Raw genomic sequence first — 144,179 nt, forward strand, 5'->3', positions numbered from 1 at the left:
ATGGTGTGTGACTACTGTGCGCACTAATGCATGGTGTGTGACTACTGTGCGCACTAATGCATGGTGAGACTACTGTGCGCACTAATGCATGGTGTGTGACTACTGTGCGCACTACTGCATGGTGTGTGACTACTGTGCGCACTAATGCATGGTGTGTGACTACTGTGCGCACTAATGCATGGTGCGTGACTACTGTGCGCACTAATGCATGGTGCGTGACTACTGTGCGCACTAATGCATGGTGCGTGACTACTGTGCGCGCTAATGCATGGTGCGTGACTACTGTGCGCGCTAATGCATGGTGTGACTACTGTGCGCGCTAATGCATGGTGTGTGACTACTGTGCGCGCTACTGCATGGTGTGTGACTACTGTGCGCACTAATGCATGGTGTGTGACTACTGTGCGCACTAATGCATGGTGTGTGACTACTGTGCGCAGTAATGCACGGTGTGTGACTACTGTGCGCAGTAATGCACGGTGTGTGACTATTGTGCGCACTAATGCATGGTGTGTGACTACTGTGCGCACTAATGCATGGTGTGTGTGACTACTGTGCGCACCAATGCATGGTGTGTGACTACTGTGCACACCAATGCATGGTGTGTGACTACTGTGCGCACTATTGCATGGTATGTGACTACTGTGCGCACTAATGCATTGTGCGTGACTACTGTGCGCACTAATGCATGGTGTGTGACTACTGTGCGCAGTAATGCACGGTGACTATTGTGCGCACTAATGCACGGTGTGTGACTACTGTGCGCACTATTGCATGGTGTGTGACTACTGTGCGCACTAATGCATGGTGTGTGACTACTGTGCGCACTAATGCATGGTGCGTGACTACTGTGCGCACTAATGCATGGTGCGTGACTACTGTGCGCACTAATGCATGGTGCGTGACTACTGTGCGCGCTAATGCATGGTGCGTGACTACTGTGCGCGCTAATGCATGGTGTGACTACTGTGCGCGCTAATGCATGGTGTGTGACTACTGTGCGCGCTACTGCATGGTGTGTGACTACTGTGCGCACTAATGCATGGTGTGTGACTACTGTGCGCACTAATGCATGGTGTGTGACTACTGTGCGCACTAATGCATGGTGTGTGACTACTGTGCGCACTAATGCATGGTGTGTGACTACTGTGCGCACTAATGCATGGTGTGTGACTACTGTGCGCACTAATGCATGGTGTGTGACTACTGTGCGCACTAATGCATGGTGTGTGACTACTGTGCGCACTAATGCATGGTGTGTGACTACTGTGCGCACTAATGCATGGTGTGTGACTACTGTGCGCACTAATGCATGGTGTGAGACTACTGTGCGCACTACTGCATGGTGTGTGACTACTGTGCGCACTACTGCATGGTGTGTGACTACTGTGCGCACTAGTGCATGGTGTGTGACTACTGTGCGCACTAATGCATGGTGTGTGACTACTGTGCGCACTAATGCATGGTGAGACTACTGTGCGCACTAATGCATGGTGAGACTACTGTGCGCACTAATGCATGGTGTGTGACTACTGTGCGCACTACTGCATGGTGTGTGACTACTGTGCGCACTAATGCATGGTGTGTGACTACTGTGCGCACTAATGCATGGTGTGTGACTACTGTGCGCACTAATGCATGGTGTGTGACTACTGTGCGCACTAATGCATGGTGTGTGACTACTGTGCGCACTAATGCATGGTGTGTGACTACTGTGCGCACTAATGCATGGTGTGTGACTACTGTGCGCACTAATGCATGGTGTGTGACTACTGTGCGCGCTAATGCATGGTGTGACTACTGTGCGCACCAATGCATGGTGTGTGACTACTGTGCGCACTAATGCATGGTGTGACTACTGTGCGCACCAATGCATGGTGTGTGACTACTGTGCGCACTAATGCACAAGGTGGCTTTTAGAATAAGTAACAAACACACACTTACCTCCCATAATGTTTATTAAAAGTTGACTGTTCAGGTTTGAGAACACAACACTGGGTATGACTGGCTCTTCCTACGGGGGCCGCAATGGGGCAAATGTCAGGAGATAATAAAATTAGAGGTGACATCATCACAGTGAGCAATGAATGATGGAGAAAGTGCAAATCACTTCACAGATTGTTTGGATAAAGTTCGCAGGTTTATTGTGCTTTAAACAGAGGGGCGGGGCTGGATCAAACCATTCCCTTCTCTTCTGTGGGGAGAGCGGCCGGATCCAATCCCAGCTGTTTCATCTGCACTGCGATGTCAAAGAGGTAATCGTAGCACTCACACCTGCAAGAGAAGCAAAGTCACCATCAGAGACGGCCAATCAGATGCCAAGGATTCCGGCTTGCATGCAGTTAATGCAAATTGTATGCAACCTGGAGTTAAAAGGGTACCTGAGAAATGTAAAAGGGCCCCTTCGGGGTACTCACCTGGGGAGGGGGGAAGCCGCTGGATGCTAAAGAGACTCCCCCTGTCCTCCTCTGCAGTCTCGTTCCAGTGGTGGGAGACCACAATAGTCCGCTTGTGTGCAGCTCACACGGGTGCGCTAGCTCCGTTCGGCATTCTTGGGCAATAGCATGGACCTGATCGGGCTCAGCTATTTCCGCCAGAGCCGGATGGAGCTAGCACGCATGCGCAGGAAGGCCACACTTCAGAGGTCCAAACCATAGAACGAGACTGCGCAAGAGGATGAGGGAAGCCTTTATAGTATACATGTCAAACTCCGGCCCGCGGGCCAAATCTGGCCCTCAGAGACATTAAATTTAGCCCCCCAAGTGGTTTCCCCATTTTGCATTATATTTGGCCCACTCTAGACCACCAGGGAAGCTACATTGGGGTAAAGCCATAGAGCACCAGGGAAGACATTTGGGGGAGGTAACACTAGGGAATTGTATAGGGGAGGGGACCACTAGACACCAGGGAGCTGTATAGGGGAGGGTGGGGTTCACTAGACACCAGGGAACAGTATAGGGGAGGTAGGGGAGCCACTAGGCACCAGTGAACTGTATAAGGGAGAAAGGAGGACCACTAGACACCAGGGAGCTGTATAGGGGTTGGAGGGGGGCCATTAGACACCAGGGAAATTTATTGAGGGAGATGGCTACTAGACATTGTGGTTGGCCCGCGACTTGGTACCAGGGTTCAATTTCGGCCCGCTTTGTATTTGCGTTTGACACCCCTGGTCTATAGGATCCGGAGGCTTCCTCTGCCAGAGGTGAGTGCCTAAAACTGTGCAACGCAAACCTCACAGGCTTGATTGAATTAGATTGTAAGCTTGCAAGGGCAAGGCTCTCTCACCCTTTTGCGTCTTGGAATTTGTTACACGTTTATTAAAGGGGCACTATGGCGAAAAATTGTAAAATTTGTGCAAACATACAAATAAGTAGTATGTTTTTTCCAGAGTAAAATGAGCCATAAATTACTTTTCTCCTATGTTGCTGTCACTTACAGTAGGTAGTAGAAATCTGACAGAAGTGACAGGTTTTGGACTAGTCCATCTCTTCATGGGGGGGTCTCAGGGATTTATTTATTTTCAAAAGCACTTAGTGAATGGCTGTGTTAAAAACTGTGTAGGGAGCAGGGAAGCTGGCCAACAACACTGTTTAAATCCTTTTTAGGGAATATCTTTATAAAGAATAAAAGCCTTGCTGAGAATCCCCTATGAAGAGATGGACTAGCCCCAAACCTGTCGGTAATGTCAGATTTCTACTGCCTACTGTAAGTGACAGCATTATAGGAGAAAAGTAATGTATGGCTCATTTTACTCTGGGAAAAACCGTAACGTACTTCTCATTTGTCTATGTTTGCACATATTTTACATTTTACAATTTTTCGCCATAGTGCCCCTTTAACGTTACACAAATAATCATTTTGTCACTGTAATTATCAATTCTGTATTTTGTACCAACTCTGTATTTTGTATATTTGGTACACTGTTGTCTGTATTTTGCATGCCATATTTGTTTATTACTTTGTACAGTGCCACGAACTGTGGCGCTTTTATAAACCAATAATAATAATGATGACTGGCCATTGTTTTCAGCTCCATGTAGTATGAGAGCTAAGATCAGTGGTCCTCAAACTAAGGCCCGCGGGCCGAATGTGTCCCCCTGAGGCTTTTTTACCGGCCCCCCCACACACAAAATGTATCAGATGCGGTCAGCTACATTTTTAAATATTGGTGTCCACATATAGAATGAAGCCAGAAAGCAGTAATTCGCTGGTTTCCAATCCAATTCCACATCAGGTGACACTGTTGTCCAATTGGACTGAAGGTTGTCACTTTAGTATGCATCACTGTCTGGTCCTCAAAGATTTCTATGTATACTCCGGCCCCCCAGCAGTCTGAAGAATGTTGACCCGGCCCTCGACCCAAAACGTTTGGGGACCCCTGGCTTAGATACATAATCTGTTTATAGTATTCAGTCTGTGAGCCCTCATACTACATGGAGGAGGTAACATTGACTAATCATTTGCACATTAATATTGGATTCGTCACCGATCTGCCGCAAAGTCAACAGCGTGTTACTGTGCGACATCAGCAGCTATGGTGAAATGCATTGAAGTCAATGTGTGACGCAGAAATGTTTTATTTGTTGGCGGCGGCAGTGCGGTGTGCAAGCGCGGAACGATGCAAATGCTGGCAATCCCAGTGACATACTTCCTAAAAGGAAATTAATATTGCAGCCTCCATATCCTCCTCACTTCATATTCCCTTTAAAGGGGAACTGAAGTTAGAGGCATATGGAGGCTGCCATGTTTATTTCCTTTTAAGCAATACCAGTTGCCTGGCAGCCCTGCTGATCCTCTGCCTCTAGTACTATTAGCCATAGCCCCTGAACAAGCATGCAGCAGATCATGTGTTTCTGACTTCAAAGTCAGATCTGACAAGACTAGCTGCATGCTTGTTTCTGGTGTTATTCAGATACTACTGCAGAGAAATAGACCAGCAGGGCTGCCAGGCAACTTGTATTGATTAAAAGGAAATGAATATGGCAGCCTCCGTATACCTCTAACTTCAGTTCCCCTTTAATGCAGGGCTGTGGAGTCAGAGTCGAGAAATTGGAGCAATTTTGGGTACCTGGAGTCGGTGGTTTCATAAACTGAGGAGTCGGAGTTTGGAGTCAAAGTTGGATGATGACTAAGGAGTCGGAGTCATTTTGGGTACCTGGAGTCGGTGGTTTCATAAACTGCGGAGTCGGAGTTGGGTGATTTTTGTATTGACTCCACAACCCTGCTTTAATGTTCCCTTTGACCAAAGCTTAGTCAGTCCAGGTCATTCCATGGGTCTTCCTACACATACATACATGGTCTTAGCTTTCTCCCAGGTATCCCCCCAGACGTAGACCCCGTGGCGGCGGACCAGCACAGCGCAGGAGTCCGGGTACTCGGTCATGGCCCTCGCCATGCGATCTTTCAGGTCTTTCTCTTCGGGTGTGTTCTCTACGATGGGGACCACCAGGAGGTCATCGTATCTACAAAACAGGTGAAATAACGACACTATAAAGGGTGACTGTAAAATAAATACATAGATCTTACACAGTGTGGATTGTTAAAGGGACAGGGGTGAGGGGCCACAGAGGGCGTCATTCATAAGTACACTTAAAAAGTGGACCCGAACTTTTGCACAGCACACATTGAAAAGTTTTCATTCCACAAATAAGAACCCCTTTTCTACTAGAAAACACAATCGCATGCACAATCTTGCAGCGATGTAATCGCCTTACCTTTCTCCACTGCTGTGATTTTGTCAGGTGTATGGTGCAATAGCGGTGCATTTGCGCTTGAGGTTTCCAACAGGAGAAAAAAGTTTAAATTGCTGAATCATGGGGAAAATCGTATAGCGGCACGATTGCTATGTGATTTTCTTGTGCTACTATACTTTAAACTTTGTATAGGTGCGCAAACGCAGCTAAATTGCAGCAGGCCAGTGATTGCGATTTGGCAAAAAAAACAGAATTGCACCAGTATAAACACAACAACGCGATTATTGTTGCGATCCACAAACGGCTAGTGATCCGATTTTCTGATTGGATCTCAGCTAGTGGAAAAGGGCACTAGGTGCTGTAGATATGCATGTTTGTTTAGCTACATCAGAGTGTGAGTAGCTTATCAGTAGCTGTGATTCACAGCTGTGCAAAGCTTAGCCTCTGCAGGAAAGACTGAGGGCCTATTTCCTCTAGCTGCAAATGGCGTCCATTTTCCGCACACAATATTGGAAGCAGGAACTGCAGCCAAATGAAATCAATTGGCACCGAAAAAGTGCCAGCTGCAGTCTTTCGCACACCGCATCCGATATCCCTATAGCTGTGGATGGCATGGATATATCGATTCTACTACAGCTTTGCAACAGCACGGGATTGCATCCGATTTGGAAACAGATGCGGCACCCAGTGAAAATAGGCCCTAATGCTTTTTTTTAAGATTTCCATACATTGATATCAGTATTTTTCCCCCATTACCATGCTGTGGCTAATCTTTTCTTTTATGAGTTTAGATCCACCCTGAAGGGAATATCACTCGCAGTACACACCACACCACGTGCGAGTGATTGACAGCGGCCCTCGTGCAGGCGCAGTAGAGGATGACTCTGCACCGTTGGGGACCGGGAGCCTAATAAGTCACCTGCTCGCGCCGCCGCTCCGCACGTGTGTGCGCCGCTCCCGCTGCTATTTACCGTCTGGTCACCACGATCTGGGATTGGGGAAGAGGGCCGAGCGGTCCTCTACCCATTTGCAATGCGTGGAATGAATCCATTCATAAAACAGGAAAAAGTTACAGTGTAGTTAAAAGTAAAAAAAAAAAAAAAAAAAGTGATTACTTCCTATTACGGGGGAGTGTTCGCCAGCGCCATCTTGTGGCCAAAAAGTAAATTTACACACACGTTACAAATTACAGGCACATACATACACACACATATCACAATATTAACATTTTTTTATAACTTACACCCCCCCAGCGCCCCCCCCCCCCCGCCAAATAAAAAAACACTTGTTAAAAAAAACAGTTTAAAAAAATACATAAATAGTTGCCTTAGGGACTCAGCTTTTTTAATCTATATTTTTTGAGGGAAAATTACTTTAACTTCATTGCATAGGGGCTTGTAATTATAGACCGGACCAGTGGCGTAGCTAAAAAGCTGTGGGCCCCGATGCAAGTTTTACAATGGGGTCCCCCCAAGCACTCTATACATAACAATGGATACGGCGCACCAAAACCTGCCAATGGCAACTACAGTGTCAGAGGTGCAAGAAGGGGATGGGGAACAGCTTGTTACTGATTACCCCCAAGCACTCTATACATAGCAATCCCTGCCAATGGCAACTACAGTGTCAGAGGTGCAAGAAGGGGATGGGGAGCAGCTTGTTACCGATTACCCCCAAGCAATCTATACATAGCAATCCCTGCCAATGGCAACTACAGTGTCAGAGGTGCAAGAAGGGGATGGGGAGCAGCGTGTTACTGATTACCCCCAAGCACTCTATACATAGCAATCCCTGCCAATGGCAACTACAGTGTCAGAGGTGCAAGAAGGGGATGGGGAGCAGCGTGTTACTGATTACCCCTAAGCACTCTATACATAGCAATCCCTGCCAATGGCAACTACAGTGTCAGAGGTGCAAGAAGGGAATGGGGAACAGCTTGTTACTGATTACCCCCAAGCACTCTATACATAGCAATCCCTGCCAATGGCAACTACAGTGTCAGAGGTACAAGAAGGGGATGGGGAACAGCTTGTTAATGATTACCCCCAAGCACTCTATACATAGCAATCCCTGCCAATGGCAACTACAGTGTCAGAGGTGCAAGAAGGGGATGGGGAGCAGCTTGTTACTGATTACCCCCAAGCGCTCTATACATAGCAATCCCTGCCAATGGCAACTACAGTGTGAGAGGAGCAAGAAGGGGAGGGGGAGCAGCTTGTTACTGATTACCCCTAAGCACTCTATACATAGCAATCCCTGCCAATGGCAACTACAGTGTCAGAGGAGCAAGAAGGGGATGGGGAACAGTTTGTTACTGATTACCCCCAAGCACACTATACATAGCAATCCCTGCCAATGGCAACTACAGTGTCAGAGGTGCAAGAAGGGGATGGGGAACAGCTTGTTACTGATTACCCCCAAGCCCTCTATACATAGTAATCCCTGCCAATGGCAACTACAGTGCCAGAGGTGCAAGAAGGGGATGGGGAGCAGCTTGTTACTGATTACCCCCAAGCACTCTATACACAGCAATCCCTGCCAATGGCAACTACAGTGTCAGAGGAGCAAGAAGGGTATGGGGAGCAGCTTGTTACTGATTACCCCCAAGCAATCTATACATAGCAATCCCTGCCAATGGCAACCACAGTGTCAGAGGTGCAAGGAGGGGATGGGGAACAGCTTGTTACTGATTACCCCCAAGCACTCTATACATAGCAATCCCTGCCAATGGCAACTACAGTGTCAGAGGTGCAAGAAGGGGATGGGGAGCAGCTTGTTACTGATTACCCCCAATCACTCTATACATAGCAATCCCTGCCAATGGCAACTACAGTGTCAGAGGTGCAAGAAGGGGATGGGGAGCAGCTTGTTACTGATTACCCCCAAGCACTCTATACATAGCAATCCCTGCCAATGGCAACTACAGTGTCAGAGGTGCAGGAAGGGGATGGGGAGCAGCTTGTTACTGATTACCCCCAAGCACTCTATACATAGCAATCCCTGCCAATGGCAACTACAGTGTCAGAGGTGCAAGAGGGGATGGGGAACAGTTTGTTACTGATTACCCCCAAGCACTCTATACATAGCAATCCCTGCCAATGGCAACTACAGTGTCAGAGGTGCAAGAAGGGGATGGGGAACAGCTTGTTACTGATTACCCCCAAGCACTCTATACATAGCAATCCCTGCCAATGGCAACTACAGTGTCAGAGGTGCAAGAAGGGGATGGGGAGCAGCTTGTTACTGATTACCCCCAAGCACTCTATACATAGCAATCCCTGCCAATGGCAACTACAGTGTCAGAGGTGTAAGAAGGGAATGGGGAGCAGCTTGTTACTGATTACCCCCAAGCACTCTATACATAGCAATCCCTGCCAATGGCAACTACAGTGTCAGAGGTGCAAGAAGGGGATGGGGAGCAGCTTGTTACTGATTACCCCCCAAGCACTCTATACATAGCAATCCCTGCCAATGGCAACTACAGTGTCAGAGGAGCAAGAAGGGGATGGGGAGCAGCTTGTTACTGATTACCCCCAAGCACTCTATACATAGCAATCCCTGCCAATGGCAACTACAGTGTCAGAGGTGCAAGAAGGGGATGGGGAGCAGCTTGTTACTGATTACCCCCCAAGCACTCTATACATAGCAATCCCTGCCAATGGCAACTACAGTGTCAGAGGAGCAAGAAGGGGATGGGGAGCAGCTTGTTACTGATTACCCCCAAGCACTCTATACATAGCAATCCCTGCCAATGGCAACTACAGTGTCAGAGGTGCAAGAAGGGGATGGGGAGCAGCTTGTTACTGATTACCCCCAAGCACTCTATACATAGCAATCCCTGCCAATGGCAACTACAGTGTCAGAGGTGTAAGAAGGGGATGGGGAGCAGCTTGTTACTGATTACCCCCAAGCACTCTATACATAGCAATCCCTGCCAATGGCAACTACAGTGTCAGAGGCACAAGAAGGGGATGGGGAGCAGCTTGTTACTGATTACCCCCAAGCACTCTATACATAGCAATCCCTGCCAATGGCAACTACAGTGTCAGAGGTGCAAGAAGGGGATGGGGAACAGCTTGTTACTGATTACCCCCCAAGCACTCTATACATAGCAATCCCTGCCAATGGCAACTACAGTGTCAGAGGTGCAAGAAGGGGAGGGGAGGAGCTTGTTACTGATTACCCCCCAAGCACTCTATACATAGCAATCCCTGCCAATGGCAACTACAGTGTCAGAGGTGCAAGAAGGGGATGGGGAACAGCTTGTTACTGATTACCCCCCAAGCACTCTATACATAGCAATCCCTGCCAATGGCAACTACAGTGTCAGAGGTGCAAGAAGGGGATGGGGAGCAGCTTGTTACTGATTACCCCCAAGCACTCTATACATAGCAATCCCTGCCAATGGCAGCTACAGTGTCAGAGGTACAAGAAGGGGATGGGGAACAGCTTGTTACTGATTACCCCCAAGCACTCTATACATAGCAATCCCTGCCAATGGCAACTACAGTGTCAGAGGCACAAGAAGGGGATGGGGAGCAGCTTGTTACTGATTACCCCCAAGCGCTCTATACATAGCAATCCCTGCCAATGGCAACTACAGTGTGAGAGGAGCAAGAAGGGGAGGGGGAGCAGCTTGTTACTGATTACCCCTAAGCACTCTATACATAGCAATCCCTGCCAATGGCAACTACAGTGTCAGAGGTGCAAGAAGGGGATGGGGAACAGCTTGTTACTGATTACCCCCCAAGCACTCTATACATAGCAATCCCTGCCAATGGCAACTACAGTGTCAGAGGTGCAAGAAGGGGGTGGGGAGCAGCTTGTTACTGATTACCCCCAAGCACTCTATACATAGCAATCCCTGCCAATGGCAACTACAGTGTCAGAGGAGCAAGAAGGGGATGGGGAACAGTTTGTTACTGATTACCCCCAAGCACACTATACATAGCAATCCCTGCCAATGGCAACTACAGTGTCAGAGGTGCAAGAAGGGGATGGGGAGCAGCTTGTTACTGATTACCCCCAATCACTCTATACATAGCAATCCCTGCCAATGGCAACTACAGTGTCAGAGGTGCAAGAAGGGGATGGGGAGCAGCTTGTTACTGATTACCCCCAAGCACTCTATACATAGCAATCCCTGCCAATGGCAACTACAGTGTCAGAGGTGCAGGAAGGGGATGGGGAGCAGCTTGTTACTGATTACCCCCAAGCACTCTATACATAGCAATCCCTGCCAATGGCAACTACAGTGTCAGAGGTGCAAGAAGGGGATGGGGAACAGCTTGTTACTGATTACCCCCAAGCACTCTATACATAGCAATCCCTGCCAATGGCAACTACAGTGTCAGAGGTGCAAGAGGGGATGGGGAGCAGCTTGTTACTGATTACCCCCCAAGCACTCTATACATAGCAATCCCTGCCAATGGCAACTACAGTGTCAGAGGTGCAAGAAGGGGATGGGAAACAGCTTGTTACTGATTACCCCCAAGCACTCTATACATAGCAATCCCTGCCAATGGCAACTACAGTGTCAGAGGTGCAAGAAGGGGATGGGGAGCAGCTTGTTACTGATTACACCCAAGCACTCTATACATAGCAATCCCTGCCAATGGCAGCTACAGTGTCAGAGGTGCAAGAAGGGTATGGGGAACAGCTTGTTACTGATTACCCCAAGCACTCTATACATAGCAATCCCTGCCAATGGCAACTACAGTGTCAGAGGTGCAAGAGGGGATGGGGAACAGTTTGTTACTGATTACCCCCAAGCACTCTATACATAGCAATCCCTGCCAATGGCAACTACAGTGTCAGAGGTGCAAGAAGGGGATGGGGAACAGCTTGTTACTGATTACCCCAAGCACTCTATACATAGCAATCCCTGCCAATGGCAACTACAGTGTCAGAGGTGCAAGAGGGGATGGGGAACAGTTTGTTACTGATTACCCCCAAGCACTCTATACATAGCAATCCCTGCCAATGGCAACTACAGTGTCAGAGGTGCAAGAGGGGATGGGGAACAGTTTGTTACTGATTACCCCCAAGCACTCTATACATAGCAATCCCTGCCAATGGCAACTACAGTGTCAGAGGTGCAAGAAGGGGATGGGGAACAGCTTGTTACTGATTACCCCCAAGCAATCTATACATAGCAATCCCTGCCAATGGCAACTACAGTGTCAGAGGTGCAAGAAGGGGATGGGGAGCAGCGTGTTACTGATTACCCCCAAGCACTCTATACATAGCAATCCCTGCCAATGGCAACTACAGTGTCAGAGGTGCAAGAAGGGGATGGGGAGCAGCGTGTTACTGATTACCCCTAAGCACTCTATACATAGCAATCCCTGCCAATGGCAACTACAGTGTCAGAGGTGCAAGAAGGGAATGGGGAACAGCTTGTTACTGATTACCCCCAAGCACTCTATACATAGCAATCCCTGCCAATGGCAACTACAGTGTCAGAGGTACAAGAAGGGGATGGGGAACAGCTTGTTAATGATTACCCCCAAGCACTCTATACATAGCAATCCCTGCCAATGGCAACTACAGTGTCAGAGGTGCAAGAAGGGGATGGGGAACAGTTTGTTACTGATTACCCCCAAGCACACTATACATAGCAATCCCTGCCAATGGCAACTACAGTGTCAGAGGTGCAAGAAGGGGATGGGGAACAGCTTGTTACTGATTACCCCCAAGCCCTCTATACATAGTAATCCCTGCCAATGGCAACTACAGTGTCAGAGGTGCAAGAAGGGGATGGGGAGCAGCTTGTTACTGATTACCCCCAAGCACTCTATACACAGCAATCCCTGCCAATGGCAACTACAGTGTCAGAGGAGCAAGAAGGGTATGGGGAGCAGCTTGTTACTGATTACCCCCAAGCAATCTATACATAGCAATCCCTGCCAATGGCAACCACAGTGTCAGAGGTGCAAGGAGGGGATGGGGAACAGCTTGTTACTGATTACCCCCAAGCACTCTATACATAGCAATCCCTGCCAATGGCAACTACAGTGTCAGAGGTGCAAGAAGGGGATGGGGAGCAGCTTGTTACTGATTACCCCCAATCACTCTATACATAGCAATCCCTGCCAATGGCAACTACAGTGTCAGAGGTGCAAGAAGGGGATGGGGAGCAGCTTGTTACTGATTACCCCCAAGCACTCTATACATAGCAATCCCTGCCAATGGCAACTACAGTGTCAGAGGTGCAGGAAGGGGATGGGGAGCAGCTTGTTACTGATTACCCCCAAGCACTCTATACATAGCAATCCCTGCAAATGGCAACTACAGTGTCAGAGGTGCAAGAGGGGATGGGGAACAGTTTGTTACTGATTACCCCCAAGCACTCTATACATAGCAATCCCTGCCAATGGCAACTACAGTGTCAGAGGTGCAAGAAGGGGATGGGGAACAGCTTGTTACTGATTACCCCCAAGCACTCTATACATAGCAATCCCTGCCAATGGCAACTACAGTGTCAGAGGTGCAAGAAGGGGATGGGGAGCAGCTTGTTACTGATTACCCCCAAGCACTCTATACATAGCAATCCCTGCCAATGGCAACTACAGTGTCAGAGGTGTAAGAAGGGAATGGGGAGCAGCTTGTTACTGATTACCCCCAAGCACTCTATACATAGCAATCCCTGCCAATGGCAACTACAGTGTCAGAGGTGCAAGAAGGGGATGGGGAGCAGCTTGTTACTGATTACCCCCCAAGCACTCTATACATAGCAATCCCTGCCAATGGCAACTACAGTGTCAGAGGAGCAAGAAGGGGATGGGGAGCAGCTTGTTACTGATTACCCCCAAGCACTCTATACATAGCAATCCCTGCCAATGGCAACTACAGTGTCAGAGGTGCAAGAAGGGGATGGGGAGCAGCTTGTTACTGATTACCCCCCAAGCACTCTATACATAGCAATCCCTGCCAATGGCAACTACAGTGTCAGAGGAGCAAGAAGGGGATGGGGAGCAGCTTGTTACTGATTACCCCCAAGCACTCTATACATAGCAATCCCTGCCAATGGCAACTACAGTGTCAGAGGTGCAAGAAGGGGATGGGGAGCAGCTTGTTACTGATTACCCCCAAGCACTCTATACATAGCAATCCCTGCCAATGGCAACTACAGTGTCAGAGGTGTAAGAAGGGGATGGGGAGCAGCTTGTTACTGATTACCCCCAAGCACTCTATACATAGCAATCCCTGCCAATGGCAACTACAGTGTCAGAGGCACAAGAAGGGGATGGGGAGCAGCTTGTTACTGATTACCCCCAAGCACTCTATACATAGCAATCCCTGCCAATGGCAACTACAGTGTCAGAGGAGCAAGAAGGGGATGGGGAGCAGCTTGTTACTGATTACCCCCAAGCACTCTATACATAGCAATCCCTGCCAATGGCAACTACAGTGTCAGAGGTGCAAGAAGGGGATGGGGAGCAGCTTGTTACTGATTACCCCCCAAGCACTCTATACATAGCAATCCCTGCCAATGGCAACTACAGTGTCAGAGGAGCAAGAAGGGGATGGGGAGCAGCTTGTTACTGATTACCCCCAAGCACTCTATACACAGCAATCCCTGCCAATGGCAACTACAGTGTCAGAGGAGCAAGAAGGGTATGGGGAGCAGCTTGTTACTGATTACCCCCAAGCAATCTATACATAGCAATCCCTGCCAATGGCAACCACAGTGTCAGAGGTGCAAGGAGGGGATGGGGAACAGCTTGTTACTGATTACCCCCAAGCACTCTATACATAGCAATCCCTGCCAATGGCAACTACAGTGTCAGAGGTGCAAGAAGGGGATGGGGAGCAGCTTGTTACTGATTACCCCCAATCACTCTATACATAGCAATCCCTGCCAATGGCAACTACAGTGTCAGAGGTGCAAGAAGGGGATGGGGAGCAGCTTGTTACTGATTACCCCCAAGCACTCTATACATAGCAATCCCTGCCAATGGCAACTACAGTGTCAGAGGTGCAGGAAGGGGATGGGGAGCAGCTTGTTACTGATTACCCCCAAGCACTCTATACATAGCAATCCCTGCAAATGGCAACTACAGTGTCAGAGGTGCAAGAGGGGATGGGGAACAGTTTGTTACTGATTACCCCCAAGCACTCTATACATAGCAATCCCTGCCAATGGCAACTACAGTGTCAGAGGTGCAAGAAGGGGATGGGGAACAGCTTGTTACTGATTACCCCCAAGCACTCTATACATAGCAATCCCTGCCAATGGCAACTACAGTGTCAGAGGTGCAAGAAGGGGATGGGGAGCAGCTTGTTACTGATTACCCCCAAGCACTCTATACATAGCAATCCCTGCCAATGGCAACTACAGTGTCAGAGGTGTAAGAAGGGAATGGGGAGCAGCTTGTTACTGATTACCCCCAAGCACTCTATACATAGCAATCCCTGCCAATGGCAACTACAGTGTCAGAGGTGCAAGAAGGGGATGGGGAGCAGCTTGTTACTGATTACCCCCCAAGCACTCTATACATAGCAATCCCTGCCAATGGCAACTACAGTGTCAGAGGAGCAAGAAGGGGATGGGGAGCAGCTTGTTACTGATTACCCCCAAGCACTCTATACATAGCAATCCCTGCCAATGGCAACTACAGTGTCAGAGGTGCAAGAAGGGGATGGGGAGCAGCTTGTTACTGATTACCCCCCAAGCACTCTATACATAGCAATCCCTGCCAATGGCAACTACAGTGTCAGAGGAGCAAGAAGGGGATGGGGAGCAGCTTGTTACTGATTACCCCCAAGCACTCTATACATAGCAATCCCTGCCAATGGCAACTACAGTGTCAGAGGTGCAAGAAGGGGATGGGGAGCAGCTTGTTACTGATTACCCCCAAGCACTCTATACATAGCAATCCCTGCCAATGGCAACTACAGTGTCAGAGGTGTAAGAAGGGGATGGGGAGCAGCTTGTTACTGATTACCCCCAAGCACTCTATACATAGCAATCCCTGCCAATGGCAACTACAGTGTCAGAGGCACAAGAAGGGGATGGGGAGCAGCTTGTTACTGATTACCCCCAAGCACTCTATACATAGCAATCCCTGCCAATGGCAACTACAGTGTCAGAGGTGCAAGAAGGGGATGGGGAACAGCTTGTTACTGATTACCCCCCAAGCACTCTATACATAGCAATCCCTGCCAATGGCAACTACAGTGTCAGAGGTGCAAGAAGGGGAGGGGAGGAGCTTGTTACTGATTACCCCCCAAGCACTCTATACATAGCAATCCCTGCCAATGGCAACTACAGTGTCAGAGGTGCAAGAAGGGGATGGGGAACAGCTTGTTACTGATTACCCCCCAAGCACTCTATACATAGCAATCCCTGCCAATGGCAACTACAGTGTCAGAGGTGCAAGAAGGGGATGGGGAGCAGCTTGTTACTGATTACCCCCAAGCACTCTATACATAGCAATCCCTGCCAATGGCAGCTACAGTGTCAGAGGTACAAGAAGGGGATGGGGAACAGCTTGTTACTGATTACCCCCAAGCGCTCTATACATAGCAATCCCTGCCAATGGCAACTACAGTGTGAGAGGAGCAAGAAGGGGAGGGGGAGCAGCTTGTTACTGATTACCCCTAAGCACTCTATACATAGCAATCCCTGCCAATGGCAACTACAGTGTCAGAGGTGCAAGAAGGGGATGGGGAACAGCTTGTTACTGATTACCCCCCAAGCACTCTATACATAGCAATCCCTGCCAATGGCAACTACAGTATCAGAGGTGCAAGAAGGGGGTGGGGAGCAGCTTGTTACTGATTACCCCCAAGCACTCTATACATAGCAATCCCTGCCAATGGCAACTACAGTGTCAGAGGAGCAAGAAGGGGATGGGGAACAGTTTGTTACTGATTACCCCCAAGCACACTATACATAGCAATCCCTGCCAATGGCAACTACAGTGTCAGAGGTGCAAGAAGGGGATGGGGAACAGCTTGTTACTGATTACCCCCAATCACTCTATACATAGCAATCCCTGCCAATGGCAACTACAGTGTCAGAGGTGCAAGAAGGGGATGGGGAGCAGCTTGTTACTGATTACCCCCAAGCACTCTATACATAGCAATCCCTGCCAATGGCAACTACAGTGTCAGAGGTGCAGGAAGGGGATGGGGAGCAGCTTGTTACTGATTACCCCCAAGCACTCTATACATAGCAATCCCTGCCAATGGCAACTACAGTGTCAGAGGTGCAAGAAGGGGATGGGGAACAGCTTGTTACTGATTACCCCCAAGCACTCTATACATAGCAATCCCTGCCAATGGCAACTACAGTGTCAGAGGTGCAAGAGGGGATGGGGAGCAGCTTGTTACTGATTACCCCCCAAGCACTCTATACATAGCAATCCCTGCCAATGGCAACTACAGTGTCAGAGGTGCAAGAAGGGGATGGGAAACAGCTTGTTACTGATTACCCCCAAGCACTCTATACATAGCAATCCCTGCCAATGGCAACTACAGTGTCAGAGGTGCAAGAAGGGGATGGGGAGCAGCTTGTTACTGATTACACCCAAGCACTCTATACATAGCAATCCCTGCCAATGGCAGCTACAGTGTCAGAGGTGCAAGAAGGGGATGGGGAACAGCTTGTTACTGATTACCCCAAGCACTCTATACATAGCAATCCCTGCCAATGGCAACTACAGTGTCAGAGGTGCAAGAGGGGATGGGGAACAGTTTGTTACTGATTACCCCCAAGCACTCTATACATAGCAATCCCTGCCAATGGCAACTACAGTGTCAGAGGTGCAAGAAGGGGATGGGGAACAGCTTGTTACTGATTACCCCAAGCACTCTATACATAGCAATCCCTGCCAATGGCAACTACAGTGTCAGAGGTGCAAGAGGGGATGGGGAACAGTTTGTTACTGATTACCCCCAAGCACTCTATACATAGCAATCCCTGCCAATGGCAACTACAGTGTCAGAGGTGCAAGAGGGGATGGGGAACAGTTTGTTACTGATTACCCCCAAGCACTCTATACATAGCAATCCCTGCCAATGGCAACTACAGTGTCAGAGGTGCAAGAAGGGGATGGGGAACAGCTTGTTACTGATTACCCCAAGCACTCTATACATAGCAATCCCTGCCAATGGCAACTACAGTGTCAGAGGTGCAAGAAGGGGATGGGGAACAGCTTGTTACTGATTACCCCCAAGCACTCTATACATAGCAATCCCTACCAATGGCAGCTACAGTGTCAGAGGCACAAGAAGGGGATGGGGAGCAGCTTGTTACTGATTACCCCCAAGCACTCTATACATAGCAATCCCTGCCAATGGCAACTACAGTGTCAGAGGTACAAGAAGGGGATGGGGAACAGCTTGTTACTGATTACCCCCAAGCACTCTATACATAGCAATCCCTGCCAATGGCAACTACAGTGTCAGAGGTGCAAGAAGGGGATGGGGAACAGCTTGTTACTGATTACCCCCAAGCACTCTATACATAGCAATCCCTGCCAATGGCAACTACAGTGTCAGAGGCACAAGAAGGGGATGGGGAGCAGCTTGTTACTGATTACCCCCAAGCACTCTATACATAGCAATCCCTGCCAATGGCAACTACAGTGTCAGAGGTACAAGAAGGGGATGGGGAACAGCTTGTTACTGATTACCCCCAAGCACTCTATACATAGCAATCCCTGCCAATGGCAACTACAGTGTCAGAGGCACAAGAAGGGGATGGGGAGCAGCTTGTTACTGATTACCCCCAAGCACTCTATACATAGCAATCCCTGCCAATGGCAACTACAGTGTCAGAGGTGCAAGAAGGGGATGGGGAACAGCTTGTTACTGATTACCCCAAGCACTCTATACATAGCAATCCCTGCCAATGGCAACTACAGTGTCAGAGGTACAAGAAGGTGCTGGGGAACAGCTTGTTACTGATTACCCCCAAGCACTCTATACATAGCAATCCCTGCCAATGGCAACTACAGTGTCAGAGGTGCAAAAAGGGGATGGGGAGCAGCTTGTTACTGATTACTCCCAAGCACTCTATACATAGCAATCCCTGCCAATGGCAGCTACAGTGTCAGAGGTGCAAGAAGGGGATGGGGAGCAGCTTGTTACTGATTACCCCCAAGCACTCTATACATAGCAATCCCTGCCAATGGCAACTACAGTGTCAGAGGAGCAAGAAGGGGATGGGGAGCAGCTTGTTACTGATTACCCCCAAGCACTCTATACATAGCAATCCCTGCCAATGGTAACTACAGTGTCAGAGGTGCAAGAAGGGGAGGGGGAGCAGCTTGTTACTGATTACCCCTAAGCACTCTATACATAGCAATCCCTGCCAATGGCAACTACAGTGTCAGAGGTACAAGAAGGTGCTGGGGAACAGCTTGTTACTGATTACCCCCAAGCACTCTATACATAGCAATCCCTGCCAATGGCAACTACAGTGTCAGAGGTGCAAAAAGGGGATGGGGAGCAGCTTGTTACTGATTACTCCCAAGCACTCTATACATAGCAATCCCTGCCAATGGCAGCTACAGTGTCAGAGGTGCAAGAAGGGGATGGGGAGCAGCTTGTTACTGATTACCCCCAAGCACTCTATACATAGCAATCCCTGCCAATGGCAACTACAGTGTCAGAGGAGCAAGAAGGGGGTGGGGAGCAGCTTGTTACTGATTACCCCCCCAAGCACTCTATACATAGCAATCCCTGCCAATGGCAACTACAGTGTCAGAGGTGCAAGAAGGGGATGGGGAGCAGCTTGTTACTGATTACCCCCAAGCACTCTATACATAGCAATCCCTGCCAATGGCAACTACAGTGTCAGAGGTGCAAGAAGGGGATGGGGAACAGCTTGTTACTGATTACCCCCAAGCACTCTATACATAGCAATCCCTGCCAATGGCAACTACAGTGTCAGAGGTGCAAGAGGGGGATGGGGAACAGCTTGTTACTGATTACCCCCAAGCACTCTATACATAGCAATCCCTGCCAATGGCAACTACAGTGTCAGAGGTGCAAGAAGGGGATGGGGAACAGCTTGTTACTGATTACCCCCAAGCACTCTATACATAGCAATCCCTGCCAATGGCAACTACAGTGTGAGAGGAGCAAGAAGGGGATGGGGAGCAGCTTGTTACTGATTACCGCCAAGCACTCTATACATAGCAATCCCTGCCAATGGCAACTACAGTGTCAGAGGAGCAAGAAGGGGATGGGGAGCAGCTTGTTACTGATTACCCCCCAAGCACTCTATACATAGCAATCCCTGCCAATGGCAACTACAGTGTCAGAGGTGCAAGAAGGGGATGGGGAACAGCTTGTTACTGATTACCCGCCAAGCACTCTATACATAGCAATCCCTGCCAATGGCAACTACAGTGTCAGAGGTGCAAGAAGGGGATGGGGAACAGCTTGTTACTGATTACCCCCCAAGCACTCTATACATAGCAATCCCTGCCAATGGCAACTACAGTGTCAGAGGTGCAAGAAGGGGATGGGGAGCAGCTTGTTACTGATTACCCCCAAGCACTCTATACATAGCAATCCCTGCCAATGGCAACTACAGTGTCAGAGGTGCAAGAAGGGGATGGGGAGCAGCTTGTTACTGATTACCCCCAAGCACCCTATACATAGCAATCCCTGCCAATGGCAACTACAGTGTCAGAGGAGCAAGAAGGGGATGGGGAACAGCTTGTTAATGATTACCCCCAAGCACTCTATACATAGCAATCCCTGCCAATGGCAACTACAGTGTCAGAGGTGCAAGAAGGGGATGGGGAGCAGCTTGTTACTGATTACCCCCAAGCACTCTATACATAGCAATCCCTGCCAATGGCAACTACAGTGTCAGAGGAGCAAGAAGGGGAGGGGAGCAGCTTGTTACTGATTACCCCCAAGCACTCTATACATAGCAATCCCTGCCAATGGCAACTACAGTGTCAGAGGTGCAAGAAGGGGGTGGGGAGCAGCTTGTTACTGATTACCCCCAAGCACTCTATACATAGCAATCCCTGCCAATGGCAACTACAGTGTCAGAGGAGCAAGAAGGGGATGGGGAACAGTTTGTTACTGATTACCCCCAAGCACACTATACATAGCAATCCCTGCCAATGGCAACTACAGTGTCAGAGGTGCAAGAAGGGGATGGGGAACAGCTTGTTACTGATTACCCCCAATCACTCTATACATAGCAATCCCTGCCAATGGCAACTACAGTGTCAGAGGTGCAAGAAGGGGATGGGGAGCAGCTTGTTACTGATTACCCCCAAGCACTCTATACATAGCAATCCCTGCCAATGGCAACTACAGTGTCAGAGGTGCAGGAAGGGGATGGGGAGCAGCTTGTTACTGATTACCCCCAAGCACTCTATACATAGCAATCCCTGCCAATGGCAACTACAGTGTCAGAGGTGCAAGAAGGGGATGGGGAACAGCTTGTTACTGATTACCCCCAAGCACTCTATACATAGCAATCCCTGCCAATGGCAACTACAGTGTCAGAGGTGCAAGAGGGGATGGGGAGCAGCTTGTTACTGATTACCCCCCAAGCACTCTATACATAGCAATCCCTGCCAATGGCAACTACAGTGTCAGAGGTGCAAGAAGGGGATGGGAAACAGCTTGTTACTGATTACCCCCAAGCACTCTATACATAGCAATGCCTGCCAATGGCAACTACAGTGTCAGAGGTGCAAGAAGGGGATGGGGAGCAGCTTGTTACTGATTACACCCAAGCACTCTATACATAGCAATCCCTGCCAATGGCAGCTACAGTGTCAGAGGTGCAAGAAGGGGATGGGGAACAGCTTGTTACTGATTACCCCAAGCACTCTATACATAGCAATCCCTGCCAATGGCAACTACAGTGTCAGAGGTGCAAGAGGGGATGGGGAACAGTTTGTTACTGATTACCCCCAAGCACTCTATACATAGCAATCCCTGCCAATGGCAACTACAGTGTCAGAGGTGCAAGAAGGGGATGGGGAACAGCTTGTTACTGATTACCCCAAGCACTCTATACATAGCAATCCCTGCCAATGGCAACTACAGTGTCAGAGGTGCAAGAGGGGATGGGGAACAGTTTGTTACTGATTACCCCCAAGCACTCTATACATAGCAATCCCTGCCAATGGCAACTACAGTGTCAGAGGTGCAAGAGGGGATGGGGAACAGTTTGTTACTGATTACCCCCAAGCACTCTATACATAGCAATCCCTGCCAATGGCAACTACAGTGTCAGAGGTGCAAGAAGGGGATGGGGAACAGCTTGTTACTGATTACCCCAAGCACTCTATACATAGCAATCCCTGCCAATGGCAACTACAGTGTCAGAGGCACAAGAAGGGGATGGGGAGCAGCTTGTTACTGATTACCCCCAAGCACTCTATACATAGCAATCCCTGCCAATGGTAACTACAGTGTCAGAGGTGCAAGAAGGGGAGGGGGAGCAGCTTGTTACTGATTACCCCCAATCACTCTATACATAGCAATCCCTGCCAATGGCAACTACAGTGTCAGAGGTGCAAGAAGGGGATGGGGAGCAGCTTGTTACTGATTACTCCCAAGCACTCTATACATAGCAATCCCTGCCAATGGCAACTACAGTGTCAGAGGTGCAAGAAGGGGATGGGGAGCAGCTTGTTACTGATTACCCCCAAGCACTCTATACATAGCAATCCCTGCCAATGGCAACTACAGTGTCAGAGGTGCAAGAAGGGGATGGGGAGCAGCTTGTTACTGATTACCCCCAAGCACTCTATACATAGCAATCCCTGCCAATGGCAACTACAGTGTCAGAGGAGCAAGAAGGGGGTGGGGAGCAGCTTGTTACTGATTACCCCCCCAAGCACTCTATACATAGCAATCCCTGCCAATGGCAACTACAGTGTCAGAGGTGCAAGAAGGGGATGGGGAGCAGCTTGTTACTGATTACCCCCAAGCACTCTATACATAGCAATCCCTGCCAATGGCAACTACAGTGTCAGAGGTGCAAGAAGGGGATGGGGAACAGCTTGTTACTGATTACCCCCAAGCACTCTATACATAGCAATCCCTGCCAATGGCAACTACAGTGTCAGAGGTGCAAGAAGGGGATGGGGAACAGCTTGTTACTGATTACCCCCAAGCACTCTATACATAGCAATCCCTGCCAATGGCAACTACAGTGTGAGAGGAGCAAGAAGGGGATGGGGAGCAGCTTGTTACTGATTACCGCCAAGCACTCTATACATAGCAATCCCTGCCAATGGCAACTACAGTGTCAGAGGAGCAAGAAGGGGATGGGGAGCAGCTTGTTACTGATTACCCCCCAAGCACTCTATACATAGCAATCCCTGCCAATGGCAACTACAGTGTCAGAGGTGCAAGAAGGGGATGGGGAACAGCTTGTTACTGATTACCCGCCAAGCACTCTATACATAGCAATCCCTGCCAATGGCAACTACAGTGTCAGAGGTGCAAGAAGGGGATGGGGAGCAGCTTGTTACTGATTACCCCCAAGCACTCTATACATAGCAATCCCTGCCAATGGCAACTACAGTGTCAGAGGTGCAAGAAGGGGATGGGGAGCAGCTTGTTACTGATTACCCCCAAGCACTCTATACATAGCAATCCCTGCCAATGGCAACTACAGTGTCAGAGGAGCAAGAAGGGGATGGGGAACAGCTTGTTACTGATTACCCCCAAGCACTCTATACATAGCAATCCCTGCCAATGGCAACTACAGTGTCAGAGGTGCAAGAAGGGGATGGGGAACAGCTTGTTACTGATTACCCCCCAAGCACTCTATACATAGCAATCCCTGCCAATGGCAACTACAGTGTCAGAGGTGCAAGAAGGGGATGGGGAGCAGCTTGTTACTGATTACCCCCAAGCACTCTATACATAGCAATCCCTGCCAATGGCAACTACAGTGTCAGAGGTGCAAGAAGGGGATGGGGAGCAGCTTGTTACTGATTACCCCCAAGCACCCTATACATAGCAATCCCTGCCAATGGCAACTACAGTGTCAGAGGAGCAAGAAGGGGATGGGGAACAGCTTGTTAATGATTACCCCCAAGCACTCTATACATAGCAATCCCTGCCAATGGCAACTACAGTGTCAGAGGTGCAAGAAGGGGATGGGGAGCAGCTTGTTACTGATTACCCCCAAGCACTCTATACATAGCAATCCCTGCCAATGGCAACTACAGTGTCAGAGGAGCAAGAAGGGGAGGGGAGCAGCTTGTTACTGATTACCCCCAAGCACTCTATACATAGCAATCCCTGCCAATGGCAACTACAGTGTCAGAGGTGCAAGAAGGGGATGGGGAGCAGCTTGTTACTGATTACCCCCAAGCACTCTATACATAGCAATCCCTGCCAATGGCAACTACAGTGTCAGAGGAGCAAGAAGGGGAGGGGAGCAGCTTGTTACTGATTACCCCCAAGCACTCTATACATAGCAATCCCTGCCAATGGCAACTACAGTGTCAGAGGTGCAAGAAGGGGATGGGGAGCAGCTTGTTACTGATTACCCCCAAGCACTCTATACATAGCAATCCCTGCCAATGGCAACTACAGTGTCAGAGGAGCAAGAAGGGGATGGGGAACAGCTTGTTACTGATTACCCCCAAGCACTCTATACATAGCAATCCCTGCCAATGGCAACTACAGTGTCAGAGGTGCAAGAAGGGGATGGGGAACAGCTTGTTACTGATTACCCCCCAAGCACTCTATACATAGCAATCCCTGCCAATGGCAACTACAGTGTCAGAGGTGCAAGAAGGGGATGGGGAGCAGCTTGTTACTGATTACCCCCAAGCACTCTATACATAGCAATCCCTGCCAATGGCAACTACAGTGTCAGAGGTGCAAGAAGGGGATGGGGAGCAGCTTGTTACTGATTACCCCCAAGCACCCTATACATAGCAATCCCTGCCAATGGCAACTACAGTGTCAGAGGAGCAAGAAGGGGATGGGGAACAGCTTGTTAATGATTACCCCCAAGCACTCTATACATAGCAATCCCTGCCAATGGCAACTACAGTGTCAGAGGAGCAAGAAGGGGATGGGGAGCAGCTTGTTACTGATTACCCCCAAGCACTCTATACATAGCAATCCCTGCCAATGGCAACTACAGTGTCAGAGGTGCAAGAAGGGGATGGGGAGCAGCTTGTTACTGATTACCCCCAAGCACTCTATACATAGCAATCCCTGCCAATGGCAACTACAGTGTCAGAGGAGCAAGAAGGGGATGGGGAGCAGCTTGTTACTGATTACCCCCAAGCACTCTATACATAGCAATCCCTGCCAATGGCAACTACAGTGTCAGAGGAGCAAGAAGGGGATGGGGAGCAGCTTGTTACTGATTACCCCCAAGCACTCTATACATAGCAATCCCTGCCAATGGCAGCTACAGTGTCAGAGGAGCAAGAAGGGGATGGGGAGCAGCTCGTTACTGATTACCCCCAAGCACTCTATACATAGCAATCCCTGCCAATGGCAACTACAGTGTCAGAGGAGCAAGAAGGGGAGGGGAGCAGCTTGTTACTGATTACCCCCAAGCACTCTATACATAGCAATCCCTGCCAATGGCAACTACAGTGTCAGAGGTGCAAGGAGGTGCAAGAAGGGGATGGGGAGCAGCGTGTTACTGATTACCACTATTCAAAGTATCTATAGAAGTGATTATTATGAGCACAGGACCAATAGAGAGCTAATACTGTAGTTGAGGGAGGGCCCTTTCGGGCCCCTCTGGCCCAAGGGCCCCGATGCGGTCGCTACCGCTGCAACCCCTATTGCTACGCCCCTGGACCGGACAAAAAAACCCAAAACAAAACAGAAAAATAACACCTATATTTCCAAATAATATATTGTCGCCATACATACATACATGTGATAAGGAAAATAATTTAAACGGTTTAATAATCGGGACAACTGGGCAAATAAAATGTGTTGGTTTTATCCACAGGAGAACGTTTAATTTTAAAACTATAATGGCCGAAAACTGAGAAATTATTTTTTTTCCATTATTTTCTTATTTTTCCCGTTAAAACACATTTAGAAAAATATCTTAGCAAAATGTACTAACCACAGAAAACCTGATTGGTGGCGAAAAAAACGAAATATAGATCATTTTGTTGTGATAAGTAGTAAGAAAGTTATTAGGGAATAAAAGGGAGGAGCGCTGACAGGTGAAAATTGCTCTGGTCCGTTAGGATAAAAACCACTTGGGGGTGAACTAGTGAAATAAACAATTGTATCTATCGATATTCCACAGTTTTATATTTAAATCTACTTTTTAAGCTTTTACTGTTTTATTGTTTTTGCTCAATGACACATTCATTGAAGTATGCCAGAGCTAAAATCTATGAACTATTGACCCTTTTTATCTCTTTCCTGTTCCTAGGAGCCATTTTCTCCTAGGAAAGTGTTTTATAGTTGTATTTCCTTATCAGTGAGGGTTATGCTGTTGTCTGACCCAGTCCTGACTCAGACAGAAACTGCCACTTACATACCTGATATTTAACTCTTTCAGGCAGAGAAAGAAAAAAAGGAACACAGCCTAGTTATTTGTGTGCTAGGCACTGTACATCCCCATGTCTATCTCATTATGTCACATAGGTTGTCCTTTAACAGATTTCAGAAAACTTCCATGAGAAAGCGTACTATTTCTGCTCTCCCCTCAATAGTCTACCATTATTATTATTATCATTATTATGTAGTGCCATGAAGAGGGCGTCACCTGTGGTAGTCCCCGGAGCTGCCTCTCTTTATCCCTTTTATCATTTCCTGGTGCGTGATCCGGAACTCCTTCCCCGGAAACAGTAGAGTGGCCAGGACGGCGGACTTCGAGTGAGTGTGGATAACGGCCCCGGCGCCTGGGAATACAAAGGTGGTCAATCATTATCATTCATTGTATTTATAAAGCGGCAACATATTACGCAGCGCTCAGGGGCGTAACAATAGACCCTGTAAGGGATGCAGCCACAGGGGGGCCCAGAAGCCACAGGGGGCCCCGTGGGGGGAGAAGTTTATATGCCCTGTCCTGAGACACTGACAACTAAGGACACAGAGAGAGAAAAACTTTCTGCTTTCTGCAAAATTGTTCTAATGACTGCATCTGCTCAGCCACCGTTAAGGAATCATACAAAGTTTTGCAGACAAACATTTATAGACAGTCCCTATTCAGTGTGCAGAAAGCATGGGGGAGGGGGGCCCCATCCAAAGTTTCGCAAGGGGGCCCAGTGATTTCTAGTTACACCCCTGGCAGCGCTGTACAATAGATAAATGGGGTAACATACAAGGTGGGACATACAAGGACCCCAAAACAACACAAGATCATGCAAATGTCTTTCATAATGGTAGTTCAGTGTCTTTGTTCTAGTGCACAAGAGGGTGACGGACAGTGAGGTCTTGTTCACATTAGGGGCGTTTTCGCTATTTTTTTCAGCGCCTCTTAACCACTTCAGGATCTTCCCCGGTGTTTACATATATACGGCGCTGCTGCGCAGCAGCGCCGTAGAGGAGATCGGCGATCCCCGGCCTCTGATTGGCCGGGGATCGCCGGCATCTGATAGGCTAAAGCCTATCCTATCCGGCGCAGGACGGCTTTCCACTCACAGGGGGAGGGAGAGGGAGGGAAGGGGAAGGAGGCCAGGAAGCGCTGCGGAGAGGGGCTTTGAAGAGCCCCCCCCGCAAAGCGCAAGCAGCCGGCGGCGATCAGACCCCCCCCAGCAGGACATCCCCCTAGTGGGGAAAAAAGGGGGAAAGTCTGATCGGCCTGGCTGCTATCTGATCTGTGCTGCGGGCTGGAGAGCCTACGCAGCACTAATCGGCAAAAAACCACGTGGTACAGAAGTGGTTAAAATCGCTTGTGCAAGGTTTCCTTGTGGGTCTGTTCATATCAGCGCGTTTCATCTGCTTTCCGCTCAGCAAAGCGCTGCCTGCACCATTTTCGGAGCAATTTCGCTACAATGGAAGGTATAGGAAAAGCGCAAAACGCTCACAAAATTGCTTTGTGCAGCGATTGCGTTCATGCTTTCATGAATAAATACTTTGCGTTTATTCATTTCCGGGTGAAAGTTCACTTTATGACTGACGTCAGGAAGTGAAAAAAGACAGAATCACTCTGTAAAAGCGCTTAGTAGCATGCAGGTCAGTGCCGGGAGAGGGAAAAAAAAATCACTCACAAAATCGAAAATCGATGGCGTCAGCGATATCGATTTTACATGTGAACAAAGCTTTAAGCCCCATCTACACAATACGATTCTTTGTGCGATTCAATTACGATTCTATTTACGATCCGATTAAATCCGACATGTCCAATCAGGATTCGATTCGATTTGCCATTGTTTTGCAATGTCAATTCGAATTGAATCGAATCCTGATCGGATATGTCGGATTTAAAGGGAACCAGAGACGAAGCACCCTCATGTATTTTACCATATATATCAGTGGGAACATTAGAGAAAACACCTACCATGCTCTCTGCTTCATCCTTCACTGCTCGGCCTGCTTGTTATCAGCCCTGATAAAATCCCTAACTGAGCATTCAGTCTGGCACTGCTATAATGACTCAGCTATAATGATTCCTGAGCAGAGCCAGCAGGGGGCAGGCTTTCGACTTGAAAAGACACCAGAGAAGACAGACTCAGCTATAATGATTCCTGAGCAAAGCCAGGCTGAATGCTCAGTCTGGGATTTTATCATGGCTGATTAGAAGCAGACTGAGCAGTGAAGGATGAAACAGAGAGCAGGGTAGGTGTTTTCTCTAATGTTCCCACTGATATATATGGTAAAATACATGAGGGTGCTTTGTCTCTGGTTCCCTTTAATCGGATCGTAAATAGAACGTAATCGAATCGCACAAAGAATCGTATCATGTAGATGGGGCTTAAGATTGCATAATCGAGCTGAAAACACTAGGAAGGAGGGCTTACAATCTAATGCTGGGAATACACGATGAGTTTTTTTTTTTGGCAGATTTACTTTCCGATGGATTTTTCCATCCTTCTTCGATTCCCATGAGAGAATCGATCAGAAAAAAAAAATATAGAAATCAGATCGGACCTGTCGGGAATGATCGAATGAGCCATCTATCTGCCAAAAAGACTCACGGTGTATCCCCAGCATAAAGGGTGGGAGCGGAGACAGTAGGTGCGTCTGTTGAGAGGGTGCCCAGCAGAACGTATTATGGTCCTGATGCAGGAGGGTAGGCGAGCATGAAAAGGTGAGTCTTGAGGGCCCCTTTGGAAGTATTAAAGTGACACTGAAGAGAAAAAAAAAATATGATATAATGAATTGTATGTGTAGTACGTATAAGGAATAGAACATTAGCAGCAAAGAAAAAAGAGTCTCCAATTTTTATTTTCAGTTATATAGCTTTAAAAAAAAAAATTATATTATATTATATATATATATATATATATATATATATATATATATATATACACACACACACACACACACACACACACACACACCATTCCTTCATTCTCTAATATTTGCAGTTTATGAACTACACTCTGCATTTTAAACTATGAAACAGAGCAGAGGTAATGACCCTTTGAACTTCCCTGCAGTAATATCTTATCTGAAGTTGTCTTTCATTGTATCTTTGATGTATAATGCTGGGAATACACGATGCGTTTTTGTGGTCGATTTGCTGTTCGTTTTTCCCCTCAATTTCCCACTTATCTTTTCTTATCAATTTCCATTCACTTCTATCAGAAATTGAGGGGTAAAACGAAAGTGAGATCGGACATGTCGGAAATTATCTGTCGGACCATCTATCTGCCTCAAAAACGCATTGTGTATTCCCAGCATAAGTGCTTCAGAAAATAGCACCGCCCTCTGACTTAATTAGTCAGAGAGTTCAGAGAAGCTCTTTAGCATAGATAACAAGTGAAGTTTCTTAACTCTTCCTGTGCTGGAAACAATATGAGACTCATATCTTTGCTACTTCTGTTCTATTTCTTAGCTGTACTACACATACAATTCATGATATCATACGTTTATTTTCACTTCAGATTCCCTTTAACCACTTGAGGACCCACCCTTTACCCCCCCTTAAGGACCAGCGCTGTGTTTAGTGATCTGTGCTGGGTGGGCTCTGCAGCCCCCAGCACAGATCAGGTAGCAGGCAGAGAGATCAGATTGCCCCCCTTTTTTCCCCACTAGGGGGATGATGTGCTGGGGGGGGGTCCGATCTCTCCTGCCTGCGTGTGGCTGGCGGGGGGGGGCACCTCAAAGCCCCCCTCCGCGGCGAAATTCCCTCCTCCCTCTCCTACCTGCTCCCCCCTCGGAGATCGGGGCTGCACAGGACGCTATCCGTCCTGTGCAGCCAGTGACAGGACGTCCCCTGTCACATGGCGGCGATCCCCGGCTGCTGATTGGCCGGGGATCGCCGATCTGACTTACGGCGCTGCTGCGCAGCAGCGCCGTACAATGTAAACAAAGCGGATTATTTCTGCTTGTATTTACATTTAGCCTGCGAGCCGCCATCGGCGGCCCGCAGGCTATTCACGGAGCCCCCCGCCGTGAATTAACAGGAAGCAGCCGCTCGCGCGAGCGGCTGCTTCCTGATTAATCAGCCTGCAGCTGGTGACGCAGTACTGCGTCGCTGGTCCTGCAGCTGCCACTTTGCCGACGCGCGTTATGAGTGCGCGGTCGGCAAGTGGTTAAAGGTGGGGGGCGAGTCTGATGGCTGGTGGGAGTGAGTTCCAGAAAGAGGAAACAGCCCTAGGAAAGTCCTGCAATCATGCATGGGAGTGAAATATGGTCGTTGGAGGCTCAGAGGGGGTCAAGTTGATCCTGAAGCGGATGGGGAGACGGTGGAGGGCTTTACAGAGGGGAGTTGTAGAGGCACAGCGATGAGAAAAGAAGATTAGTCTGGATGCTGCATTCATTATTGACTAAAGGGGGGGGGGGTGTTTGAGGAGAGGCCTAATAAAAGTATATTGCAATAGTCCAGGTGGGAGATGATGAGGGCATGGATGAGGGGTTTGGGGGAGTCAGGGGACCGGTAGGAGCGGATCCTGGAGATGTTGTGGAGGTGGAAGTTGCAGGATCAGGTCAAGGTACAGAATCCCTGCTTGTATGCACATTTAGGCCTGGAACCCACTGAAATCAGCAAACGCAAAACGCAACCGCTAGCGTTTTGTCTGAGCGGTTTGCAAGTGGATTCATGCACGTTTTTGGTCGTGTTTTGCAACATTGTATTTTTTTGCCCAGCGGATGCGTAGCGTTTTGCGTTTTTATCTTGATTGGTCCTGTGAATTATTTTTAATTTTGTTACTTTAACTGAATTTTGTTACAGTGTGCTGAACCGCAAAACGCTAGCAAAACCGCTCAGTTTAGGTTTTGCTGAGCGTTTCCGCTAGCGTTTTAATACTTTACATTGAAGCGCTAACGCTCCCAAAATGCTGCATGTCCTGCGTTTGCGTTTCTGAGAAACGCAAACGCTCCTGTGGAAGTTGCCCCATCCATTAACATTAGCCCAGCGTTTTGGCAAACTGCTAGCGTATCGCAGTGCTGCCAAAACGCTGCCAAAAGCGCTCCTGTGGGTTCCAGCCCTTAGGGCTTGTTCACAACTAGGGCATCTTGCGGTATTTTTTAGCGCCACCGACTTTGGAAAACGCCCTAAAATACCTTGTGCAATAAATCCTTATGACATAGCTCATTGTAAGCGACTCGCTTCCAGAACGAAAAAACAAAACAAAACAAATCTCACTGTGGCCATCTTGTGACCAAATTCCCAGCATTAAGCTTGGCACACACATCCAATTGTGATTGGCCAATGTTACCAACCCCCATGTAGTATGATTTTTGAATACTATGAACATATTGTGTAGGTAATACTCATATACTACATGGATAAAACATCAAAACGCACTAAGACACACACAGAGATCCCCCCCCCCCCCCCCAGTTGTCTTTGGATCTCTCCAACTAGCCATACACTAATACAGTATATGGAAGGGGTAAAATCGGCCAATCAAAACTGTGTGAGTCAGGCTTTAGTTATCAATCTGATTAAAGCGCACCTGAACTCAGAATTTCCTATGTGCTCTAAAAGATAAGCAACATCATAATACCCTTTACAGAAAAACATTTCTTTGTTACAGCTGATACAAATCCTGCAATAAATCTGCAGTGTGTCTACTTCCTGCTTTAATGAAAGCAGATATACCAGCTACTCTGCTGAGGCAGCCAGCTGACACAGCTAAAGAGATCAAATTACAGTTGGGATTAGTCGCAGACGAGGAGGAATTAGGCTAAGGCCCGGTTCACATTAGCGTTCGCTGTCCGGAGTCGCCTGATCGGATCCGGACCGTATACTGTACAAACGGAACGTACGTTCCGCATAGCAATGTAAAGTCTATGCGGACGTTCACACGTGTCCGTTCCGTACAGAACGGCGCCGGATCGGATCCGGACTCCGGACACTTTTCCAACATGCGCTATTTTTCGGGTCCGGTCATCCGGCCCACGCACCCGGGCCGTATCCTGACCCGAACATGCGGCCATGCTGTGCAATGAGAAACGGATGTTTCTCATCACACTGGCAATAGGACCGGATGCTTCCAGCACCGGTCCTATGCCACTTGGGGGGCCCGGACTACACGCCGGTATCCCCCATGCTTGCGGTGCCTTTCTGGCACTGCGATGTATCTAGTTCCGGCTACTTTATTGTAGCCGGGAACTGATACATTCCGGATCGGCAACTTGTGGCCACCGCAGAGACCCGTACAGTCTCTTTGCAGCCCCCGGTCCCCCGGACACTTGCGGACTCGAACCGCAAGTGTGAACGGGGCCTTAATTATATACACACAGGGTGCATTTCTCTATGGTTTTCCTTCAGTCCAGTGCAAGAGTTCAGCTCCACTTTAGACTAACGTTGCTTTGCTTGGAAATGGGCCAGTCAGATGGAGTTTCTGATTTTGATTGTCCCGATTCCAAGCTGCATACAATTGGTGTTCAATCTTCATGCAAGCCCGCTCATAACTGTAATGCTGGGAACACACCTTACGGTTATTTCACTCGATTTCCCATGCAATCGATAATACGAATCAAATCACAGCCAAAATCGGAAGCATTTTTCAGCACACTTGAGCGATTTTATGGGCAGAATCGAGTGTGTTCTCGATCGAAATAGTATAGGACATGTTGAAAATAAACGGTCAAAATGACTACTATCTTATCGCGAGTTGGCACGATCGATGAAGCGGCGTGATTATGTGTACGAAATAGAGGTGTCCAGGGGGCCGCATCAGAGAGCGGTGGCATCAATAGTGGGCGTAATTAGTGGCGAACATAGTAAAAACGGAACAGAAAACGTTCACGTGTGTAGCAGGCGGACGATAAAATTACTGTAGATTTTTGGTTGAGATTCGTACTATCGATCGTACTGGAAATCGGGTGAAAAAAAACGTAACGTGTGTTCCAAGCATAAGTCAGATGTACTGAACACAGCTGCTGTATGTGAAAATCGAATAATCCTGCTCATAGTTCAAGCAAAGCAGGAGGAAACAAATCTAAGGAACAACAGCACCACCTACAGGCTTACAATTAGAATACAATGACAGGCTTACAATTACAGTAGAATTGCTAAAGCAAGACTTGGGATCCACTGGGAGTGATTTTGCATTGCTCGCCATTGGCCAACGATCTGCAAAGTGCTAAATGTGTATTGTTTAATACTGGAACTGTACTGAAATTACATAATGAATAAAATTGTTAATTGTTTATAATAGTTATTTATAGATTATTTAATCAGTGTTTGCCCAATGTAAAATCTTCCCTCTCTCCCCCCGATTTACATTCTTGGTGGTGTTCCTTACTGAGAGTTCTGTGCACAGAGGGAGATACTGCTTGCTTGGCAGTTGGAAACAGCCGTTATTTCCCACAATGCAACGAGGCTCACAGACAGCAAACTGTCAGGACCATGGTCATGACATCACACTGTGGGAGGAGTTTCACCACAATATCAGCCATACAGAGCCCCCTGATGATCCATTGGTGAGAAGGTAAAGATTTCTCGTGGGAAACGGATTATCAGCTACTGATTGGGATGAAGCTCAGTCCCAGGTTCAGGTTTCTTTAAAGATAATACAGGCTGATTCAGGGCTTTCAGTTTACAGTAGGTGTGAATATTTAAATACCTGCATCTGTAATATTAATAATAATAATAGTTTGGATTGCCACATTTAAGTGTAGCCCCTCCCATAGCGGCTGCCTCTGCGTTTCGCCCTGGCCGTACCTCGCATGGTGTAAGCGTTCATGAACAGCGGCGTGCACTGACTCTTCTTCAGGTTCTTGTAAGCCGGGGGGCAGCTGATGTCTCTCTCATCGATGTCGCACACAAACAGGTCGTCCGGCTGCACAAACACAACAACACCCGTTATCAGTACAGCACATAGCTCCCGAATGAGGGACAGTCCCTCTCTCAGAACCCTGTCCCTCTTTCTCCCTCATGTGTCCTTCTGTCCCTCTTTCTCGCTCATTTGTCCCTCTTTCTCCCTCATGTGTCCCTCTTTCTGTCTCATGTGTCCCTCTTTCTCTCTCATGTGTCCCTCTTTCTCCCTCATGTGTCCCTCTGTCCCTCATGTGTCCCTCTGTCAGAATTCTAGAGATTTATTTATGCAGGAAAAGCGGTCATATGTGTATGTTTTAAGTTTCAATGTTCTATGCAAAATTTCATTGTAAACTGCAAAGTTAGAGTACTTTTTTAAAATATTGTTCTGTGACATCTCAGCATATTCCAAGCCGTGAAACTCAATATTATATTATTTTAGTTACAGAGGCTAAAACATTTTTGTTTATGTTACTAAGCATCTTACAAATGTCAAGGTTGTAGATAAGTGTACTGTGTGAAGACTGAAAAGAAGAAGTTTAAAAATCACATTACTGCAGCAAATATAAATATATATATATATATATATATATATATATATATATATATATATATATATATATATATATATATACACAGATTTGCTCAGTTATTACATATACATATTAATAATCAATACAGTCCTTCTAAAGAAGGAGATAATTGTTGTTAAACCTATAATTACACATTAGCTGTGTTCCACAAAGTTGTTTTGATAATGATTGTCCTTTGGAATGTCAATACAAAAAATAATTCTCAGATGTATCTTATTATAAACTTAATGAAGACAAAACGGTAATTTCACCATGTAATCTCGGTGCTAAAACTATCCAATCCCTTAAAGAGAACCAGAGATGATTAAAGAAAAGCTTTTATACATACCTGGGGCTTCCTCCAGCCCCATACGCACGGATCGCTCCCACGCCGCCATCCTCTGCTGCCTCTATCGCCGGTACCGGTCCCGTCATTACCGCCAGTCGGCCGGCGGACGCGGCCGATTCTCCACATCACACAGCGCTCCCTCTATACAAGTGCGCATGAGGCAGCCTACTGCGCAGCCTCATGCGTACGGGTATGGAGGGAGCCCCTGTGATGCGGACAATTAGCCGCGTCCACCGGAAGTGACGGGACCGGTACCGGCGGTTCCAGGAAGCGGAGGAAGGAGGTGTGGGAGCGATCCAGGCTTATGGGGCTGGAAGAAGCCCCAGGTATGTATAAAAGCCTTTTTCTATTTTTAACTAGCGTTCCTCTCTGGTTCCCTTTAAGACTTCCTGTCCATACTCATGGTCTACCAAATCAATAATATATCTAGGTATAAATTTAACTCCAACTATCCCACAAATTTATAGAGAAAACTATGAACCTTGGCTGGCTAAGTTAAAGACACAACTAGAATCTCTTTCTAAGTTAGAATTCTCCTGGCTGGGTAGAACTGCAGCATTTAAGATGATGCTATTACCCCAACTATTATATTTATTTCGCAATTTACCTATACAAGTTCCTAAAATATTCTTCATAACACTCCAAAGGACAATAAACAAGTTTATATTGATGAACAGGTCCTCCAGGTTCTCTGATAAAATCCTAACATTGCAATCTTCAGAATTAGATTTTGGTGTACCGGATATAGAAAAATACTACAAGGCAGTAATCTTAGAAAAGCTTGAAAAATGGGGGAGAAACCGAGAGCCCAATATGGTGCAGTATGTTAATATGGAGAGGTCTGTTGTGAATAAATGAGATGATTATACTCACAAGGGTGGGTGGCCACAAAGGCAACCACTGGACAGGCCGGCGGGGAGAATTGTAACCTGACCCCGCTCAGGTTTAAAAAGTCGCTCTCTGTAGATAGGAGAAAATGGGGATACACCCCTTCACCAAGGGTGGACTAGATAATATTGAAATACGATAACAGAGGCGCCAAGCAGAATAAAATTAGTTAAAATTATTAAAAAGGGGGAAGTGGGTGGACTCACCTCCCTTCTGGAAAAAATGGCCGGACAATGGACAGGTTACTTACAGTCTAAAGTAACATTTATTAGTAACTCCAAAAGTGCAACGCGTTTCACGGGTAACAGTCCCGCTTCTTCAGGCAAACGATTTTTGGAGGATGCAAATTTTGCACCCTCCAAAAATTGTTTGCCTGAAGAAGCGGGACTGTTACTCGTGAAACGCGTTGCACTTTTGGAGCTCATAATAAATGATACTTTAGACTGTAAGTAACCTGTCCATTGTCCGGCCATTTTTTTCAGAAGGGAGGTGAGTCCACCCACTTCCCCCCTTTTAACAATTTTAACTAATTTTATTCTGCTTGGCTCCTCTGTTATCGTATTTCAATATTAGAACAGTCTAGAGCAATCTGGATTAATGATACTACCAGACAATGGCTAGTTTTGGGATAAGACCAAATCTCTACCATATCGTACAAATCGTTCTTAGAATCAAGAATAGTCTGGAAAACTTCCAAACAGCCATCAAACCCCATTATTAAAAATACAATAAAGGTCTGGAAAGAGCTGATAGAGCAAATTAAAGATGAACCAATCTCATCCATACTCCCTACACCGTTACAAAACCTATCATTCACCATCAATAATTCAGACCTGGAAAACTGGATTGAATTGGGTATTGATACCGTGGATAAGATGTTCATCATTTGTGAATTAAGATCCTTTGAAGAAATCTCTAAGATTGATTATATTCCAGATTCTGATAAACATAAATTTCTTAGTGTTCAAAAATTTCTCAAAAAACAAAATCCAAATCCTATATCCCTCACTCCTCAAATTAGGCGGAGAAAACTCACTTACAAGGAACCTCAATATTCTATAAAACTTTATTAGCTGTTAAAAATGACATACCCAGATGGCAAATGAAGAGATGGCAAGAAGACATAACTCAGGAAGATTGGGAGTTAGCATTAAGATCCCTAAAAAAAGACATCACATTGCATATCCCATCATGAAAATCTGATGAAAATAGTATGGCAGTGGTACATGACACCGGAATAAATTGCAAGGTTCAAAAGCAAAACATCACATCTATGGTGGAGAAATTGTAACCAAAAAGGTTCCCTGGAGCATATATTGTGGTTTTGTCCTAGAATACAACCTCTTTGGGAAGAGAGAGGGATATTTTTGAAGAAATTACCTCTGTTCCTCACTCATATACCCCCAAGCCTGGCACTTTTACAAATAAAATCCATAGACTTGCCTCCTAGAGAGAGAGACTGGTTATTAAAGGGAACCTTAACTGAGGGTAAAGAGTTTCCCTTACCTGGGGCTATTACCAGCCCCCTGCAGCAGTCCTGTGCCCTTGGAGCTGCTCTGGAATCCTCCGGCAGCCATGCGTATTATTGGACGCATTCCCTACTGCAATTAGCGCTGTTGCGGACCGCAACGCGTACAAAAATAGATATGCGGCAACGCGTATTTTTGTACGCGTTGCGGTCCGCAACAACGCTAATTGCAGTAGGGAATGAGTCCAATAATACGCATGGCGGCCGGCCGACTGGTGAGTCGTCAAAAACAAAACTAAGTGACAGCGGGGGACCGGAGGCTTCCAGAGCAGCTCCGAGGGCACAGGACTGCTGCAGGGGGCTGGTTATAGCCCCAGGTAAGTGAAACTCTTTACCCCCCATTCAGTTAAGGTTCCCTTTAAAGAGACACTGAAGCGAGAATAATTCTCGCTTCAGAGCTCATAGTTAGCAGGGGCATGTGTGCCCCTGCTAAAACGCAGCTATCCTGCGGCTAAACGGGGGTCCCTTCACCCCCAAACCCCTCCCCCCCGCAAAATCAACGACCAAATTTGTCGTAGATTTTGCTGCTCTTCAGGCAGGGCTAACGGCTGCAGCCCTGCCTCTCAGCACCGTCTTTTAGCAGCGCATCGCCGCCTCTCCCCCGCCCCTCTCAGTGAAGGAAGACTGAGAGGGGCGAGGGAGAGGCGGAGATACGCGCTGACAGACACGCGTGGGGCAGGGCTGCGGCCGTTAGCCCTGCCTGAATGCGTAAGTGATCCCCGGTTGCACGGAGGGGATTTCGGGGGGTCAGGGACCCCCGTTTAGCCGCGGGATAGCGGCGGTTTAGCAGGGGCACGCATGCCCCTGCTAACTATGAGCTCTGAAGCGAGATTTATTCTCGCTTCAGACTCTCTTTAAGTAATCATGTCTTGACAGCAACAAGAATAGCAATTATTGATAATTGGAAATCCCCTTATAGTCCTACCTTGGAAGAAATACTGAAAAAAGTTGATCTAAATCTTAAAGAGACTCTGTAACATTAAAAAGATCCCCTGGGCGGTACTCACCTCGGGTGGGGGAAGCCTCCGGATCCTAATGAGGCTTCCCACGCCGTCCTCTGTCCCACGGGGGTCTCGCCGCAGCCCTCCGAACAGCCGGCGACTGTGCCGACTGTCAGTTCAATATTTACCTTTGCTGGCTCCAGCGGGGGCGCTGTGGCGACTTTCTGCACGGAAATAGACGGAAATACCCGATCTCCGTCGGGTCCGCTCTACTGCGCAGGCGCCGGAAACTTGCGCCTGCGCAGTAGAGCAGACCCGACGATGATCGGGTATTTCCGCCTACTTCGGCGCCGAGAGGCATCAGAGCGCCTGCGCAGGAGCCAGGAAGGTAAATATTGCGTCACGGCTGTACGGAGGGCTACAGCGAGACCCCCGAGGGACGCAGGACGGCGTGGGAAGCCTCATTAGGATCCTGAGGCTTCCCCCACCCGAGGTGAGTACCCCCCAGGGGCCGTTTTGTCGTTACAGTTCCTCTTTAAGGCAGAAAAGTCTTGGGTGTTAGATGTGGCAGTTTACAGGCCTTTCTCAGTAAGGCAAGTCTCTGGCCAACTATACACCCCCTATCCAAACTTTCGGAAGTATGAGAACTAATTTAACCTCTCACCTACACTAACCCCTTACTCTGCTTGAATTACATTGTACGGCATACACACTGTTGTAACCATGCATTCAGAGCAAGTCCTGTTGGACATTCTTTAGTTATGTTTATACTGTTTTGTTTATACTGTTTGTTTCTGTTCTACTGCAAAGGAAGGGATACCTAAGTATCACCCACACCTATGACATATCTTCTTAGTAGACATTTAGGTTGATCTACAAATCTTCAAGGTTGCAGTAAATCTCTAGTAAGATGGATGTGACTCTTGCTATCTCAGTAGGGTGGATTAAATTCCCCCATTTACCAAGAGCTTCTGCTCCATTTGGATAGCATGTCTACAACTATGCTAATATATGATAAACTATTTGGTTGTACAGAATTCAACATATAATCAAGCTCTGTATTGTTGTTTGGTTCACTATACATGCGACTTTAATGTAAAAAGATGTCATATTTCCATGACTTTGTTATTCTTTTTTGAAAAATTCAATAAAAATTATTGGAACAGGAATGTCAATACAAGTTTGTAAGGTTTTTCTATAGTCCCGTATTTAGGACAATTATGCCACCTGGCGGCTTCATAGTCTTATAATTAATATTATTAATACAGCTTGATATTTACATGATAAAATAGAGACATCTGCCGGAGGAAAGGCAAATATATAGAACATGATTTTATATTATTACATTTTAATGTGCAATTATATCTTATATTATTGTTTTAAGAAGAATTATATAATAAGCTTTATATTTAAATAAGAATATTAGAAGCCCTGTATGTTTCAATAAGCCTTAAATTGCTAAAGACTCTTTACAGTGTTACAGTGTCAACCTGACCAATCTTATGTCTGAAAAAGGCCAGAAACATTCCAAACTAATTAGCAGAAGGACACGTTATCAGAAATGCATCATGAATGACATTGCTTAATGTTTAAAAGTCCAATGTCTGGGGCAAATAAGTCAACCAGCAGGCAAGATGGCTGGTGACGTCCATTTTTAATTAACGGCGTCAGAAATGACCTAATCAGAACGTGTAAACATTTCAAACCTACGTAGGTTCTCACAGTTAAGATAATTAAGGTATTCAAAACAAAAAAAAGTGTTATGGGTATTTTAAATGTCAAAGATAGCAAGCTACGCACAGAAGTTTCAGCCAATCAGAACCTGGGATTTAGGGAAATTCCAGATTAGGCAGCCATATTGCATCCAATCACTATAAAAGTAGGAGCTGAAAGCTCATAATTTGCACAAGCCTACCAATCTCCTGAGAAGACACACGAGGCAGAAGCTACCCTCCCACACGTGGTTCTGCATGCTGAAGAGATGACAGAGAAGGTGTAATATGCTTAATATTCTGGTGATTTACTTTATTCATTTTCAACATTAAGTTCTGTTAAGATGTTAGATAGAAGTTTTTTTAGAAGCTATTTTTTATGATATTTCTTTAAGAAGATTACTACAAGTCTTACACAGCTATTAGATACAAAGCTATTGATACAGATGAGACTACTTTTGATCTTATTCTACATAACACAACTGTTATATTCTTTCTTGATTGTACTTGGCTATAAAAGCCTTGATGAGATGAAATACTGTTATAAGGAAACACTACTTGCAACTGTTCATATTTGTATATATGCTGTATGATAAGCAAATACAATTTTTTATATAAATCATATACTGAGTGCTCTGATTCATTTCAAGGTACACCATCAAGCTATAATTACTGTTATAGAGGGTTCAGACCCCACTATGCCGGGTTTAAGTGATAGCAACGCTTTAAGGGCTGGTGCTTTACTGAGTTAGCAATCATGAAAAAGGCAAAAACCACTCTGGTTTTTGACACCTCTTTCTCCCTCATTTGTCCCTCTTTCTCTCTCATGTGTCCCTCTTTCTCCCTCATGTGTCCCTCTTTCTCCCTCATGTGTTCCTCTTTCTCTCTCATGTGTCCCTCTTTCTCCCTCATGTGTCCCTCTTTCTCCCTCATGTGTCCCTCTTTCTCCCTCATGTGTCCCTCTTTCTCCCTCATGTGTCCCTCTTTCTCCCTCATGTGTCCCTCTTTCTCCCTCATGTGTCCCTCTTTCTCTCTCATGTGTCCCTCTTTCTCTCTCATGTGTCCCTCTTTCTCCCTCATGTGTCCCTCTTTCTCCCTCATGTGTCCCTCTTTCTCCCTCATGTGTCCCTCTTTCTCCCTCATGTGTCCCTCTTTCTCCCTCATGTGTCCCTCTTTCTCTCTCATGTGTCCCTCTTTCTCCCTCATGTGTCCCTCTTTCTCTCTCATGTGTCCCTCTTTCTCCCTCATGTGTCCCTCTTTCTCCCTCATGTGTCCCTCTTTCTCCCTCATGTGTCCCTCTTTCTCCCTCATGTGTCCCTCTTTCTCTCTCATGTGTCCCTCTTTCTCCCTCATGTGTCCCTCTTTCTCTCTCATGTGTCCCTCTTTCTCTCTCATGTGTCCCTCTTTCTCCCTCATGTGTCCCTCTTTCTCTCTCATGTGTCCCTCTTTCTCCCTCATGTGTCCCTCTTTCTCTCTCATGTGTCCCTCTTTCTCCCTCATGTGTCCCTCTTTCTCCCTCATGTGTCCCTCTTTCTCCCTCATGTGTCCCTCTTTCTCCCTTATGTGTCCCTCTTTCTCTCTCATGTGTCCCTCTTTCTCCCTCATGTGTCCCTCTTTCTCTCTCATGTGTCCCTCTTTCTCTCTCATGTGTCCCTCTTTCTCCCTCATGTGTCCCTCTTTCTCCCTCATGTGTCCCTCTTTCTCCCTTATGTGTCCCTCTTTCTCTCTCATGTGTCCCTCTTTCTCCCTCATGTGTCCCTCTTTCTCTCTCATGTGTCCCTCTTTCTCCCTCATGTGTCCCTCTTTCTCTCTCATGTGTCCCTCTTTCTCTCTCATGTGTCCCTCTTTCTCTCTCATGTGTCCCTCTTTCTCTCTCATGTGTCCCTCTTTCTCCCTCATGTGTCCCTCTTTCTCTCATGTGTCCCTCTTTCTCCCTCATGTGTCCCTCTTTCTCTCTCATGTGTCCCTCTGTCTCCCTCATGTGTCCCTCTTTCTCTCTCATGTGTCCCTCTTTCTCCCTCATGTGTCCCTCTTTCTCCCTCATGTGTCCCTCTTTCTCTCTCATGTGTCCCTCTTTCTCTCTCATGTGTCCCTCTTTCTCCCTCATGTGTCCCTCTTTCTCCCTCATGTGTCCCTCTTTCTCTCTCATGTGTCCCTCTTTCTCTCTCATGTGTCCCTCTTTCTCCCTCATGTGTCCCTCTTTCTCCCTCATGTGTCCCTCTTTCTCTCTCATGTGTCCCTCTTTCTCCCTCATGTGTCCCTCTTTCTCTCTCATGTGTCCCTCTTTCTCTCTCATGTGTCCCTCTTTCTCCCTCATGTGTCCCTCTTTCTCCCTCATGTGTCCCTCTTTCTCCCTCATGTGTCCCTCTTTCTCCCTCATGTGTCCCTCTTTCTCTCTCATGTGTCCCTCTTTCTCCCTCATGTGTCCCTCTTTCTCTCTTATGTGTCCCTCTTTCTCTCTCATGTGTCCCTCTTTCTCCCTCATGTGTCCCTCTTTCTCCCTCATGTGTCCCTCTTTCTCCCTTATGTGTCCCTCTTTCTCTCTCATGTGTCCCTCTTTCTCCCTCATGTGTCCCTCTTTCTCTCTCATGTGTCCCTCTTTCTCTCTCATGTGTCCCTCTTTCTCCCTCATGTGTCCCTCTTTCTCCCTCATGTGTCCCTCTTTCTCCCTCATGTGTCCCTCTCTCTCTCTCATGTGTCCCTCTTTCTCCCTCATGTGTCCCTCTTTCTCCCTCATGTGTCCCTCTTTCTCCCTCATGTGTCCCTCTTTCTCCCTCATGTGTCCCTCTTTCTCTCTCATGTGTCCCTCTTTCTCTCTCATGTGTCCCTCTTTCTCCCTCATGTGTCCCTCTTTCTCCCTCATTTGTCCCTCTTTCTCCCTCATGTGTCCCTCTTTCTCCCTCATGTGTCCCTCTTTCTCCCTCATGTGTCCCTCTTTCTCCCTCATGTGTCCCTCTTTCTCCCTCATGTGTCCCTCTTTCTCCCTCATGTGTCCCTCTTTCTCCCTCATGTGTCCCTCTTTCTCTCTCATGTGTCCCTCTTTCTCCCTCATGTGTCCCTCTTTCTCCCTCATGTGTCCCTCTTTCTCCCTCATGTGTCCCTCTTTCTCTCTCATGTGTCCCTCTTTCTCCCTCATGTGTCCCTCTTTCTCCCTCATGTGTCCCTCTTTCTCCCTCATGTGTCCCTCTTTCTCTCTCATGTGTCCCTCTTTCTCCCTCATGTGTCCCTCTTTCTCCCTCATGTGTCCCTCTTTCTCTCTCATGTGTCCCTCTTTCTCCCTCATGTGTTCCTCTTTCTCCCTCATGTGTCCCTCTTTCTCTCTCATGTGTCCCTCTTTCTCCCTCATGTGTCCCTCTTTCTCCCTCATGTGTCCCTCTTTCTCCCTCATGTGTCCCTCTTTCTCCCTCATGTGTCCCTCTTTCTCCCTCATGTGTCCCTCTTTCTACCTCATGTGTCCCTCTTTCTCCCTCATGTGTCCCTCTTTCTCTCTCATGTGTCCCTCTTTCTACCTCATGTGTCCCTCTTTCTACCTCATGTGTCCCTCTTTCTCCCTCATGTGTCCCTTTCTCCCTCATGTGTCCCTCTTTCTCTCTCATGTGTCCCTCTTTCTCCCTCATGTGTCCCTCTTTCTCTCTCATGTGTCCCTCTTTCTCCCTCATGTGTCCCTCTTTCTCCCTCATGTGTCCCTCTTTCTCCCTCATGTGTCCCTCTTTCTCTCTCATGTGTCCCTCTTTCTCCCTCATGTGTCCCTCTTTCTCCCTCATGTGTCCCTCTTTCTCCCTCATGTGTCCCTCTTTCTCTCTCATGTGTCCCTCTTTCTCCCTCATGTGTCCCTCTTTCTCTCTCATGTGTCCCTCTTTCTCCCTCATGTGTCCCTCTTTCTCTCTCATGTGTCCCTCTTTCTCCCTCATGTGTCCCTCTTTCTCTCTCATGTGTCCCTCTTTCTCTCTCATGTGTCCCTCTTTCTCCCTCATGTGTCCCTCTTTCTCCCTCATGTGTCCCTCTTTCTCCCTCATGTGTCCCTCTTTCTCTCTCATGTGTCCCTCTTTCTCCCTCATGTGTCCCTCTTTCTCTCTCATGTGTCCCTCTTTCTCCCTCATGTGTCCCTCTTTCTCTCTCATGTGTCCCTCTTTCTCTCTCATGTGTCCCTCTTTCTCCCTCATGTGTCCCTCTTTCTCCCTCATGTGTCCCTCTTTCTCCCTCATGTGTCCCTCTTTCTCTCTCATGTGTCCCTCTTTCTCCCTCATGTGTCCCTCTTTCTCCCTCATGTGTCCCTCTTTCTCCCTCATGTGTCCCTCTTTCTCCCTCATGTGTCCCTCTTTCTCCCTCATGTGTCCCTCTTTCTCCCTCATGTGTCCCTCTTTCTCTCTCATGTGTCCCTCTTTCTCCCTCATGTGTCCCTCTTTCTCCCTCATGTGTCCCTCTTTCTCCCTCATGTGTCCCTCTTTCTCTCTCATGTGTCCCTCTTTCTCCCTCATGTGTCCCTCTTTCTCCCTCATGTGTCCCTCTTTCTCTCTCATGTGTCCCTCTTTCTCTCTCATGTGTCCCTCTTTCTCCCTCATGTGTCCCTCTTTCTCCCTCATGTGTCCCTCTTTCTCTCTCATGTGTCCCTCTTTCTACCTCATTTGTCTCTCTTTCTCCCTCATGTGTCCCTCATTCTCCCTCATGTGTCCCTCATTCCCTCTTTCTCCCTCATGTGTCCCTCTTTCTCTCTCATGTGTCCCTCTTTCTCTCTCATGTGTCCCTCTTTCTACCTCATTTGTCTCTCTTTCTCCCTCATGTGTCCCTCATTCCCTCTTTCTCCCTCATGTGTCCCTCTTTCTCTCTCATGTGTCCCTCTTTCTACCTCATTTGTCTCTCTTTCTCCCTCATGTGTCCCTCATTCCCTCTTTCTCCCTCATGTGTCTGTAATGATCTGTAACAGCTCTAACAGCACAGTAGTCAGTATTTTATTCAGAGTGTGATCACACGTGTTTTTAGTGCACAGTAACACAGGAGTACTCCTATGTGATAGCCCTTAGCTGTAGGGACTATCACTAGGTAGAGTGGTCGTACAGGCAATATCGGTAACAGATCGGTCAGGAGGCAGTACAGAATCGTCAGGCAAAGGCGTAGTGATAAAACAGGCAAAAGGTCGGTAACAGGTCAGATGAGCGAAGGTACAAAATCAGGAGGCAATATCAGAGTCGGGGTCGGCAACAAACAGATAGGCAGAGTACAGAATCAAGAGGCAGAGGGCGGAGTCAAGAGTAACAGGCAAAGAGTCATACACAGATAATCAATACAATAATGAATATTACTTTTACAACTATCAATAATATTCCTAGCTATGTGTGAATCCCCGGGGTCCTGCCGGATCAAACACACTGGGAACTGACTAAGGTCTGAGAGCTTAACCGCAAAGTATCAGCAACAGCAGACAATGAGCTACTGACAGCTCGGGTCTTAAATACAGACAGGTAACCCCGCAGTTCCGCCCAGCGCACTTCAGCCAATCAGGAGCGGTGATCGGTCCTGTCATGTCAGCTGATCGGCCGGTCAGCTGACCCGCCTCCTCAAAGCATAAAGTTCCTGTCTCCTGGCGCGCGTGTGCTGCTCTACTGAGCTGTACCCTGGAGAGACCTGTCCTGCCTGACGGAAATGACTGAGAAGACGCGGCGAGATCCGCGGTCGCGTCAGACGCGGAAGCAGCGGCCTCACCGCTCGCTTCCGCGGAGGTAACTACCAAACTCCTAACAGTGTCCCTCTTTCTCTCTTTCTCCCTCTGTCCCTCATTTGTCCCTTTTTCTCCCTAATTTGTCCCTCTTTCAGGGCTTATGTACAGATTTGTGTAGTTTTCTGCTGAAAATGTGACTCTAAACTTTATTCCAATCAATTAGCACAAAAACTACTGATGATAGAAAGGACATATATATATATATATATATATATATATATATATATATATATATATATATATATATATATATATATATATATATATCTCAATTAATTCTGATAAGTAGCAATAAAGTTATTGGCGAATGAATGGGAGGTGAACGTTGCTCAGATGCATGTGGTTTTCGACACTGTGGGGCTGAACCGGTTAATACAATTTTAGTTGTTCCCTTCATACAAGACACAACATTTAAATTGCGCTTTTCTCCTGTTAGACTCAAAGCGCCAGATTTGCAGCCACTAGGGGGTGCTCTATAGGCAGTAGCAGTGTTAGGCCAGAGCTGCAGCCACTAGGGGGCGCTCTATGGGCAGTAGCAGTGTTAAAGCAGAGCTGCAGCCACTAGGGGGCGCTCTATAGGCAGTAGCACTGTTAGGCCAGAGCTGCAGCCACTAGGGGCGCTCTATAGGCAGTAGCAGTGTTAGGCCAGAGCTGCAGCCACTAGGGCGCGCTCTATAGGCAGTAGCAGTGTTAGGCCAGAGCTGCAGCCACTAGGGGGCGCTCTATAGGCAGTAGCAGTGTTAGGCCAGAGCTGCAGCCACTAGGGGGAGCTCTATAGGCAGTAGCAGTGTTAGGCCAGAGCTGCAGCCACTAGGGGCGCTCTATAGGCAGTAGCAGTGTTAGGCCAGAGCTGCAGCCACTAGGGCGCGCTCTATAGGCAGTAGCAGTGTTAGGCCAGAGCTGCAGCCACTAGGGGGCGCTCTATAGGCAGTAGCAGTGTTAGGCCAGAGCTGCAGTCACTAGGGGGGCTCTATAGGCAGTAGCAGTGTTAGGCCAGAGCTGCAGCCACTAGGGGGCGCTCTATAGGCAGTAGCAGTGTTAGGCCAGAGCTGCAGCCACTAGGGGGCGCTCTATAGGCAGTAGCAGTGTTAGGCCAGAGCTGCAGCCACTAGGGGGCGCTCTATAGGCAGTAGCAGTGTTAGGCCAGAGCTGCAGCCACTAGGGGGGGCTCTATAGACAGTAGCAGTGTTAGGCCAGAGCTGCAGTCACTAGGGTGCGCTCTATACGCAGTAGCAGTGTTAGGCCAGAGCTGCAGCCACTAGGGGGAGCTCTATAGGCAGTGGCAGTGTTAGGCTAGAGCTGAAGCCACTAGGGGGCGCTCTATAGGCAGTAGCAGTGTTAGGCCAGAGCTAAAGCCCCTAGTGGGCACTCTATAGGTAGTAGCAGTGTTAGGCCAGAGCTGCAGCCACTAGGGTGAGCTCTATAGGCAGTTGCAGTGTTAGGCCAGAGCTGCAGCCACTAGGAGGCTCTCTATAGGCAGTAGCAGTGTTAGGCCAGAGCTGCAGCCACTAGGGGGCACTCTATAGGCAGTAGCAGTGTTAGGCTAGAGCTGCAGCCACTAGGGGGCGCTCTATAGGCAGTGGCAGTGTTAGGCCAGAGCTGCAGCCACTAGGGGGTGCTCTATAGGCAGTAGCAGTATTACGCCAGAGCTACAGTCACTAGGGGGCGCTCTATAGGCAGTAGCAGTGTTAGGCCAGAGCTGCAGCCACTAGGGGGTGCTCTAAAGGCAGTAGCAGTGTAAGGCCAGAGCTGCAGCCACTAGGGGAGCTCTATAGGCAGTAGCAGTGTTAGGCCAGAGCTGCAGCCACTAGGGGGCGCTCTATAGGCAGTAGCAGTATTAGGCAAGAGCTGCAGCCACTAGGGGGCGCTCTATAGGCAGTAGCAGTGTTAGGCCAGAGCTGCAGCCACTAGGGGTAGCTCTACAGGCAGTAGCAGTGTTAGGCCAGAGCTGCAGCCACTAGGTGAGCTCTATAGGCAGTAGCAGTGAGAAGCCACAGCTGCAGCCACTAGGGGGCGCTCTATAGGCAGTAGCAGTGTTAGGCCAGAGCTGCAGCCACTAGGGGGGGGCGCTCTATAGGCAGTAGCAGTGAGAGGCCACATCTGCAGCCACTAGCGGGCGCTCTATAGACAGTAGCAGTGTTAGGCCAGAGCTGCAGTCACTAGGGGGAGCTCTATAGGCAGTGGCAGTGTTAGGCTAGAGCTGAAGCCACTAGGGGGCATTCTATAGGCAGTAGCAGTGTTAGGCCAGAGCTGCAGCCCCTAGTGGGCACTCTATAGGTAGTAGCAGTGTTAGGCCAGAGCTGCAGCCACTAGGGGGCGCTCTATAGGCAGTAGCAGTGTTAGGCCAGAGCTGCAGCCACTAGGAGGCTCTCTATAGGCAGTAGCAGTGTTAGGCCAGAGCTGCAGCCACTAGGGGAGCTCTATAGGCAGTAGCAGTGTTAGGCCAGAGCTGCAGCCACTAGGGGGCGCTCTATAGGCAGTAGCAGTATTAGGCAAGAGCTGCAGCCACTAGGGGGCGCTCTATAGGCAGTAGCAGTGTTAGGCCAGAGCTGCAGCCACTAGGGGCGCTCTATAGGCAGTAGCAGTGTTAGGCCAGAGCTGCAGCCACAGAGGTAGCTCTACAGGCAGTAGCAGTGTCAGGCCAGAGCTGCAGCCACTAGGGGAGCTCTATAGGCAGTAGCAGTGAGAAGCCACAGCTGCAGCCACTAGGGAGCGCTCTATAGGCAGTAGCAGTGTTAGGCCAGAGCTGAAGCCACTAGGGGCGCTCTATAGGCAGTAGCAGTGTTAGGCCAGAGCTGCAGCCACTAGGGGGGGGGCGCTCTATAGGCAGTAGCAGTGAGCGGCCACAGCTGCAGCCACTAGGGGGCGCTCTATAGGCAGTAGCAGTTTTAGGCCAGAGCTGCAGCCACTAGTGGTGCTCTATAGGCAGTAGCAGTGTTAGGCCAGAGCTGCAGCCACTAGGGGGCGCTCTATAGGCAGTAGCAGTGTTAGGCCACAGCTGCAGCCACTAGGGGGCTCTATATAGGCAGTAGCAGTGTTAGGCCAGAGCTGCAGCCCCTAGTGGGCACTCTATAGGTAGTAGCAGTGTTAGGCCAGAGCTGCAGCCACTAGGGTGAGCTCTATAGGCAGTGGCAGTGTTAGGCCAGAGCTGCAGCCACTAGGGGGGGCTCTATAGACAGTAGCAGTGTTAGGCCAGAGCTGCAGTCACTAGGGTGCGCTCTATACGCAGTAGCAGTGTTAGGCCAGAGCTGCAGCCACTAGGGGGAGCTCTATAGGCAGTGGCAGTGTTAGGCTAGAGCTGAAGCCACTAGGGGGCGCTCTATAGGCAGTAGCAGTGTTAGGCCAGAGCTGCAGCCCCTAGTGGGCACTCTATAGGTAGTAGCAGTGTTAGGCCAGAGCTGCAGCCACTAGGGTGAGCTCTATAGGCAGTGGCAGTGTTAGGCCAGAGCTGCAGCCACTAGGAGGCTCTCTATAGGCAGTAGCAGTGTTAGGCCAGAGCTGCAGCCACTAGGGGGCACTCTATAGGCAGTAGCAGTGTTAGGCTAGAGCTGCAGCCACTAGGGGGCGCTCTATAGGCAGTGGCAGTGTTAGGCCAGAGCTGCAGCCACTAGGGGGTGCTCTATAGGCAGTAGCAGTATTACGCCAGAGCTACAGTCACTAGGGGGCGCTCTATAGGCAGTAGCAGTGTTAGGCCAGAGCTGCAGCCACTAGGGGGTGCTCTAAAGGCAGTAGCAGTGTAAGGCCAGAGCTGCAGCCACTAGGGGAGCTCTATAGGCAGTAGCAGTGTTAGGCCAGAGCTGCAGCCACTAGGGGGCGCTCTATAGGCAGTAGCAGTATTAGGCAAGAGCTGCAGCCACTAGGGGGCGCTCTATAGGCAGTAGCAGTGTTAGGCCAGAGCTGGAGCCAGTAGGGGCGCTCTATAGGCAGTAGCAGTGTTAGGCCAGAGCTGCAGCCACTAGGGGTAGCTCTACAGGCAGTAGCAGTGTTAGGCCAGAGCTGCAGCCACTAGGTGAGCTCTATAGGCAGTAGCAGTGAGAAGCCACAGCTGCAGCCACTAGGGGGCGCTCTATAGGCAGTAGCAGTGTTAGGCCAGAGCTGCAGCCACTAGGGGCGCTCTATAGGCAGTAGCAGTGTTAGGCCAGAGCTGCAGCCACTAGGGGGGGGGGGCGCTCTATAGGCAGTAGCAGTGAGAGGCCACATCTGCAGCCACTAGGGGGCGCTCTATAGACAGTAGCAGTGTTAGGCCAGAGCTGCAGCCACTAGGGGGAGCTCTATAGGCAGTGGCAGTGTTAGGCTAGAGCTGAAGCCACTAGGGGGCATTCTATAGGTAGTAGCAGTGTTAGGCCAGAGCTGCAGCCACTAGGGTGAGCTCTACAGGCAGTGGCAGTGTTAGGCCAGAGCTGCAGCCACTAGGAGGCTCTCTATAGGCAGTAGCAGTGTTAGGCCAGAGCTGCAGCCACTAGGGGAGCTCTATAGGCAGTAGCAGTGTTAGGCCAGAGCTGCAGCCACTAGGGGGCGCTCTATAGGCAGTAGCAGTATTAGGCAAGAGCTGCAGCCACTAGGGGGCGCTCTATAGGCAGTAGCAGTGTCAGGCCAGAGCTGCAGCCACTAGGGGAGCTCTATAGGCAGTAGCAGTGAGAAGCCACAGCTGCAGCCACTAGGGAGCGCTCTATAGGCCGTAGCAGTGTTAGGCCAGAGCTGCAGCCACTAGGGGCGCTCTATAGGCAGTAGCAGTGTTAGGCCAGAGCTGCAGCCACTAGGGGGGGGCGCTCTATAGGCAGTAGCAGTGAGCGGCCACAGCTGCAGCCACTAGGGGGCGCTCTATAGGCAGTAGCAGTGTTAGGCCAGAGCTGCAGCCACTAGTGGTGCTCTATAGGCAGTAGCAGTGTTAGGCCAGAGCTGCAGCCACTAGGGGGCGCTCTATAGGCAGTAGCAGTGTTAGGCCACAGCTGCAGCCACTAGGGGGCTCTCTATAGGCAGTAGCAGTGTTAGGCCAGAGCTGCAGCCCCTAGTGGGCACTCTATAGGTAGTAGCAGTGTTAGGCCAGAGCTGCAGCCACTAGGGTGAGCTCTATAGGCAGTGGCAGTGTTAGGCCAGAGCTGCAGCCACTAGGAGGCTCTCTATAGGCAGTAGCAGTGTTAGGCCAGAGCTGCAGCCACTAGGGGGCACTCTATAGGCAGTAGCAGTGTTAGGCTAGAGCTGCAGCCACTAGGGGGTGCTCTAAAGGCAGTAGCAGTGTAAGGCCAGAGCTGCAGCCACTAGGGGAGCTCTATAGGCAGTAGCAGTGTTAGGCCAGAGCTGCAGCCACTAGGGGGCGCTCTATAGGCAGTAGCAGTATTAGGCAAGAGCTGCAGCCACTAGGGGGCGCTCTATAGGCAGTAGCAGTTTTAGGCCAGAGCTGGAGCCAGTAGGGGCGCTCTATAGGCAGTAGCAGTGTTAGGCCAGAGCTGCAGCCACTAGGGGTAGCTCTACAGGCAGTAGCAGTGTTAGGCCAGAGCTGCAGCCACTAGGGGAGCTCTATAGGCAGTAGCAGTGAGAAGCCACAGCTGCAGCCACTAGGGGGCGCTCTATAGGCAGTAGCAGTGTTAGGCCAGAGCTGCAGCCACTAGGGGCGCTCTATAGGCAGTAGCAGTGTTAGGCCAGAGCTGCAGCCACTAGGGGGGGCGCTCTATAGGCAGTAGCAGTGAGAGGCCACATCTGCAGCCACTAGGGGGCGCTCTATAGGCAGTAGCAGTGTTAGGCCAGAGCTGCAGCCACTAGGGGGAGCTCTATAGGCAGTGGCAGTGTTAGGCTAGAGCTGAAGCCACTAGGGGGCATTCTATAGGCAGTAGCAGTGTTAGGCCAGAGCTGCAGCCCCTAGTGGGCACTCTATAGGTAGTAGCAGTGTTAGGCCAGAGCTGCAGCCACTAGGGGGAGCTCTATAGGCAGTGGCAGTGTTAGGCCAGAGCTGCAGCCACTAGGAGGCTCTCTATAGGCAGTAGCAGTGTTAGGCCAGAGGTGCAGCCACTAGGGGGCACTCTATAGGCAGTAGCAGTGTTAGGCTAGAGCTGCAGCCACTAGGGGGTGCTCTAAAGGCAGTAGCAATGTAAGGCCAGAGCTGCAGCCACTAGGGGAGCTCTATAGGCAGTAGCAGTGTTAGGCCAGAGCTGCAGCCACTAGGGGGCGCTCTATAGGCAGTAGCAGTATTAGGCAAGAGCTGCAGCCACTAGGGGGCGCTCTATAGGCAGTAGCAGTGTTAGGCCAGAGCTGCAGCCACTAGGGGCGCTCTATAGGCAGTAGCAGTGTTAGGCCAGAGCTGCAGCCACAGGGGTAGCTCTACAGGCAGTAGCAGTGTCAGGCCAGAGCTGCAGCCACTAGGGGAGCTCTATAGGCAGTAGCAGTGAGAAGCCACAGCTGCAGCCACTAGGGGGCGCTCTATAGGCAGTAGCAGTGTTAGGCCAGAGCTGCAGCCACTAGGGGCGCTCTATAGGCAGTAGCAGTGTTAGGCCAGAGCTGCAGCCACTAGGGGGGGGCGCTCTATAGGCAGTAGCAGTGAGCGGCCACAGCTGCAGCCACTAGGGGGCGCTTTATAGGCAGTAGCAGTGTTAGGCCAGAGCTGCAGCCACTAGTGGTGCTCTATAGGCAGTAGCAGTGTTAGGCCAGAGCTGCAGCCACTAGGGGGCGCTCTATAGGCAGTAGCAGTGTTAGGCCACAGCTGCAGCCACTAGGGGGCTCTCTATAGGCAGTAGCAGTGTTAGGCCAGAGCTGCAGCCACTAGGGGGCGCAGTCTATAGGCAGTAGCAGTGTTAGGCCAGAGCAGCAGCCACTAGGGGGTGCTCTATAGGCAGTAGCAGTGTTAGCCCAGAGCTGCAGCCACTAGGGGACGCTCTATAGGCAGTAGCAGTGTTAGGCCAGAGCTGCAGCCACTAGGGGGCGCTCTATAGGCAGTAGCAGTGTTAGGCCAGAGCTGCAGCCACTAGGGGGCGCTCTATAGGCAGTAGCAGTGTTAGGCCAGAGCCGCAGCCACTAGGGGGCTCTCTATAGGCAGGAGCAGTGTTAGGCCAGAGCTGCAGCCACTAGGGGGCGCTCTATAGGCAGTAGCAGTGTTAGGCCAGAGCTGCAGCCACTAGGGGGCGCTCTATAGGCAGTAGCAGTGAGAGGCCACAGCTGCAGCCACTAGGGGGAGCTCTATAGGCAGTAGCAGTGTTAGGCCAGAGCTGCAGCCACTAGGGGGCGCTCTATAGGCAGTAGCAGTGTTAGGCCAGAGCTGCAGCCACTAGGGGGCGCTCTATAGGGAGTAGCAGTGTTAGGCCAGAGCTGCAGCCACTAGGGGGCGCTCTATAGGCAGTAGCAGTGTTAGGCCAGAGCTGCAGCCACTAGGGGGCGCTCTATAGGCAGTAGCAAAGTTAGGCCAGAGCTGCAGCCACTAGGGGGCGATCTATAGGCAGTAGCAGTGTTAGGCCAGAGCTGCAGCCACTAGGGGACGCTCTATAGGCAGTAGCAGTGTTAGGCCAGAGCTGCAGCCACTAGGGGGCGCTCTATAGGCAGTAGCAGTGTTAGGCCAGTGCCGCAGCCACTAGGGGGCTCTCTATAGGCAGTAGCAGTGTTAGGCCAGAGCTGCAGCCACTAGGTGGGGCACTCTATAGGCAGTAGCAGTGAGAGGCCACAGCTGCAGCCACTAGGGGGCGCTCTATAGGCAGTAGCAGTGTTAGGCCAGAGCTGCAGCCACTAGGGGGCGCTCTATAGGCAGTAGCAGTGTTAGGCCAGAGCTGTAGCCACTAGGGGGCGTTCTATAGGCAGTAGCAGTGTTAGGCCGGAGCTGCAGCCACTAGGAGGCGCTCTATAGGCAGTAGCAGTGTTAGGCCACAGCTGCAGCCACTAGGGGGCGCTCTATAGGCAGTAGCAGTGTTAGGCCAGAGCTGCAGCCACTAGGGGGGGCGCTCTATAGGCAGTAGCAGTGAGAGGCCACAGCTGCAGCCACTAGGGGGCGCTCTATAGGCAGTAGCAGTGCTAGGCCAGAGCTGCAGGCACTAGGGTGAGCTCTATAGGCAGTAGCAGTGTTAGGTCAGAGCTGCAGCCACTAGGGGGAACTCTATAGGCAGTAGCAGTGAGAGGCCACAGCTGCAGCCACTAGGGGGCGCTCTATAGGCAGTAGCAGTGCTAGGCCAGAGCTGCAGCCACTAGGGTGAGCTCTATAGGCAGTAGCAGTGTTAGGTCAGAGCTGCAGCCACTAGGGGGAACTCTATAGGCAGTAGCAGTGTTAGGCCAGAGCTGCAGCCACTAGGGGGAGCTCTATAGGCAGTAGCAGTGTTAGGCCAGAGCTGCAGCCACTAGGGGGAGCTCTATAGGCAGTAGCAGTGAGAGGCCACAGCTGCAGCCACTAGGGGGCGCTCTATAGGCAGTAGCAGTGTTAGGCCAGAGCTGCAGCCACTAGGGGGCGCTCTATAGGCAGTAGCAGTGTTAGGCCAGAGCTGCAGCCACTAGGGGGCGCTCTATAGGCAGTGGCAGTGTTAGGCCAGAGCTGCAGCCACTAGGAGGCTCTCTATAGGCAGTAGCAGTGTTAGGCCAGAGCTGCAGCCACTAGGGGGTGCTCTATAGGCAGTAGCAGTGTTAGGCCAGAGCTGCAGCAACTAGGGGAGCTCTATAGGCAGTAGCAGTGTAAGGCCAGAGCTGCAGCCACTAGGGGGCGCTCTATAGGCAGTAGCAGTGTTAGGCCAGAGCTGCAGCCACTAGGGGGCGCTCTATAGGGAGTAGCAGTGTTAGGCCAGAGCTGCAGCCACTAGGGGGCGCTCTATAGGCAGTAGTAGTGTTAGCGAGTCTTGCCCAAGGTCTCTGCACTGAATAGGTGCTGGCTTATTGAAGAATAAAAGGTTAGATGTCTTCGATGTCACATGAATAGATAACGTCACAGTGATATGGGGTCCCTTGCGTCTCCTCTGTCACACGCACACCAGACAAGCCGTTGAGTTATAAAACCTGTAAGCGGCGTTGATCGTCTCCGCGTTCCCGGGGAAGGGAGGCGGCCTCGCGCCATTTGCTTGCGAGGGGGGTTATTTGTGAGCCTGTTTCCCGCTCTGAACTCAGATGACTTTCAGCCCATATTGTGACTTTGTGACATTGACATTAGTAGGAGCGGATGTTCTCAGGAGACGTGATGGCTGAAGGGCGAGCTATTAAACGCGACCCGTCACTGTCAATTAACGTTTTTCATGAGTAACGGCCGCCACTACGCAATCTCATCCTGGCTTATGTACCCCTGGGTGGTGTGCCAATGACATCATATGCTAATCAGGGATTCTATTTCTGGCACATGCGCCTCCTTAACCCTTCCCTATCCGGTGTTGGAATATGTCTGACATTGGCCTTTTCCTCTATAGGTCCAACCTCTCGTTTCCCCCCCATTCCTTTAGATTGTAAGATCTTAAAGGACACCAAGGTGAAAATAAACTAATGAAATTAACAATTGTATCTATCTTCCTTCTCCTAAAAATGACTTTAAGATATTCCAGTTTCATTTTATGTTTAAACCTACTTTTTACATTTTAACTGTTTTATTGTTTTTGCTCCTCAATGACACATTTATTAAAGTATGCCAGAGCTAAAATCTATGAACGGTTGACCCTTTTTATCTCTTTCCTGCTCTCAGAAGCCATTTTTCTGCTAGTAAAGTGTTTCATAGTTGGAATTTCTTATCAAAGAGGGTCACACTGTAGTCTGACCCAGTCCTGACCTGATTTGTAGCTCTTTCACGCTGAGAAAGAAAGAAAAAAAGCATCACAGCCTAGTTATGTGTGCTAGGCACTGTACATACCCATGTCTATCCCATCATGTCACATGTCACCTCGGGTGTCCTTTAAAGTGGACCCAATTTAAAATGTATAATATTTCAGAAATAAAATCTATTTTCTAAATTATAATAATAAATAGCAGCCTTTTTTCAGCTGCATGATGACAAATATAAAATATTTTACATTTATTGGAGGAACCCCTCCCTTCCTTTCATATTGCCGGGACAGAATCCGGCAGTTTGGTGGGGTAGATGGTGTCCAGCAATGGAGGAATTGCTAATGGCTGCCACCTGTATAACCCTAGTTATGAAAAGAGAAGGGTGAAAAGCATGCACTGAAATGCTCATAGGCTTGTAGGAGTGTTTATTTATCTTTGTATGTGTCAGAGTGGTGCAACTAAATATTTTGAATTAAAAAAAATGTTGGGTTTGGGCCCGCTTTAAGGGCAAAGCTCTCTCACACTTTTGTGTATTGGAATTTACTATTTTCTTGTTTTGTTTTGCTGCTTGAAAGAGTTAATTTTTGTGACAGCTTCTGTCTTGTCAGTAGCTTGTCAGGAATATAGTAAACACCACTGATAAGAAAATTACAGCCATAAAAGTTTTTCTGGCAAAATACAATTTGTGAGGGCAGGGGAGAGATAGAAAAGGGTCAATAGTTCATGAATTTTCACTCTGGGACACTTAATAGGCTGCCATTGAACAGAGACAATAAAAACATTCAATCTACTTTCTAAATATTTAACTATAAAATAAAACTATGGGATATCTAAAAAAACATTTTTAGGAGTAGGAGGATAAATACTATTGTTTATCTCATCAGCTTAGTTTTACCTCGGGTTCACTTTAGGATTGGCTTATTGACATTCTAATCCTTGCACAATCGGGGCCCTGGATACCTGGAGGATTTGTTGCAACTACATCACACCCCCCACAACCTCAGATCAACAGGATCTAATAACTTGACCACCCCCAACTAAAAACATTTGAAAGCAGAGCTTTTTGTTATACTGCCCCTACACTTTGGAACTCCCTGCCCCACCCAATCAAGACATTTCCATCCCTGAGTGCATTTAAAGTGGACCTGAACCCAGAACTTCCTCTCTGCTTTAAACAATAACCAAACCATAATAACTTTTTAAAGAAAAACACTTCTTTGTTACATCTGACACAAATCCTGCAATAAATACAGTGTGTCTATTTCCTGCTTTCATGGAAGCAGACATAGAGTTAACATCCTGTGTTTACAAATCAGCCGCTCTGTCGAGAACTGCCAAGATTCCTGAGCTGTCACAGCTGAGAGATAAAATTACACTTGACATTAGTCACAGATGAGGGGGAAATAGACAAGCTAAACTCTAAATTCATACAAGGTGCATTTATCTTTGTTTTTCTTCTGTCCTGCGCAAGAGATCAGGTCCACCTTAAGATTGGCTTATTGACATTCAAATCCTTGCACAATCTGGGCCCCGGACACCTAAAGAAATTGCTGCATCTGAATCCCACCCCCCACAATCTTAGATCAAAAGGATCTAATACCTTGGTCACCCCCAGAGTCCATTTCAAAAACTTTGGAAAACAAAAGTTTGCTTTCTTAAAACAGAAAGAATTTGCAATAATTCAGGTTGGAGTGAGCTCTGAGATGTCTCCCAGGCACCACTGCTGAATATATGCAAATTGTCATGCTGCCTCTACACTTTGGAACTCCCTGCCACACCCATTCAGAACAGCTCCATCCCTGGAAGCATTTAAAGAGACTCTGAAGTGAGTATAAATCCACATTTTTAACTTTTATCAATGTTAAGCACTATAGCTAGTGCTAAACTGCTGCATCCCTGCAGCAAAACGAGGGGTTTATACCCCCCAAATCCCCTGTGCAAAATCCACTACTTTCTTGGTCGTGGATTTTGCTGCCCGGGGAGGCGGAGCTTTCAGCTGTAGCTCTGCCTCCATTCGCGTCAATCTTCCCGCGGATCTCCGCCTCTCCCCCGCCCCTCTCAGTGACGGCAGATTGAGAGGGGCGGGGAGAGGCGGCGATCAGCGGGGATTGACTCACGAAGAGGCAGAGCTACAGCCCTAAGCTCTGCCTCCATCAGGAAGCGCTCCCCGCAATTAGACAAGAGGATTTGGGGGGTATAAACCCCTCGTTGTGCTGCGGGGATGCGGCGGTTTAGCACTAGCTATAGTGCTTTACGGTAATAAAAGTTAAAAACGTGGATTTAGACGCGCTTCAGAGTCTCTTTAATGCCAAACTGAAAAGCTACCTCTTCAGTTTGGCATTTATGGACACCTGACTATCTCCTCTGTAACACAGTCCAGCCTGCAACCTTGTATTAATTTGAAACATAACTATGGGGTTTGAGTCCTATGGGAGAAAAGCCCTTTACAAATGTTATTGTACTGTATTATTGTATCCTCTTCAGATCTGTGTCGGAATATGCAGGTCACTCTGAATGCCACCGGCCCCATCCCCCGCCGCTGTTATGTAAATATTACGTGGATTCATTTGATCCGATCGTAGGCGAACCGCTGCCACATCTGGTCCAACACGGCGTCCCTCTATGTGGATCGAACTATCACTTTGATCAGCTCCAACGGCATGCAGTGCTGCTCACTAATGCAATGATACGGGTGCGCATACAAGCATGCGGAGCTGCACCGTGTGAGCTGGTGCTGGCCCCGCCCCTCACCAATGATGTCAGGTCACTTCCTCGCTCCAGTGCGCAGAGGTACAGACTCGATTTCGCCCCAGATCGTTTTCCGCGCTCGATTTCGCGCCCGATTCTCTTATCTTCCATTTGTTTTCTTTATCTTTTTCCTATGCGAAATCGAGCTCGGAATCGATCCGGCGGGAGATCGGACATGTTGGAAATGATCAATCGAGCCGTCTTAATTGCTCAGAAACATACTGTGTATTCCCAGCATTAGTCTATGGGAGCAACGCCTGGTATAATAACACTTGTTATAGTAAACATTTTTTTGGCCCCTATGGTATTCTATATACAGCTATAGTGGAAAGTGGGCGGGCCCATGTGTCATATGTGAGTCAGAGAGCCATGAGCCGTGGTCAGTGGGTGGGCTGTCAGCCACTTGTAGCCTGATCGCTACCTGCACACTATTCTGGGGCTGCATGGATCACCTCAAAAGCAGCAGCTGGTGAGACCTATGCTTCCTGATTAAGATTTGTGACTTGCTTGTGCATGGCTGCACCACTACAGTATCATCCAGGCTGCACAGAAAAGCAGTGTGCTGGTCTCAGTACTGGTGAGACCTATGCTTCCTGTGTAAGCTACTGCCTTATTACTGAGGGAATTGCCTGGAATTTGTGACTTGCTTGTGCATGGCTGCAACACTACAGTATCATCCAGACGGCACAGAAATGTGGACAGAAGAGCACACCATCAGTACTGTACCTGCAAGGAAAGACCCAGAAGGACAGTACAGAGTGGATGGAGAAAGAGCTCATCAAACAACTCTACATTCCTAACATGTTTCGTCTAGAAAGTGCTTCGTCAGGGAATCACCAAGTATGTGCAGAGTGCAAAAGCTAATAAAAAAAGCTTAGCAACCCCACACCAGAAAGTGACTCCATGACTGTCTGCTATTCCAGTACCTGGCTTGTGGCGTAAGCCACAAAATATTCCCATACCTGTATTCGCTCCTTTTGAACTCCCGATGGTGCAATATAAATTTCATCCCTGGATAAAAGAAAAAGAAGTATTACAGCAACAGATAAGTATTAGTAATGAATATAAGGAACAGATCAGCAAAAATATAATACTAATGAATCATTAAACTAAACTTGCAGAGGAGGATGATATGGAGGCTGACATATGTATTTCCTTTAAGGCTTCTTGCACACAGGGACGTTAGAGGCGCACGTTAGTGCAGCCTGTAACGCTCCCCCAACGCACAGCAATGTAACTGCAATGGGCTGTTCACACTGCTCACGGTGCGTTACATTGTAACGCAGCAAAGTGCTGCATGCTGTGCGTTCCAGACTGTTTGCTCATGCTCAGTCATGTTAGGGAGGAGGGGAGAGCGGCCGGGCACATGGCTAATTAATATTCACTGCACTCAGTGACGTGCAGTGTTTACTTCCTGGAGCGGCCGCTCTGTGCGGCGATTGGCCGGGCGGGACCACGTGATGCCGCATGCGTCCAAGAGTACGCATCACGGACGCCAAAGTGAGCTGCACAACGCGGCTCACTCCGACGTCCACATCAGAGAGCACCAGGCGTTGCGTTAGGGGCACGTTATGTGCCCTATAACGTCCCCTAAACGCAACGTCCTGGTGTGTAACTAGCCTTAAACAATGCAGATTGCCTGGTTGTCCTGCTGATTCTCTGCCTGTTATACATTTAGCCATAGACCCTGAACAAGCATGCAGCAGATGAGGTGCTCTGACTGAAGTGTGAATGTTTCAGGTGTGCGAGTCAGAAACTACTGCAGCCAAATAGATCAGCAGGACAGCCAGACACCTGGTATTGTTTAACAGGGAATAAATATGGCAGTCTCCATATCTCTCTCACATTAGGTGTCCTTTAATTAGATGCCTTCTTGGAACTTGTCGTAAAATTTTGAAGCGATTTGGATAATTCTGCCTAGCTAGCTAGTTGTCAGCAGTTTGTCTTGCGTATACAAGGTCATTTGTTCCAGCTGACAGTGGCAGTTGGGTCGTCCTAACCGTTTATAAAAAATGTTTAATTTAGCTATCTGGCATGATTGAATCATTAACTACTACTAGCTTAAAGAGAAACTCCAACCAAGAATTGAACTTTTTCCCAATCAGTAGCTGATACCCCATTTTACATGAGAAAGACAATGATTTTCACAAACAGACCATCAGGGGGCGCTGTGTGACTGATTTTGTGCTGAAACCCCTCCCACAAGAGGCTCTGAACACCGCGGTACTCTGGGCAAACTGCCACAATGTAACAATGTTCAGAGACAGGAAATAGCTGTTATTAGCTGTCTGTAACAGACAGAGCAGCTAGAAACAGCTAAATAACCTGCCCACAGTAACAATGTCACCATGTAATAAATGTCAGAATGTTAATCTGGGAGAGGAAATATTTTACAATGAGCAAACACTGACTAAATCATTTATACATAATTATGGTAAAAAATGAAGCACTTTTTTTACTACATTATTTTCACTGGAGTTCCTCTTTAAAGGGGCACTACAGCGAAAAACTGTAAAATTTAAAATATCTGCAAACATATACAAATAAGAAGTATGTTTTTTCCAGAGTAAAATGAGCCATAAATTAATTTTCTACTATGTTGCTGTCATGCACAGTAGGTAGTAGAAATCTGACAGAAGTGACAGGTTTTGGACTAGTCCATCTCGTCATAGTGGATTCTCAGCAAGCCTTTTATTCTTTATAAAGATATTCCCTAAAAAGGATTTAAACAATGATGCTGGCCAGCTTCCCTGCTCGCTGCACACTATTTTGGCAGTTGGACAGAGCAACTGCCATTCACTAAGTGCTTTTGAAAATTATTATATATCCCTGAGAATCCCCTATAAAAAGAGATGGACTAGTCCAAAACCTGTCACTTCGGTCAGATTTCTACTACCGACTGTAAGTGACAGCAACATAGGAGTTGGGGTCACCCTGAGCTGCTTGGTTACTCTGTTGTACTCGTCCAAGCCCTATTTCATACAGCCTTATCAATCCCTGCCATGTACTGATGAGGACCAAAAGTCCGAAACAGGCTGTCTACATGTGGGTTTGATATGGCTGTGTAATATTTAATACTATAGGCTTGCTATACACCAGTGGTTCTGGATGCTTGCTTGGCTTCACAAGGGCGAAAAGGGATAATTTGCATATTCAGTAGGGCATTGTGGGTAACCACAAATGTTCACTTATAACTGAATTATTGCAAATTTCCTTCTGTTTTAAGAAGGCAATTACACCAAGCAACATAGGAGAAAAGTCATTTATGGCTCATTTTACTCTGGAAAAAAATGTACCGGTACTTCTTATTTGTATGTTTGCACATATTTTACATTTTACAGTTTTTCGCTGTCGTGCCCCTTTAATCTCTGATCATCACCCACCAGCCAGTGCTCAGATTTAACTGGCAAGAAATGATGTTGCTGTATTGCTCCCGATTTAGATGATTTTGTTTCATTTGAAAATTGTGTTGGATGAAGATTTTAGGTAACTTGCAAAAAGTGAATCTCTCTCAGCTGTAGATTTCAGTTAGGCTGTTGGCCTAACCGTAAACGGACCTGAACTCAGAACTTCCCCCCTGCTCTAAAATATACGCAACAGCATAATAACCTTTACAGAAAAACATTTCTTTGTTACAGCGGATACAAATCCTGCAATACATCTGCAGTGTGTCTACTTCCTTCTTTCATGGAAGCAGACAAAGCGTTAGCATCCTGTGTTTACTAATTAGCTTCTCTGCCGAGGCTGCCAGCTGACACACCTGAGAGATCAAATTACAACTTGTGATTAGTCACAGATGAGGGGGGATTAGACTGGCTAAACTCTGTAAATACATACAGGGTGGATTTCTCTCTGTTTTCCTTCTGTCCTGTGCAAGAGTTCAGTTCCACTTCTAGGGAAGCAGGTGTGACCTTAGGAGGCTCTGAGACAGATAGATACCATGTAAGATGGAAAAACGACATGAGGAGCACTAACAGCAAGCATTGCATTACATATGTATACAATAGCAGCGCTACAATCTAAACTGATAGCTTCCACTTCTGAGAAGATATAGTTTAGAAAGTTGAGGTACTACTGTTTAAAGCGGGATTGTCACCATAAAAATCAAATTTCAACAGCAACAGGTCTGAGTGTATTAAATGATAAAGATACTAATCCTGCATTCAAAACTTTTTCTGCTGTTATGATTTGGAGTTATCACATTCTTTAGGAGCACTGGCCCTTTAATTGCTATTGCCAAACAGTTGCATGCTGGGGGTTCTTTTTATCTATAACATAGTCCTCCTATTCCCTTTATTTCCCCCTCTTTCTAATGACATAAGACAGAGCACTTCCTCGTAAAGACCTCAGTGGGAGTGTCTGAAGACTCTGGGAGGAGGGCGGGTAATGAATACACAATGAGCAAGAGGAAAAAAAAGAGTGAGGAAGGAAATGATGTCAGGATTAGATTCATTAAAAGGTAACCAAGATGGAAACTGTCTAGATGAGGATTCTCAGCTTTTCCTTTATAACATTCACAGGAATCAGAACGTGGACAGTGCAATACATTTGTTATGGAAGTAGTACTGTAGTATTTATCTATTTATATACTGTATGTGTTTTTTTTATGTCTTTCCAGCTTAGCATGGGTGTCACAAGCATGCAGCTAATCCAGTCATATACATCTGCTCTGCATGCTTGTTCAGGGGCTGTGGCTAAAAATATTAGAGGTAGAGAATCAGCAGGATAGCCAGGCAATGCGCATTGTTTAACCTCCTGGCTCGGGGTGATCGCTGGGAGGATCCAGACTCTCACTGCCTGATTCTTCTGGATCTCCGTTCCCTCGGGTGAGATCGCCATTTGTCACATGACGACAGACAGCGATCTCACTATAGAGGTACAGTGCCACCCGGAGGACAGGAGGAAGAATTGCAGCCCTGGATCCAGGGGAGGTGAGTAACGTCCAGGATTGCAGGAAATCTCTCTGTGGTATGTTTATTTCCTGCTTTTACAGTCTAAAAACACATGAAAAAATGCTACCATTTTTCGACCCTAAAATCAGCAAAGAATCCGGCCAGGGGGGATTAAAGGACACCTAAAGTGAGAGGAATATGGAGGCTGCTTTTTAACCACTAAAAGACCGCTCCACGCCAATGGAGGCGGCGGCAGCCCCGGGACCGCCTAACTCTGCTCGGCGTGCAGTCCTGGGGGCGTGTTTTGCAGGAGATCGCACGCGCCAATGCACGCGCATCTCTGCTTGGGTGACGGAGCTCTGCTCCATCATCAGTCTCCCAGCGGCGATTGCCGTCTAACAACACTATTACAGCGCTGCGATCTAAGGCAGCGCTGTACTGGGGACAGCCGTATGACACAGCTGTGCCCCTGGGAGGCACTAAAGCGATCTTTTGTGATAGGCTGAAGCCTATCAAAGCCAATCGCTGTAATTGGCTGATGGGGGGGGGGGGGGAGAATAAAATATAAAAAAAATACACATACTTATTTAAAAAAAAAGAAATATTGATAGAAAAATTAACAAACATCCCAGCAGAAAAGGAAGGGGGGAATCACTTGTGTGCTGAGTTGTATGGCCCTGCAGCGGGTCTTTAAAGCAGCAGTGGCCTGATTAGCAAAAGATGGCCTGGTCTTTGGGGGGGGGGGGGGGGGGGGTTAAGCCCGTGTTCCTTAAAGTGTATCTGAGATGAACTTTTACTCATTGCATAATTGTGTTCCTTTCCTATTGTTTTTAGGGCATTCCTCAAGCCAAATACTTTTTTGTTTTTGTTTTAATACTCTAATTCCCTATAAACTAAACAAGCCACGCCCACAGGTTTTCAGAGAGCCTTGGCAGTAGCAAGGGCTCATGGGAGCTCAGTCTGGGCAGGAGGAGGGGGAGGTATTATTAGCCTGAGATTTCAGAGGCAGAGGGAAGGAGGGAGGAGGAGGGGGGATTAGGTTTTTTTTCACAGAAGATGCAGATAAGCCTGCCTCTGTGTAATGTTTACAAACAACATGGCTGCTGTCATTGTATCACAGGAAGAAATAATCATATTCTGTTGAAGCTGTTTGCAGCTAGATTTGCTGTGTAAACTAAACTTTAGATAAAATATATAGACAAGTTACTTTTTAATCTCGGATCCGCTTTAAGTGGTTAAACAATGCAGATTGCCTGGCTGTCATGCTGATCCTCTGTCTCTGATACTTTTAAGGTGCCCACACCATCCGATCCTATTTATCGATATGTGGAAAAATTGTGATTGGGTTTCATTGCAGATAAGATGGTTTTTCTAAAATTATTATTATTTAGCATTTATATAGTGCGGACATCTTACGCAGCGATGTACAGAGTATATTGTCCCCTAACTGTCCCTCTGAGGGGCTCACAGTCTAACCCCTACCATAGTACTATGCCTATGTATGTATCATGTAGTGTATGGATCGCTGTCTAGGGCCAATTTTAGGGGGGGAAGTTAATTAACTTATCTCTATGTTTTTGGGATGTGGGAGGAAATCGGAGTGCCCAGAGGAAACCCACGCAGACACACGGAGAACATACAAACTCCTTGCAGATAGTGCTCTGGCTGGGATTTGAACCAGGGACCCAGAACTGCAAGGCGAGAGCGCTAACTACTACACTACCATGCTGCCCTATAATTTAATCTGGAAATATGAGCTGCAGGCCTGTTTCAGGTGTGTGATTCTGACATTACTGCAGCCAAATACAGGACAGCCAGGCAGCAACTGGTATGTTTAAAAAGAAATAAATATGGCCACCTCCATATCTTCTCTCAATTCAGGTGTCCTTTAAAGTGGACCTGAACTCTTGCACAGAACAGAAGGAAAACAAAGAGAAATGCACACTGTATGTATCTAGAGTTCAGCCTGTCTAATTTCCCCTCATCTGTGACTAATCACAACTGTAATTTGCTCTCTCAGCTGTCTGCCTCGGCAGAGCAGCTAATTTATAAACACAGGGTGCTGTTGCTTATCTTTTAGAGCATAGAGGAAGATCTGAGCTCAGGTCCACTTTAACCAGCCTGGCGTTCTATTAAGATCGCCAGGCTGGCGACCGGACGTTTTTTTTTTAATAAAAAAAAACTACTGCATGAAAGCCCACTAGAGGGCGCTCCTAATGCGTACTTCTGATCACCTCCGGCGATCAGAAGTAACAAGAAAGACGGCGATGAGCGGCCCTTCTTGTTATGCTTTCCTCGTCGCCATGGCGACGAGCCGAGTGACGTCATGGACGTCACTCGATGTCAGCCGCCTCCGATCCAACCCTTAGCGCTGGCAGGAACTGTTTGGTCCGACTGCGCTGGGCTCGGGCGGCTGGGGGGGACCCTCTTTCGCCGCTGCACGTGGCGGTTCGCCGCTGCACGTGGCGGATCGCCGCGCTGCGGCGGCGATCAGGTAGCACACACGGCTGGCAAAGTGCCGGCTGTGTGAGCTCCTTTTTATTTGATTAAAATCGGCCCAGCAGGGAATGAGCGGCAGCCTCCGGCGGTAATGGACGAGCTGAGCTTGTCCATACCGCCCGGCTGGTTAAGGATTATAAAAATTGGACACTCACCCGTATTTCATGCTGATGCCGCCTCCGGTCCCAGTGACCCATCCCAGATTATAGAACTGTCTGCAGAGCTCCGGAATCAGGTGCCTGGGGTGTCCTTTCTCCTTAAAATAGATGACAGCGGAGATATATTCACATATATGTATTGATCAAACACAAAAGGAGCAGAAAACAGAATTCATGGATACCATGCAGCGTTATACCGCAGCAGTTATTACTGACAAGGTTACCTTAGCGCTGTCAGTCTGGTTGCAGTTATCTCCGTTGCAGTAGTACATCGCTCACCGGTCTGTGCTTTTGTGCTTCCAGCAGTTGTTGCTTCTCTCTCTCTAGCAGGATTCTTATTTATATGATTAATTCTGATGATCTGAGGCTTGTTTGGGTTGTGCAATAGCCTGCAGTGGGGATATTGTGCTTTATAAGGCTGTTGGTTGCTGGCTCTATGTTGTGCTGTTTTCAGAGGTTGTGTGTTTTGTTATTGTGCAGATGAGCAATCAGCTGCTGCCAGAAATCCTGCAGACAAGGAGGAGCTAACACACCAGCCTCATGGAAGGACTGGGCAGCACAGAGATGACGTCAGAGCTCCACATCTGGGCTGTGTCCTGATCAAACACTAGAGAGCCAGCATAGAGTCACAGATTGTCTCCAACCCGGCGGCCATGTTTGTGGTGATCACTGCCTTCAAGATAGTGGCAAAAAGGTCTCCAAGAAAATGGCAGAAACAGCCTCTCTGCTGAAGACAACTTTGCTTTTGCCTCAATTTGTTTTGGAACTACAAATCCCATCAGGTTATATGAGACTGTTCTTGCAAGAATTTAAAGGGGAACAGAAGTAAGAGGTATACGGAGGCTGCCATATTTATTTACTTTTACTCAATACCAGTTGCCCTGCTGGTCTCTTTCTCTGCAGTTAGGGTTGCCAGGTCGGCTGATGGAGAAAACCGGACAGGGGGTGGAGTTAGGGGCGGAGTCAGAAGCGCACTTTTATGTAGAGTGGGGCTAAGCAATGAGCTTTTTAAAAAATGTTTTTTACAGTATTTATATCGCACTGACATCTTCTGCAGCACATTACAGAGTACATAGCCATGTCACTAACTGTCCTCACCAGTACATGCACATAAGAGACCACTTTTCACCAGTAAATGCACATAATAAGAGACCGCTTTTCACCAGTAAATGCACATAATAAGAGACAGAGCAGAAAACTATTACAAAACTGGAAAACTATGCAAATAATGCAATGCATTTATGGCGTTTTTGCACAGTGAAGTGGTCGATTTCTTGCGGGAAGTTTTAAAATTTATTTTTTTTTTCCCACCAAAATTTTTTATTGAGAACAATAAAGTGGACATACATAGGCATAAAGTTAAAATATAAATCTGCGCATACATGTATGTACACATTTTGAGCAAATATAACAGTATAACAGTATAAATTGCGTTGTACAATAGTATGAATTCAAGTGTAAAGTATAGTAAGCAGCGGGCTCAGGCGAGATTGAATGAGATTGAAAGTCACGCCTGGACTATACGGAGGGGAGATAGAGCGGAGCCAATGCACACAAAGAGCGGAAATACAACCAGAGAATTATGGGTCACTCACTCACCATATCTCCAGACTCCTGACCTTACCTTGCTTCCTTCGCAGATGCAGAATCACATTGCAAATGACGTGAGTGACGCACGTCATGCGTGCGTTGGCAACGCAGCGTTGGTGTTGCCGTAGCAACGTCGGGAAGCGCGGGCTCGGGGGCGGTACTTAAGCTGGCGTAACTTACGCCGCATAAGCTGGCTGGCTGTGCCTTTGACTGACAGCCAGGCAGCGAATCAGCGGTCGCGCAGCGCTGGCGGACGGGTGGCGGCAAGTGGCAAAAGGCATAAAACCGGACATCTTAATTGTCCGGTTTAACATGCCTTTTTGGACAGGACACAGCGGCCAAAAACCGGACTGTCCGGTCTAAAACCGGACACCTGGCAACCCTATCTGCAGTAGTATCTGAATAACTCCAGAAACAAGCATGCAGCTAGTCTTGTCAGATCTGACTTTAAAGTCTGAAACCCCTGATCTGCTGCATGCTGGTTCAGGGGCTATGGCTAATAGTATTAGAGGCAGAGGATCAGCAGGGCTGCCAGGTAACTGGTATTGCTCAAAAGGAAATAAACATGGCAGCCTCAATATACCTCTCTCTTCAGTTCCCCTTTAAGCAATGGCAGTTGCCTGGCAGCCCTGCTGATCCTCTGCCTCTAATACTATTAGCCATAGCCCCTGAACAAGCATGCAGCAGATCAGGTGTTTCAGACTTTAAAGTCAGATCTGACAAGACTAGCTGCATGCTTGTTTCTGGTGTTATCCAGATACTACTGCAGAGAAATAGAACAGCAGGGCTGCCAGGCAACTGGTATGGATTAAAAGGAAATAAACATGGCAGCCTCCATATACCTCTCTCTTCAATTCCCCTTTAAAATGATTTGATAGAGAAGTTCAGTGAGATGCTCATAAGGGTGGTTTGCAAGCAAATGGCAAGCAGTCTGGAAATGGACCAAATTCAGCAGAAAACGAAATCTCCAGTCATGCACACAATTTGCAATAAATCAGCTGTGTTTTTCTGGACACTATTCACGTTTGTATGGCTTATTTTTATTGTAGCTAATAAAAATCAATGAGACATACATATGATGTGCAAATTTATGCTGCAAGATATACATTTTTTTCACGCAGGTGAAAACGCAAACTCGATTTTGATTTTTTTTTTTTTTAAATAAGAGCGCCATTCTTTCTACACATTTGCCGGCAGTTTTTTATGTAGTGTGAATCCTGCTTTACGCACATTTAAAAGGTAGTATGGAAAAACAAAAACAAGTGAAAAACTTAAACGCAACCTCACACAAATATGCAAATCTAAACAACGCAGAGACAAACACTAAAATGCACATGGAAAAAACTCCTCTTCCCGCAGAGCTGCACCTGCCAGGACTAAAGATGTCCCCGCCAGTGGTACATTTCAGAATGTGAATCAGGAGAGGAAAGATTTTACAGTGGCCAAAGACTGAATATTGTAAAAAAAAACAAGCAATTGTATTCATTATGTTATTTTCACTACAGGTCCTCTTAAAGGGCAAATGAAGATAGAGGTGTATGGAGGCTGCCATGCGTATTTCCTTTTAAGCAATACCAGTTTCCAGGCAGCCCTGCTGACCCTCTGCCTTTAATACTTTCAGCCCTAGCCCCTGAACAAGCATGCAGCAGTGTTTCTGACATTATTGCCAGATCTGACAGATTAGCTGCATGCTTGTTTCTGGTGTTATTCAGACACTTCTGAAGCCAAACAGACCAGCAGGGCTCCCAGGCAACTGGTATTGTTTAAAAGGAAATAAACATGGCAGCCTCCATAGACTTCTCACTTCTGTTGCCCTTTAATGCCTCGTTCACACTCTATGAAGTGCCGTGTGCATTTCGGCAATGTGTATAGTGTGCGACACACATGAACAACAGAGTCTCATGCTCGGACTACATGATGGGCTATTGCACCGCTGCGCAAATCGAGCGCTGACCCATTCGCTGTAGTGTATGTGATCAGCAGCGTAACACACGGAAGCACAGATGGCGTGTGATTGTGCATGTTGCGTTCTGATGCACGGCCATCTACATTTGAGAGTGAACAAAGCCTAATACTAGGAAGGATTCATACGCAAAAAAAGTAGTTTCTAATTCAAAGTCTTCTGTCAACCGAATCCCCCCCCCTTTTTTTTTGCAGTTAAAAAACATATTTACATCATGAAAGAGGAACAAATGAGAAAAAAAGAGAGGCAGAGGGATTTGGTTGGGACTGGGAGATATTGAAGGAAAACTATCAAAGTTAGCTAAAATTCTAAATGATGCCACATATATTTCCAGTAATTACTAACAAATAGCAATACATCTTTTCATTTGTGTGAAGAAAAAATGACAGAGAAGAGTCACTGTGGGCATTACTATGGAGGACAGTGCTTAGAACATCCAGCATACAGAGACAGTCCTCACTAGCAGTAAAACTGTAACTGTGCAGAATGATAGAAAGGAGAAATATAGCTTCAAATGTGTGTAAATAATCATCAGCTGCAGCCTTGTGTGCCTGTCTGTGTCTCTCGCTCTCTCTGCCTCGCAGTCTAAAGTAAACAGTTTACAGCCAGGGAGAAGTGTAACCTAGCTATATATTACAGCTCTGCCTCAACCCTCCCAATCCCCCCCCCCTTCCGATACTGACACACAAAATCGTTACATACAGCTAGTAAATAAAGCTATTTTTTCACACAGGCTGTGCTGAGAGACCTCTGAAGAGCATTACCTGTATAGTGTTGCTGGCTAAAAGCTCTATAGTACAGTGACCAGATTTTTCTGAGTCCAACCTGGGACGAGGGGAGGGGGTGTTCGTGCCGCGCCGAATAATGGGCGTGGGGGGATCGGGGGCGTTCACGGGCCGCTACGCGCGCCACGACGAAAAATGGGCTTGGCCATGACATTGTATGGGCGGAGCGTAACCGTAACCCCAAAGCAGCAAATATAGCCAACTATGACCATTAAATAATAAATGCAGCAACAGTCACCCCAGACACCAGCAAATAAATGCATTTTGGGCAACATGTCAGCAGAAAATAAACGCAATTTGGGCAACATTTCAGCAAAAATCAAACGCAATTTGGGCAACATTTCAGCATAAAATAAACACAATTTGGGCAACATTTCAGCAGAAAGCAAACGCAATTTGGGCAACATTTCAGCAGAAAACAAACGCAATTTGGGCAACATTTCAGCAGAAATCAAACGCAATTTGGGCAACATTTCAGCAGAAAATAAACACAATTTGGGCAACATTTTAGCAGAAAATAAACGCAATTTGGGCAACATTTCAGCAGAAAGCAGACGCAATTTGGGCAACATTTCACCAGAAAACAAACGCAATTTGGGCAACATTTCAGCAGAAATCAAACGCAATTTGGGCAACATTTTAGCAGAAAATAAACACAATTTGGGCAACATTTCAGCATAAAATAAACACAATTTGGGCAACATTTCAGCAGACAACAAACGCAATTTGGGCAACATTTCAGCAGAAAACAAACACAATTTGGGCAACATTTCAGCAGAAAGCAAACGCAATTTGGGCAACATTTCACCAGAAAACAAACGCAATTTGGGCAACATTTCAGCAGAAATCAAACGCAATTTGGGCAACATTTCAGCAGAAAATAAACACAATTTGGGCAACATTTCAGCAGAAAATAAACGCAATTTGGCCAACATGCCTAGAATCGCTCTGACATCAGCTCCAAAAAACGCTAGCGTTTTGACGATCTGCTAGCGGTTTTGGTGTGCACTGGGCCTGAAGGGAGATCTTGTCAGTGGAATGCCCAAACAAGGGTAACCTCTCATTTACATTCCGCTCAGGGCTCTGCAAAGGAAAGAAGGGAGGGGAGTGACCCGCCTTTCTATCATCAGGCGCCTAGGCATGTGCCTATACAGTGCCTTATGGTAAATCCGGCCATGAGCACAGCGCATAGTAGCGCAGATGGCGTGGGGTCGTACGCGTTGCGTTCCAATTGTACAGCTATCTGCGCTAAATGATGTGAACGAGGCCTAAACCTAAAAATATATTACAATGTAAACAGTTCATCAGGAAGGTAAATGGATTTATTTATACTGATCAATGCATCAGGCGTAAAGCAATGACAAGACAGAAACAAGGTGAACTAAGCTGGGCTACAAGAAAATGGCGGACTGTGCCCATAAAGTGCAGACAGATTTGTTTCTGAGACCACAAATCATTGAGTGCCCTGCATTTCTCTCCACATATACTGGCTGCTATGTGGGGTGTTACCCCTCTGTCACCAGCAGGGGTCGGGCTGGCGGCTCATGTAGGGCAGCTGAGGGGGAATCAGGCAGTGGGCGGGGCAGCTTGGGTCGGGGTCCTGCGGCTGCTGCGGGAACATGGCGGCCTCCTTGAGGCTGGGCTGTCAGGGAGCTGTCAGGTCATTGCTGGCCGGGGTCCGGTGCCGGAGAGGCGGCCTCAGGCTTCTGCACACGGCTCGCTGGAGATGGGGTGAGAGACAGACACTATTATCCATCACATAAGAGGGGTTACCCGGGCAACCGGCGCTCTGCTGGGGAACTACGGGTCCCAGCGTGGCCAAAACACCTCCACACCCGCCCTGCGCGCCTCCTGAATGCCTGACCTTCATGTGTTACTGCTGAGCAGAGCATGGTGTGTCCCAAGTGTGTACAGTGCTGTCACTATGCTGCTTCCCCTGACTCTGCAGCCCTTCCCCCTGTATCCATGTCTCCCACTGTCCCCAAAGCACCTGACACTCTAATCATACCACACTGACTGTCCCCAGAGGAGCTGACACTCTAATCCCACCACACTGACTGTCCTCAGAGGAGCTGACACTCTAATCCTATCACACTGACTGTCCCCAGAAGAGCTGACACTCTAATCCCACCGCACTGGCTGTCCCCAGAGGAGCTGACACTCTAATCCTAGCACACTGACGGTCCTCAGAGGAGCTGACACTCTAATCCTACCACACTGTCCTCAGAGGAGCTGACACTCTAATCCTACCACACTGACTGTCCCCAGAGGAGCTGACACTCTAATCCCACCGCACTGGCTGTTCCCAGAGGAGCTGACACTCTAATCCCACCGCACTGGCTGTCCCCAGAGGAGCTGACACTCTAATTCCACCGCACTGGCTGTCCCCAGAGGAGCTGACACTCTAATCCTACCACACTGACTGTCCCCAGAGGAGCTGACACTAATTCCACCACACTGACTGTCCCCAGAGGAGCTGACACTCTAATCCTACCACACTGACTGCCCCCAGAGGAGCTGACACTCTAATCCTACCACACTGACTGTCCCCAGAGGAGCTGACACTCTAATCCTACCACACTGACTGCCCCCAGAGGAGCTGACACTCTAATCCTACCACACTGACGGTCCTCAGAGGAGCTGACACTCTAATCCTACCACACTGTCCTCAGAGGAGCTGACACTCTAATCCCACCACACTGACTGTCCCCAGAGGAGCTGACACTCTAATCCCACCACACTGACTGTCCCCAGAGGAGCTGACACTCTAATCCCACCACACTGACTGCCCCCAGAGGAGCTGACACTCTAATCCTATCACACTGACTGTCCCCAGAGGAGCTGACACTCTAATCCCACCGCACTGGCTGTCCCCAGAGGAGCTGACACTCTAATCCTACCACACTGACTGTCCCCAGAGGAGCTGACACTAATTCCACCACACTGACTGTCCCCAGAGGAGCTGACACTCTAATCCTACCACACTGACTGCCCCCAGAGGAGCTGACACTCTAATCCTACCACACTGACTGTCCCCAGAGGAGCTGACACTCTAATCCTACCACACTGACTGCCCCCAGAGGAGCTGACACTCTAATCCTACCACACTGACTGCCCCCAGAGGAGCTGACACTCTAATCCTACCACACTGACTGTCCCCAGAGGAGCTGACACTCTAATCCTACCACACTGACTGTCCCCAGAGGAGCAGACACTCTAATCCTACCACACTCACTGGTCACAGAGGAGCTGACACTCTAATCCTACCACACCGACTGTCCCCAGAGGAGCTGACACTCTAAATCCTAGTATTATTATTATTATTATTATTATGTATTTATATAGCACTAACGTCTTCTGCAGCGCTGTACAGAGTTCATAGTCATGTCTCTGACTGTCCTCAGAGGAGCTCACAATCTAATCTGTACTGTAGTGAGAAGTATATGGAGGCTGCTATATTTATATCCAGTTAAACAATTCCAGTTGCCTGTCAGTCCTGCTGGTTTATTAGGATGCAGTAGTGTCTGAATCACACCAGAAACAAGCATGCAGCTAATCCAGTCGGATCTGACAATAATGTCAGAAACACCTGATCTGCTGCATGCTTGTTCAGGGGCTATGGCTAATAGTATTAGAGGCAAAAGAAAGATCAGCAGGGCTGCCAGGCAACTGGTATTGCTTAAGAGGAAATAAATATGGCAGCCTCCATATACCTCTTGCTTCAGTTGTCCTTTAACTATTCCCCTTCCAGGTCACAGTGGACTCAGGGGTAAGATGTAATTCGTCTAGCAGCTATTGCTGGCAGACAATCTACACTGTTGTTATTTTATAATTACTGTCTGATCGCAGCTATAGCTGTAACTTACACTGCAGCCTCTGGCAGTGCATGGTGTGCCTAAATTTCCTGCGCTGTTTGTTTCACACTCTAAACCCCCTACTACTTCCGTAAACTGGATGTGACATCAGTGACGCTTGTGACAGGGTTACCCCCATTGTGTGAGCATGGGCTGCACTGTAATACTGAATAACTGTACTGTCCAGTGGCTGCATTTGCCTTAAATGCCATCAGTGAGGACATTTAGGGCCCATTCAGATCAGAAAAGCCCTCACTGTCCTTACATTGTCATGCCTCATATTACTGCACTGTGATCTCCTAGGCTGCTGGCTCACTACCCTTTGCAAAACAAATCATTGTTTATAGCCTGGGCTGTGATCACATGATTATGCCTACAGGAAGCTGAGGACGCAGATGCATGCTGGGAAAAAACTTTATCTGTGAAAGCAACCTGAAGTGAGAGCAATATGGAGGCTGCCATCTCCATTCTGTAATAGCCAATGCCAGTTGCCTGAGATCTGTGCTGATGGTCCGCCTCTAATACTTTAAGTCACTGCCCCGGAACGAGCATGCAGATCAAGATGCTGTGACTCCACTGGCTGCATGCTTGTTGCAGGGCTGGGACTCCGCTGGCTGCATGCTTGCTGCAGGGCTGGGACTCCGCTGGCTGCATGCTTGCTGCAGGGCTGGGACTCCGCTGGCTGCATGCTTGCTGCAGGGCTGGGATTCCGCTGGCTGCATGCTTGCTGCAGGGCTGGGACTCCGCTGGCTGCATGCTTGCTGCAGGGCTGGGATTCCGCTGGCTGCATGCTTGCTGCAGGGCTGGGATTCCGCTGGCTGCGTGCTTGCTGCAGGGCTGGGACTCCGCTGGCTGCATGCTTGCTGCAGGGCTGGGATTCCGCTGGCTGCATGCTTGCTGCAGGGCTGGGACTCCGCTGTCTGCATGCTTGCTGCAGGGCTGGGACTCCGCTGGCTGCATGCTTGCTGCAGGGCTGGGATCCTGCTGGCTGCATGCTTGCTGCAGGGCTGGGACTCCGCTGGCTGCATGCTTGCTGCAGGGCTGGGACTCCGCTGGCTGCATGCTTGCTGCAGGGCTGGGACCCCACTGGCTGCATGCTTGCTGCAGGCCTGGGACCCCACTGGCTGCATGCTTGCTGCAGGCCTGGGACCCCACTGGCTGCATGCTTGCTGCAGGCCTGGGACCCCACTGGCTGCATGCTTGCTGCAGGCCTGGGACCCCACTGGCTGCATGCTTGCTGCAGGGCTGGGACCCCACTGGCTGCATGCTTGCTGCAAGGCTGGGACCCCACTGGCTGCATGCTTGCTGCAGGGCTGGGACCCCGCTGGCTGCGTGCTTGCTGCAGGCCTGGGACCCCACTGGCTGCGTGCTTGCTGCAAGGCTGGGACCCCACTGGCTGCATGCTTGCTGCAGGCCTGGGACCCCGCTGGCTGCATGCTTGCTGCAGGCCTGGGACCCCGCTGGCTGCATGCTTGCTGCAGGCCTGGGACCCCGCTGGCTGCGTGCTTGCTGCAGGCCTGGGACCCCACTGGCTGCGTGCTTGCTGCAGGGCTGGGACTCGGCTGGCTGCGTGCTTGCTGCAGGCCTGGGACCCCACTGGCTGCATGCTTGCTGCAGGGCTGGGACTCCGCTGGCTGCGTGCTTGCTGCAGGGCTGGGACTCCGCTGGCTGCGTGCTTGCTGCAGGGCTGGGACTCCGCTGGCTGCGTGCTTGCTGCAGGGCTGGGACTCCGCTGGCTGCGTGCTTGCTGCAGGCCTGGGACCCCGCTGGCTGCGTGCTTGCTGCAGGCCTGGGACCCCACTGGCTGCGTGCTTGCTGCAGGCCTGGGACTCGGCTGGCTGCGTGCTTGCTGCAGGCCTGGGACCCCACTGGCTGCATGCTTGCCTGTAGGGCTGGGACCCCACTGGCTGCATGCTTGCTGCAGGGCTGGGACTCCGCTGGCTGCGTGCTTGCTGCAGGGCTGGGACTCCGCTGGCTGCGTGCTTGCTGCAGGGCTGGGACTCCGCTGGCTGCGTGCTTGCTGCAGGCCTGGGACCCCGCTGGCTGCGTGCTTGCTGCAGGCCTGGGACCCCACTGGCTGCGTGCTTGCTGCAGGGCTGGGACTCGGCTGGCTGCGTGCTTGCTGCAGGCCTGGGACCCCACTGGCTGCATGCTTGCTGTAGGGCTGGGACCCCACTGGCTGCATGCTTGCTGCAGGGCTGGGACTCCGCTGGCTGCGTGCTTGCTGCAGGGCTGGGACTCCGCTGGCTGCGTGCTTGCTGCAGGGCTGGGACTCCGCTGGCTGCGTGCTTGCTGCAGGGCTGGGACTCCGCTGGCTGCGTGCTTGCTGCAGGGCTGGGACTTGGCTGTCTGCGTGCTTGCTGCAGGGCTGGGACCCCGCTGGCTGTGTGCTTGCTGCAGGGCTGGGACTCGGCTGGCTGCGTGCTTGCTGCAGGGCTGGGACTCGGCTGGCTGCGTGCTTGCTGCAGGGCTGGGACTCGGCTGGCTGCGTGCTTGCTGCAGGGCTGGGACTCGGCTGGCTGCGTGCTTGCTGCAGGGCTGGGACTCGGCTGGCTGCGTGCTTGCTGCAGGGCTGGGACTCGGCTGGCTGCGTGCTTGCTGCAGGGCTGGGACTCGGCTGGCTGCGTGCTTGCTGCAGGGCTGGGACTCGGCTGTCTGCGTGCTTGCTGCAGGGCTGGGACCCCGCTGGCTGCATGCTTGCTGCAGGGCTGGGACTCCGCTGGCTGCGTGCTTGCTGCAGGGCTGGGACCCCGCTTGCTGCGTGCTTGCTGCAGGCCTGGGACCCCGCTGGCTGCGTGCTTGCTGCAGGGCTGGGACTCCGCCGGCTGCGTGCTTGCTGCAGGGCTGGGACTCGGCTGGCTGCGTGCTTGCTGCAGGCCTGGGACCCCGCTGGCTGCGTGCTTGCTGCAGGGCTAGGACCCCGCTGGCTGCGTGCTTGCTGCAGGGCTGGGACTCCGCTGGCTGCGTGCTTGCTGCAGGGCTGGGACTCCGCTGGCTGCGTGCTTGCTGCAGGGCTGGGACTCCGCTGGCTGCGTGCTTGCTGCAGGGCTGGGACTCGGCTGGCTGCGTGCTTGCTGCAGGGCTGGGACTCGGCTGGCTGCGTGCTTGCTGCAGGGCTGGGACTTGGCTGTCTGCGTGCTTGCTGCAGGGCTGGGACCCCGCTGGCTGCATGCTTGCTGCAGGGCTGGGACTCCGCTGGCTGCATGCTTGCTGCAGGGCTGGGACCCCGCTGGCTGCGTGCTTGCTGCAGGCCTGGGACCCCGCTGGCTGCGTGCTTGCTGCAGGCCTGGGACTCGGCTGGCTGCGTGCTTGCTGCAGGCCTGGGACTCGGCTGGCTGCGTGCTTGCTGCAGGCCTGGGACCCCGCTGGCTGCGTGCTTGCTGCAGGCCTGGGACCCCGCTGGCTGCGTGCTTGCTGCAGGCCTGGGACCCCGCTGGCTGCGTGCTTGCTGCAGGGCTGGGACTCCGCTGGCTGCGTGCTTGCTGCAGGGCTGGGACTCCGCTGGCTGCGTGCTTGCTGCAGGGCTGGGACTCCGCTGGCTGCGTGCTTGTTGCAGGGCTTGGACTCCGCTGGCTGCGTGCTTGCTGCAGGGCTTTGACCCCGCTGGCTGCGTGCTTGCTGCAGGCCTGGGACTCAATCACAACTAAAGCCAAAAACTCATCCTGACAGCCAGGGAACCGGCATTGTTTATAAGAAAACGGCAGCCTCCGTATTGCACTTACTGTAGCCTCCCTCTAAGACTTGTCTCCCAGCATGCACCTGTGTCGGCTGCTGCTTTGCGGCTCTAGGCCCAGTACAGATGTGAAATATTGCTGGCTTGGAATGATTATCCTTGCCCTATCTCCAGTGACCTGGCCGTTGGCATTAGGGGTCTCCTGTATGCAGAGGTGCCTGATACGGTAACACCCGTGTTTCAGAGGATCAGGGCTCCAAGTGGGAACTATTGCCTTCTGTTCAAAACTTTTCGAAAACGCTGTTGAGCAGGAAGGGATCTGTACAGCTGTGTTTAGTATACAAGACTTGTTATGCTATACGTGCTCCTGATGGTTTATTATGTTCTATGTTTTAAAGAGGAACGAAAAAGGGAACAATGTAAATCAATACATTGCAAAGTGAGACGGTAAAAAAATAAATAGAAGAGAGATGAAGAAATGACTGATATTCGCCATGTCATTTGTTCATATTGTTTGATCCACAATCATCCTGCAGGTTATCATCTTTACTGCTGGCAGACATGGGAAAAAACCAGACAGCACCAACTGCTATTATCTATAACGATACTCGGTAACAATGCGATAGGCTGAAAGGTTGTTTTTCCTTTATAGATATATGTATGCACAGAGAGAGATACTGCTTACTTGGCAGTTGGAAACAGTTATTTCCCACAATGCAACCATGATCAATGACAGGAAACTGTCAGGAAATAATAGTTTAAAGAGAAACCGTGACCAAGAATTGAACTTCATCCCAATCAGTAGCTGATACCCCCTTTCCCATGAGAAATCTTTTCCTTTTCTCAGACAGATCATCAGGGGGCGCTGTATGGCTGATATTGTGGTGAAACCCCTCCCACAGTGTGAGGTCAGGACCATGGTCCTGACAGTTTCCTGTTTATGAGCCTCATTGCATTGTGGGAAATAACAGCTGTTTACAACTGGGTCCAACTGCCAAAAAAAGCAAGCAGCATCTCCATCCTCTGACATCACCTGCCAGCAGTAAAAAATAAATGTCACCATGTGATAAATGTCAGAATGTATATCAGGGAGAGGAAAGATTTTACAATGGGCAAACACTGACTAAACCCTTTATACATAATTATTGTAAAAATTAATCACTTTTTAAGTACAATATTTTCACTGGAGTTCCTCTTTAAAGGGGTTCTTTCGCGAAAAAAGTAGGCAGTTAAAAAATGTGACAGATGACTTTTTGAGATGGTTTTGGGCCAGTCCATCTTTTTAAGGGGGATTCTCAGGGCTTTCTTTGTTTTCAACAGCATTTCCTGAACAGCAGTTTAACTGGCAAAATAGCAAGATACCCGCCGGCCCCCTAATCACTTGCACACTATTATGTCAGTTAGATTTTGCAACTGTTGTTCAGGAAATGCTGTTGAAAACAAAGAAAGCCCCGAGAATCCTCCTTAAAAAGATGGACTAGCCTAAAACCTGTCATCTGTCACATTTTTTAACTGCCTACTTTTTTCGCGAAAGAACCCCTTTAACACAAAGCTTGAATGCAGCGAGTTAGAAAAAACATGATCAGGTACAGCGCAGTACGTGAACAGCCCCATAGAACTGTATGGGCAGTGAGCTGACACGCAGAATTCGCACAATGAACCTAGCCCTTAAAGAGACACTGAAGCGAAACAAAAAAAATCATGATAGGATTGGTATGTGTAGTACAGCTAAGAAATAAAACATTAGGAGCAGAGACGTAAGTCTAAAGCCCCATCTACACGATAAGATTCTTTGTACGATTCGATTACGATTCTATTTTCGATTCGATTAAATCCAACATGTACGATCGGGATTTGATTCAACTCGATTTGCTATTGAGAAACACTAGCAAATCGAATCCCGATCGGTCATGTCGGATTTAATCGAATCGCACAAAGAATCGTATTGTGTAGATGGGGCTTTATATTGTTTCCAGTACAGGAAGAGTTAAGAAACTCCAGTTGTTATCTATGCAAAAAAGCCATTGAGCTCCAGGACTTTTAAAAATGCAGAGAGCTCTGTCTTCTGAAGCTTGTTTTCTCAACTGCCAGTCACTGTATCTTCTTTTTCCTGCAGAGGACAGGTCAATTGTTCCCTGGCCTGCTCTGTAAAATCATTTAGAATGCTGAGTAGTGTGTAAACAGCAAATATTAGAGAATGAGCCAATGTTATAAAAAAACAAAACTATATAACCGAAAATAAAAATATGAGAATACTTTCTTTGCTGCTCATGTTCTAGTAATTATCCGTACTACACAACCAATTAATTATATCATATTTTTTTATTTTGCGTCGGTGTCACAGTTTTACACATATTTTTTTGTGTTGCGGTGGGGATGTAATGCTTCTGCTGCATCACACCCTAATGCAAAAGTGATAAACCTATGACCCTGTAGCAGGGTGCGGGGACAAGGTCATATGCATAGCTCCGCCCCCGTTCAGTGATGTACTTCCTGCTGGGTGGGAAGCACATCACTGGGATTCACTTCAGTGTAACGCGCCGCACTTTGCCATTTACGCTACGTGCGCGCCTGTTAGACTTTCATCACCTCAGGCAGCCTGTGTTTGCGTTGCACTTGGGGTGACGCGCTGCTGTCCTTGCGTCAGTCAATGCTTCCGGCGCACTACAACAGACTGCAATAAGTGTGAAAGTCTCCATAGACTTTCTTTACTTTTGCGGCCCCCCCTATTGGCAAAATAAGGTAACACAGCGCAGGAATTACCTGCTATTGTAAAAGGGCCATAAAGTGGACCTGAAGCGGGTCAGGAAAGATAAGTTAAATACTAAGGGTGCATACATACATCCAATTTTGATTGACCAATGACTGGCTAATTTTACCACCTCTGGGTAGCATGAGGTAAAACGGATTTGCAATGTTAGGAACAGCTTGTCTAGATAAGCTCTCATACTGCATGGAAGGGGTAAGATTGGCCAATCAAAAATTGGATGTGTATACACATTTAAAGAGAACCCGAGGTGCGCAGATGAGACACAGGCATGTTCTCTGCCTCGTGACACGTCTGTGTCCCCCAACCACCGCTCTCTGCCCCCCCACCCCTGCGCTATGGCCCCCCGAGATTAGCGACAATATTTGTTGCTCTCTCGGAGGTAAACACAGGGAGAGGGATTCCCTGTTCAAAACGCCCACCAAGGGTTTTCCTGCAGCGTTTCTAAAGCTGCCATTGGGCAGCTATCTCCCCTGGCCACGCCTCCTGCTGCTCCCCCGCCTCCCTGCACGCTATGAGAGACACACAGTCTCTTAGTGCAGCGTTGTAACCCAGAGGTCACGCAAGTGAAAGTGGGCTGTTGCGGCCCGTGGCGGTTTTTGCAGCTACCTGATGTGCTCAGCCCCCCCTTCCCCGGATTAGGTAGCCTACCTTTTTTTTTTTTTTTTTTTAGCTCACCTCGGGCTCTCTTAAATTAAACTAGGTAGAGGGAAGGCTTTGGAATCTGTAGAGCTCCTTGTTCCAGCTTCACTTCAGTCATATAGCAGCGCAGGTAGTGCAGTGTTCTCCCCTGGCTCTTTTTTAGCTGGGTGTTCCACCCGGCTAGTTTTGGTGACCACCCGGCTGTCATCAGCTCATCTCCTCCTCTGCTGTAACCAGAGTTTATTACAGAAGGCCCAGTCCTGCATTCTCTCATCTCACCCCACCCGGCTACTATTTCATGCTACCCGGCTGGAAAACATTTCTGGGGAGAACACTGTAGTGCATAGCACTCTAGTCTGGAAGCACTGCGGTCCCAGGTTCTAATATTGGCCAAGGCTGTATGTGCACAGCATTTGTATGTTCTTCCAATGTTTTCATAGGTTTTCTCCCACATCATACTGATGAGTTATTCAGTCCCTACAAAAGGACAGTCAGTGACATGGCTATGTACTCTGTACAGTGCAGCAGAAGATGTCAGTGCTATATAAATACATAATAATAATATGGTAGGACATTAGACTATGACTATGGTAGGATTAGATTGTGAGCTCCTCTGAGGACAATCAGTGACATGACTATGTACTCTGTACAGTGCAGCAGAAGATGTCAGTGCTATATAAATACATAATAATAATATGGTAGGACATAAGTCTATGGCTATGGTAGGATTAGAGTGTGAGCTCCTCTAAGGACAGTCACTGACATGACTATGTACTCTGTAATGTGCTGCAGAAGATGTCAGTGCTATATAAATACATAATAATAATATGGTAGGACATTACACTATGACTATGGTAGGATTAGATTGTGAGCTCCTCTGAGGACAGTCAGTGACATGACTATGTACTCTGTAATGTGTTGCAGGAGATGTCACTGCTATATAAATACATAATAATAATATGGCAGGACATTAGACTATGACTATGGTAGGATTAGATTGTGAGCTCCTCTGAGGTCAGTCAGTGACATGGCTATGTACTCTGTAATGTGCTGCAGGAGATGTCAGTGCTGTATAAATACATAATAATATGGTAGGACATTAGACTAGGACTATGGTAGGATTAGAGTGTGAGCTCCTCTGAGGACATTCAGTGACATGACTATGTACTCTGTAATGTACTGCAGAAGATGTCAGTGCTATATAAATACATAACAATAATATGGTAGGACATTAGACTATGGCTATGGCAGGATTAGAGTGTAAGCTCCTCTGGGGACAGTCAGTGACATGACCATGTGCTCTGTAATGTGCTGCAGGAGATGTCAGTGCTGTATAAATACATAATAATATGGTAGGACATTAGACTAGGACTATGGTAGGATTAGAGTGTGAGCTCCTCTGAGGTCAGTCAGTGACATGACTATGTACTCTGTAATGTGCTGCAGGAGATGTCAGTGCTATATAAATACATAATAATAATATGGTAGGATATTAGACTATGACTATGGTAGGATTAGAGTGTGAGCTCCTCTGAGGACAGTCAGTGACATAACTATGTACTCTGTAATGTGCTGCAGAGGATGTCAGTGCTATATAAATACATAATAATAATATGGTAGGACATTAGACTATGGCTATGGTAGGATTAGATTGTGATCTCCTCGGAGGACAGCCAGTGACATGACTATGTACTCTGTAATGTGCTGCAGAGGATGTCAGTGCTATATAAATACATAATAATAATATGGTAGGACATTACACTATGACTATGGTAGGATTAGATTGTGAGCTCCTCTGAGGACAGTCAGTGACATGACTATGTACTCTGTAATGTGCTGCAGAAGATGTCAGTGCTATATAAATACATAATAATAATATGGTAGGACATTAGACTATGACTATGGTAGGATTAGAGTGTGAGCTCCTCTGAGGACAGTCAGTGACATGACTATGTACTCTGTAATGTGCTGCAGAAGATGTCAGTGCTATATAAATACATAATAATAATATGGTAGGACATTACACTATGACTATGGTAGGATTAGAGTGTGAGCTCCTCTGAGGACAGTCACTGACATGACTATGTACTCTGTAAAGTGCTGCGGAGGATGTGAGTGCTATATAAATACATAATAATAATATGGTAGGACATTAGACTATGACTATGGTAGGATTAGATTGTGAGCTCCTCTGAGGACAGTCAGTGACATGACTATGTACTCTGTAATGTGCTGCAGGAGATGTCACTGCTATATAAATACATAATAATAATATGGTAGGACATTACACTATGACTATGGTAGGATTAGAGTGTGAGCTCCTCTGAGGACAGTCAGTGACATGACTATATACTCTGTAATGTGCTGCAGGAGATGTCAGTGCTATATAAATACATAATAATAATAATAATAATATGGTAGGACATTAGACTATGACTATGGTAGGATTAGATTGTGAGCTCCTCTGAGGACATTCAGTGACATGACTATGTACTCTGTAATGTACTGCAGAAGATGTCAGTGCTATATAAATACATAACAATAATATGGTAGGACATTAGACTATGGCTATGGCAGGATTAGAGTGTAAGCTCCTCTGGGGACAGTCAGTGACATGACCATGTGCTCTGTAATGTGCTGCAGGAGATGTCAGTGCTGTATAAATACATAATAATATGGTAGGACATTAGACTAGGACTATGGTAGGATTAGAGTGTGAGCTCCTCTGAGGTCAGTCAGTGACATGACTATGTACTCTGTAATGTGCTGCAGGAAATGTCAGTGCTATATAAATACATAATAATAATATGGTAGGATATTAGACTATGACTATGGTAGGATTAGAGTGTGAGCTCCTCTGAGGACAGTCAGTGACATAACTATGTACTCTGTAATGTGCTGCAGAGGATGTCAGTGCTATATAAATACATAATAATAATATGGTAGGAAATTAGACTATGGCTATGGTAGGATTAGATTGTGATCTCCTCGGAGGACAGCCAGTGACATGACTATGTACTCTGTAATGTGCTGCAGAAGATGTCAGTGCTATATAAATACATAATAATACGGTAGGACATTAGACTATGACTATGGTAGGATTAGAGTGTGAGCTCCTCTGAGGACAGTCAGTGACATGGCTATGTACTCTGTAATGTGCTGCAGAAGATGTCAGTGCTATATAAATACATAATATTAATATGGTAGGACATTACACTATGACTATGGTAGGATTAGAGTGTGAGCTCCTCTGAGGACAGTCAGTGACATGACTATGTACTCTGTACAGTGCTGCAGAAGATGTCAGTGCTATATAAATACATAATATTAATATGGTAGGACATTACACTATGACTATGGTAGGATTAGAGTGTGAGCTCCTCTGAGGACAGTCAGTGACATGACTATGTACTCTGTACAGTGCTGCAGAAGATGTCAGTGCTATATAAATACATAATAATAATATGGTAGGACATTAGACTGACTATGGTGGGATTAGATTGTGAGCTCCTCCGAGGACAGTCAGTGACATGACTATGTACTCTGTAATGTACTGCAGAAGATGTCAGTGCTATATAAATACATAATAATAATATGGTAGGACATTAGACTATGGCTATGGCAGGATTAGAGTGTGAGCTCCTCTGGGGACAGTCAGTGACATGACCATGTACTCTGTAATGTGCTGCAGGAGATGTCAGTGCTGTATAAATACATAATAATATGGTAGGACATTAGACTATGGCTATGGTAGGATTAGATTGTGAGCTCCTCTGAGGACAGCCAGTGACATGACTATGTACTCTGTAATGTGCTGCAGGAGATGTCAGTGCTATATAAATACATAATAATAATAATATGGTAGGATATTAGACTATGACTATGGTAGGATTAGAGTGTGAGCTCCTCTGAGGACAGTCAGTGACATAACTACCGTATGTACTCTGTAATGTGCTGCAGAGGATGTCAGTGCTATATAAATACATAATAATAATATGGTAGGACATTAGACTATGGCTATGGTAGGATTAGATTGTGAGCTCCTCTGAGGACAGTCAGTGACATTACTATGTACTCTGTAATGTGCTGCAGAGGATGTCAGTGCTATATAAATACATAATAATAATATGGTAGGACATTAGACTATGGCTATGGTAGGATTAGAGTGTGAGCTTCTCTGAGGACAGTCAGTGACATGGCTATGTACTCTGTAATGTGCTGCAGAAGATGTCAGTGCTATATAAATACATAATAATACGGTAGGACATTAGACTATGACTATGGTAGGATTAGAGTGTGAGCTCCTCTGAGGACAGTCAGTGACATGGCTATGTACTCTGTAATGTGCTGCAGGAGATGTCAGTGCTATATAAATACATAATAATAATATGGTAGGACATTAGACTAGGACTATGGTAGGATTAGAGTGTGAGCTCCTCTGAGGTCAGTCAGTGACATGGCTATGTACTCTGTAATGTGCTGCAGAGGATGTCAGTGCTATATAAATACATAATAATAATATGGTAGGACATTAGACTATGGCTATGGTAGGATTAGAGTGTGAGCTTCTCTGAGGACAGTCAGTGACATGGCTATGTACTCTGTAATGTGCTGCAGAAGATGTCAGTGCTATATAAATACATATTAATATGGTAGGACATTAGACTATGACTATGGTAGGATTAGAGTGTGAGCTCCTCTGAGGACAGTCAGTGACATGACTATGTACTCTGTAATGTGCTGCAGAAGATGTCAGTGCTATATAAATACATAATAATAATATGGTAGGACATTATACTATGACTATGGTAGGATTAGAGTGTGAGCTCCTCTGAGGACAGTCAGTGACATGACTATGTACTCTGTACAGTGCTATATAAATACATAATAATAATATGGTAGGACATTAGACTATGACTATGGTGGGATTAGATTGTGAGCTCCTCCGAGGACAGTCAGTGACATGACTATGTACTCTGTAATGTGCTGCAGAAGATGTCAGTGCTATATAAATACATAATAATAATATGGTAGGACATTAGACTATGACTATGGTAGGATTAGAGTGTGAGCTCCTCTGAGGATAGTCAGTGACATGACTATGTACTCTGTAATGTGCTGCAGGAGATGTCAGTGCTATATAAATACATAATAATAATAATATGGTAGGACATTAGAATATGACTATGGTAGGGATTAGAGTGTGAGGTCCTCTGAGGACAATCAGTGACATGACTATGTACTCTGTAAAGTGCTGCGGAGGATGTGAGTGCTATATAAATACATAATAATAATATGGTAGGACATTAGACTATGACTATGGTAGGATTAGAGTGTGAGCTCCTCTGAGGACAGTCAGTGACATGACTATGTACTCTGTAATGTGCTGCAGAAGGTGTCAGTGCTATATAAATACATAATAATAATAATAATATGGTAGGACATTAGACTATGGCTATGGTAGGATTAGAGTGTGAGCTTCTCTGAGGACAGCCAGTGACATGACTATGTACTCTGTAATGTGCTGCAGGAGATATCAGTGCTATATAAATACATAATAATAATATGGTAGGACATTAGACTATGGCTATGGTAGGATTAGAGTGTGAGCTTCTCTGAGGACAGCCAGTGACATGACTATGTACTCTGTAATGTGCTGCAGGAGATGTCAGTGCTATATAAATACATAATAATAACATGGTAGGACTTTAGACTATGACTATGGCAGGATTAGATTGTGAGCTCCTGGCAGGATTAGATTGTGAGCTCCTCTGAGGACAGTCAGTGACATGACTATGTACTCTGTAAAGTGCTGCAGGAGATGTCAGTGCTATATAAATACATAATAATAATATGGTAGGACATTAGACTATGACTATGGTAGGATTAGAGTGTGAGCTCCTCTGAGGACAGTCAGTGACATGACTATGTACTCTGTACAGTGCTATATAAATACATAATAATAATATGGTAGGACATTAGACTATGACTATGGTGGGATTAGATTGTGAGCTCCTCCGAGGACAGTCAGTGACATGACTATGTACTCTGTAATGTGCTGCAGAAGATGTCAGAGCTATATAAATACATAATAATAATAATATGGTAGGACATTAGAATATGACTATGGTAGGGATTAGAGTGTGAGGTCCTCTGAGGACAGTCAGTGACATGACTATGTACTCTGTAAAGTGCTGCGGAGGATGTGAGTGCTATATAAATACATAATAATAATATGGTAGGACATTAGACTATGACTATGGTAGGATTAGAGTGTGAGCTCCTCTGACGACAGTCAGTGACATGACTATGTACTCTGTAATGTGCTGCAGAAGATGTCAGAGCTATATAAATACATAATAATAATATGGTAGGACATTAGACTATGACTATGGTCGGATTAGAGTGTGAGCTCCTCTGAGGACAGTCAGTGACATGACTATGTACTCTGTAATGTGCTGCAGAAGGTGTCAGTGCTATATAAATACATAATAATAATAATAATATGGTAGGACATTAGACTATGGCTATGGTAGGATTAGAGTGTGAGCTTCTCTGAGGACAGCCAGTGACATGACTATGTACTCTGTAATGTGCTGCAGGAGATATCAGTGCTATATAAATACATAATAATAATATGGTAGGACATTAGACTATGGCTATGGTAGGATTAAAGTGTGAGCTCCTCTGAGGACAGTCAGTGACATGACTATGTACTCTGTAAAGTGCTGCAGGAGATGTCAGTGCTATATAAATACATAATAATAATATGGTAGGACATTAGACTATGACTATGGTAGGATTAGAGTGCGAGCTCCTCTGAGGACAGTTAGTGACATGACTGTGTACTCTGTAATGTGCTGCAGAGTATGTCAGTGCTATATAAATCCTACTAATATAATAAATGGGAAAGTTTGGATGTTTGGACGTTTGGATGTTTGTTACTCGATCATGCAAAAATGGCTGAACAGATTTGAAAGAAATTTGGCACACACATAGTACATAACTGGAATAAAGTATAGGATACTTTTTATTCCCATAACCAAAAAGGGGGCGGAGACAAACACACATTTCACTGGAAAATGTAAACAGCAGCCATTCTTACACTGTTAATGGTAGGGTTCTCAAACTTTGCACAGTTGGTTACTGGGTGACTGGGATTAATATTCACAAAAGTGGGTGGAGTCTATAAAAGCCAATCAAAATTAACCTATTGATTTTCAAGGGGAATATTTACATTGCTGCCGTTCTTGCACTGTTAATGACACAAGCCTCAAACCTGGTACAGTTGATCATTTTGTGACTAGGGTTAAATTTCAGAAAGGGGGTGGAGCCACAAACAGCCAATTAGATTTGTTTCATTTCAATGCAAATTATTGATGCCAAACACCGCAAAGCTCACAAACTTGGTAATTGAGTAATTGATTAATTGTGCGTTAGGGTTAGAAAAGTGGGCACAGCCAACACCAGCCAAATATATAAGCAGGCAACGCCGGGTCATAAGTGGGCGGAGACAAATACACATTTTACTGGGAAAATGTAAACTGCAGCCATTCTTACACTGTTAATGGCAGGGTTCTCAAACTTTGCACATTTGGTGACTGGGGTTAATATTCAGAAAAGTGGATGGAGCCTATAAAAGCCAATTAAAATCCACCTATTGATTTTTAAGGGGAATATTTAATTGCTGCCATTCTTGCACTGTTAATGGCACAAGCCTCTTGCACTGTTAATCACCTGTCCCTGGTACAGTTGGCCATTGGGTGATTGGGGTTCAAATTCAGAAAAGGGGTGGAGCCACAGCCAATCAGGTTTATTTTATTTCATTGCAAATTATCGATGCCAAAGACCAGAAAGCTCACATACGTGGTCATTAAGTAATTGTGTGTTAGGAAAAGTGGGCAGAGCCAACACTAGCCAAATACATACCCGGGCAACGCCGGGCGTCCAGCTAGTACATAATAATAATAATAATATGGTAGGACATCAGCATTTTGTCCAATCCATATATTTGACATTTTAGTCTGTGTGTAGTTGTTTGCCGACCAGTAGATGGCAGCATAAGACCAGTGATGGGGACTTGTATTCCCGGTCTGTTACCTTCTGTCGGCTGGAGACGTGATTTAATGAGGTCAGCCCTCAGTTGGTTGCCAGACTCTGTAGTGATGGCAGGAGAATGAAGTGGTGATAACAGTGCATTGTCGGCTTGTCAGACCTTTCGTATGTGTCTACAGCACCCTTGCTATTCCCTTTCCTGTGTGTGTACAGCAAGCGTGCTCTTCCCTTTCCTGTGTGTGTACGGCGAGCTTGCTATTCCGTGTGTGTACAGCGAGCTTGCTATTGCTTTTCCTGTGTGTGTACAGCGAGCTTGCTATTCCCCTTCCTGTGTGTGTACAGCAAGCTTGCTATTCCCTTTCCTGTGTGTGTACAGCAAGCTCGCTATTCCGTGTGTGTACAGCGAGCTTGCTATTGCTTTTCCTGTGTGTGTACAGCGAGCTTGCCATTCCGTGTGTGTGTGTGTGTACAGCAAGCCTGCTATTCCCTTTCGTGTGTATGTACAGCAAGCTTGCTATTCCGTGTGTGTGTGTGTGTACAGCGAGCTTGCTATTCCCTTTCGTGTGTGTGTACAGCAAGCCTGCTATTCCCTTTCGTGTGTATGTACAGCAAGCTTGCTATTCCGTGTGTGTGTGTGTACAGCGAGCTTGCTAATGCCTTTCCTGTGTGTATACAGCGAGCTTGCTATTCCCCTTCCTGTGTGTGTACAGCAAGCGTGCTCTTCCCTTTCCTGTGTGTGTACAGCAAGCTTGCTATTCCCTTTCCTATGTGTGTACAGCAAGCTTGCTATTCCCTTTCCTATGTGTGTACAGCGAGCTTGCTATACCCTTTCCTATGTGTGTACAGCGAGCTTGCTATTCCCTTTCCTGTGTGTGTACAGCAAGCTTGCTATTCCCTTTCCTATGTGTGTACAGCAAGCTTGCTATTCCCTTTCCTATGTGTGTACAGCGAGCTCGCTATTCCCTTTCTTGTGTGTGTACAGCAAGCTTGCTATTCCCTTTCCTGTGTGTACAGCGAGCTCGCTATTCCCTTTCCTGTGTGTGTACAGTGAGCTTGCTATTCCCTTTCCTGTGTGTGTACAGCGAGCTTGCTATTCCCTTTCCTGTGTGTGTGTGTACAGCAAGCTTGCTATTCCCTTTCCTGTGTGTGTACAGCAAGCTCGCTATTCCCTTTCCTGTGTGTGTGTACAGCAAGCTTGCTATTCCCTTTCCTGTGTGTGTACAGCAAGCTCGCTATTCCCTTTCCTGTGTGTGTACAACAAGCTCGCTATTCCCTTTCCTGTGTGTGTGTACAGCAAGCTTGCTATTCCCTTTCCTGTGTGTGTGTACAGCAAGCTCGCTATTCCCTTTCCTGTGTGTGTACAGCAAGCTCGCTATTCCCTTTCCTGTGTGTGTACAGCAAGTTTGCTATTCCCTTTCCTGTGTGTGTACAGCAAGCTCGCTATTCCCTTTCCTGTGTGTGTGTACAGCAAGCTTGCTATTCCCTTTCCTGTGTGTGTGTACAGCAAGCTTGCTATTCCCTTTCCTGTGTGTGTACAACAAGCTCGCTATTCCCTTTCCTGTGTGTGTGTACAGCAAGCTTGCTATTCCCTTTCCTGTGTGTGTACAGCGAGCTCGCTATTCCCTTTCCTGTGTGTGTACAGCAAGTTTGCTATTCCCCTTCCTGTGTGTGTACAGCGAGCTTGCTATTCCCTTTCCTGTGTGTATATAGCGAGCTTGCTATTCCCTTTCCTGTGTGTGTACAGCGAGCTTGCTATTCCCTTTGTGTGTGTTTACGGCGAGCTCGCTATTCCCTTTCCTGTGTGTGTACAGCGAGCTCGCTATTCCCTTTCCTGTGTGTGTGTGTGTACAGCAAGCTTGCTATTCCCTTTCCTGTGTGTGTATGGCGAGCTTTCTATTCCCTTTTGTGTGTGTGTGTGTGTGTGTGTGTGTGTGTGTGTGTGTGTGTACTGCGAGCTTGCTATTCCCTTTCCTGTGTGTGTACGGCGAGCTTGCTATTCCCTTTCCTGTGTGTGTATGGCGAGCTTGCTATTCCCTTTCCTGTGTGTGTACGGCAAGCTCGCTATTCCCTTTCCTGTGTGTGTACAGCAAGCGTGCTCTTCCCTTTCCTGTGTGTGTACGGCGAGCTCGCTATTCCCTTTCCTGTGTGTGTACGGCGAGCTTGCTATTCCGTGTGTGTACAGCGAGCTTGCTATTGCTTTTCCTGTGTGTGTACAGCGAGCTTGCTATTCCCCTTCCTGTGTGTGTACAGCAAGCTTGCTATTCCCTTTCCTGTGTATGTACAGCAAGCTCGCTATTCCGTGTGTGTACAGCGAGCTTGCTATTGCTTTTCCTGTGTGTGTACAGCGAGCTTGCCATTCCGTGTGTGTGTGTGTGTGTACAGCAAGCCTGCTATTCCCTTTCGTGTGTATGTACAGCAAGCTTGCTATTCCGTGTGTGTGTGTGTACAGCGAGCTTGCTATTCCCTTTCGTGTGTGTGTACAGCAAGCCTGCTATTCCCTTTCGTGTGTATGTACAGCAAGCTTGCTATTCCGTGTGTGTGTGTGTGTACAGCGAGCTTGCTAATGCCTTTCCTGTGTGTATACAGCGAGCTTGCTATTCCCCTTCCTGTGTGTGTACAGCAAGCGTGCTCTTCCCTTTCCTGTGTGTGTACAGCAAGCTTGCTATTCCCTTTCCTATGTGTGTACAGCAAGCTTGCTATTCCCTTTCCTATGTGTGTACAGCGAGCTTGCTATACCCTTTCCTATGTGTGTACAGCGAGCTTGCTATTCCCTTTCCTGTGTGTGTACAGCAAGCTTGCTATTCCCTTTCCTATGTGTGTACAGCAAGCTTGCTATTCCCTTTCCTATGTGTGTACAGCGAGCTCGCTATTCCCTTTCCTGTGTGTGTACAGCAAGCTTGCTATTCCCTTTCCTGTGTGTGTACAGCGAGCTCGCTATTCCCTTTCCTGTGTGTGTACAGTGAGCTTGCTATTCCCTTTCCTGTGTGTGTACAGCGAGCTTGCTATTCCCTTTCCTGTGTGTGTGTACAGCAAGCTTGCTATTCCCTTTCCTGTGTGTGTACAGCAAGCTCGCTATTCCCTTTCCTGTGTGTGTGTACAGCAAGCTTGCTATTCCCTTTCCTGTGTGTGTACAGCAAGCTCGCTATTCCCTTTCCTGTGTGTGTACAACAAGCTCGCTATTCCCTTTCCTGTGTGTGTGTACAGCAAGCTTGCTATTCCCTTTCCTGTGTGTGTGTACAGCAAGCTCGCTATTCCCTTTCCTGTGTGTGTACAGCAAGCTCGCTATTCCCTTTCCTGTGTGTGTACAGCAAGCTCGCTATTCCCTTTCCTGTGTGTGTACAGCAAGTTTGCTATTCCCTTTCCTGTGTGTGTTCAGCAAGCTCGCTATTCCCTTTCCTGTGTGTGTGTACAGCAAGCTTGCTATTCCCTTTCCTGTGTGTGTGTACAGCAAGCTTGCTATTCCCTTTCCTGTGTGTGTACAACAAGCTCGCTATTCCCTTTCCTGTGTGTGTGTACAACAAGCTTGCTATTCCCTTTCCTGTGTGTGTACAGCGAGCTCGCTATTCCCTTTCCTGTGTGTGTACAGCAAGTTTGCTATTCCCCTTCCTGTGTGTGTACAGCGAGCTTGCTATTCCCTTTCCTGTGTGTATATAGCGAGCTTGCTATTCCCTTTCCTGTGTGTGTACAGCGAGCTTGCTATTCCCTTTGTGTGTGTTTACGGCGAGCTCGCTATTCCCTTTCCTGTGTGTGTACAGCGAGCTCGCTATTCCCTTTCCTGTGTGTGTGTACAGCAAGCTTGCTATTCCCTTTCCTGTGTGTGTATGGCGAGCTTTCTATTCCCTTTCCTGTGTGTGTGTACAGCGAGCTTGCTATTCCCTTTCCTGTGTGTGTACGGCGAGCTTGCTATTCCCTTTCCTGTGTGTGTATGGCGAGCTTGCTATTCCCTTTCCTGTGTGTGTACGGCAAGCTCGCTATTCCCTTTCCTGTGTGTGTACGACAAGCTCGCTATTCCCTTTCCTGTGTGTGTGTACAGCAAGCTTGCTATTCCCTTTCCTGTGTGTGTATGGCGAGCTTGCTATTCCCTTTTGTGTGTGTGTGTGTGTGTGTGTGTGTACAGCGAGCTTGCTATTCCCTTTCCTGTGTGTGTACGGCGAGCTTGCTATTCCCTTTTGTGTGTGTGTGTGTGTGTACAGCGAGCTTGCTATTCCCTTTCCTGTGTGTACAGCGAGCTTGCGATTTCTTTTCCTGTGTGTGTACGGCGAGCTTGCTATTCCCTTTTGTGTGTGTGTGTGTGTGTGTGTGTGTACAGCGAGCTTGCTATTCCCTTTCCTGTGTGTGTATAGCGAGCTTGCTATTTCCTTTCCTGTGTGTGTACGGCAAGCTTGCTATTCCCTTTTGTGTGTGTGTACAGCGAGCTTGCTATCTCCTTTCCTGTGTGTGTACAGCAAGCTTGCTATTCCCTTTCCTGTGTGTGTACAGCGAGCTTGCTATTCCCTTTCCTGTGTGTGTACAGCGAGCTTGCTATTCCCTTTCCTGTGTGTGTACAGCGAGCTCGCTATTCCCTTTCCTGTGTGTGTACAGCGAGCTCGCTATTCCCTTTCCTGTGTGTGTACAGCGAGCTTGCTATTCCCTTTCCTGTGTGTGTACAGCGAGCTTGCTATTCCCTTTCCTGTGTGTGTACAGCGAGCTCGCTATTCCCTTTCCTGTGTGTGTACAGCGAGCTTGCTATTTCCTTTCCTGTGTGTGTACGGCAAGCTTGCTATTCCCTTTTGTGTGTGTGTGTACAGCGAGCTTGCTATTCCCTTTCCTGTGTGTGTACAGCGAGCTCGCTATTCCCTTTCCTGTGTGTGTACAGCGAGCTCGCTATTCCCTTTCCTGTGTGTGTACAGCGAGCTCGCTATTCCCTTTCCTGTGTGTGTACAGCGAGCTTGCTATTCCCTTTCCTGTGTGTGTACAGCGAGCTCGCTATTCCCTTTGTGTGTGTGTGTACGGCAAGCTTGCTATTCCCTTTCCTGTGTGTGTACAGCAAGCTTGCTATTCCCCTTCCTGTGTGTGTGTACAGCAAGCTTGCTATTCCCTTTCCTGTGTGTGTACAGCAAGCTTGCTATTCCCTTTCCTGTGTGTGTACAGCAAGCGTGCTCTTCCCTTTCCTGTGTGTGTGTACAGCAAGCTTGCTATTCCCCTTCCTGTGTGTGTACAGCCCTTTTGTGTGTGTGTACAGCAAGCTTTCTATTCCCAGACGCTATCCAGAGCTGGCTGAACAGCTAAATGATGTATTTTATGATGGATATCTTAATAATCCGCTGATTGGCACTGACCCATAGCAACCGATCGGGGACTGTCAGCGTTTATTAGCTTGACCGTTGCCTGATGGTGCGGTCTTATAAGACAGTGACATCCATTATTAATCCGCCGGTTACCTCCTGGGTAGAGGAATTCAGCTACCCTGGCACAATTTATTCCAGAGATAATTTATGGAGGAAAAGAAACAGCAGATATTAGATAAGGGCAGAAAGTAACCGTGGAAAGGTTCTGTGTTCATCTGTTGCTGTAAGGGCCTGACTGAGCGCAGTGCGGCCTGTATATGGAAAAACAGCGACGGGCTAATTTGGCATTAACTAGATCCAACGTAGTGGCGATTGCTAGAATACCGGTAATATTACCGATAGTCAACTATTCGCTTCCTCTTTACACATACCTAACGGTCGCTACTAATGATCCCATCTTTATTTGTCCAATCTTACCAAATCTATGTAGTAGAGGGGTAAACTGATTGGAAATATGTAATGGATCTAATGCTGGGCATACACGGTGCGTTTATGTGGCGGCATCGAGCCGCTGGCTCGATGCTGCTTTTTCCCCGCTCGCCCGCGTGGATCGATACCCGCTTGTCCCCGCGGGCGCTTCTTATCTGCTGCTCGTTTTTTCTATTGTCCGCCCACGGGGATCAAGCGCAGAATCGATCTGCCGCGGCGATCGGACACGTCGGATATTATCAATCGAGCCATCAGCGGGAGCCACCAGCGGCTCGATTGATGAGAAGAAACGAACCATGTATGCCCAGCATTAGATTACATAGAAATGGAAGATTGGGCCCAGATCATTAGTGACCACCTTAACACTATCCTCCCACGATCTACACCTAACACTAACCCTACCCCATACCTACTCCTAACACCCAGCACTAGTCCTCCCCCCTCCCCACCTACTCCTAACACTAACCATCCCCCTACCTACACCGAACACTAACCTTCCCCCCTACCTAACACTAACCTTCCCCCCCACCTACTCCTAACACTAACCATCCCCGCTACCAAGACTGAACACTAACCATCCCCCCTACCTAACACTAACCTTCCCCCCTCACCCCCCACTTACGCCTAGCACTAACCCTACCCCATACCTACTCCTAACACCCAACACTAGTCCTCCTCCCCCCCCCCTACTCCTTACACTAACCATCCCCCTACCTACACCGAACACTAACCTTTCTCCCACCTAACACTAACCTTCCCCCCCCCTCACCTAACACTAACCTTCCCACCCACATACTCCTAACACTAACCATCCCCCACCTAACACTACCCCCCCACCTACTCCTAACCTTCCCCCCTACCTACCGCTAACCTTCCCCCCCCACCTACTCCTAACACTAACCTTCCCTCTACCTACTCTTAACACTAACCTCCCCCCCCCCACCTACTCCTAACACTAACTCTCCCCCCTACCTCACACTAGCCTCCCCCCTACCTACTCCTAACACTAACCTCCCCCCCCACCTACTCCTAACACTAACTCTCCCCCCTACCTAACACTATGCCCCCCCCACTTACCCCTAACACTAACCTCCCCCCTACCTACTCCTAACACTAACCTCCCCCTACCTGCCACTAACCTTTCCCCCACCTACTCTTAACACTAACCTCCCCCCCACCTACTCTTAACACTAACCTTCCCCCCACCTACTCCTAACACTAACCTTCCCCCCACCTACTCCTAACACTAACCTTCCCCCCACCTACTCCTAACACTAACCTTCCCCCCACCTACTCCTAACACTAACCTTCCCCCCACCTACTCCTAACACTAACCTTCCCCCCACCTACTCCTAACACTAACCTTCCCCCCACCTACTCCTAACACTAACCTTCCCCCCACCTACTCCTAACACTAACCTTCCCCCCACCTACTCCTAACACTAACCTTCCCCCCACCTACTCCTAACACTAACCTTCCCCCCACCTACTCCTAACACTAACCTTCCCCCCACCTACTCCTAACACTAACCTTCCCCCCACCTACTCCTAACACTAACCTTCCCCCCACCTACTCCTAACACTAACCTTCCCCCCACCTACTCCTAACACTAACCTTCCCCCCACCTACTCCTAACACTAACCTTCCCCCCACCTACTCCTAACACTAACCTTCCCCCCACCTACTCCTAACACTAACCTTCCCCCCACCTACTCCTAACACTAACCTTCCCCCCACCTACTCCTAACACTAACCTTCCCCCCACCTACTCCTAACACTAACCTTCCCCCCACCTACTCCTAACACTAACCTTCCCCCCACCTACTCCTAACACTAACCTTCCCCCCACCTACTCCTAACACTAACCTTCCCCCCACCTACTCCTAACACTAACCTTCCCCCCACCTACTCCTAACACTAACCTTCCCCCCCACCTACTCCTAACACTAACCTTCCCCCCACCTACTCCTAACACTAACCTTCCCCCCCACCTACTCCTAACACTAACCTTCCCCCCACCTACTCCTAACACTAACCTCCCCCCCCCCACCTACTCCTAACACTAACCTCCCACCTACCTACTCCTAACACTAACCTTCCCCCCCACCTACTCCTAACACTAACCTTCCCCCCCACCTACTCCTAACACTAACCTCCCCCCCACCTACTCCTAACACTAACCTTCCCCCCCTACCTGCCCCCTTTTTGTTTGGGGACACTTTTATACTCCTAATAGATCTTGAAATTTCTATGCTGTGTGGCCAGGCAATTGATCTCTCTGATCAGATTTGATTAAAGAAGGTTCTATCTAATGGTCGATCTGCCCATACACCGAGAAGTATATGTCCAGCTTAACCTTCGCGGCTTGCATGCAGATTCAGTGCAAATTATATGCAGCTTCGCCTTAGGCGCAGAAATGCCCTTCCTGCTGGTTTGTTTTGATTGGCTCATTTCCAAACTGCATACACTTTGCATTCGCTTTGCATGCACCCCATCCACCCTCTCTAGTGCGGATGGTAAGTTTGGCCTGTGTTTGCTGGAAGTCCAGCGTGTGGCGATATCGGTCGTGGCTTACCCCGCAGCCTGCGTCTCTGATCGCAGGAATCCCTGTCTCTTTATCTCGCTGCCTCACTTTCAGGCTATCGTCAGCGATTCACAAAAAGCCAGATCTAGCGCCTCTCATTGATAAGCTGCCTGCGTCCGCCCGGCTCCCCCTTCATTCACAGACCGCCGATCCACCTTGACAGAGCGTAGCGCGCCATCACGGGCCGCCCGTACCTCCGGCTGACGTGTTCATCCATTCATTTACTCCGAGCTGCCAGCCCGTGTCAGGTCCTGGCAGCTTCTCGTTATAGCAACGCCGCTCGCCTGCGCCTAAAATAGCCGAACAAAGAGAGAGGTTATGTAATCGGCAACAAACGCACAGGTTTTAAAGAGACACTGAAGCGGAAAAAAAACTTATGAGATGATGCATTGTATGTGTAGTACAGCTAAGAAATAAAACGTTAGTAACAAAGAAAACTCTCATATTTTAGTTTTCAGTTATATAGCTTTTGTTTTATAACATTGCATCGTTCTGTCATATTTGCAATTACAAACCACAATCTGTACTTTAAAGAGAACCAGAGATGAAGAACCCTCTTGTATTTTACCTTATAAATCAGTGGGAACATGACAGTAAACACCTAATCTGCCCTTTGTTTCATTGTTCTCTGTGTAATCTGACCGTTATCACCTCTGATAAGAATCCCCGACTGAGAAGTCAGGCTGCTCCGTCTAGCTTTGCTACAGAAAGATTATAGCTAAGTCTGTCTTCTGTGGTGTTATTTCAAGCCCAAGCCTGCCCCCTTGTGGCTTTGCTATAATGACTCAGCTATAATTTATTCCCTGCAAAGCCAGATTTAATTGCTCAGTCTGGGATTCTTGTGACTGCTGAAAACAGACACTTTTAGCAGTGAGGGTGAAACAGAGAGCATGGTAGGTGTTTTCTCTAATGTTCTTACTGATATACATGGTAAAATACACAAGGGTGCTTCCTCTCTGGTTCCCTTTAACCGCTTCCCTACCCTGGTCATTCTCACACAGTTCAACTCGGCTGTGATTACTTTGGCAATAACTTTATCAATACATATCACAATTAAATGATCTGTATATTGCTTTTTTTCAGGACAAATTAGGCTTTTTGTGGCTGATATTGTTTTTTTTAGTGATTACCTTATTTTCTAAGAATTTTAAAATAAAAATAAAGAAAACACAATTTATCCACTTTCATACATCATAGCTTCAATGTAAATAGTTCTATTGTACATTAACCACTTCACAACTGAGGGGTTTTTCCCCTTGAGCACCAGAGCGATTTTTACACTTTTCAGCGCTCCTTCCATTCATTTGTCTATAACTTTATCATTACTTATCACAATGAAATGAACTATATCTTGTTTTTTTTCGCCACCAATTAGGCTTTCTTTAGGTGGGACCTTATGCCAAGAAAAATTCATTATTTTTCAGTTTTCGGCCATAATAGTTTTTAAATAATGCATGCTACTGTAATTAAAACACATGAAATTTATTTGCCCGTTTGTCCCGATTATAAAACTGTTTAAATTATGTCCCTATCGCAATGTTTGGCGCCAATATTTTATTTGGAAATAAAGGTGCATTTTTTTCAGTTTCGCGTCCATCCCTAATTACAAGCCCGTAGTTTATAAAGTAACAGTGTTATACCCTCTTGACATAAATATTTAAAAAGTTCAGTCCTTAAAGAGAACCAGAGATGAAGCCACCTCATGTATTTTACCTTATAAATCAGTGGGAACATGACAGTAAACACCTAATCTGCTCTTTGTTACATTGTTCTCTGTTTAATTTGCCTGTTATCACCTCTAAGATAAGAATCCCGACTAAGCAGTCGGTCTGGCTTTGCTACAGAATAATTATAGCTGAGACTGTGTTCTTTGCTGTCTTCAAGTCCAAGCCTGCCCCCTGCTGGCTTTGCTCAGGAATCATTATAGCTGAGTCATTATAGCAAAGCCAGAATCAATGCTCAGTCCGGGATTCTTATCTCAGCTAGATAACAGACACTTTTAGCAGTGAGGATGGAACAGAGAGCATGGTAAATGTTTTCTCTAATGTTCCCACTGATTTCTATGGTAAAATACACAAGGGTGCTTCGTCTCTGGTTCACTTTAAGGTAACTATTTATATATATTTTTTTTTTTTATTGTAATTTTTTTTTTAATTACAAGAAAAAAATTTGGGGGAGTGTGGGAGGTAATGAGTTAATTTTTAGTGCAAAACTAATGTATTTGTATATGAAAAATGCTTTAGGTTGTAGTTTTACTATTTGGCCACAAGATGGCCACAGTAACTTTTTGTTTATGCGACCTGCAAGCGTAGGAAGTACGCTTGCAGAAAGTGGTATGAGACTGGGAAACTTTTTTTTTTTTTTCTCACAATGATCAGCGCTTCTCATAGAAGTAGCCGATCATTGCGGGGGGCTTAGATCAAGAACGGGAACGTTTTTTCCCATTCATTGATCTCCGGGAGAGCGGGCGGCGGCGTGCACGAGCGTGGGGGCGCGCGCATGAGCGAGCGGGAGCGCGGACAGTGGCGGGAGGTGCGGATATCTCCGTCCCTGGTGTTGACAGGGCGGAAAAAGGGACGGAGATATCAGCACCGCTGGTGGTAAAGTGGTTAAACCCCCACATTTTATTTGTCTATGTCTCCTATTTAAACAGTTCATTTGTTTTCATAATGTATGAGATGTTACAATTAAGTAGGGTATACAATGTGTTAATGTCTTCTCCTGAAATGTTTATTTTACACTTGCTTACTGATTAGCCCTGCTGTTGAATTACTTGGGGGGGAGGGGTTTGCCGTTATTCATTTTCAATTATCTCTCTCTGAGCTGATAAAAACGCTGATAAACAGTGTTATCTAGGGTTTTGTAGGGAGGAGAGTGCAGAGACTTATTTTTACGTCATGGGGCAGCAACTGGTGAAACTATGAAACAGAGCAGAGCTAATGACCCTTTGAACATACCTGTAGTAAAACCTTATCAGAAGATATTTTTCATTGTTTCTTTGATGTATGAGTGCTTCAGAAAACAGGATTGTCTTCCACTCAGTTTTTCAGAGAGCTCAGAGAAGCTCTTTTGCACAGATAACTTTCTGAACTCTTCCTGTACTGGAAACAATATGAGAATCTTTTCTTTGCTACTAATGTTCTTTTTCTTAGCTGTACTACACATACAACTCATTATCTCATAAGTTTATTTTCACTTCAGATTCCCTTTAAAGAGAAACTCCAATCAAGAATTGAACTTTATCCCAATCAGTAGCTGATACCCCCTTTTACATTAGAAATATATTGCATTTCACAAACAGACCATCAGGGGGCGCTGTATGACTGATATTGTGGTGAAACCCCTCCCACAATTTACATGAGAAATATATTGCATTTCACAAACAGACCATCAGGGGGCGCTGTATGACTGATATTGTGGTGAAACCCCTCCCACAAGAAGCTCTGAGTACCGCGGTACTTTTGGCAGTTTGTTACAATGTAACTAGGTTCACAGACAGGAAATGGCTGTTTACAGCTGTCTGTAAAGCTGGCCACTAACGGTCCAATTTCTAGCGAAAAATCGTTCGAGCGATCAGAAATTCTGATCGGATTGGTTGTAAATAATCTCCATTGGTGGACACAATCGATTATGAACGAGTGAAAAAAATGTCGCCCGAATGAATTTTCGTCGAACGAAAATTTGGATTTTCTTGGTGGTCGTGATAGATAGGAAGCAATGATTGGTTAGTTGATGGTGTAGTGAACGATTTTTCGTCCGATCAGAATTTCTGATCGCTCGAACGATTTTTCACTAGAAATTGGACCGTTAGTGCCCAGCTTTACAGCTAGAAACAGCTACATAACCTGCCCACAGTAATAATGTCACCATGTAATAAATGTCAGAATGTAAATCGGGGAGAGGAAATATTTTACAATGAGCAAACACTGACTAAATCATTTCTACATAATTATTGTAAAAATGAAGCAAAGTTCCTCTTTAAAGAGCCACTCCGGACAGGCGTAGAGAACACTCTGCTTCCTCCGTGTGACTCTGCTTCTGCGACTCTTATTGTCACCTCTTCTTTAGTGGCCGTTGTCCCGTGTCCTCTTGAGTGACAGTCACTCACCCCCAGGGGGTGTTACAACAGCCCATAAGGCCCCCCCCCTGCAAAATGTTCATGGGGGCCCCTGGAACTTCTCCCCACCATACCCAACCTCCTCCTGCATACACAGCATGCCCCGATACGCATGCAGAATAGCGCAGGGACCAGAGTAATATGTACCTGCCTCAGGACTGCTGGTCTTCTCCATCACAGCTGCACACACTCGGCTTCCATTCGCCAACTCCTGATCATGTGACTTGCATTGGTCATGTGATCGGGAGCCAGTGAATAGCAGCAGAGAGTGTGCAGCTGGGATGTACAAAGGAGACCAGCAGTGCTGGAGCAGGTTACTCCACTACCTGTGCTACTCTGCATGTGCGTAAGGAGAGCTGGAAGGTAGGGCTGATGCCAGGGGTCACACCGCCTGTGCCACAAACACAAGGAATCCAGCGCAGGAGGTTTGGACGTAGCCGGGGCCACCATAGACCGTAATAGGAATTACGACTATAGCGGTACACAGAGTGTGCTTCTAAAACACAATAATTCGGCCGCCAGCAATAGCTGGAAGCCGAATTACATCATTCCCCCACTATCCACGTGGACCTGGAGGGGACTGGTGCAGCAGCAGGATCAGCCATATACTGGCTGTATCCTGCGCCCAAGTCTCCCGGCAAGCGATTTCTCTCGTACGCCTGCGCCGTTCCTGGAAATAGCAGGTTTGGCACCTCTAGGACTGCAGGTCACCCATACCGGCCTCTCTCCCGCTGGCATGTGCTGCTCACAGGGGGAGATCCTGGAAGGAGCAGGTTTGGCACCTCTAGGACTGCAGGTCACCCATACAGGCCTCTCTCCCGCTGGCATGTGCTGCTCACAGGGGGAGATCCTGGAAGGAGCAGGTTTGGCACCTCTAGGACTGCAGGTCACCCATACAGGCCTCTCTCCCCCGCTGGTATGTGCTGCTCACAGGGGGAGATCCTGGAAATAGCAGGTTTGGCACCTCTAGGACTGCAGGTCACCCATACAGGCCTCTCTCCCGCTGGCATGTGCTGCTCACAGGGAGTCTTTGGTCTTTGACCTGCTAAGACCAGTTACATATAATCTCTCTGATCCAATTACATGGTTTCTCCTAAGCAGGTGTAACACTTGGCACGCTGCTCTCTTAGCAAGGGATAAAGGGGGGGGGGGGGCAGCTATGCAAGGGACCGTCGCACAACTGTGCCTCCGCTCCTCAGAAGAAGTGTCCAGTGTGTGCTGTGCATTTTTATTTTTGTTTTTCTCAAAACCTTTTCTAAATTTTCTAAAATTTTTAAGGTATATACTGACATCTACCACTGTATTGCGTTTCCCCCCCCCCCCAATCTTAAAGTGAACCAGATACAAAAGCACCCTCATGTATTTCACCATATATATATCAGTGGGAACATTAGAGAAAACACCTACCCTGCTCTCTGTTTCATTCTGCAATGTACAGCTTGTTTCTTACCAGACCTGATAAAATCCCCGACTGAGCATTCAGGCTGGCTTTGCTATAATGACTCGGCTATAATGATTCCTGAGCAGAGCCAGCAGGGGGCAGGCTTGGGCTTGAAGAGACATGAGAGAATACAGACTGAGCTGTAAATATTCCTGAGCAAAGCCAGACTGAATGCTCAGTCGGGGATTTTATCATGGCTGATTAGAAGCAAGCTGTGCAGTGCAGAATGAAACAGAAAGCAAGGTAGGTGTTTTCTCTAATGTCCCCACTGATACATATGGTAAAATACATGTGTGCTTCATCTCTGGTTCCCTTTAAAGGATACCCCAACTGAAACGTGACATAATGAGATAGACATGTGTATGTACAGTGCCTAGCACACATATAACTATGCTGTGTTCCTTTTTTTCTTTTTCTGCCTGAGTTAAATATCAGGTATGTAAGTGGCTGACTCAGTCCTGACTCAGACAGGAAGTGACTACAGTGTGACCCTCACTGATAAGAAATTCCCCTTTTTTACCCCTTTCTTGCTCTCAGAAGCCATTTTCTGCTAGGAAAGTGTTTTATAGTTGGAATTTCTTATCAGTGAGGGTCACATTGTAGTCACTTCCTGTCTGAGTCAGGACTGAGTCAGCCACTTGCATACCTTATATTTAACTCTTTCAGGCAGAAAAATAAAAAAAGGAACACAGCATAGTTATCTGTGTGCTAGGCACTGTACATACACATGTCTATCTCATTCTGTCACGTTTCAGTTGGGGTATCCTTTAAGCAATCTGTTCATAGTTTTAAAAGATTCTTCTGGCCCGCATATATACATGTAAAATTGGCCAATCAGTGGCCAGTCAAAATCTGATGTGTGTACGCACTCCAAAGCCTGGTCCGCACGTTGGCCAATTTACCACTTCCATGTAGTATGAGAGCTTAACAGCTGTTTGCTTTTATCTGCCATGCAATGTATTCTTTCTATGTATTGCAATGTGCATCTGTCAAGTTAACCTCTTCTCTCCCTGCACCGCTTGTCACATGACTGCAGAACTCTGGTAACAGTTTGTTCAGCAGCATTAATATGAAGCTCCCCATCCCAACATCAATCCCTCCAGCCCCTAGATGTGAGGCATGACGCTATCACAACAACGGGATTAAAAACCTTGTAAAAGATATATAATAAAGGAGATAATGTGGATGAGTATTTAGAATATATAAAGTGTGTCTAAAATAATCAAATTGTTTCCTTAATTGATTTATTGAAAACAGCCGCTACTTTCTGGGCAACCGATATATATTTGCATATAGATATAGACTTGTATTGCAGTGTAGTGCTGACGAGTCATAACTTCTGTTGCAGATTTTACCTCAGACTGTCATGGCTGCTGTTTAGAATTCAGTCTTAAAGAGAACCAGAGATGAAGCAACCTCTTGTATTTTACCTTATAAATCAGTGGGAACATGACAGTAAACACCTAATCTGCTCAGTCTAGCTTTGCTATGGAAAGATTATAGCTGAGTCTGTCTTCTCTGGTTTCTTTTCAAGCCCAAGCCTGCCCCCTTGTGGCTCTGCTATAATGACTCAGCTATAATTATTCCCTGCAAAGCCAGACTGAATGCTCAGTCCGGGACTCTTATCACAGCTGATAACAGACACTTTTAGCAGTGAGGATGAAACAGAGAGCAGGATATGTGTTTTCTCTAATGTTCTTACTGATATATATGGTAAAATACACAAGGGTGCTTCCTCTCTGGTTCCCTTTAAGCTAGGCGCACACCATACAATTTTCTGTTAGATTTACCTGCCAGATAGATTTTTTTTTTTCCAACATGAATAAGAAAAGATTTGATACTTACCCGGGGATCTTCCAGCGCCATAGTCCATCGCGGTCCTCCCTCGGGATTCAGGAGGACAGCGAGGGATGCAGCGGTGCTTATGGCGCTGGAGGAAGCTCCGTGTAAGTATCAAATCTTTCTTTCTTCGCGTCTCAGGTACACTTTAAACTGGTTTATTTTATTTACTTTAGATTCCCTTTAAAAATGGAGCCCATAAACTGAAAATGAAAACGCGGGACTCAGTTCTGTCACTGTTGCTCTATTTACATTGTTTCCTCACACACTGAGTTATCTCATTGGTTTTATTCTCAGTGCGAGTTTGCTTTAAGCGCAGGAAGCCCGGGTCTGAGACGCCGCGTTGCCTCGGCAGCCGGGCGAGCGCTTCCCTCCGGCGCTCCCGATAAGTGAGACACAGAATTTCTATTTATTGCCGCATCTCGCTGAAGTTTCTCTCTCACATGGCGGTTCTGTCAGATGATGTTTCAGCGTTTAATTCGCCTTCAGGCAGACGACCCAAATGGTGAATGTGTGTGACACTGTGCGTTTCTCTTGCAGGGGCGCCATCTGTTCAGGTCTTCATGCCAGCTCTGTCTCCCACCATGGAGGAAGGAAACATCGTGAAGTGGCTGAAGAAGGAGGGTGAGTAGTGCAGTGCATTGGCGCAGCGCGCAGAACTGCGGCCATCATGGTCCATAAACTGTCCTGTTGTGTAGAAGGACTTTCTCCTGACTTATGACAAAGCATATCTACACTCACGTCATGTAAGAAAAACAATCTTTTTCAGTTCATCTCTAAATACTTCAAGTGTTTTAACACCTAAAAATTAAAAATTGCCAAAAATATATGTAACGCCCCCCCCCCCCTTTTTTTTTTTCTTAAAGAAAACCTGTTATAAAGAAACCCTCCCCTGGGTTTTTTTTACCTCGGGTGGGGGAAGCCTCCGGATCCTATTGAGGCTTCCCCCGTCCTCCTCGGTCCCGCGGTGGTGGAGAAAATCCTCCCGGAAACGGCGGCGATGTAAATATTTACCTCCATAGCTCCAGCGCAGGCACAGTATTGGCTCTTCGCACGGAGGTAGGTGAAAATAACCGATCGCTGTTGGGCCGCTCTACTGCGCAGGTGCAAGCCTCCTGCACCTGCGCAGTAGAGCAGACCTGACAGAGATCGGCTATTTCCGCCTATCTCTGTGCTGAGAGCCACAACAGCGCCCCCGCTGGAGCCGGGAAGGTAAATAAATCAGAGCTTGTCAAGGGAGGATTCCGGGACTCTTCGGGGGCCAGCGCTGGACTGCCTGCAGCTACAGGGGTGGGGGAAGCATCATTGGGACACTGAGGAGAGTACCCCCGCAGTGGAGCTTTTTTTTTTCTTCCAGATTCTTTTTAGTCACTTTATGTCCCCCATTTTTTTCTTCTTACCTGGTCTGGTTGCATTTGCCTAACTGCAGGAATTGTGCAGTGCCAGCAGGATTGTAGGAAGTTTTTTTTTATTTTTTTTTATTTACAGTACCAAGCATGCAAATAATAGAAAGCTTCATATTTCAGATAAGATGAGGACACTATTACCAGAAAGTAATTAAATCACTTCTCTCTTTGACAAACCATGCACATTGCCTGGCTGCCCTGCTGATGCTCTTCCTCGAATACATTTAGCCATAACCCCTGAACAAGCATGCAGCACATCAGGTGCTCTGACTGAAGGGTGACTGGATTAGCTGCATGCTTGTTTCAAGTGTGTGGTTCAGACACTACTGCAGCCAAAGAGATCAGCAGGGATGCCAGGCAACTGGTATTGTTTAACAGGAAATAAACATGGCAGCCTCCATACCACTCACTTCAGGTGTCCTTTAAACTGAAAGTAAATAAGTGAGACTGCAGGAATGCAATCTTTACCATTGCAGCTACACATACAATTTTCTCATAATCCCGGGGGGTACACGAGACCACAGCCAGGGGTACACAGCGCCAGGACTGTTATTACAACCGAAGGTCATCACAGGGGGCGCTGGTACTAACGCGAGGGAAGCCAGGGGGAGGAAGTAGAAAGAGGTTGCGGGGATCCCGGAAGATGAGTTGTTAAACTATGCCCAACTCCCCCGCCGCTGTGCCTATCCCCTGCCTACCTATACTGGAGGCACCTGCCTTGCTAGCCTATACTGGGTGGTAACTATTCTGGCTACCTATACTGGAGGCACCTACCTTACTAGCCTATACTGGGTGGCAACTATTCTGGCTACCTATACTGGAGGCACCTACCTAGCTAAGCTATACTGGGGGCAACTATACTGGCTACCTATACTGGAGGCACCTACCTTGCTAGCCTATACTGGGTGGCAAATATTCTGGCTACCTATACTGGAGGCACCTGCCTTGCTAACCTATACTAGGTGGCAATTATACTGGCTCCCTATACTGGGGGCACCTACCTAGTTAACCTATACTGGGGGCACTTACCTAGCTAACCTATGCTGGGTGGCAACTATACTGGCTACCTATACTGGAGGCACCTACCTAGCTAAGCTAACCTATACTGGGGGCAACTATACTGGCTACCTATACTGGAGGCACCTACCTAGCTAACCTATACTGGGTGGCAACTATACTGGCTACCTATACTGGAGGCACCTACCTAGCTAAGCTAACCTATACTGGGTGGCAACTATACTGACTACCTATACTGGAGGCACCTACCTGGTTAGCCTGTACTGGGGGGTAACTATACTGGCTACCTATACTGGAGGCACCTACCTGGTTAGCCTGTACTGGGGGGTAACTATACTGGCTACCTATACTGGAGGCACCTACCTAGCTAACCTATACTGGGTGGCAACTATACTGGCTACCAATACTGGAGGCACCTACCTAGCTAACCTATACTGGGGCCAACTATACTGGCTACCTATACTGGAGGCACCTACCTAGCTAACCTATACTGGGGGCCACTATACTGACTACCTATACTGGAGGCACTTACCTAGCTAAGCTACCCTATACTGGGTGACAACTATAATGGCTACCTATACTGGAGGCACCTACCTAGTTAACCTATACTGGGTGGCAACTATACTGGCTAACTATACTGGCGGTACCTACCTAGCTAACCTATACTGGGTGACAACTAATGGCTACTATACTGGAGGCACCTACCTAGCTAAGCTAACCTATACTGGATGACAACTATACTGGCTACCTATACTGGAGGCACCTACCTGACTAGCCTATACTGGGGGGTAACTATACTGGCTACCTATACTGGAGGCACCTACCTAGTTAACCTATACTGGATGATAACAATACTGGCTACCTATACTGGAGGCACCTGCCTAGTTAACCTATACTGGATGATAACAATACTGGCTACCTATACTGGAGGCACCTGCCTAGTTAACCTATACTGGATGGCAACTATACTGGAGGTACCTAATTAGCTAACCTATACTGGCAACCTATACTGGAGGCACCTACCTAGCTAAACTAACCTATACTGGACTGGGTGGCAACTATACTGGCTACCTATACTGGTGGCATCTACCTAGCTAAGCTAACCTATACTGGGTTGCAACTATACTGGCTACCTATACTGGAGGCACCTACCTAGCTAGCTAAGCTAACCTATACTGGGGGCAACTATACTGGCTACCTATACTGGGTGGCAACTATACTGGCTACCTACACTGGAGGCACCTACCTAGCTAAGCTAACCTATACTGGGTGGCAACTATACTAGCTACCTATACTGGAGGCACCTACCTGGTTAGCCTGTACTGGGGGGTAACTATTCTGGCTACCTATACTGGAGGCACCTGCCTTGCTAACCTATACCGGGTGGCAATTATACTGGCTCCCTATACTGGGGGCACCTACCTAGTTAACCTATACTGGGGGCACTTGCCTAGCTAACCTATGCTGGGTGGCAACTATACTGGCTACCTATACTGGAGGCACCTATCTAGCTAAGCTAACCTATAGTTGACTGGGTGGCAACTATACTGGCTACCTATACTGGAGGCACCTACCTAGCTAAGCTAACCTATACTGGGGGCAACTATACTGGCTACCTATACTGGTGGCATCTACCTAGCTAAGCTAACCTATACTGGGGGCAACTATACTGGCTACCTATACTGGCGGCACCTACCTGGCTAACTTATACTGGGTGGCAACTATACTGGCTACCTATACTGGAGGCACCTACCTAGCTAAGCTAACCTATACTGGGTGGCAACTATACTAGCTACCTATACTGGAGGCACCTACCTAGCTAAGCTAACCTATACTGGGTGGCAACTATACTAGCTACCTATACTGGAGGCACCTACCTAGCTAAGCTAACCTATACTGGGTGGCAACTATACTAGCTACCTATACTGGAGGCACCTACCTAGCTAAGCTAACCTATACTGGGTGGCAACTATACTGGGTGGGAACTACCTGGTTAGCCTGTACTGGGGGGTAACTATACTGGCTACCTATACTGGAGGCACCTACCTAGCTAATCTATACTGGGTGGCAACTATACTGGCTAGCTATACTGGAGGTACCTACCTAGCTAACCTATACTGGGTGGCAACTATACTGGCTACCTATACTGGAGGCACCTACCTAGTTAACCTATACTGGATGATAACAATACTGGCTACCTATACTGGAGGCACCTGCCTAGTTAACCTATACTGGATGGCAACTATACTGGAGGTACCTAATTAGCTAACCTATACTGGCAACCTATACTGGAGGCACCTACCTAGCTAAGCTAACCTATACTGGACTGGGTGGCAACTATACTGGCTACCTATACTGGTGGCATCTACCTAGCTAAGCTAACCTATACTGGCTACCTATACTGGAGGCACCTACCTAGCTAGCTAAGCTAACCTATACTGGGGGCAACTATACTGGCTACCTATACTGGAGGCACCTACCTACCTAGCTAAGCTAACCTATACTGGGGGCAACTATACTGGCTACCTATACTGGAGGCACCTTCCTGGCTAACCTATACTGGGTGGCAACTATACTGGCTACCTACACTGGAGGCACCTACCTAGCTAAGCTAACCTATACTGGGTGGCAACTATACTAGCTACCTATACTGGAGGCACCTACCTGGTTAGCCTGTACTGGGGGGTAACTATTCTGGCTACCTATACTGGAGGCACCTGCCTTGCTAACCTATACCGGGTGGCAATTATACTGGCTCCCTATACTGGGGGCACCTACCTAGTTAACCTATACTGGGGGCACTTGCCTAGCTAACCTATGCTGGGTGGCAACTATACTGGCTACCTATACTGGAGGCACCTATCTAGCTAAGCTAACCTATAGTTGACTGGGTGGCAACTATACTGGCTACCTATACTGGAGGCACCTACCTAGCTAAGCTAACCTATACTGGGGGCAACTATACTGGCTACCTATACTGGAGGCACCTACCTAGCTAAGCTAACCTATACTGGACTGGGTGGCAACTATACTGGCTACCTATACTGGTGGCATCTACCTAGCTAAGCTAACCTATACTGGGTTGCAACTATACTGGCTACCTATACTGGAGGCACCTACCTAGCTAGCTAAGCTAACCTATACTGGGGGCAACTATACTGGCTACCTATACTGGAGGCACCTACCTACCTAGCTAAGCTAACCTATACTGGGGGCAACTATACTGGCTACCTATACTGGAGGCACCTTCCTGGCTAACCTATACTGGGTGGCAACTATACTGGCTACCTACACTGGAGGCACCTACCTAGCTAAGCTAACCTATACTGGGTGGCAACTATACTAGCTACCTATACTGGAGGCACCTACCTGGTTAGCCTGTACTGGGGGGTAACTATTCTGGCTACCTATACTGGAGGCACCTGCCTTGCTAACCTATACCGGGTGGCAATTATACTGGCTCCCTATACTGGGGGCACCTACCTAGTTAACCTATACTGGGGGCACTTGCCTAGCTAACCTATGCTGGGTGGCAACTATACTGGCTACCTATACTGGAGGCACCTATCTAGCTAAGCTAACCTATAGTTGACTGGGTGGCAACTATACTGGCTACCTATACTGGAGGCACCTACCTAGCTAAGCTAACCTATACTGGGGGCAACTATACTGGCTACCTATACTGGAGGCACCTACCTGGCTAACCTATACTGGGTGGCAACTATACTGGCTACCTACACTGGAGGCACCTACCTAGCTAAGCTAACCTATACTGGGTGGCAACTATACTAGCTACCTATACTGGAGGCACCTACCTAGCTAAGCTAACCTATGCTGGGTGGCAACTATACTGGCTACCTATACTGGAGGCACCTATCTAGCTAAGCTAACCTATAGTTGACTGGGTGGCAACTATACTGGCTACCTATACTGGAGGCACCTACCTAGCTAAGCTAACCTATACTGGGGGGTAACTATACTGGCTACCTATACTGGAGGCACTTACCTAGCTAAGCTACCCTATACTGGGTGACAACTATAATGGCTACCTATACTGGAGGCACCTACCTAGTTAACCTATACTGGGTGACAACTAATGGCTACCTATACTGGAGGCACCTACCTAGCTAAGCTAACCTGTACTGGGTGACAACTGTACTGGCTACCTATACTGGAGGCACCTACCTGACTAGCCTATACTGAGGGGTAACTATACTGGCTACCTATACTGGAGGCAACTGCCTAGTTAACCTATACTGGATGGCAACTATACTGGAGGTACCTAATTAGCTAACCTATACTGGCAACCTATACTGGAGGCACCTACCTAGCTAAGCTAACCTATACTGGACTGGGTGGCAACTATACTGGCTACCTATACTGGAGGTACCTCCCTAGCTAACCTATACTGGGGGGTAACTATACTGGCTACCTATACTGGAGGCACCTACCTAGCTAACCTATACTGGGGCAACTATACTGGCTACCTATACTGGAGGCACCTACCTAGCTAACCTATACTGGGGGCAACTATACTGGCTACCTATACTGGAGGCACCACCTAGCTAACCTATGCTGGGTGCAACTATGCTGGCTAACTATACTGGAGGCACCTGCCTAGTTAACCTATACTGGATGGCAACTATATTGGCTTTCCTATACTGGAGGCACCTGCCTAGTTAACCTATACTGGATGGCAACTATACTGGAGGTACCTAATTAGCTAACCTATACTGGCAACCTATACTGGAGGCACCTACCTAGCTAAGCTAACCTATACTGGGTGGCAACTATACTGGCTACCTATACTGGGGGCACCTGCCTAGTTAACCTATACTGGGGGCAACTATACTGGATACCTATACTGGGGGCAACTATACTGGCTAACTATACTGGAGGCACCTGCCTAGTTAACCTATACTGGATGGCAACTATATTGGCTTTCCTATACTGGAGGCACCTGCCTAGTTAACCTATACTGGATGGCAACTATACTGGAGGTACCTAATTAGCTAACCTATACTGGCTACCTATACTGGGGGCACCTGCCTAGTTAACCTATACTGGGGGCAACTATACTGGAGGTACGTAACTAGCTAACCTATACTGGGCCAAATATGTCGACCAGTGAGAGAGAGGAGGATTCGGCACTAGTTGCTGCTGGCACACTCTGTAGGGGTCAGTGTTGGACAGTTTGATGTGCCTCCAGACGGTTTGAAGCATTCACACCAATGTAGTAGAAAAGTACAATCCGGGCACCAATAAACTGCAAATTCCACGCTTTATATCATCCCCACATACAGACAGATACAGATGCACAGGGCTGGTCTAACAGCCGTTTTACAAGCAAACACGCTTGCTTCCTCAGGAAAAATATACTGGCTACCTATACTAGAGGCACCTACCTAGTTAACCTATACTGGGGGCAACTATATTGGCTACCTATAGCCAGTACCCTCTGTCATAAGTCATCTCCCTTTGTGCTAATATGGATCTTTCCTCAACCAAGGTGTGATGCCTGAAGTCCTGAGAGCTGCCAGCAGGGGGCGCTGTGACACAAGACTGAATGTAGTTCATCACAACGCTCTTTTATTGATAGTTTTTTTTTTTTTAACCACTGATTTTTTCGCATGGCTTCACAAGAGCATGTTTAAAGGCTCGCATCGCTCCATCTGTCTGTCAGAGGAGCTCACAATCTAATGTGCTTTTTACCAGGAGAAATCCAGTTACCCTGGCTGGATATTTTTGGGGTCCCCTCTCAACAAACCTCGGGAAAACATTCACAGTTCAGCGAGCAGCTGGTATCCTGGCCAGTAATGAAGAGTGCAATATCTCCCTGTTCAATGCAGCAATCTTACCAGCGTGAATGTCAAGACAAGCAGGGCCGGTTTAAGCAACAATGGGGTCCCAGGGCAAAATAAACCGGGGGGGGCCCCTCCAACATATACCCCGGAACAAAAATCGGCATTAAGGGACCTTTTTGCAGCTGGTATAGTCAGGGTGTGAAGCCCCAATCGGTCGGAGCTCCACATTCTGGCTACCCCAGCCTGCATGGGGGACAAGGGGTTAAAAAGTTTCAGGAGGGGCGACCCCACATAATTTTTTTTTTTTTTTAATTCCTACACTCTAAACATAAAAAAAAAATTGGGAAAATAGGAAAAAATGTCAGGGATCTTCATACAGCCATATTGCGGCTGTATAGCGATCCCTGGCCAAAGCGCTGCGGTTGCGTATGGACCCCCAGGAAACCCCGTCTGGAAATTTATTGCGCTTTCGTTTGATGCATGTAAAATTACACTACCGGTAGGTTTGCTACTAAAAGTTACATTTACCGCATGTAAAAGTATACTTTTTTCCTTCAAAACTTTAAAATCGATTTTCTCAAAAACTATAAGGTCTTTTTGAAAAATTGTTTTTTCCTCTTATTCCTAATAATCTCCTTAACATATCCTGCAAATTTAGGGTTTCTAGCATTTAAGGTGGATTTGCCATTAACCATTAAAGTCGGCAGGTTTTTAAATGTGTATTTTTTTTCCTTTGAAACTTTAAAATTGATTTTCTCAAAAACTATAAGGCTGATTTGAACATTTTTTTTCCTCTTGTAGCCACTGGGGGCCCCTACAAGCTCTGGGGCCCTGGGGCAGCTGCCTCCTTTGCCTCTATGGTAGCGCCGGCCCTGAAGGCAAGCCTATTCCCCGCTGCCAGGCGCAGGCTGTATCAGTGATATATCTGTGAGCTACGCAGGATACGGAGGGAGGAGTCAGTGAGATCCCCCTCCGTGCTACGCCGAGGCCTATTCCCCGCTGCACGGTGCAGGCTGTATCAGTGATATATCTGTGAGCTACGCAGGATACGGAGGGAGGAGTCTATGAGATCCGCCGCCCCCTCCGTGCTACGCCGAGGCCTATTCCCTGCTGCACGGTGCAGGCTGTATCAGTGATATATCTGTGAGCTACGAGGGATACGGAGGGAGGAGTCTATGAGATCCGCCGCCCCCTCCGTGCTACGCCGAGGCCTATTCCCCGCTGCACGTCGCAGGGTGTATCAGTGATATATCTGTGAGCTATGCGAGATACAGAGGGAGGAGTCTATGAGATCCCCTGCCCCCTCCATGCTACGCCGAGGCCTATTCCCCGCTGCACGGCGCAGGCTGTATCAGTGATATATCTGTGAGCTACGCAGGATACAGAGGGAGGAGTCTGAGATCCCCTGCCCCCTCCATGCTACGCCGAGGCCTATTCCCCGCTGCACGGCGCAGGCTGTATCAGTGATATATCTGTGAGCTATGCGAGATACAGAGGGAGGAGTCTATGAGATCCCCTGCCCCCTCCATGCTACGCCGAGGCCTATTCCCCGCTGCACGGCGCAGGCTGTATCAGTGATATATCTGTGAGCTACGCAGGATACAGAGGGAGGAGTCTATGAGATCCGCTGCCCCCTCCGTGCTACGCCGAGACCTATTCCCCGCTGCACGGCGCAGGCTGTATCAGTGATATATCTGTGAGCTACGCAGGATACAGAGGGAGGAGTCTATGAGATCCCCTGCCCCCTCCGTGCTACGCCGAGGCCTATTCCCCGCTGCCAGGCGCAGGCTGTATCAGTGATATATCTGTGAGCTACGCAGGATACGGAGGGAGGAGTCAGTGAGATCCCCCTCCGTGCTACGCCGAGGCCTTTTCCCCGCTGCACGGCACAGGCTGTATCAGTGATATATCTGTGAGCTACGCAGGATACAGAGGGAGGAGTCTATGAGATCCCCTGCCCCCTCCATGCTACGCCGAGGCCTATTCCCCGCTGCACGGCGCAGGCTGTATCAGTGATATGTCTGTGAGCTATGCGATATACGGAGGGAGGAGTCTATGAGATCCGCCGCCCCCTCCGTGCTACGCCGAGGCCTATTCCCTGCTGCACGGCGCAGGCTGTATCAGTGCTATATCTGTGAGCTACGCGAGATACGGAGGGAGGAGTCTGAGATCCGCCGCCCCCTCCGTGCTACGCTGAGGCCTATTCCCCGCTGCACGGCGCAGGCTGTATCAGTGCTATATCTGTGAGCTACGCGAGATACGGAGGGAGGAGTCTATGAGATCCGCCGCCCCCTCCGTGCTACGCCGAGGCCTATTCCCCGCTGCACGGCGCAGGCTGTATCAGTGATATGTCTGTGAGCTATGCGAGATACAGAGGGAGGAGTCTATGAGATCCGCTGCCCCCTCCATGCTACGCCGAGGCCTATTCCCCGCTGCACGGCGCAGGCTGTATCAGTGATATATCTGTGAGCTACAAGGGATACGGAGGGAGGAGTCAGTGAGATCCGCCACCCCCTCCGTGCTACGCCGAGGCCTATTCCCCGCTGCACGGCGCAGGCTGTATCAGTGATATATCTGAGCTACAAGGGATACGGAGGGAGGAGTCAGTGAGATCCGCCGCCCCCTCCATGCTATGCCGAGGCCTATTCCCCACTGCACGGCGCAGGCTGTATCAGTGATATATCTGTGAGCTACGAGGGATACGGAGGGAGGAGTCAGTGAGATCCGCCACCCCCTCCATGCTACGCCGAGGCCTATTCCCCGCTGCACGGCGCAGGCTGTATCAGTGATATATCTGTGAGCTACAAGGGATACGGAGGGAGGAGTCAGTGAGATCCGCCACCCCCTCCGTGCTACGCCGAGGCCTATTCCCCGCTGCACGGCGCAGGCTGTATCAGTGATATATCTGAGCTACAAGGGATACGGAGGGAGGAGTCAGTGAGATCCGCCACCCCCTCCATGCTACGCCGAGGCCTATTCCCCGCTGCACGGCGCAGGCTGTATCAGTGATATATCTGTGAGCTACGCAGGATACAGAGGGAGGAGTCAATGAGATCCGCCGCCCCCTCCGTGCTATGCCGAGGCCTATTCCCCGCTGCACGGCGCAGGCTGTATCAGTGATATATCTGTGAGCTACGAGGGATACAGAGGGAGGAGTCAGTGAGATCCGCCGCCCCCTCCGTGCCACGCCGAGGCCTATTCCCCGCTGCACGGCGCAGGCTGCATCAGTGATATATCTGTGAGCTACAAGGGATACGGAGGGAGGAGTCAGTGAGATCCGCCACCCCCTCCGTGCTACGCCGAGGCCTATTCCCCGCTGCACGGCGCAGGCTGTATCAGTGATATATCTGAGCTACAAGGGATACGGAGGGAGGAGTCAGTGAGATCCGCCACCCCCTCCGTGCTACGCCGAGGCCTATTCCCCGCTGCACGGCGCAGGCTGTATCAGTGATATATCTGTGAGCTACAAGGGATACGGAGGGAGGAGTCAGTGAGATCCGCCACCCCCTCCGTGCTACGCCGAGGCCTATTCCCCGCTGCACGGCGCAGGCTGTATCAGTGATATATCTGTGAGCTATGCGGGATACAGAGGGAGAAGTCAATGAGATCCGCCGCCCCCTCCGTGCTACGCCGAGGCCTATTCCCCGCTGCACGGCGCAGGCTGTATCAGTGATATATCTGTGAGTTACGAGGGATACGGAGGGAGGAGTCTATGAGATCCGCCGCCCCCTCCGTGCCACGCCGAGGCCTATTCCTCGCTGCACGGCGCAGGCTGTATCGGTGATATATCTGTGAGCTATGCGAGATACAGAGGGAGGAGTCTATGAGATCCGCCACCCCCTCCGTGCTACGCCGAGGCCTATTCCCCGCTGCACGGCGCAGGCTGTATCAGTGATATATCTGAGCTACAAGGGATACGGAGGGAGGAGTCAGTGAGATCCCCCGCCCCCTCCGTGCTACGCCGAGGCCTATTCCCCGCTGCACGGCGCAGGCTGTATCAGTGATATGTCTGTGAGCTATGCGAGATACAGAGGGAGGAGTCTATGAGATCCGCTGCCCCCTCCATGCTACGCCGAGGCCTATTCCCCGCTGCACGGCGCAGGCTGTATCAGTGATATATCTGTGAGCTACGCAGGATACGGAGGGAGGAGTCAGTGAGATCCGCCACCCCCTCCGTGCTACGCCGAGGCCTATTCCCCGCTGCACGGCGCAGGCTGTATCAGTGATATATCTGAGCTACAAGGGATACGGAGGGAGGAGTCAGTGAGATCCGCCACCCCCTCCATGCTACGCCGAGGCCTATTCCCCGCTGCACGGCGCAGGCTGTATCAGTGATATATCTGTGAGCTACAAGGGATACGGAGGGAGGAGTCAGTGAGATCCGCCACCCCCTCCGTGCTACGCCGAGGCCTATTCCCCGCTGCACGGCGCAGGCTGTATCAGTGATATATCTGAGCTACAAGGGATACGGAGGGAGGAGTCAGTGAGATCCGCCACCCCCTCCGTGCTACGCCGAGGCCTATTCCTCGCTGCACGGCGCAGGCTGTATCAGTGATATATCTGTGAGCTACGCAGGATACGGAGGGAGGAGTCAGTGAGATCCGCCACCCCCTCCGTGCTACGCCGAGGCCTATTCCCCGCTGCACGGCGCAGGCTGTATCAGTGATATATCTGTGAGTTACGAGGAATATGGAGGGAGGAGTCAGTGAGATCCGCCGCCCCCTCCGTGCTACGCCGAGGCCTATTCCCCGCTGCACGGCGCAGGCTGTATCAGTGATATATCTGTGAGTTACAAGGGATACGGAGGGAGGAGTCAGTGAGATCCGCCACCCCCTCCGTGCTACGCCGAGGCCTATTCCCCGCTGCACGGCGCAGGCTGTATCAGTGATATATCTGAGCTACAAGGGATACGGAGGGAGGAGTCAGTGAGATCCGCCACCCCCTCCGTGCTACGCCGAGGCCTATTCCCCGCTGCACGGCGCAGGCTGTATCAGTGATATATCTGTGAGTTACGAGGGATACAGAGGGAGAAGTCAATGAGATCCGCCGCCCCCTCCGTGCCACGCCGAGGCCTATTCCCCGCTGCACGGCGCAGGCTGTATCAGTGATATATCTGTGAGCTACAAGGGATACGGAGGGAGGAGTCAGTGAGATCCGCCACCCCCTCCATGCTACGCCGAGGCCTATTCCCCGCTGCACGGCGCAGGCTGTATCAGTGATATATCTGTGAGCTACGCAGGATACAGAGGGAGAAGTCAATGAGATCCGCCGCCCCCTCCGTGCCACGCCGAGGCCTATTCCCCGCTGCACGGCGCAGGCTGTATCAGTGATATATCTGTGAGCTACGAGGGATACGGAGGGAGGAGTCAGTGAGATCCGCCACCCCCTCCGTGCTACGCCGAGGCCTATTCCCCGCTGCACGGCGCAGGCTGTATCAGTGATATATCTGAGCTACAAGGGATACGGAGGGAGGAGTCAGTGAGATCCGCCACCCCCTCCGTGCTACGCCGAGGCCTATTCCCCGCTGCACGGCGCAGGCTGTATCAGTGATATATCTGTGAGCTACAAGGGATACGGAGGGAGGAGTCAGTGAGATCCGCCGCCCCCTCCGTGCTACGCTGAGGCCTATTCCTCGCTGCACGGCGCAGGCTGTATCAGTGATATATCTGTGAGCTATGCGGGATACAGAGGGAGAAGTCAATGAGATCCGCCGCCCCCTCCGTGCTACGCTGAGGCCTATTCCCCGCTGCACGGCGCAGGCTGTATCAGTGATATATCTGTGAGCTATGCGGGATACGGAGGGAGGAGTCAGTGAGATCCCCCGCCCCCTCCGTGCTACGCCGAGGCCTATTCCCCGCTGCACGGCGCAGGCTGTATCAGTGATATATCTGTGAGTTACGAGGGATACGGAGGGAGGAGTCTATGAGATCCGCCGCCCCCTCCGTGCCACGCCGAGGCCTATTCCCGACTGTACGGAGCAGGCTGTATCAGTGATATATCTGTGAGTTACGAGGGATACGGAGGGAGGAGTCTATGAGATCCGCCGCCCCCTCCGTGCTACGCCGAGGCCTATTCCTCGCTGCACGGCGCAGGCTGTATCAGTGATATATATTTGTGAGCTACGAGGAATACGGAGGGAGGAGTCAATGAGATCCGCCGCCCCCTCCGTGCTACGCCGAGGCCTATTCCCCGCTGCACGGCGCAGGCTGTATCAGTGATATGTCTGTAAGCTATGCGAGATACAGAGGGAGGAGTCTATGAGATCCGCTGCCCCCTCCATGCTACGCCGAGGCCTATTCCCCGCTGCACGGCGCAGGCTGTATCAGTGATATATCTGAGCTACAAGGGATACGGAGGGAGGAGTCAGTGAGATCTGCCACCCCCTCCATGCTACGCCGAGGCCTATTCCCCGCTGCACGGCGCAGGCTGTATCAGTGATATATCTGTGAGCTACGCAGGATACAGAGGGAGAAGTCAATGAGATCCGCCGCCCCCTCCGTGCTACGCCGAGGCCTATTCCCCGCTGCACGGCGCAGGCTGTATCAGTGATATATCTGTGAGCTACAAGGGATACGGAGGGAGGAGTCAGTGAGATCCGCCACCCCCTCCGTGCTACGCCGAGGCCTATTCCCCGCTGCACGGCGCAGGCTGTATCAGTGATATATCTGAGCTACAAGGGATACGGAGGGAGGAGTCAGTGAGATCTGCCACCCCCTCCATGCTACGCCGAGGCCTATTCCCCGCTGCACGGCGCAGGCTGTATCAGTGATATATCTGTGAGCTACGCAGGATACAGAGGGAGAAGTCAATGAGATCCGCCGCCCCCTCCGTGCTACGCCGAGGCCTATTCCCCGCTGCACGGCGCAGGCTGTATCAGTGATATATCTGTGAGTTACGAGGGATACGGAGGGAGGAGTCTATGAGATCCGCCGCCCCCTCCGTGCTACGCCGAGGCCTATTCCTCGCTGCACGGCGCAGGCTGTATCAGTGATATATCTGTGAGTTACAAGGGATACGGAGGGAGGAGTCAGTGAGATCCGCCACCCCCTCCGTGCTACGCCGAGGCCTATTCCCCGCTGCACGGCGCAGGCTGTATCAGTGATATATCTGTGAGCTATGCGGGATACGGAGGGAGGAGTCAGTGAGATCCCCCGCCCCCTCCGTGCTACGCCGAGGCCTATTCCCCGCTGCACGGCGCAGGCTGTATCAGTGATATATCTGTGAGCTACGAGGAATACGGAGGGAGGAGTCAATGAGACCGTTAACTTTTTTTAGCTTTAGAAAAATCTTTCTGTGCAAAAACGAAAACGTATGTTATTGAAATGAAATGTTTATAGTGTGTTCTGCGATCCTCAAGATTGAAGTGTATCTGTATGTGCCACAACGGCTTCCCCTGTCCTACGTCGGGCCGTTCCAGCACTGCATCCCGCGATATACTGCCGGCAAGGGCTTGTCAGTGGTTCATGCATGCGCAGTAGCACGAATCCGCTCATGCTTCAGTGGAAAAAGCCGAGTGCGGTTGGGTCCGTGAGGCTGCGCATGTGCAAGCCGCTTACCCAGTAGCACGGACCTGACTGGGTTTAGGTTATTACAGAAGCTCAAGCGGTGCCATGCTGCTGCACATGCGCAGTGCGGCCGCGATCCTCGGGGGTGTCAGTTCTGGAACAGCCTAGTGGAGGAGGGAGGAGGCGTCTGGGGAATCCAAAGGCTTCCCCGCCCCGAGGAAAGTATCACAAAACATTAGGTTGTAAACCTCACAGGTTTGTTTTAACGAGGAGATTCGAACTTCATCCCAATCCATAACTGGTACCCCCTTTTCCCACCAGAAATCTTTACCTTTTCTCAAGTACCAGGTGGGGTCTGTATGGCTGATATTGTGGGGAAACCCCTCCCACAGTGTGATGTCATGGCCTTGGTCCTGACAGTGTGCTGTCTGTGAACCTCGTTGCATTGTGGGAAATAACAGCTGTTTCCAACTGCCAAGAAAGCTGTATCTCCCTCACTGCCAGGGCCGGATTTACCATATGGCACTTTAGGCATGTGCCTACCGGCGCCTAATTCTGGAAAGGCGGCTTACTTTCTTTCTCCCTCCTTCCCTATGTAGAGCCCTTAGAGCCTAAATGAGAGTTTAATCGCCCTGCCCTCAGAATTCCACTGACGAGATCTCCCTCCAGTCGAGGGCACCACAAGCTACTTAAAGAGGATCTGTAACATCAAAATGTCCCCTGGGGGGTACTCACCTCGGGAGGGGGAAGCCTCCGGATCCTAATGAGGCTTCCCACGCCGTCCTCCATCCCTCAGGGGTCTCGCTGCAGCCCTCCGAACAGCGGCGACGTAATTATTTACCTTTACGGCTCCTGCGCAGGCGCTCTGGCGGCTGGCGGCTCCGAAGTAGGCGGAAATACCCGCTCGCCGTCGAGTCTGCTCTACTGCGCAGGTGCAAGTTTCCGGCGCCTGCGCAGTAGAGCGGACCCGACTGAGATCGGGTATTTCCGCCTATTTCGGAGCCGAGAGCAGCCACAGCGCCCTCCGCTGGAGCCAGCAAAGGTAAATATTGAAGCTACAGTCGGGTCTGTCGGCCGGCTGTTCGGAGGGCTGCAGCGAGACCCCTGAGGGACAGAGGACGGCGTGGCAAGCCTCATTAGGATCCGGAGGCTTCCCCCACCCGAGGTGAATACCCTCCAGGGGATATTTTTGAGGTTACAGTGTCTCTTTAATACTGTGGGTACCTCAGGCTCACTAATGCTAAGGGGCACCTGTGACCTATGACAGGCAAGGGAAGTAAGGGAGAAGTGACAGCTGGGCCAGGCAGCACACTTGCGGTGCGGTTCGGCAGGGAGTTTGTAGGCTTATGAAGGGCGAGGTCTAGGGCACCAGCACATCTGTGCCTATAGGCTCTTGTGAGGTAAATCCAGGACTGCTCTCTGCCTAGAACTCTCAGTAACGAACATTCCGTACAGATCACCTGGCAGAACTAAAGATGTCACCACCAGAGATACATTTCAGAGTGTAAATTGGGGAGAGGAAAGAAATGGCCAAACACCAACTAAATAATCTATAAATGAATATTGTATAAAATAAGCAATGTTATTCATTGTTATTTTCACTACAGGTCCTCTTTAGAGACCAAGAAGTTACCAAATGAGGTAAATCTAGGTATTCAAAACAGCTAACCTGGACAGTTTACATCAGTTGAAAGAATGTACCGTGTACAATAAGATTGTCTGCGTTACCAGATTTTATTTTTAACATTAACCACTTCCGGATACCGGGTGGTTTGGCTGATCTGTGCTGCGGGGGCTCTTCAGCCCGCAGCACAGATCAGAAATCGTGCAGGGCGATCAGACTTCCCCCCTTTTTTCCCCACTAGGGGGATGTCCTGCTGGGGGGGTCTGATCGCCGCCGCGCTGCTGTGCCTAGCGGGGGGGGGGCTCCTCAAAGCCCCCCTCCGCAGCGCTAGTCCTCCCTCTGCCGCCTTCCCTCCCTCTCCCGTCCCCTGTATGCGGCGCAGGACGGAAAGCCGTCCTGCGCCGGATAGGATAGGCTTTAGCCTATCAGATGCCGGCGATCCCCGGCCAATCAGAGGCCGGGGATCGCCGATCTCCGTCACGGCGCTGCTGCGCAGCAGCGCCGTATGTATGTAAACAGCGGGAAAGATCTTCCCCGCCTGTTTACATTTACCCTGCGAGCCACGATCGGAGGCTCGCAGGGTGTTCACGGAGACACCCTCCGTGAACTGACATGGAACGTTTCCATGGAAACCGCTTCAGGATTCAGGGGCGTACATATGCGTACGCAGAATCCTGAAGTGGTTAAACATAATAATAATAATAATAATAATAATGCTTGGAAGAAGAAAGAGAAATCGAGAGCCCAATATGGTGTAGTATTGTTGAGTTGGTTGTGGTTTAAAGCAAAATATTTAGAAATACTCACAAACATGGGTTACCCATAGGCAACCACTTCAAGTGCAGGTGGGGAGTATTAGAACCTGACCCCACTCAGGTTATTAAGATGTCGCTCTCTGTAGATAGGAAACGGGGTAGCACCCCTCCACTGAGGGTGGACTCAAGATTTCAGCAAGGCTTGGTGTACAGAGGCGCCAGAGTAGAATAAAAACGTTTAAAAATCGTCTAAAAGAGGGGGATGTTCAGGTGGACTTACCTCCCTCAAAAATATAGAACTCAATTGAGTTACAATATATCAATACAAAAAACGTTTTATTCAACTCCACTTAGTGCAACACGTTTCGCAGGTGTGGTCCTGCTTCATCAGGCAAACAGGTGTATAATTCAATGGGTCTAGATGCAGAAGTGAGCGCTCACTTCTGCATCTATTGTGACTCAATTGAGTTTTATATTTTTGAGGGAGGTAAGTCCACCTGAACATCCCCCTCTTTTAGACGGTTTTTAAAAGTTTTTATTCTACTCTGGCGCCTCTGTACACCAAGCCTTGCTGAAATAATAATAATAATAATCCGAACATTTGTAGAGCGCTTTTCTCCTGTTGTACTCAAAGCACTCAAGAGCTGCAGCCACTGAGACGTGCTCAGGAGGCCACCCTGCAGTGTTAGGGAGTCTTGCATTGAACTCCTTACTGAATAGGTACTGACCCTAGCCAGGATTTGAACCCTGGTCTCCCATGTCAAAGGCGGTGCCCTTAACCAGTACACTATCCAGCCACTGATGACATCATCCCTGCACTACTGCATACTCTAAAGTAAAACAGACCGCAGTTATAGGAATACGACGTGGCTCAAATGTGTGTGTAATTGTTGGTGGTTATGTGAGCCTAATAGGTGAGGTTCAGCGGATGCCCTGCGCTGTATAGCCAGAGGCCACTGCCTGACGTGAGCTCTGATCCAGAGAAGGATAATTGGGAAGTATGAAGTAAGGAGAAACCTTCTCCAAACACGATAAAAGAGATTCCCCAGAGGACGGGGAGCAGCATGGAGCACTGACTGACACTCAAACACTTTTTGTTGAGTAAAACTTCAGTTTGACTTTATAGTTGTAAAGGAGTGTTAGCAGGCATTGCCTAATATGTTTGTATGTGCACCCAAATAAAAATTAGCAGTTAGGAGTATTGGTAATCGTAGATTAGTGTAGGTGTTAAAAGTAACCGATCCTCCTGCTTTGTGCAGCCAACTAAGCTACTAACACATGTTAAACTTCCCCTGACATTGCTGGCCTCCCTTGTAGTGATCTGCCTATTCAGGACAAGTTCCTGTCTTCAAATGCCTACTGTTCTTCCATGAATTTCCAATGACGTTCCCACAGGATTGGTCTCTACACACTATTCATTCCAGAACCACTGCTTAAAACGGCCTGTAGGTGGTCTATGCACACTATACAGCACATCGCGGACGCAATTTCATGCAGGCATTCCTGGCATGTTACGTGCGCGTTGTGGTGTGTAATAGTGCTGGTTTTAGTGGCTGCGAGAGGAATTGTGTGATAACATGCTTCCGGCCGTGTTACATTGCAATGCGTAGGAACGCACCGCTGTACTGTGAATGGTAACCCGGAAGTCGATGGACTCAGATGTTACCATGCGGATTGCTCGCTGAGTTCAGTGCGTCATGACTGCTGCTTTTCGAAAGTTTAATGGAACACTACAGGTTAACATATTTTTTTCAATTGAGATAGGAAATGTTTGGGAAGTGCTGCTAAGTACGGGTGTATACATTTGAATCCTTATCTCTTTGTTTACTGTTATCTCATTCCTATCCCTCTTTTCTGACGGCAGTCTGCTTTAATCTGAGTGAGAATGAGCCATGAGGGGATGGGGAAATTCCCTCACAGTGCATCTGTTAACCCTGTGTATGTAGAGAGCTCAATCTGAGACAGGCAGAGCTTTCTCTCACAGAGAGCAGAGGAAATGTATCTTATGTGCAACATAAACATTTGTAATTGTGTGTGTGAAACCTGACACCTGTTTTCATAGAACTCTGCTTCAGTATTACACTTTTCTTAGCATGTCAGACTGCAGAAATTCACCTCTGCAAATGAGACATTCCAAATGTAGCTAAAAATGATATTTAACATGAAAAGTAGGAAAATGTTTACGCAGCTATTTAGATATTATTTGTACATTGTTATTTTAGAACACATGGGTATTGATAGTGTTCCTTTATATGGAGTTTTTTTTTTTTTTTTTGCGGAGATATTTAGCATCGTGTTAAGTTGTTCTTTCCCGTTTTAGGTGAGATGGTGAACGCCGGAGACGCGCTGTGCGAGATCGAGACCGACAAAGCCGTGGTCACCATGGAGTCCAGCGATGATGGAGTATTGGCCAAAATTATGGTAAGTGCCTTCTCCTGGGCTGCAGAGCTGATTCTTCTTCCACTGCCAGACCACATATGGTTCTAGATCGACCTTCACTGAGGATGGGCGTTACCGCATTTATGTGTCCACGGCGTTGCCTGCAAACTCCATGCCAATTCGATATAATCATACTAAGACCTGTGTAGTAAAAATGTCATGTGAGGTAAATTGCCTCAAGATTTTCACACATGCGGTGATAGTTTGGTAAACTATTGAGCTGGGTCTACACGGCACGATGTGTCTTTTGAATCTGCGGCTCAATTGATAAGATCCGGCAGGTCCGATTTCGCCGCGGCCAGTTCCCCGCGAGCAAACAATAGTGGGGAATCGAGCGGAAGATAAGCGGGGACGAGGGGGGATCGAATCGAGCCGCCGGATCGCTCAGTGTAGACCCGGCTTTGGAAAACTTAAAGAGAATCTGTAACCTAAAAACCTCATATAAACATACCAGCCTGTAGGTTTTCATCTCCTGTCCCCCTCTGTCACATTTTTGCTGCTCCCCACCAGGAACCTGGCCCCAAAAAAAGTAGTTTTATAAATGTTTTTGTAAACAAAAAACATGGCTGCCAAACAAGAAGTTCATCATAATATTGCCTGTTCCTGTAAACTGCATTACAGTTTCCATGAAAGGTTATATTATTGAACAATAAATTCAGCCTTTAGAGTTTATTTCATAGTTTAGAAGAAGTTTTACCTTGTAAAGAATGCAGCCATCTTTAGTAGTGATCACTGATAGCAGGTCCGTGTCTGCATTCTGCAATAGTCTATGAGCTATGCTTCTCACAACTATCAGCTTTTATCAGTAGATGATACTGAGTTACTGAGAGCAGGGAATGTGTGAGCTCTGCTGTTCACAGTTTTCAGTGTGTGAAAGACTCCAAGAGACTCAGAGCAGGGCTATCAGTGTAACCTCCTCCTGTGTGTAAACGATACAGCCACTTCCTCTTTGGGCCGACAAGCCTGACAAAGGAGAGTACATTTGATTTATTACAGCAATGGAGCAACTAAAAAGGCTGCAGTAATCCAATGCACTTTAGAATCAGTGTTGCCAACTCATCCCTTTAATTACTGACACATATGAATTATACAGGTTTTGTGGCTAGGTAGATGAAGTTAAGGCACTGATTATGTTGAAAATAGCCCCTGAAACTGTATAACTTAGATGTGTCAGTAATTAAAGGGATGAGTTGGCAACACTGTTTAGAATAGATATAGGAACTTGTAGGATAGTAGAAAAAAGGTTGAAAATGTTGTTACAGAGTCTCTCTTTAATGACCATTTTCAAACAACCCCATGTCATGACAAAGATTTTTACCTCATGCGAGATTTCACTCTGTATCATGAAGAAATATCCGTTAGAGCATTCTAAAGAATCAAGCGGTATTCCATGGATGATTGCAGTGCAGGGAAATCAATTCTATACATACCAGGCAGTAAGGATTAACCCCTGCCACACAAATGGCAATGCTTTCTTACTCCTGTGACCAGGGATCTATTTTAAAGGACAATTGTCGTGGTGGTTTATGGAGGCTGCCATATTTATTTCCTGTTAAACAATACCAGTTTCCTGGCAGCCCTGCTGATCTATTTGGCTGCAGTAGTGTCGGAATCACGCCAGAAACAAGCATGCAGGTGATCTTGTCAGATCTGACAATGTCAGAAACACCTGATCTGCTGCATGCTTGTTCAGGGGCTATGGCTGAAAGTATTAGAGGCAGAGGATCAGCAGGGCTGCCAGGCAACTGGTATTGTTTAAAAGGAAATAAATATGGCTGCCTCCCTATCACTCTCCTTACAGTCGGCGGTCTGCATTTTTGCCATATCCAGCGGGATAAACTCTTAGCGCTGAGCCGGCCGGGGAATCTGGATTATACGGACGGTGTTATCTGCGCAGTAACACGTTTAAGCTCAGTCAGCGGTTTAGAGGGTCTTTCCGCCATTCCCAGTAGGGATCCCCCCCCGTCTGTACTCGGGCCTGGCACAGCGGCGTTTCCTGATCCTATTGCCGCATAATGCCCCATCCGTCTACTGCGGAACCGTTGCAATCGCATTACATGCCGGCTGCCTCAGTACCATCGCCGCACGTTTACTGCTGCTTATAAAGGACACGCGGGAGTATTGTGGCTTCCAACCCGGAACAGCTACCTCGGTAACAACTAGTAAGAAAAGACTGCTACACACGTGGCTACTTCACATCCACAAATTAAACCGGACCTGAACTCAGAACGTCCTCTCTGCTCAAAGAGATACACAACAGCATAATAACTTTTAAACAAAAAAAACATTTCTTTGTTAGGCCCCGTTCACATCACAAACGCAGACGGGCACGCACGCGGAACGCAACGCGTACGAACGCACGCCATCCGCGTTTGTGTGCGTTGCGTGGCTGATCCCATCACTGAAAAGTGAATGAGACAGCCGCGCGTTTTTACAAAAAATGCGTGCAGCATGCGTTCCCGGACCGCACAGGTCCGGAACGCATGCAGTGTGAACATCAGACAGTGCACTCTATGCAATGTCTGATGTCGTGCGTGTCGGCCACCTGCACGCGTTTCCAAAACGCGGCTGGAAACGCGTGCAGTGTGAACGGGGCCTTACAGCTGATACAAATCCTGAAATAAATCTGCACTGTATCTACTTCCTGATTCATGGAAGCAGACATATTATTTACAGCCTGTGCTTTTAAATGAGCTTATCTGCCATAGGCAGTCATGTGACACAGCTGAGAGATCAGATTACAACTTGTGATTAGACACAAATGAGGGGGAATTACACAGGCTAAACTCTCTAAATACATACAGGGCAGTGTTGTCCCCAGAATTGTTTTCCAGCCGGGTGGCATGAAAAAGTAGCCGGGTGGGGTGAGATGAGGGAATGCAGAGCCGGTGCTTCTCTGCACAACTCTGCTTACAGCATAGGAGGAGGTGAGCTGATAACAGCCGGGTGCTCACCAAAACTAACCGGGAGGAGCACCCGGCTAAAAGAGCCTGGGGAGAACACTGCAGGCTGCATTTCTCTCTGTTTTCCTTCTGTCCTGTGCAAGAGTGCAGGTCCACTTTAATAGCCATTTTTATTTAATCAATTTAAAATAAAAAATAAAAACATTTTATTTATTTTCTGTTATATTGTCAACTGTCCCTCAGAGGGGCTCACAATCTAATCCTACCATAGTCCTATGTCTATGTATGTATTGTGTAGTGTATGTATCGTACACTAGGGCCATTATAGGGGGAAGCCAATTAACTTATCTGTATGTTTTTGGGATGTGGGAGGAAACCGGAGTGCCTGCAGGAAATCCACACAGACACGGGGAGAACATACAGACTCCATGCAGATAGTGCCCTGGCTGGAATTTGAACCGGGACCCAGCACTGCAAGGCGAGCGCACTAACCAGTATGCCACTCTGCTGCACAATAGATACATACAGTATCCCCTGAATATTTCACCTAATCACCTCCTTTATTTCAGCATTTCTCACATCTTTTTAGAGGGTTTTCAAACCATTTGTTGTGGTAGCGTCTTGCTCTTCCTGCTGAATGTTAATGCCGCTGAGCAAACAGTTACTGGCATCCTGCAGCCATGTGACAAGCGGGGCAGGGACAGAAGAGTCTAAAGGTAGCCATACACTGGTCGATTTGCCATCAGTTCCGACCAACAGATAGATCGCTCTCTGATGGAATCTGATCAGAGAGGGATCGTATGGCTACCTTTACTGCAAACAGATTGTGAATCGATTTCAGCATGAAACAGATCACAATCTGTGAAGCTGCCGCCGCCCCCTTCCGCCGCATACATTACCTGCTCTGGCCGGCGCGTGTCCCCTGGTCTCCGCTGTCCCTTCTCCGTGCTCGGCTCCTCCAGCTTCACTGAACTTCCTGCCGGGGAACTTTAAACAGTAGAAGGTCTCAACTGTTTTAAACTTCCTGTCGGGACAGGAAGTTCAGTGAAGCTGGGGGAGCCGAGCACGGAGAGAGAGGGGACACGCGCCGGCGGAGCAGGTAATGTATTGCAGCTAGCGTCGGTCATCAGGCATTCGAACACCGCTATCGACGCACTCCCGACCCGCCGGCGATCGAGCGAAATTTTCCGCACGGACAGATCGACGGGAACTATTGACTTCAGACGGAAATTGATCGTTCTGTCAGCGTTTGCGCACCGATTTCACAGCAGATTCGATCACCGTGATCGACTCTGCTGTATATCGGTAGGAAAATCCTTACGTGTATGGGTCCCTTAACCTGACTGATGTATTCCACAGAATACACTACATGGCAGATAAGAGTTAATGTCCCAGTGGACACTTGTTGGGATGATCAGTAAGATGCATATCATTTCTCTTTGCATTCAAAATTCCTTTAAATGATATACAGCTTGTACTTGGACCAATCAGAATAACTTCCTGTCAATTTTTAGTGGTCCAAGTTCAATCTGCATAACGCTTACAGGAATTTGAATGCAAGGAGAAATTTGCATTTCATTGATTATCCATAAGTGCTATGAGTGTTTGCAGATTTTTTTAAATTTTTTTTAAGCGCTGGCGATTTTGGAAATCACTCTAAAAGCGTTTGTGCAATGATTCCCTATGGGAGTGTTCATATATGAGCGCTCTGCTTTCTATTGAATCGCAAACGCGTCTCCTGTACTGAGCGTTTGTGTTCAATAGAAAGTATAGCGCTTTGTATAGCGATTTCCCGAGCGCTTTAATGAATCGATTCATTGTATTTATTCATTTCCGGGGTAAGAATTCACTTCCTGACTGATGTCAGGAGTGTCGAAATGAATCGCTCAGCAAAAGAGCTTAAAAACGATTGCCCTAGCGATTTGTAATGTGAGCAAGGCCTAAATGTTTCTTAACCTGTCCAGCCGCGTCGGTTTCAGGATGTAAAGCCTCATACACAAGCTAGATAATCCCTGGCAAAGGCAACTGGTCCTTGTTACAGCTTCACCTCAATGTTATTTAGTGATAAATGACTACTGTCCTCCCTCCTCTCTGTTGCACGACAAACGGCATGTCTGTACAGCCCTCTAACCCTTAAACTGTCATCCGATCAATCATTGATCATGAATCCACTAGCAACTGCAATAGAGTGATTTCGTTTGAGATACAGTATTTTTCGGCATAAAAGACGCACCTTGGTTTAGAGGGAAAAAATAAGGAAAAAAAAAAACTAAACCTAGGCGCGTCTACACTGCAGGGGTGTCTTACGGACCTTTTACCCCCTAAAACTGCCTCTAAGCTACTCTATCTACACTACACTAATCCCTGCTGCCCTAACAACTAAGCGGCACAGCAATACCATACACTACACTACACTACCACAACATATTTATACAGTTCACTACACTATGCTACACTACACTACACTGCACGAACACAACACACCACTGCAATACCCTCCACTACACTACACTGCACTAACACAACACACCACTGCAATACCCTTCACTACACTAGCACAACACACCACTGCAGTACCCTTCATTACACTACACTGCACTAACACAACACACCACTGCAATACCCTTCACTACACTAGCACAACACACCACTGCAGTACCCTTCATTACACTACACTGCACTAACACAACACACCACTGCAATACCCTCCACTTCACTACACTGCACTAACACAACACACCACTGCAATACCCTCCACTACACTACACTGCACTAACACAGCACACCACTGCAATACCCTTCAATCACTACACTACACTGCACTAGCACAACACACCACTGCAATACCCTTCACTACACTACACTGCACTAATACAACACACCACTGCAATACCCTTCACTACACTACACTGCACTAACACAACACACCACTGCAATACCCTACACTACACTACACTGCACTAGCACAACACACCACTACCCTTCACTACACTACACTGCACTAACACAACACACCACTGCAATACCCTTCACTACACTACACTGCACTAACACAGCACACCACTGCAATACCCTTCACTAAACTAGCACAACACACCACTGCAATACCCTACACTGCACTAACACAACACACCACTGCAATACCCTACACTACACTACACTGCACTAACACAGCACACCACTGCAATACCCTTCACTACACTACACTGCACTAGCACAACACACCACTGCAATACCCTTCACTACACTACACTGCACTAACACAACACACCACTGCAATACCCTTCACTACACTACACTGCACTAACTCAACACACCACTGCAATACCCTTCACTACACTACCACAACACACCACTGCAATACCCTTCACTACACTACAATGCACTAACACAACACACCACTGCAATACCCTCCACTTCACTACACTGCACTAACACAACACACCACTGCAATACCCTTCACTACACTACCACAACACACCACTGCAATACCCTTCACTACACTACCACAACACACCACTGCAATACCCTTCACTACACTACCACAACACACCACTGCAATACCCTTCACTACACTACAATGCACTAACACAACACACCACTGCAATACCCTCCACTTCACTACACTGCACTAACACAACACACCACTGCAATACCCTTCACTACACTACCACAACACACCACTGCAATACCCTTCACTACACTACAGTGCACTAACACAACACAACACACCACTGCAATACCCTCCACTTCACTACACTGCACTAACACAACACACCACTGCAATACCCTTCACTACACTACAATGCACTGACACAACACACAACTTCAATAGACTACACTACTATACTAACACTAAGCTGCACTACAATGACACATCAATACTACACCTGTTCCTGCCGCCATGCTCCTCTTCCCCTCGCTTCACCCGCGATCCGCTTCACTTCCTCAGGCGCAGTTCTCGGATGCCACCTCCGCCGCCAGGTCCTCCGCTCCTGTGAAGGGGGAAAAAGAAAAGCATTAGTGGCATTGTCCCCCTCTCCTGCCACCATCCGCTCTGCGTTGCCACTCACGGAAAGCCGCCGTCTCCCCCTCTGCCGCTACATGCCGGGTGTTCCATCCTCCTGTCCTCCTACTTCCTATTTACATCACGTGCAGCCGCGTCATGCGTGGCCCCAGCCGCGTTGCACCTGCCCCCCCCCCCCCTGTTTTGAGGAAGAAAAAGTGTGTCTTATATGCCGAAAAATATGGTAGGTGCACTGCTTTTGACTTCAGTTGGCAGAACTTGTCATGCTGTAAATTCTTGGAATGCTTTGATGCCTCTCTGCTAGCAGAAAATATGGACACTTAAAGCAGAGATCCTCTGTTATTCTCTCACAGTGCCCCCTAGGGACAAGTGGCCATAATTACACAGTTAGGCCCCGTTCACACTTGCGGTTTAGTAAAAACCGCACCGGATGTCCGGACCGCACCGTATCCGGACCGGACCTGATCCGTACGGTTCCTATCCGGATCCGGTCCGGATCCGGTCCGTTTGCATCCGGTTTCCGTGCGGTGTGAACACGGTTGCGGTCCGGATCCGGTTTCTTAAGGAGATACACATCCTGTAAATACCTGGGGTCTGGGAGGTCAGCAGAAGGGTCTGGGGTCATTGTTGGAGACAAGTGGACGTGTGGAGACCATCCGTGGATACAGAGACTGCAGTTGGGACCATGGATCCAGGCATTTTTTACTCGTAAACCTGGGAATTCTCTCCTTCCCGTTGTTCGCCTCCTTGTCAGACATATCAGACATGTTGCTGCCAAAAAGAGCTCCAGCATGAAATCGCTGCTGCCCCACTCTTTGAACGCTGGGCCCATGTGGTCCCCATCCAAAATGCATAGGAAGTGGGGTAGAACGTCCGGTTTTTGTAGCCAGTGTGTTGTGCGCTCTCCGGCTCTCATTGCTTTGTATTGGCCGGATGGTGCAGTCCGGCTCCGCCCCGGATACGGCTGCCGGAGGAGCCGGACCAAAAAATAGCGCATGTTGGAACGGACGCCGGAGTCCGGATCCGGTCCGGCTCCGGTCCGGCTGAACGGACGCATGTGAACGGACGCATAGGCTTTCATTGCTATTGCCGTGCGTCCGTTCCGTCCGTTCTGCAAGCGGTCCGGCTCCGGCACGGCGATTCCGGATGGCCACCGCTAATGTGAACCGGGCCTTAATTACACAGTTAATTATTACAGCAGTACTAATTAGAAGCAGGGAAATTTAACATATAAGACATAAAAAATAATGTGCGAAAATAAATTTGCCTGGAGCATGTGCAAGCCTCTAAATAAATTGGCTACTAAAGGGTTAGGGGGATAGTAACATAGAATGCACGCAAAGCGTTGGTTACATTTTAAAATGTGGATGAGGAATACCATAGTGAAATCATGGCATAGTAAGTGTGCGTGTGGCACCAGAAATATTACATTGTTTTTTTATACTGATAGGGAATTTGAAATCCTCCCATTTGCCATGACTTTCCGGCACCTGTGTCTGACCCGATCGCAGCCTTGGCCACACGGCACTGTTGGTAAAACTCATCAGCGGTTTCTGCCAGGCATCTCCCTGGGATCCCGCCCGCCGCAGTGCATGTGACCTCCCTGTCCTTGCCTCGGAATGTCGCTGGGAATCCTCTGACATCCCGGGGGATGGGAGGCTTTCCTCCTAGCGTCCTGTTTTTTTGACACTTGCTGAAATATTTAGACGCAGGCTGACATTACCGCCGTGTGATCGCCGCTGCCCACAGATGGGAAATGAGATGATAATGGATTTCTGAGGAGAGATGTGAAAGTAAATAATTTATTATTTCTGGAATTCCCGAGAGTTCCTGGACAGGGGGGATAGCTGTATATTCACCATTCGGAGGTCCTGGCTTAAGGAGGACCCCGCAGAAATAATTGCAGCAAGCTATTGCTTTAATGAGGAACTGGAAAGGGGGAAAAATAAATCCATACATTGCAAGGTGGGAAGTTACAAAATAAGAGAGATCAAGAAATGATTGATATTCACCATGTAATTTGTTCATATTGTTTTATTTATTTATATAGTGCTGACATATTACGCAGCGCTGTACAGAGTACATAGTCCTGTCACTGACTGTCCTCACAGGAGCTCACACTCTAATCCTACCACAGTCATAGTCTAATGTCCTCCCATATTATTATTCTGTATTTATATAGCACTGACATCTTCTGCAGCACATTACAGAGTACATAGTCATGTCACTGACTGTCCTCAGAGGAGCTCACAGTCTAATCCTACCATAGTCATAGTCTAATGTCCTACCATATTATTATTATTATTATGTATTTATATAGCACTGACATCTTCTGCAGCACAGTACAGAGTACATAGTCATGTCACTGACTGTCCTCAGAGGAGCTCACACTCAAATCCTACCATAGTCATAGTGTAATGTCCTACCATATTATTATTATTTATTTATATAGCACTGACATCTTCTTAAGCACATTACAGAGTACATAGTCATGTCACTGACTGTCCTCAGAGGAGCTCACAATCTAATCCTACCATGGTCATAGTGTAATGTCCTACCATATTATTATTATTATGTATTTATATAGCACTGACATCTCCTGCAGCACATTACAGAGTACATAGTCATGTCACTGTCTGTCCTCAGAGGAGCTCACAGTCTAATCCTACCATAGTCCTAGTGTAATGTCCTACTATATTATTATTATGTATTTATATAGCACTGACATCTTCTGCAGCACTGTACAGAGTACATAGTCATGTCACTGACTGTCCTCAGAGGAGCTCACAATCTAATCCTACCATAGTCATAGTCTAATGTCCTACCATATTATTATTATGTTTTTATATAGCACTGACATCTTCTGCAGCACATTACAGAGTACATAGCCATGTCACTGACTGTCCCCAGAGGAGCTCACACTCTAATCCTACCATAGTCATAGTCTAATGTCCTACCATATTATTATGTATTTATATAGCACTGACATCTTCTGCAGCACATTACAGAGTACATAGTCATGTCACTGACTCTCCCCAGAAGATCTCACAATCTAATCCTACCATAGTCACAGTCTAATGTCCTACCATATTATCAGTATGTATTTATATAGCACTGACATCTGCTGCTGCACATTACAGAGTACATAGTCATGTCACTGACTGTCCTCAGAGGAGCTCACAATCTAATCCTACCATAGTCATAGTCTAATGTCTTACCATATTATTATTATGTATTTATATAGCACTGACATCTTCTGCAGCACATTACAGAGTACATAGTGATGTCACTGACTGTCCCCAGAGGATCTCACAATCTAATCCTACCATAGTCATAGTCTAATGTCCTACCATATTATTATTATTATGTATTTATATAGCTGTGACATCTTCTGCAGCACATTACAGAGTACATAGCCATGTCACTGACTGTCCACAGAGGAGCTCACAATCTAATCCTACTATAGTCCTAGTCTAATGTCCTACCATACTATTATGTATTATATAGTACTGACATCTTCTGCAGCATATTACAGACTACATAGTCCTGTCACTGACTGTCCTCAGAGGAACTCACAATCTAATCCTACCATAGTCATAGTCTAATGTCCTACCATATTATTATTATTATGTATTTATATAGTACTGACATCTTCTGCAGCACTGTACAGAGTACATAGCCATGTCACTGACTGTCCCTCAGAGGAGCTCACAATCTAATCGTACCATAGTAATATGTCTATGTATGTATCATGTAGTGTATGTATCGCAGTCTAGGGATAATTTAGGGGGAAGCCAATTAACTTATTGGTATGTTTTTGGGATGTGGGAGGAAACCTGTATGGCCGGAGGAAACCCACGCAGACACAGGGAGAACATACAAACTCCTTGCAGATGTTGACCTGTCTGGGATACGACGCTGCAAGGTGAGAGTGATAACCACTATGCCACCGTGCTGATCCACAATCAGCCTGCAGGTCCTCATCTTTACTACTGGCAGACATGAACAAAACCAGACAGCACCAACTGCCACTATCTATAACCACAACCACCCCCCCACTGGTTGCTTGGCAGTTGGAAATAGCTGTTATTTCCCACAGTACCATGGTCATGACATCACACTGTGGGAGGGGTTTCACCACAATATCAGCCATACAGACTTCCCCCCCCCCCCCCCCCCCCTTCCCTTGATGACCTATTGGAGAAAAGGTAAAAATCTCTCATGGGAAAGTGGGTGTCAGCTACTGATTGAGATGAAGTACAATTCTGGGTTACAGATGCTCTATAATGGCACACAGCCCAAGGCTCCACTCTGTCTTACAACAGAAACCGCTGCTCTCTGTCCTCTCCAGCCACCACGGTGTCCATCTCCCTGCGTACTCGTCACTCCGTCTGGATTCTGCAGCTTCCGCATTCTGCATACGTCACTCCCCTCCACTGCTCAAGCGGAGTAAGCGGTGTATAAAAACTTGATTTATTGCATGCAACAATTTCCCAACCCAGGGGTTTCGGCTTCTGTGCCTTCATCAGGGGAAGGTGGTGGGTCGGGTCTAGGAGGAGTGTGACGGCCCCTGAAGGGTTCTAGTTCCCGGGTCTGATAGGGGGTGGGGTCTAGGAGGAGTGTGCCGGCCACTGAAGGGTTCTGGTTCCCGGGTCTGATAGGGGATGGGTGGGGTCTAGGAGTAGTGTGACAGCCCCTGAAGGGTTCTGGGTACCGGGTCTGATAGGGGATGGGTGGGGTCTAGGAGTAGTGTGACAGCCCCTGAAGGGTTCTGGGTACCGGGTCTGATAGGGGATGGGTGGGGTCTAGGAGTAGTGTGATAGCCCCTGAAGGGTTCTGGTTCCTGGGTCTGATTGATGAGGGATGGGTGGGGTCTAGGAGGCGTGTTACAGTCCCTGAAGGGTTCTTGTTCCCGGGTCTGCTAAGGGGTGGGTTTGGTCTAGGCGGAGTGTGACGGCCCCTGAAGGGTTCTGGTTCCGGGTCTGATAGGGGGTGGGTGGGGTCTAGGAGGAGTGTGACAGCCCCTGAAGGGTTCTGGTTCCCGGGTCTGATTGATGAGGGGTGTGTGGGGTGTAGGAGGCGTGTGACAGCCCCTGAACGGTTCTGGTCCCCGGAATGATAGGGGGTGGGTGGGGTCTAGGAGGAGTGTGACAGCCCCTGAAGGGTTCTGGTTCCCGGGACTGATTGATGAGGGGTGGGTGGGGTGTAGGAGGCGTGTGACAGCCCCTGAAGGGTTCTGGTTACCTGGGTCTGATAGGGGGTTGGTGTGGTCTAGGAGGGGTGGGTGTGGTCTAGGAGTGTTACAGCCCCTGAAGGGTTCTGGTTTTTGGGTCTTATAGATAAGGGGTGGGTGTGGTCTAGGAGGTGTATCATGGCTCCTGAAGAGTTCTGGTTCCCTGGGTCTGATAGGGTGTAGGGTCTAGGATGAGTGTGATGGCTCCTGAAGGGTTCTGGTTCCCGGGTCTGATAGGGGGTGGATGGGGTCTAGGAGCAGTGTGACGGCACCTGAAGGGTTCTGGTTCCCTGGTCTGTATTGGGCTTCAGCATCGGGGAGAGAGATGGGGATGGGGTCTAGGAGGGGGACAGCCCCTGAAGAGTTCTGGCTCCCCATGTATGATAAGAGGTGGGTGAGGTCTAGGAGCAATGTGATGGCACCTGAAGGGTTCTGGTTCCCGGGTCTGATAAGGGGTGGGTGGGGTCTACAAGGAGTGTGACGGCTCCTGAAGGGTTCTGTTCCCTGAGTCTGATAGGGGGTGTGGTTTAGGATGAGTATAACGGCCCCTAAAGAGTTCTGGCTCCCCATGTCTGATAAGGGGTGGGGTCTAGGAGGGTGACGGCCCCTGAAGGGTTCTGGTTCCCGGGTCTGATGGGGATTGGGTGGGGTCTAGGAGGGTGACGGCCCCTGAAGGGTTCTGGTTCTCGGGTCTGATAGAGAGTGGGTGGGGTCTAGGAGGGTGACGGCCCCTGAAGGGTTCTGGTTCCCCCCAGTCTGTATTGGGCCTCAGCACCGGGGAGGATGCTTCTCCGCTTTTTCTATCCTGTACTGCTGAGGAGTTAATGAGAACAAAGACCTGATTCCAGCCGCCTCCATACAACAGTTTGCACCAGGCGTTTCGGGAGCTGACACGGCGCGTGCCGAGCGATACTGAAATGTATTGTGCTTTTTGCTTCAATTTGCATTCTCAATCAGTCTTGTGGCTCCGTGTATTTGTGATATAAACCTCTCCTGCCTACTCCCGGCTCTTACTGCACAGCTTAATACAGGCCTATCAGAGCCGGCGAACGCTCTGCATACAGCCTATTAACCATCCACGCTATTTACCGCCTCCTGCTCCTCCGAGCGGCCTCTTCCTCCCACGCTTCCATTTAGCCGGGAATCTATTGTGGAGGTTTTCATTTATTGCCAGGTGCCTCTGTATCTGATTGTTAAGGCAGAACTGTAATGGCATGCAGTAGAATGCAGAACATTATTCTGGTTTAAAGGACAACTGAAAGGAGGCTGTCGTATTCATTTCCTTTTAAGCAATACCAGTTGCCTGGCTGTCCTGCTGATCATCTGCCTCTAATACTTTTAGCCATAGACCCTGAAAATCTGGCTATACTGGGGGAGGGGCGTGGGGCTCTGATACTGGGGACACATCTGGAACTGCTCTGGTCCATCAGAGGAAAACAAGGTCTGGATGCAAAGTGGTTAAAGGTTATTATGCTGCTGCGGATCTTCTAGAGCAGAGAGTTCAGGTCCGCTGTAGACGAAGCACCCTCATGTATTTTACCATATAGATCAGTGGGAACATTAGAGAAAACACCTGCCATGCTTTCTTGTCTCTTATCAGCCCAGATAAAATCCCCGACTGAGCATTCAGTCTGGCTTTGCTATACTGACTCAGCTATAATGATTCCTGAGCAGAGCCAGCAGGGGGCAAGCTTGGACTTGAAAAGACATCAGAGAACACAGACTGAGCTATAAATATTCCTGAGCAAAGCCAGACTGAATGCTCAGTCTGGGATTTTATCAGGGCTGGTAACAAGCAGGCAGGAGCAGTGCAAAATGAAACAGAAAGCAAGGTAGGTGTTTTCTCTAATGTTCCCACTGATATACATGGTAAAATACATTAGGGTGCTTCATCTCTGGTTCCCTTTAAAGAACCTGAACTGAAAATAAAAAGTCAAAATAACCATACATAGGTCATACCTACCTCCTGTGTAGTCTACTCATCAATCTCTTTATCCTCTCCTGCGTCCCATTTGTCCACTGTGATCAATGGATTTCTCCGTCCTCCATTTTGAAAATGGCCGTTACCCCATAACAGCATCCTGGTCAGCACACTGTTACACTGTAATATCACCCGCTTGAGCCATAGGGAAACATGGACATTACCTTGCACATTCAGTTGTAACTGATAGCTGCTGATATTTTACTGACAGTAACTGGTATATTTCAGTTCTGACAAAATATTGTCAGAACTGGAAGGGATCGCTGTAAGAAGAAAATAGTGAGCTTCTGAGAGGAACTGACGGTGAGGTTAGTATGTAATATTCATTTGCAGCTACATCATGTGTTTATTTTAAATAATTTTCCTCACTTCAGGTTCCCTTTAAAGAGGATCTGTAATGGGAAAAGAAACCCTCTGGGGGATACTTACCTCAGGGGGGGGGGGGGAATCCTCTGGATCCTAACAAAGCTTCCTACGTCCTCCAGTGTCCCGGTTATCCAGCACTGCAGCCCCCCGAACAGCGGCAAGGTAAATATTTACCTCTCCGGGATCCTGTGCATGCGCACTAGCAGCTCTCTGTTCGGGTAAAGCGGAAATAGCCGAACCCGATCAGATCCGCTGTATTGCGCAGGCGCCTGTACAGTAGAGCGGATACGAGCGGAGTCCTCTGCGCCTGCGCAGGATCCCGGAGAGGTAAATATATTACAGCTTGTCGGGGGAGGCTCTGGGGGAGCCAGCGCTGGATTCCCTGTAGCTAGATGGATGGGGAGGCCTCATTTGGACCCTGAGGCTTCCCCCTCCCGAGGTGAGTACCCCCCAGGGGATGTTTTTTTTTTTTTACATTACAGTCTCTTTAACCTCCTGGGCGATGCAATAATATCGCCAGGGGGCGCCGCAGCACTTTTTTAAATTTTTTTTTTTTTTTATCATGTAGCTAGCCTAGGGCTAGCTACATGATAGCTGCTGTGCAGCTGCATCCCCCCACCCCTTCCGATCGCCTCCGGCGATCAGAGCAAACAGGAAATCCCGCTCAGAACATGATTTCCTGTTTGGCTTCCCCGTCGCCATGGCGGCGATCGGGATGATGTCATGGCGCATGGGGGAGTCCCGATCCACCCCTCAGCACTGCCTGGCGGTGATTGGCCAGGCTGCGCATGGGGTCTCGGGGGGAGGGGGCCTCTAACGCGGTGAATCGGCGCGGAGCGGCAGCGATTGGCGTGTACACGCAGCTAGCAAAGTGCTAGCTGCGTGTAACAAAAAAAAAATAATGCAAATTGGCCCACTAAGGCCTGAGAAATCCTCCGGGGCGGCTTAACCTGAGCTCAGCTCGGGGTTATCACCCAGGAGGTTAAAGGGCCAGTTAAGCCTAGACAAAAAAAACAGTCTTACCTGGGGCTTCTACCAGCCCCCTGCCCTCGCGTATCCTCCTATCCCCCGCCCGCCAGCTGCTTTGACTTCGCCGACAGGTTTGGCCACACAGAGCTTTCTACATGTTCCCATCCACAATAGCGGCCTGCGCAGGGCACTATTGCGAACGGGAACGTGAAGGAGACGCATGGCCAGGCCTGCGTAGGCGCAGTAAGCCTGACGGCCGAAAATGGATGTATCTGGCGGCAGGGAGAGGAGGCTCCGTGAGTGACTGCAAGGGCATGGGGCGACTGCAAGGGGGCTGGTAGAAGCCCCAGGTTAGTAAAACTGTTTTTTTTATCTAGGCTTAAGGATTCCTTTAACCACTTAAAGAGACTCCGTAACAAAAATTGCATCCTGTTTTTTATCATCCTACATGTTCCAAAAGCTATTCTAATGTGTTCTGGCTTACTGCAGCACTTTCTGCTATCACAGTCTCTGTAATAAATCAATGTATCTTTCCCCTGTCAGACTTGTCGGCCTGTGTCTGGAAGGCTGCCAAGTTCTTCAGTGTTGTGGTTCTGCTATGAACTCCCCCTTTCTGGCCCCTCTATGCACACTGCCTGTGTGTTATTTAGATAAGAGAGAAGAGAGAAGCTGCTCTAATCAGCTGGATAAATCGTCCTCTGAGCTGGCTGGGCTTTCACATACTGAGGAATTACATACAAGGGCAAAGCTGTTTGCAAGAAGAAAAGAGCAGCCTGAAACTTCAGTGCATGGGGGAAAGAAACACACAAATGATCTCTTGAGATTCAAAAGGAATGCTGTATACAGCCTGCTTGTGTATGGATGTATTTTCTATTTGTGGACATACTGTACATCAACCTACTTCCTGTTTTGGTGGCCATTTTGTTTGTTTACAAACAAACTTTTTAAAACTGTTTTTAACCACTTTTAATGCGGCGAGGAGCGGCGAAATTGTGACAGAGGGTAATAGATGTCCCCTAACGCACTGGTATGTTTACTTTTGAGCGATTTTAACAATACAGATTCTCTTTAAGGACCGCAGTGTTAAACCCCGCTAAAGACCTGGCCATTTTTCATAAATTGGGCCACTGCAGCTTTAAGGCCTTGCTGCAGGGTCACACAACTCGGCACACAAGTGATTGCCCCCTTTTTCCCCCACCAACAGAGCTCTCTGTTGGTGGGGTCTGATCGCTCCCTCAATGTTTATTTTTTTACAAATATTTTTATTTTCTTTTATAAAAAATTATTTTTTAATTATTATTTATTTTCCCTCCCCCAGTCAGCCTATCCCCACCAATCGCTTCTGTGTCCCCCAATACACGGCTGTCCCCAGTACAGCTCTGCCCTGTGTCGGCGTATAACAGTCTCCGAGTGGAGATCGCGGCTGGGAGACTTCCAAGCGGAGATGCGCGCGCATCGGTACACGCGCTCTTCTGCTAGCCCCATAGAAGGCCGTTCACGCCAATCGGCATGGAGCGGTCCTGAGGCTACCGCCACATTCACGACAATTGGTGTGGAGCAGTCAGCAAGAAGTTAAGTTGAATTACTGAAAGTATCTGGAGTAAAGATGGGAAGTTCGGATCTTTTCAATGATTCGGATGATTCGAATCGGATCATTGAAAAGATCCGGATATGATCCGATTCTCAAATCATTTTTAGTAGGGAACCATTCGGGGGTGAAATGACTAGCAGAACAGGACTTTCCCTGCAGTGGACAGAGAAGGGGAGGGGGTGGACAGAGACGGGAAGGGAGTGGACAGAGAAGGTAGGAGGGACGAGCAGAGAGCAGAAATGTTTTTTTGCACACAATACCCACATGCTGCAATCATATGCTTTACTCATATTTCACCTATATGTTTATCTGTATACTTTTAATGCAAACGTCTCACAGTAAAAGAAAGCATTCCCCAAAGCATTCCCAGAAGTGAAGTGCAGCTGTTTAGAGCAGTGCAGGAGGATCATATTGCACAGCAATCACAGTGCCTGCCCTGTCCTAGCCCAGCACGCTGTCTACAAAGTTACTGAGCTGTACTTCTGAGCCAAAAGTTTCCAATGTGTTCACTGTGCACAACTACGGAACAGACAGCCTATAATGAGCAGCATATTATAGCCAGTATGTGTGCTCTACACATATCTGGCAGTAGCACCCATGTTCCCTCTCTCTCATCTACCTGTCCCTGCAAGGCTGGCTCCCCTCCAACAGAGCGATCCATGGTCTCTGCTCTGCTTCCAGGACCCCGCTGAGAGGGGGATGTGCCGCTCCTGGCCCCGCCCCCTTTGTGATCCGAATCACTCATTTTGATGATTCGGATGATTCAAATTAAGATGTCGCTCTCTGTAGATTAGGAGAAGAAAGGGAATTCAACCCCCCACCAGGGGTGGATGCTGATATTGTAAGGAGAACTGTAACGATCGGTGTCAGCACACAGAGAGGATCTGATTATTGGTGATCTGCAGTATCACCAAGAATAGAGATCTATACCTGATTATGGATGATCTGCAGAATCACCAATAATACAGATATAGTGCTAACCTCTGGACACCTCTAGATATATATGGTGAGTGTTTGGTGTAACAGTATGACTTTGAGTAACCCACCTGATGAGCAGGTGGCCCCAAGCAGTACAGAAGACACTGCTATAGAGAATACAGAACCTTCCAGCAGCCTGAGACTCTCCAAGGGGTGGAGTCAGGCTGAAGGTAGGAGGGACCAGAGAGTGAGTGACACCTGAAGGTGGATGTCACTGACTGATCTGGAGACTATCTCTTTAGTGGAGAGAGATAGCTCTCGAGGTCGGGCAAGCCAGGTCGGCAACACACTGACAGATAAAGTACAAAGACAGAAGGCTGATTCGGTATCCAGGGCAGGCAGGATTTGGCAACGTGATATCAGATATGCGTGGTACCGAATCAGAAAGCAGAGGGATAGTCAGGAAATCAACAGGTCATAACAAATATCAAACAATGCCTAGTCTTGGGTGTGAGGTCCGTGGTCTCTACACCCTGGAACTAGTCTGATGTATAACAGAATGATAACACAAGTTCCCTAGTCTTGGGTGTGAGGTCCGTGGTCTCTACACCCTGGAACTAGTCTGGAGTATAACAGAATGATAATACAAGTAATCTGGCTCAGTGTGAATTCCCAGGTCCTCCTGGTTCTAACACACTGTTGGATCTAACTAAGGTCTGAGTGCTTCCACATAGTGATCGCAACGGCAGACAACTTGAGAGTGGCCAGCAGTAACCATATATAGAGCAGTGCTCTCTGGCGCCACCCTAAGTGATCAACCCATGGTTACCAGCTCTGAGGTCAGCTGAC

General features: G+C 48.2%; 2 protein-coding genes across 2 annotated transcripts in view; one reads left to right on the plus strand and one right to left on the minus strand.

The window, feature by feature from the left end:
• Nucleotides 1-1,940: 1,940 nt before the first annotated feature.
• On the minus strand, nucleotides 1,941-66,298 carry APIP (APAF1 interacting protein). Its single transcript, XM_068261580.1, has 7 exons — nucleotides 65,950-66,298; nucleotides 65,723-65,823; nucleotides 59,139-59,187; nucleotides 33,925-34,042; nucleotides 26,407-26,542; nucleotides 5,295-5,462; nucleotides 1,941-2,274 (listed from the first exon to the last, which is right to left on the minus strand). Exons 1-7 carry the CDS (start codon nucleotides 65,995-65,997, stop codon nucleotides 2,175-2,177), a joined length of 720 nt encoding a protein of 239 aa, XP_068117681.1. The 5' UTR covers nucleotides 65,998-66,298; the 3' UTR covers nucleotides 1,941-2,174.
• Nucleotides 66,299-71,632: 5,334 nt separating this feature from the next.
• PDHX (pyruvate dehydrogenase complex component X) overlaps nucleotides 71,633-144,179 on the plus strand; it is a 234,356-nt gene continuing 161,809 nt past the window's right edge. Inside the window, exons 1-3 of the mRNA XM_068260171.1 lie at nucleotides 71,633-71,794; nucleotides 105,333-105,416; nucleotides 125,224-125,324. Of these exons, the coding sequence (XP_068116272.1) occupies nucleotides 71,683-71,794; nucleotides 105,333-105,416; nucleotides 125,224-125,324 (297 nt within the window). The 5' untranslated portion in view covers nucleotides 71,633-71,682. The remainder of the gene's footprint in view (nucleotides 71,795-105,332; nucleotides 105,417-125,223; nucleotides 125,325-144,179) is intronic.

Source organism: Hyperolius riggenbachi, chromosome 11, assembly GCF_040937935.1.
Source record: "Hyperolius riggenbachi isolate aHypRig1 chromosome 11, aHypRig1.pri, whole genome shotgun sequence".
Lineage (NCBI taxonomy): Eukaryota > Metazoa > Chordata > Amphibia > Anura > Hyperoliidae > Hyperolius > Hyperolius riggenbachi.

Excerpts from the sequence above, each read along its gene's own strand:
- APIP (XM_068261580.1), bottom strand. The coding sequence starts at position 65,997 with ATGTACTACTGCAACGGAGATAACTGCAACCAGACTGACAGCGCTAAG. Across the intron at positions 26,543-33,924 it reads GAACGCTTACACCATGCGAG|GCGCCGGGGCCGTTATCCAC; the intron begins GTACGGCCAGGG and ends TTGTATTCCCAG. Across the intron at positions 2,275-5,294 it reads TGGGAGAAAGCTAAGACCAT|GTGTGAGTGCTACGATTACC; the intron begins GTATGTATGTGT and ends CTTCTCTTGCAG.